This window comes from Anabrus simplex, chromosome 3, assembly GCF_040414725.1.
Source record: "Anabrus simplex isolate iqAnaSimp1 chromosome 3, ASM4041472v1, whole genome shotgun sequence".
Taxonomy (NCBI): Eukaryota; Metazoa; Arthropoda; class Insecta; order Orthoptera; family Tettigoniidae; genus Anabrus; species Anabrus simplex.
The window spans coordinates 478,004,867-478,149,045 of NC_090267.1; the positions used below are offsets into that span (position 1 = coordinate 478,004,867).

General features: G+C 43.7%; 12 non-coding genes across 12 annotated transcripts; all 12 read right to left on the reverse strand.

The window, feature by feature from the left end:
• Nucleotides 1-53,654: 53,654 nt before the first annotated feature.
• TRNAL-UAA (transfer RNA leucine (anticodon UAA)) lies at nucleotides 53,655-53,738 on the reverse strand. The gene has a single exon. It is a non-coding gene; the product is annotated as a tRNA-Leu (tRNA).
• Nucleotides 53,739-57,177: 3,439 nt separating this feature from the next.
• On the reverse strand, nucleotides 57,178-57,261 carry TRNAL-UAA (transfer RNA leucine (anticodon UAA)). The gene has a single exon. It is a non-coding gene; the product is annotated as a tRNA-Leu (tRNA).
• Nucleotides 57,262-86,128: 28,867 nt separating this feature from the next.
• Nucleotides 86,129-86,212, reverse strand: TRNAL-UAA (transfer RNA leucine (anticodon UAA)). Its single transcript has one exon. It is a non-coding gene; the product is annotated as a tRNA-Leu (tRNA).
• Nucleotides 86,213-89,905: 3,693 nt separating this feature from the next.
• TRNAL-UAA (transfer RNA leucine (anticodon UAA)) lies at nucleotides 89,906-89,989 on the reverse strand. Its single transcript has one exon. It is a non-coding gene; the product is annotated as a tRNA-Leu (tRNA).
• A 5,699-nt stretch (nucleotides 89,990-95,688) lies between these two features.
• On the reverse strand, nucleotides 95,689-95,772 carry TRNAL-UAA (transfer RNA leucine (anticodon UAA)). Its single transcript has one exon. It is a non-coding gene; the product is annotated as a tRNA-Leu (tRNA).
• Nucleotides 95,773-102,415: 6,643 nt separating this feature from the next.
• On the reverse strand, nucleotides 102,416-102,499 carry TRNAL-UAA (transfer RNA leucine (anticodon UAA)). The gene has a single exon. It is a non-coding gene; the product is annotated as a tRNA-Leu (tRNA).
• Nucleotides 102,500-105,305: 2,806 nt separating this feature from the next.
• TRNAL-UAA (transfer RNA leucine (anticodon UAA)) lies at nucleotides 105,306-105,389 on the reverse strand. Its single transcript has one exon. It is a non-coding gene; the product is annotated as a tRNA-Leu (tRNA).
• A 6,991-nt stretch (nucleotides 105,390-112,380) lies between these two features.
• On the reverse strand, nucleotides 112,381-112,464 carry TRNAL-UAA (transfer RNA leucine (anticodon UAA)). The gene has a single exon. It is a non-coding gene; the product is annotated as a tRNA-Leu (tRNA).
• Nucleotides 112,465-115,951: 3,487 nt separating this feature from the next.
• Nucleotides 115,952-116,035, reverse strand: TRNAL-UAA (transfer RNA leucine (anticodon UAA)). Its single transcript has one exon. It is a non-coding gene; the product is annotated as a tRNA-Leu (tRNA).
• Nucleotides 116,036-120,359: 4,324 nt separating this feature from the next.
• TRNAL-UAA (transfer RNA leucine (anticodon UAA)) lies at nucleotides 120,360-120,443 on the reverse strand. Its single transcript has one exon. It is a non-coding gene; the product is annotated as a tRNA-Leu (tRNA).
• A 3,597-nt stretch (nucleotides 120,444-124,040) lies between these two features.
• TRNAL-UAA (transfer RNA leucine (anticodon UAA)) lies at nucleotides 124,041-124,124 on the reverse strand. Its single transcript has one exon. It is a non-coding gene; the product is annotated as a tRNA-Leu (tRNA).
• Nucleotides 124,125-138,299: 14,175 nt separating this feature from the next.
• TRNAL-UAA (transfer RNA leucine (anticodon UAA)) lies at nucleotides 138,300-138,383 on the reverse strand. The gene has a single exon. It is a non-coding gene; the product is annotated as a tRNA-Leu (tRNA).
• Nucleotides 138,384-144,179: the final 5,796 nt, after the last annotated feature.

A 144,179-nucleotide genomic window follows, 5' to 3' on the forward strand; every position in this document is an offset into this window, starting at 1 on the left:
TCCCAGAGGCCACCTCCACCTCCACCTCAGCCAGAGGCCTCCCAGATGCCTCCTCCACCTTCACCTCAGCCAGAGGCCTCCCAGAGGTCTCCTCCACCTCCCGCGGGAAATTTGAATTTGTAAACAAAGCCACGTGCTTTTTGACAGCTGTCATCGACAACAACGAATCGCTAACCTCAGTACTGCCATCTTGACGGGCCTAAACCTCAGTAGTGCCAACTTAACCTAACTAGCATGAGGTAAACAAAGCCACGTGTTTTTTGACAGCCACGTGCTTTTTGACAGATTTGTAAACAAAGCCACGTGCTTTTTGACAGACAACAACGCATCGCTAACCTCAGTACTGCCATCTTGACGGACCTAAACCTTAGTGGTACCAACTTAACCTCACTAGCGTGAGGTAAACAAAGCCACGTGCTTTTTGACAGCCACGTGCTTTTTTGACAGCTGTCATCCGCCATCTTTAAACCACAAAGCACTGTGCCGCCCTCTATATCGCAGTAGCTGCAAAATTCGTCACCTGTCATCGGCAGTGCTACCATCTTGATGGGTCTAAAACTTAGTGCTACCAACTTAACCTAACTAGCGCGAGGTAAACAAAGCTACGTGCAGCTGTCATCCGCCATCTTTAATCTATAGAGCACAGTGCTGCCCTCTTTAGCTACTTACCTTTGAAATGTGGTGGCGGATAATTTGAAAAATGCTTTTTGACAGCAGCCATCTTGCATCGCAAACCTCAGTGCTGCCCTCTTTAGCTAGATACCTGTGGTGGCAGACAATTCCACGTGACAGCAGCCATCTTTAATCAAGAGAGCACCGTGCTGCCCTCTATGTGGTGGCGGCAAATTGAAAAATTCCACGTGCTCTTGTTTGGAAACAAAGCCATGTGCAGCTACCATCCACCATCTTTAATCAACAGAGCACAGTGCTGTACTCTTTAGCTAGATACCTTTGAAATGTGGTGGCGGCAATTTGAAAAATTCTATGTGCTCTTGTTGGGAAACAAAGCCACGTGCTTTTTTGACAGCTGTCATCCGCCATCTTTAATCAATAGAGCACTGTGCTGCTATCATGCGGGCAATTTCGTTAGCTGTCATCCGCCATCTTTAATCCAGAGAGAACAGTGCTGCACTCTATGTGGTGGCGGTAAATTCTATGTGCTCTTGTTTGGAAACAAATTCACGTGCTATTTTCTGACAGCTGTCATCCGCCATCTTTAATCCAGAGAGAACAGTGCTGCCCTCTATGTGGTGATGGCAAATTCCACGTAGAAACAAAGCCATGTGCTTTTTTGACAGCTGTCATCCGCTATCTTTAATCACCGTGCTGCCCGGTGGCGGCAAATTCCACGTGCTCTTGTTTGGAAACAAAGCCATGTGCAGCTGTCATCCGCCATCTTTAATCACCGTGCTGTCCCCTCTTTAGCTACTTACCTTTGACAGCTATCATCCGCCATCTTTAATCACCGTGCTGCCCGGTGGCGGCAAATTCCACGTGCTCTTGTTTGGAAACAAAGCCATGTGCTTTTTTGACAGCTGTCATCCGCCATCTTTAATCACCGTGCTGCCCGGTGGCGGCAAATTCCACGTGCTCTTGTTTGGAAACAAAGCCATGTGCTTTTTTTGACAGCTGTCATCCACCATCTTTAATCACCGTGCTACACTCTATGTGGTGGTGGTAAATTCTATGTGCTTTACAAACCTATATGCTTTTCTGACAGCTGTCATCCGCCATCTTTAAGCTGTAAATCACCGATTCTCGTGTTAGAAGTTGTAAAACAGATTCTTAATCCGAGTTTTTTGACGTCAGGAAGGGCAACCGGTCGAAACAATAGTGTATGACGTGAGAGGCTAGATACTGCCAGTTTTGCATCAGGAAGGGCGACTAGTCTTAAAACAAATTCTTGTGATTTAAAAATCTTAGTTTTGCGTCAGGAAGGGCATCCGGCCGTAAAACAATAGTTCGTGATTTAAAATCTAAGAAGTGCATCTAGCTGTAAATCCCCGATTCCCCGTGTTAGACGTTGTAAAACAGATTTTTAATCCGAGTTGTCAGGAAGGGCAACCGGTCGTAAAACTATAGTGTATGAGGTTAGATACTGCTAGTTTTGCATCAGGAAGGACAACTCAACAAATTCATGCGATTTAAACACATTTTTATTCCCAAGAGAATCGAACCCGAGACTACCGGGTGAGAGGCATGCATACTGTAGGCTATAGATTTGTTCTACAGTCCTTGAAGCATCGGCACAGTCATTCTGAGCGAGTTGTGTGGAATGCGTGTGTTGGCTGAAATTGTACACGTATCTTCCGGCTCGACCTTGAACGAGGACACTGCGTGCTTGTAACTCGCGAACGTCTTCTTAGCTGAGTACCATTCAAGCTCTTAAAACACAGTACCAATTAAGGTTGTAAAATATTCTGAAATAGTCCTCCTCTGTGGTGTAGTAGTTAGCTGCTACCCTCGGAGGTCCGAGTTCGATTCCTGGCTCTGCTACGGAATGTGTAGCATTTAGCCTATGTAAGTTCCTAACGTAAAATATCATGATTGTACGGAGAGGTTAAAACACACACAGTGCCTACTCCTATCGAAAGAACCTGCACGGTACCGGCATGTAGGCTTCTCCTGGTGAAGGAGCTTGCACATGGTTTAACGCCTCCTATCAACAGCCCTTACTTAATGCTGGCTTTTTTGCACACCCCGCCTCACACCATAGTTTTACGACCGGCTGCCCTTCCTGACTAGGATTTTAAATCGCAGTATACGCGATAAATTTGTTGTAGCGGGTTTTATAACTAGATATCCCGGTACCGACACATAGCCTACTCCCGCTGAAGAAGCCTGCACAAGGCTTATTGCTTCCATCCGACAAATGAATCACCGTCAAGTCTTGTACTCAAAAAATCATTTTCGAAGGAGTCTGCACAAGGTTTAACACCCCCATCAACAGCCCTTACTTAATGCTGGCTTTCTTGCACACCCCGCCTCACACCATAGTTTTACGACCGGCTGCCTTTCCTGACTAGGATTTTAAATCGCAGTATACGTGATAAATTTGTTGTAGCGGGTTTTATAACTAGATATCCCGGTACCGACACATAGCCTACTCCCGCTGAAGAAGCCTGCACAAGGCTTATTGCCTCCATCCGACAAATGAATCACCGTCAAGTCTTGTACTCAAAAAATCATTTTCGAAGGAGTCTGCACAAGGTTTAACGTCCCCATCAACAGCCCTTACTTAATGCTGGCTTTCTTGCACACCCCGCCTCACACCATAGTTTTACGACCGGCTGCCCTTCCTGACTAGGATTTTAAATCGCAGTATACGTGATAAATTTGTTGTAGCGGGTTTTATAACTAGATATCCCGGTACCGACACATAGCCTACTCCCGCTGAAGAAGCCTGCACAAGGCTTATTGCCTCCATCCGACAAATGAATCACCGTCAAGTCTTGTACTCAAAAAATCATTTTCGAAGGAGTCTGCACAAGGTTTAACGTCCCCATCAACAGCCCTTACTTATAGCTAGCTTTTTTGCACACCCCGCCTCACACCATAGCTTTATACGGCCGGTTGCCCTTCCTGACTAGGATTTTAAATCGATATCCCGACATAGCCTACTCCTACCGAAGAAGCCAGCTTAACACCTCCATCCAACAAATGAATCACCCTCAAACACTCTTCAATCATTCTCGCTACTTCGGAAGATAGCGGGTTCGAACTGGAAGCCGTAAATGTTAGGCGAGGGACCTGCGCGATCGTCATTGCATGATCTAGCCGGATGCCCTTCCCGACGGTATAAGTTGCCAGGATTTGAATCGCGTACCCCGACTAGAAGAAGCCTGCACATAGCTTAACGCCTCCATCCGACGAATGAATCACCCTCAAACACTCTTCAATCATTCTCGCTACTTCGGAAGATAGCGGGTTCGAACTAGAAGCCGTAAATGCTAGGCGAGGGGCCTGCGCGATCGTCATTACATGATCTAGCTTTAGCTCAATACCTACAGGTAAGGAATACCGCAGATGTACCCTCGAGAAGTCGAGGATCACGCGCTAACTTTCCAAGGCTCGAACTCTTAAATTCTGACACCTCGGCGTCAACAGGAGGTTCGATTCCGGCTTAAATACGTCAGCCTGCGGGACTACAGGAGTGCTCTTGTTGCATTCGTTCCGACTGTACTGCAGTTGTCAGCGATTTTCACATCCGCTTGGTAACAAGCAGCATATTTACTCACCGCAGTCTGCGTGAAGTGCTCACAGTTCTCTGTATGCGTTTATCACGTACACATCTCCCGTCTAAGTACTGTCTGCTGTGAATATTATTCTTCAGCCTTTATCTTAAGGTAAGCAAGAACTGTTAGTTACTGTCTGCAAAGCAACTTCTACGCTAGGTAATAGACATCTACATTCATATATGTTTGTTCTTTTCTTTTTAGGTACCGTTCGAGTTACAGGCTTGAAAGTACGCATTTTATTCATCCGAGTAACAGTCTGCAGCACATGCATTTTTAAGGTATGTTTTCGAACTTTGAGTTGTAAAGATAACTAGGCTAGCTGATACACCCTACACTACATTCATATATGTTTGTTCTTTTCTTTTTTAGGTACCGTTCGAGTTACAGGCTTGAAAGTACGCATTTTATTCATCCGAGTAACAGTCTGCAGCACATTCATTTTTTTAAGGTATGTTTTCGAACTTTGAGTTGTAAAGATAACTAGGCTAGCTGATACACCCTACACTGCATTCATATATGTTTGTTCTTTTCTTTTTAGATTCGACCAGAATATTATCATTCAAGTTTCAGGCTTGAACGCACGCATTTTATTCATCCGAGTAACAGTTTGCAGCGCGAAGATTTTAAGGTATGTCTGACCTCTATTCGTTGAAACTTGGTTTCTTCTAAAACATCGTAACTTTAGTCTATTGATAAATAGTTGTTCTCTTTAATCCTCACGCTATAGACGAGGTGCGTACATAGCTATGTCTGCCCTCAACAGGCTGAAACTTGGTTTCTTCCGTAACTTTAAGCTATTCATAAATAATTGTTCTCTTCAACCTACATACTATAGACGTGGTATAATTTCAAACACGCACACATAGCTATGTCCGTCCTCAACAGGCTTAAACTTGGTTTCTTCCGAACATCGTAACTTTAGTCTATTGATAAATAGTTGTTCTCTTTAATCAACATACTATAGACGTGGTATAATTTCAAACACGTACACATAGCTATGTCTGCCCTCAACAGGTTGAAAGTTGGTTTCTTCTGTAACTTTAAGCTAATAATAAATAGTTGTTCTCTTTAATCCTCACGCTATAGACGTGGTATAATTTCAAACACGCACACATAGCTATGTCTGACCTCAACGGGTTGAAACTTGGTTTCTTCCGAACATCGTAACTTTAGTCTATTGACAAATAGTTATTTTCTTTAATCTGCATGTCATAGAAGACGTTAATCTTATAATTTCAAACATGCACGCATAGCTATGTCTGACCTCAGCAGGCTGAAACTTGGTTTCTTCCGAACATCGTAACTTTAAGCTAATCATAAATAGTTGTTCTCTTTAATCAACATACTATAGACGTGGTATAATTTCAAACACGTACACATAGCTATGTCTGCCCTCAACGGGCTGAAACTTGGTTTCTTCTAAAACATCGTAACTTTAGTCTATTGACAAATAGTTATTTTCTTTAATCTGCATGTCATAGAAGAGGTTAATCTTATAATTTCAAACACGCACGCATAGCTATGTCTGACCTCAGCAGGCTGAAACTTGGTTTCTTCTAAAACATCGTAACTTTAGACTATTGATAAATAGTTGTTCTCTTTAATCCTCACGCTATAGACGAGGTGCGTACATAGCTATGTCTGCCCTCAACGGGCTGAAACTTGGTTTCTTCTGTAACTTTAAGCTAATCATAAATAGTTGTTCTCTTTAATCTACATACTATAGACGTGGTATAATTTCAAACACGCACACATAGCTATGTCCGTCCTCAACAGGCTTAAACTTGGTTTCTTCCGAACATCGTAACTTTAGTCTATTGATAAATAGTTGTTCTCTTTAATCTACATACTATAGACGTAGTATAACTTCAAACACGCACACATAGCTATGTCTGCCCTCAACAGGCTGAAACTTGGTTTCTTCCGAACATCGTAACTTTAAGCTAATCATAAATAGTTGTTCTCTTTAATCTACATACTATAGACGTGGTATAATTTCAAACACGCACACATAGCTATGTCCGTCCTCAACAGGCTTAAACTTGGTTTCTTCCGAACATCGTAACTTTAGTCTATTGATAAATAGTTGTTCTCTTTAATCTACATACTATAGACGTAGTATAACTTCAAACACGCACACATAGCTATGTCTGCCCTCAACAGGCTGAAACTTGGTTTCTTCCGAACATCGTAACTTTAAGCTAATCATAAATAGTTGTTATCTTTAATCAACATACTATAGACGTGGTATAATTTCAAACACGTACACATAGCTATGTCTGCCCTCAACGGGCTGAAACTTGGTTTCTTCTAAAACATCGTAACTTTAGTCTATTGACAAATAGTTATTTTCTTTAATCTGCATGTCATAGAAGAGGTTAATCTTATAATTTCAAACACGCACGCATAGCTATGTCTGACCTCAGCAGGCTGAAACTTGGTTTCTTCTAAAACATCGTAACTTCAGTCTATTGACAAATAGTTATTTTCTTTAATCTACATACTATAGACGTAGTATAATTTCAAACACGCACACATAGCTATGTCTGCCCTCAACAGGTTGAAAGTTGGTTTCTTCCGAACATCGTAACTTTAAGCTAATCATAAATAGTTGTTCTCTTTAATCCTCATACTATAGACGTGGTATAATTTCAAACACGCACACGTAGCTATGTCTGTCCTCAACAGGTTGAAACTTGGTTTCTTCCGAACATCGTAACTTTAGTCGTTCTCTTCAATCCTCATGCTATAGGCCTAACTCACAGCCATGTCCAACCTCTATAGGTTGAACATCGCAACTTTAGGCTAATCTCTATTGGTTGTTCTCTTTTCAGATGTTTCCCTGCTCGCAGTGTGATATAACTTTCACAAGAAGAGATGCCCTTACACGGCATTTACAAATCAAACATGGAGAAGCGTCTACGTTCACCTGCGAGCAGTGTGAGACATCGTTTACAAGGCGAGATAACTTCATGCGCCATATGAAATCAAAACACCCTAGCATAACATCTGCTTTATGTGATGTTTGCGGGCTGTACTTCGCTAATGTAGAGCAATACCAGGCTCACTTAGCAGAGGTACATCAAATATCTACTTGCCCTCAGGTAGTAGTAGGGAAAAAGCGTGCAGCTACTGATGTAGCTGTAGAAAGTACTAGTAGTAAAAAACCTAGGAAAAATGAACTTCAAACTATTCACTGCGAGCACTGTAACACTGATGTTCCATCTTCGCATTTTCAGGGGCACTTACGGAGTAATGCGCATAAAAATAATGCGTGTAGAAGTGGTAGTAACGCAAACATCGAGGAAATTAATACAGCATTTAAAAGTAGGATTGCTAGTTACCGAATTCGCACCAGTCAAAAGTTTCAGAGCACTTCAAACTTTTTAAATTGCGTTCAACCGGATGTACAACAGCTTCTTGCTAAATCTTTGTCCAATCATAGTTTATTTAAAGTTAATTTTGAACTTTTCGCCTTGTACATTAAAAGCACGGATGAATCCGAAATAACGGACATTAAATCATTTAATACGAAGAATTTTATCATAAGTCAGTCGACTAATTTTGGCGATGTACTTAGGGATGTCTCTAACATTATTTCAACTAAGAGCGAGGAATTTCAGGAAAAGGAATCAGGGTGGGCTTTAGTTGAGATAATGTATCTAGAAGTTAACATCAATAAGTACAATCCTATGCGTGGATCTTCGCACATTGAGCTGCCGACATGGATTCAGCGAAAAGAAGCTGTTGTAAACATCCAAAACAATGACGAAGCATGTTTTGCATGGGCGGTGATGTCGGCTTTAAATCTTGCTAAATCGAATGTAGCGTATAGAACATCATCGTATCCACACTATTCAACGCAGCTAAATTTCGATAGTATAGAATTTCCTGTACAGATAAAGGATATTAAGCACTTTGAGGAACTAAATAACATTTGTATCAATGTGTATGGTGTAGAGAAAAAGTCTGTAGTAGGTCCTCTGTATTATACATGTCATAAGAAGAGTACTCACGTTAATTTACTCTATATTGAAAACAGTGAGAATAGCCACTTTTGCTGGATTAAAAATCTGAGTAGACTTGTTGGCAATCAGTTGTCAAAACATGATGGTAAAAAGTGGCTATGTGATGGATGCTTGCAGTATTTCAGAAATGAAGATCAGTTAACGAAGCATTCCAAGAATGACTGCAATCATGTACGTACAGAGATACCTACTACAGGCAATAATGTTTTAAAATTGCCATATATCGATCTGAACAATAATTTAAGAACGAATGCGGTTAACAAGCAGATGTGGGTACCGTTCGTGATTTATGCAGACTTTGAAGCCATCCTCACGCCATGCAACACATGCTCACCTAATCCTGACAACTCTTTCACTAATACTACGCACATGCATGTCCCGTATAGCTTCGCGTATTACATCAAGTGTAGTTACGATAGTACGCTTAACAAGTTAGAGCTGTATCGAGGACATGATGCTGCTAAAGTATTTTTAGAAAGACTTGAAAGTGATGCAGTTCGTCTCGGTCGTATTCTGAATAGTAATATTCCTATGAAGCCACTCACCGAAATTCAGTTAAATGATCATGAACGTGCTACAAAGTGTAGCATTTGTGATGGGGAATTTTCCGAAAATGACCCTAAAGTTTTTGATCATGATCATTTAACTGGTTTCTACAGATCTGCCGCTCATTATAGCTGTAATCTTAAGTATAGAGTTCCTAAATTTATGCCTGTAATTTTTCATAACTTATCTGGTTACGACTCTCATTTCATCATTTCACAATTTGGAGCTTCGGATGAAAAAGTAGATATAATCCCTCAGAATAAAGAGCGGTACATTGCGTTTGCAAAGTCTGTAAAAGTAGATGCTGAGCATTCTATAAAACTGAGATTCCTTGACTCGTTTCGCTTTATGGCGAGTAGCCTCGATAAACTTTCTAGTCATTTACAGCCTGAACAATTTACGGAAATTCGACGCGTTTTCCCTGAAGAAACGCAGTTTAATTTACTTCGGCGTAAGGGTGTTTTTTGTTACGAATATCTCGACTGCTTAGACCGCCTCGAAGAACGTGCCTTACCATCGAAACAATCCTTTTACAGCTCGCTGAATTCAGCAGATATTAGTGATGATGACTATTTACATGCGCAACATATCTGGGAGCAGTTCCACATTCAAACGCTGGGTGAATACTCTGATTTATATTTAAAGACAGATGTACTTTTGTTAGCTGATGTTTTTGAAAATTTTCGCTGTGTTTGCATGAACACCTACAGCCTTGACCCATGTCAGTATTTTACTGCACCTGGGTTAAGTTGGGACGCGATGTTAAAATACACGCGTGTGAATTTGGAACTGCTGTCCGATATCGATATGGTGCACTTTATAAAAGCATCCATTCGAGGCGGTCTGAGTCAGTGCAGCGGCCGGTATTCGAGTGCTAATAATAAGTACATGCCGAGTTTCGATTCCAGTCAGGAATCTCGGTATATCGTTTACCTCGATGCTAATAATCAGTATGGGTGGGCGATGAGTCAGCATCTACCGGTGAGTGGTTTCCGCTGGCTGACGCAGTGCGAAATTGATGCTTTACAGCTACACGCCCTAGGTGATGAAGCTGATAAAGGTTATTTCCTCGAAGTTGACTTACAGTATCCTAAAGAGTTACACACTTCTCATAATGACCTACCGTTCTGCCCTGAAAATATGAAGTCCCCGTACATTGCATCAACGACGAAAATGCTCATTGCTAATTTATGCGATAAATCTAAGTATATCATTCATTACCGAAATTTAAAACAGTGTTTGCAGCATGGTTTGAAGTTATCCAAAATTCATCGCGTACTAGAATTTAATCAGTCACCGTGGCTAAAGCCATATATCGATCTGAACAATAATTTAAGAACGAATGCGGTTAACGAGTTTGAAAAAGATTTCTACAAGCTCATGAATAACAGTGTGTTTGGTAAGACTATGGAGAATGTTGACAAACGCGTTGATGTAAAATTGATTACAAACTGGGATAATATTAAGAAAAGGTATGGTGCTAACTATTTAATAAGTAAACCAAATTTCCACAGCTGCACCATCATACATGAGAATTTAGTTATTATACAGATGAATCGTGTCAAGGTTAAGTATGACAAACCTACCTACGTCGGCTTCACAGTACTTGAACTGGCTAAAACACTCATGTATGAATTCCATTACGATTATATGATGAAGAAGTACGCGCATAATGCGCAATTGCTCTACACAGATACCGATTCGTTTATTTATCAAATCAAAACTGATGACTATTACAATGATATAAAGCCTGACTTGGGTAGGTTTGATACGAGTAACTATCCTGCAGATAATCAATATCATCTGCCGCTAGTGAACAAAAAGGTTCTAGGTAAAATGAAAGATGAATGTGCTGGGAATATTATCGATTCATTTGTAGGTACTAAATCCAAGTCATATTGCATAAAACTCTTAAATGAATTACAAATAAAGAGATTGAAGGGGGTTAAAAAGAATGTCGTTCAGAATCAGCTAAGTTTTGAAAACTATAACAATTGCATTAAAAGTAATCTACCTGTTTTGCATAAGCAAATGTCTGTCATTAGAAGCAAGAAGCACCAGTTGTACACACATTTAATTAGTAAGGTAGCCCTTAATAGCGATGATTGTAAACGGTTTGTCATCCCAAATTCTACCAACACGCTAGCCTGGGGGCATAGTAGTATTGATAAGTACTACTTTACATAAACATTATGCTAGAGGTGTGTGTGTACTTACGTTACGCTGTCTTACATCACAAAGAGGTACGTTGAGAGTGTAGTACGGCAAGTCTAAACTTGTACATTCAAGAATTGCATCGAGAAGTACGCTAGGGTAAAATGATTCGAGATAAAACTTGTACATACAAGATGTAAATAAATAATGTAGAATTAGCATATTCTTTTATTTTAGGTTAGGTATCACCTTCCTCCCACTCCTTATTTGCAAGATAGAGTTTTTGTTTATTACTCATAGAAGAAGAAAGAAGGTGATGAGCAGATTCGTAAGTATGTTATTGTCTAGCTCATGTTGAGAAGAGATTTTTTTTCTAAACAGTGTTTGATTGCAATGCAGTGCCAAACAAGAGCACGTGGAATTTGCCGCCACCGGGCAGCACGGTGATTAAAGATGGCGGATGACAGCTGTCAAAAAAGCACATGGCTTTGTTTCCAAACAAGAGCACGTGGAATTTGCCGCCACCGGGCAGCACGGTGATTAAAGATGGCGGATGATAGCTGTCAAAGGTAAGTAGCTAAAGAGGGGACAGCACGGTGATTAAAGATGGCGGATGACAGCTGCACATGGCTTTGTTTCCAAACAAGAGCACGTGGAATTTGCCGCCACCGGGCAGCACGGTGATTAATGATAGCGGATGACAGCTGTCAAAAAAGCACATGGCTTTGTTTCTACGTGGAATTTGCCATCACCACATAGAGGGCAGCACTGTTCTCTCTGGATTAAAGATGGCGGATGACAGCTGTCAGAAAATAGCACGTGAATTTGTTTCCAAACAAGAGCACATAGAATTTACCGCCACCACATAGAGTGCAGCACTGTTCTCTCTGGATTAAAGATGGCGGATGACAGCTAACGAAATTGCCCGCATGATAGCAGCACAGTGCTCTATTGATTAAAGATGGCGGATGACAGCTGTCAAAAAAGCACGTGGCTTTGTTTCCCAACAAGAGCACACAGAATTTTTCAAATTGCCGCCACCACATTTCAAAGGTATCTAGCTAAAGAGTACAGCACTGTGCTCTGTTGATTAAAGATGGTGGATGGTAGCTGCACATGGCTTTGTTTCCAAACAAGAGCACGTGGAATTTTTCAATTTGCCGCCACCACATAGAGGGCAGCACGGTGCTCTCTTGATTAAAGATGGCTGCTGTCACGTGGAATTGTCTGCCACCACAGGTATCTAGCTAAAGAGGGCAGCACTGAGGTTTGCGATGCAAGATGGCTGCTGTCAAAAAGCATTTTTCAAATTATCCGCCACCACATTTCAAAGGTAAGTAGCTAAAGAGGGCAGCACTGTGCTCTATAGATTAAAGATGGCGGATGACAGCTGCACGTAGCTTTGTTTACCTCGCGCTAGTTAGGTTAAGTTGGTAGCACTAAGGTTTAGACCCATCAAGATGGTAGCACTGCCGATGACAGGTGACGAATTTTGCAGCTACTGCGATATAGAGGGCGGCACAGTGCTTTGTGGTTTAAAGATGGCGGATGACAGCTGTCAAAAAAGCACGTGGCTGTCAAAAAGCACGTGGCTTTGTTTACTTCACGCTAGTGAGGTTAAGTTGGTACCACTAAGGTTTAGGTCCGTCAAGATGGCAGTACTGAGGTTAGCGATGCGTTGTTGTCTGTCAAAAAGCACGTGGCTTTGTTTACAAATCTGTCAAAAAGCACGTGGCTGTCAAAAAACACGTGGCTTTGTTTACCTCATGCTAGTTAGGTTAAGTTGGCACTACTGAGGTTTAGGCCCGTCAAGATGGCAGTACTGAGGTTAGCGATTCGTTGTTGTCGATGGCAGCTGTCAAAAAGCACGTGGCTTTGTTTACAAATTCAAATTTCCCGCGGGAGGTGGAGGAGACCTCTGGGAGGCCTCTGGCTGAGGTGGAGGTGGAGGAGGCATCTGGGAGGCCTCTGGCTGAGGTGGAGGTGGAGGTGGCCTCTGGGAGCCTGAGGTGGAGGTGGCGGCCGAACTGTCCAATTATACTACTCCCGTAAAGCAAAGTTGGTCTGTAAACAGAGCTGACTTCCTTCTTACAGAATACTGCTGATCGCAACTGGGAGCTTACTGCATTAACTTTACTGCACCTTGATTCAATCTCACTTACTATACTCCATTCTGGAAGAACACACATCCTAAATACTTGAAATTATCTATCTGTTCCAGCTTTGTATCCCCATTGTGACATTCAGTTCTCTTGGATTTCTTACCTACTGACATCAATTTGGTCTTGGAAAGGCTAATTTTCGTACCATACTCGCTGCATCTATTTTCAAGTTCTAAGATATTAGACTGCAGGCTTTCGGCACAATCTGCCATTAAGAAAAAGTCGTCAGCATAGGCCAGACTGCTTAATACATTTCCATGTAGCTGAATCCCTTCCTGCCACTTTATACCTTTCTGTCAAAGACCTGGCAGTTTTTTGATCGATTAGAACATATTGTAATTCACTTTAAAGACGTTTGAAGACTTCTCAAGGCTTCCCAAGTATTGCAAGTAATTTGACAAGTAAACTTGAGGAGTATTCAAAATTCTTGTGAAGTCTTGAATTTGAGGAAAACATAAAATAATCGTGTACTACAGGATTTATTTGCTGAAGTGAATTTGTCATAGCCTTCGTGTCATCTCTCAGGTGAATGTACGGGAAATTGCTTAAAGAATGCGTCAGCTTGTCCACAGCGGCCTGTGTGCCCAACGCTATGTTGCTAAATTTGCGAAGGTGTACATATCACGAAATCAAACGAAATTCTGTAGGCCCTACTCATTCGTAAAACGTGACTTCGGCCCTTTTAATGCAAGTTAGTATTTCTTTAACACATTACACCTAAGGTAGCGACAATTATCTGGTACCCTGTTTTAGGTAAACAGTAGGTCTCTCTCCATTCTAGAATTCCACGATCATATATTGACTAAACCCGCATGGTCTCTTAAATAGCTCATGTAAATAAATCCGACTCGTACGAAGGATTTGAGTGGGCGGTAATATTTTATGTTTATTCTGGAATTTCTTTTCGTCCACGGAAACCAGCAGTCATTTACTTGTCAAATATTTGTTCCCTCTTTTGACCGAAAGTGTAATTTCCTCAGAAGGTCTCCCCAGCGTGAGCTCGTCGAGAGCTCGGAACTCCTCCTTCTCTGCTGTTGACACTTTGCTAATGTGCCTCCCGTCCTGCCATTTGTCTCCACTTCCAGCGGCCATACTCCACGTGTCCTTACGAGTGCTCATTATGTCACAAGATATTCCTGATAAAGGTTACAAATACTTGCAGTACTCAAATTGTACCCTTGTTCACTAGGATAGCTTACTGTTTGCAGGTGTAGCGAGTACACTTTTTTCAGAAGACTACTGCGTTCGAATCTTGTCATCAGTCATTCTAGAATTGAGTTCTTTTATTCAGAAGATGATACGTTCGAACCCCATCATCGACAGACATGGAGATGCTTTTCCATAGTTTCCGATATTCACACCAATTAGCGGCGATTAGGTGGGGGCGAGGTGGGGGCAGATACCCCCTCCCCCCAACTTTGTAGAGAAAATATATTTTAATTCCATTTTATCCGACTGAAGCTAGGAAATATAGGTATTATTAAAAAAGAGCAATTGTACAATCCCTGTTGTCTTATCAGTTAATTCCTTCCTATATTTTCTTTAATTGTTACCATCTGTGGAAATTAGCTCAGACTAACTAACTAAGCCCATGGCAGTAAAGCTCTGGAGGGTGTTGGGCTACCAAGCGACCGCTGCTAAGTCCGAAAGCCTGCAGATTACGAGGTGTGTGGTCAGCACGACGAATCCTCTCGGCCGTTTTTTTTTTGGCTTTCTAGACTGTTTTTTTTTTGCTAGGGGCTTTACGTCGCACCGACACAGATAGGTCTTATGGCGACGATGGGATAGGAATGGCCTAAGAGTTGGAAGGAAGCGGCCGTGGCCATAATTAAGGTACAGACCCAGCATTTGCCTGGTGTGAAAATGGGAAACCACGGAAAACCATCTTCAGGGTTGCCGACAGTGGGTTTCGAACGCCCTATCTCCTGGATGCAAGCTCACAGCCGCGCCCCTCTACGCGCACGGCCAACTCGCCCGGTTTTCTAGACTGGAATTCGCTCAGACAGCATCAGGAAACACCATTTTGTAGCTCCTCCCCCAATCTTTCATGTATATACCACCACAAATCCCTCCCCCCTAGCCCATTTCCATTTCACTGTCTGGTTCCCTATGTGGATCACAGATAGGGTGTCGGCCTCCAAATTCCAAGATTGCAGGTTCATAACCGACAGGGGTAGTCGGGCTCTTGAAGGGAAGAAAAGAACCCCTTCGACATTCAACCTCCTCATGTGATAGATCTCTGGTGACACATGAAGGTGTTTGTCCGATGAAATTAAAACTCAGTCATAGATCGCTCAAGAGAGATACAATTTGCTTGTAGAATTAAAAGGAACGTAGAAGTTGGCACGCAGGCAGCGCAGATGGAGTCAAAGTTAAATGCCTGCCACAGTACTTGAAGTATTATTATTATTATTATTCTTATTCTTATTCTTATTCTTATTCTTATTCTTATTATTATTATTATTATTATTATTATTATTATTATTATTATTATTATTATTATTATTATTACTAGTATCGTCCGAATCCTTGGCTGAATGCTCAGCATTGCAACCTTCGGTTCCGTGGGCCCCGGGTTCGATTTGCGGCCGTTTCGGGGATTTGAATCGTTTCTGTTTAATTTTTCTAGCTCGGGGACAGGGTGTTTGTGTTTGTGCCAACACTTTCCTCTTCATATTCAGACAACACAACACACTACTAACCATCACAGGAAAACGCAATAGTGATTACCTCCCTCCATATAGGGTTGGCGTCAGGAAGGGCATCCGGCCGTAAAACAGGGAAAAGTACACAAGTGCAACGCAATTCGCACCCGCGATCACACAGGTGTGGAAAAAGCGTTAGAAGAAGATGATGATTTTTATTATTATCGCGATCTAGAAAGCCAAGAATAACGGCCGAGAGGATTCGTCGTGCTGACCACACGGCACCTCATAATCTGCAGGCCTTATACTGAGCAGCGGTCACTTGGTAGGCCTTGGCCTTTCGGGCTGTTGTGCCATAGAGTAAAGTAAGTATTATTTCCAACAATTTCCTTTACGTAGCACCGACACAGATAGGTCTTATGGCGACGATGGGATAGGAAAGAGCTTGGAGTGGGAAGGAAGAGGTCGTGGCCTTAATTAAGGAACAACCATAGCATTTGCTTGGTGTGAAAGTGGGAAACAACAGGAAACCATCTTCAGGGCTGCCGACAGTGGGGTTCGAATCTCCCGAATGCAAGCTCACACCTGCGCAACCCTAACCCGACGGCCACTTGCTCGTTGTATTATTATTATTATTATTATTATTATTATTAAGATAGCTGTGGCAAATCCATCCGTCTGTTCCAATGGACCGATTTGCTTCATTTTTGTTTTATTCTCTCCGGTGATTCATGAGACATTGACAGGTCTCTAAATTCAGCCAACTTTGAGTAATCATAAAATCAAATCACTAAATGATCACTCCAATAATTGCAGTGGCTTACCTTAACCGTAATACATCTGTACTTAGCAGGTTGCTAAGCGATCAACACTTTCATTATTCTATGTGATTTTCAACCTTAGTCATGTCATTGCATGCAGCCATGTTTCATTACTACCTTTCAAGCCAGAGAGTATACACTTCCTCTGATCACGGAAGAATACTATTCACTGCTAGATACTGGCAAAACGTCCCTAATAACTTAAATGCTGCTGAAAGATAAAGTCTAAGTTCAAACAGACCCCATCATGACATACGCCTTAAACATTATCTGGGAACACCTGTTGAAGGGTAACCTAGCTACACTAGAAAAGGTGAAGGCCATGTATCTTAAAAAGTTTTCTGCCTGGAAAAATATGCTCCTTCGAGACTAACCTATGAGCTCACAACACAACTACTCTATATAGGAGAACTGCGATTGAAAATACCTTTGCCTTCTAAGACAAAATACCAAGTATTACATCAAGAACTTCAGGATTAAAAAAGCGAATTCTTCTTCTTCTTCTTCGTCTTTTCCCGCTCATGCGGGGTCGACGTTTTTGACAAGTCTTTTCCATTTTCCTCGGTCCCAAATGGTGTTTTCATTTAACTGCTTTTCTGCGAAGTCTTCTCGCACACAGTCCATCCATCTTCTTCTAGGTCTGCCTCTCTCCCTCCTGCCCTTCACCTCCAAGTCAAGCACTCTTCTTGCTACATAGTTCTCATCCCTGCGCTTAATGTGACCATACCAGAGCAACCGCCTTTCTTGAACTTTCTGTGATGCTTGAGTAACCTTAACACTGCCTCGTATGAAGCTGTTCTTGATATGGTCTTTCCTAGTAACACCACACATCCATCGTAGCATTTTCATTTCGGCTACATCCAACCGCTTATTTTGCGATTGTACTATTGGCCAAGTTTCTGCACCGTATATCATGGCAGGTCTCACCGCACTTTTGTAGACACTCCCTTTCACTTGGACATTTAGTCTCCTGTCGCAGAGGACACCAGACAGCCTTTTCCAATTTAACCAGGCAGCCTGAATTCGGTGTGTAATTTCCAGATCTAGATTGCCATCATCAGATACAGTTGATCCAAGGTACTTGAAAAAATTACTTGCGAGGAGTTGATTTCCATCCATTTTCACACTATAATTTCCCTTTCCACCGAGGCACAAGTATTCTGTCTTATTCCGGCTGATTTTAAGACCTCTATCCTCCCGTGCTTTTTTCCAGTGTTCTAGTTTAAGTTCAAGTTGTTCTCTATTAGTGCTGCATAGTACGATGTCATCTGCAAATAGCATGCACCAAGGAGCTGGATCTCTAAGACTTTCAGAGAGAACATCCATTATCAGATTAAAGATATAAGGACTCAGCGCAGATCCTTGATGGAGACCAACTTCAACTGGAATGGTTTCCGTTAGCCCTACACTGCTTCTAACTTGCGTCTTTGACCCATGATACATGTCCTGAATGATGCGCACATACTTCTCTGGTACTCCCTTGGATCTCATGCATCTCCATACTTCTTGGCGGGGCACACGATCATAAGCCTTCTCTAAATCAATAAACACCATATGTAATTCTTTCCTCTTTTCTCTGTGTCTTTCCATGAGCTGTCTTAGAGAAAAAATGGCATCTATGGTTCCTTTCCCTGGCATAAATCCAAATTGTTCTTCTGCTATTATTGTCTCCTGCCTAAGCCTACTTTCAATGACTTTTTCCCAGATTTTCATAGTGTGCGACATGAGTTTTATTCCTCTGTAATTTGCACAATCCTGAATGTCCCCCTTTTCTTTAAAAATGGGGATTATGGTACTCTTCCGCCACTCATTGGGCATTATTTCCTGTTGGAATATTTGTTGGAATAGGTTTAACAACATATTTATTCCCTCTTCTCCCAGGCATTTCCAGACCTCTACAGGGATTTCATCGGGGCCCGTTGCTTTTCCACTTTTCATTTTCTTCATAGCAGTTTCAACCTCTATCCTGCATATGTCAGTGGTTACATTATAATTTGGAATGCCATCTTCAAACACAAGCCGTTCATTCTCCTCATTAAGAAGCTTTTTAAAATACTCCTCCCATCTCTTCTTAATTAGGTTCTCATCTTGAATTACCATTCCTTGTTCATTCTTCATTTGCTTGATGTGTGTTAGATCTTTTGATGCTACATCCTGTGCCTTAGCAATTCTGAAGAGCTTTGCCTCGCCCTCTTTGGTCCCTAAATTTTCGTAGACTTCATTCCATGCCAATGCCTTTGCTCTTCCAACAGCTCTTTTCGCAGCTTTATTAGCTTGTCTGTAGTGTTCTCTATCTTCGGCTATTCCAGATTCTTCCCAGGCTTTCTTGGCTTGTTTTTTCATCTTGATCGCATTCTGGACCTCATCATTCCACCACCATATTTCTTTATCAAGTGGAGCGCCTTTACCAGATGTCATACCGAGAACTTCCATACCAACTTTCCTGATAGCTTCAGCGTTTACTGTCCACCATTTCTGAACACCTTCTACTAACTGTGCTTCTTGGATCACCTTTTCCTTGAATTCACTTCTCAAAATTGGATCTTCTAACCTCCACCATTTGATTCTTGGAGTCATTTTTCTTACTGCTCTCTTCTTCATCCCTGTGCATACATAATCAAGCACTAGCACTCTGTGTTGTGGAGCTACGTCTTCCCCTAGTATGACTTTGCAGTCCTTTACCTCCTTCAGATGCATTCTTCTACACAAGAGGAAATCTATTCGGCTTTCCCGTCCTCCACTTTTGTATGTCCATAGATGCCTCTCGCTTTTCTGGAAGAAGGTGTTACAAATCGCCAGATCTGAAGCCAAGGCAAAATTTATCACTCTCTCACCCTCTTCATTTCTTGTATCAAATCCCCAACCTCCATGCACTCTTCTCAATGTTTCTCCTTCCATACTGGTTCCAACGTGACCATTCAGATCTCCACCTAAGAATACTTTTTCATTTGCTGGTATGCTGGAAAGTTCTTCTTCCAGGTCTCTCCAGAAATCATCCTTTTCTTCCTCTTCACAACCAACTTGTGGAGCATAAGCAGTTATAATTGTGAACTCTTCCCCAAGGCACAGCTTCACACTCATTATTCTATCATTTCTTCTGTTTACACTGACCAGGCAGGTTACAAAGTCATTTGAAAGGATAATTCCAACACCATTTCTACCTGCACTGTTTGCTCCACTGTACAGCAACTTAAAACCACAGCCAAGCACTCTTGCCTTATTACCCTTCCACCTAGTTTCTTGAACACACAGAATTCCAATCCTCCTCCTCATCATTAGATCCACAACCTCTCTACCCTTCCCCGTCATAGATCCAACATTCAGTGTTCCAATTCTCACTTGAAATTGCTTCTTTAGCCAGGCCCGACCATGGCCCGGTATCCTTCGCTCATTTCTCACAAAGGGCAGGCGAAATCCTTGCGCGTCGCTTCTGGGGCACGTCCTAGCAGTTTCCGAGTCTAATCTTGTAGAACTTGTCATATTTGTATGGTTTTGGCTATTTACTTTTAAAGCCGGATGCCCTTCCTGTCGCCAACCCGTTTCCAACTTATCGGGGATAATTTATGTAACCTCTGTGCCCTAGGCAACGCCGTGAGGAACATACAATGTACCTGTCTTCTTCATGGTTTCCATGGCAGTCTCAACAAATCGATTAATATGGCTGACACGTTAGGCAAAGATTGTAAACATGATATCAAGTGCCTTTCTTCGGACTGTTATCTATGGATCAATTTTCAGTTAAAACAAGATGGCTGCCAGTTATGACACAAAAGTGATGTAATATTTGTGTCTAAAAACACTATTAAACAATGATATACTTACAAGATAACATTAACCCGCCTTGAGTACACATTATATTGTCATGAACACTGCCAGGAAACCATAAATGAAGTACTGTTCTTACTTAAAGATGTAAATACGGCGCACCCAAGCTACACATGATCAGATGGATAAATTTTTACCAAACAGAATACGTCCCTAATAACTTACATGCTGCTGGGAGAATAAGTCTACGTTCAAACAGACCCCATCATGACATACGCCTTAAACATTATCTGGGAACACGTGTCGAAGGATAACCTAGCTACACTAGAAAACGGTGAAGGCCATGTATCTTAAAAACAGTTCTCCACCTGGCAAAATACGCTCCTTCGAGACTAACCTATGAGCTCACAATACAGCCATTCTATATAGAAGAACTGCGATTAAAAACATCTTTGCCGTTTACTACAAAACACGAAGCATTACATAAAGAACTGCAGGATTGAAAAAGCGAAAATATGAATAGATTTTTACCAAACTGAAGACATGATGACGTCAGAAAGGACGAATTCTGACTACGAACTGCTGTGTACCATAAGGCGCTTCTTCTTAAATGTTCATAAAGCAATTGAAAAGGGTAGGCAAAACAGTATAACTACGACAGGCATATCAAGACGAGTTATCTGACCTATTTATCATGAATGCTGCGGAGAAGTGCGGGTCCTCTAGTTATTATTACTGTTCTAGTTCGTTTGGGTCACCTGAGGAACACGGTGTGTTGTCCATGTTTGCCGTTTGTGGTGTTCTAGATAAAGGGTTTTGTTGCCGCTTTTCTTCTTGGTAGCTTGAGCTTTTCCGTTAATCCAGTAATCCATTTTCTTGTTGAATTCTATGTTGCGTTTCTCGGATCATTTTCTGATCTCATTGTGGTTGCATCTGTAAGGGGTGTTTTGATAGTGAACGGTAGTTACTTGTGTTAATTATTATGGCATGATAAGTTCTCCGAGATCCAGCTCTACCTGCTAGATACACAGGGATCTAGTGGCTTTACCCTTGCCGGCTACTTGAAGATCTCATGGGACAGCCTGTGGGAGTCCATTCCAAACAGCCGTCTTCTTCTGGTTGCATCTGTGAGGGTTCTTAGGGCCGGTATTATAATGAGTGTTTAAACTGAAGATTGAGTTAAACTGTAACTTGAGTTTAAACCGATGTTGAGTCTTATAGTGGCCTGCCTAAGTTAAACTGAGGTGAAGAAGGAAATATACGATCTTGGTAACAGTGACTTGCGAGAAAAAAATGACTGTCGATAATGTTTTGCAGTTAGTTGCAAGAAAAGTTGACTATCGATAATGGTTTGTTTACTTCTTATAGGTGAAATGGCGGATAAAAGCAATGAACGTTGTCCTAATTTTACTTGTAAGGAACTAGAATTACTTGTGCAATTAGTTCAGAAATATTCATATAGCCCGTGAAACAGTGGCCTTATGAATTCCTCCGATATCTCCCATTTCAATAAACATACTACGGGAGGCATAAAACCGCAATGCTATTAGTAGCTGACTGAGAGGTTCTACAGCATGATTTCTGAAATAGAAGGAAGTTACTTTATTGTCTAAAATTTACACTTTTGACATTCAAGCAGTTCAAAAAGTCATTTTTACATTCTTACATTTTCGTTGCATGTTTTCTTCTAGCACCAATTTGCTGAAATAAGGTTATGACAGTCTGTTTTGTAAGCCTGAACCTATTGAAAAACTATTTTTCATTCCATAAATGAAAGTGACGTCGCCTTGCTGGGAAAACTCGTAGTGCCCGAGGTCGTTCAATAATTTGAACCACTTCGTCATCGCTTAGTATTTCTTCAGACACCTCAAAAATATCTTCGAGATCCATTCGTTCTGCCATGTTGTAAGGTTATGTATTCTTAAACTTCAGTTTAAACGGTAGATGAGTGGCAGTAAATTTAATCTCTAGTTAAACTTAAGATTAAGTTTTATAATACATGACTAACAGATAAACCGTAGTTTAAACTGAACCAACAGTTTAAACCTCTATTATAATACCGGCCCTTAGTGTTGGTAGAGTTTGGTTTGTACCATCGCCTTCTATCTGAGAGGATCCTTGGTCCTACTGTCTTTATCAGGAACTTCCTTTCTTGTACTTTGAGGGCTCTTAGTGGGGTCTCATTTGTCATAGATAAACACTCTGCTGCGTAGAGGAATGCCCTTCTGACTGTTGCATTGAAGCGTCTTAATTTGACACATATCGATAGATGTTTTAAAGCGAACAGTTTTCTGCAGGCACGGTATTTCAGCTCTATTGAGGTCACTCTACTTTCATAGTTCTCCAGTATGGTCAAGATTTCAGAATCATCTGTGAGGGTGGGTAGGAGCACCCTCTCGTATATTTGATTTTTATTATTACTATTAGTAGCTCTACCGGCCGAGTTGGCCGTGCGGCTGTGAGCTTGCATGATGGCTTTTCGTGGTTTCAAATGTTCACACCAGGCAAATGCTGGGGTTGTACCTTAATTAAGGCCACGGCAGCTTCCTTCCAACTACTAGGCCTTTCCTATCCCATCGTCACCTTAAGACCTGTCTGTGTCGGTGCGACGCAAAGCCACTAGCAAAAAAAAAGTAGTAGCTAATTCTCCCAGTATTGGAAGACGTTAATCAAATAACTCAATCAGTTCTTCTGTAAGTTCTTCTCGTTGTTCCAATAGGCTTTCATTCTTTCCGAGAAGGCTTCTTTACGTTCTGCCGACCACTTTGGTCTGTACTGTTCTTGTTGTGGTTGCTGATGTAGCTTCCTAATTGTTTACCTTATGTCTAAACACGTCTCTTTCTAGAATGTCTGTTGAACTTATGTGTGAGTTTTTGATGTCCTTTCGAAGTTCATTAAGCCAAGGTGTTGAGTTCTTAAGTGAGGTTACATAATCGATTATCCTTTTTGTAAATCGATTTTCTGGTAACCTAGTGCCTTTCTGTCTTCAGGCCAGGTTGTTCTGGTCTTCTTCTTTGGTATTTCCTCTTGGTCAACTTGTCTGCTATTTGTGAATTTTGAATCTGAAGATTACCCTGTTTTGAACATCTTCTGGTGTAATTCCTGCCTGTTTCAAATAGGTTTTGATTTCGCCAGTCCATTTCATTGTGTTTGTTTTAGCTTTACTCCTGTTTTCGCAAAATTCGACTATTTTTTTTGTAAGTCTGTTTTCACGCATTCTTTTAATATGTCAATAGAATGTTAAGCCGCGTTTTATACTGTCACTATGAATATTATGTGTATTGTTGGATTTCCTGTCTGCCTCTAAGTTGGTATTGTCCACCGGCGAGTTTTGGGCCTAGCATTTTTCGTATGATTTTGCGTTCCTTTTTCTCGTTGTTTTCAATTTCTGCTTTCCTGTTAAAAGTTAGTGACTCTGCTCCGTAAAGGCATTCTGGTTCAATGACTGTATTGCAATGTATTAGTTTTATGTGCTTTTGTTATAGATATTTTAGGTTAGTCGATATGCAGTTTTCATCTTTTGGTATCTAATTTCATTGGCTTTTGCTTTGAGGCCATTTTCCTAAATTATTCCAACAAGGCACTTAACTTATGATTATTAATATCAGAGAGAGAGAGAATCCACAAGGGATAGCTGACCTAAAACAAGAGGTACCGTACGGTAACAGCATCAAGTAGATAATAATTTTCGTACTGTTTATCCTAGTATAAAATGAGCTTATATATATATATTTAAATTTTGAAATTTCCCATGTTGTACATCTATCCATGAGCAGGAAAACATTTTTCTTTACATATTCCGTATATAAATGTTGATTTACCATTGACAACGAATCACGTGAATCATCTAAACAAATGTATTTTAGAAACGAAGCAGGAATGCCAAAACTGAAAGTTTTGCGATATCTTCGCGCACCGAAGAGTAACCCTATCACCTCCCAGCAAATGGCAGGGAAGTGATACTTTTCTTAAAAAATACTTAAAACTGGCTTCGTATTATTATTATTAATGGAAAAGTTAGGGCTCCAGGCCCTCTCTTACACTCAATCATAACATAGAAATAAAATTATGATATATTACAAGCAAATAAAAATTAAACTTAGCTACGGTAATAATCTTATATTACAAATGCAGCTTAATTAATTTAACTATTGTAAGTATATCTATACCCTCTTGAACGGGCCATTTGGTAAACCGCAATACATTTCTAAACAAGATACGCAGAAGACAGCAGAGAATTCGAACATAAGGCAGAATCTTCATTCTTCGACCATTTATGGTGGTATAGGACATGAATATGCAGTCATAAACACAAAGACGGATATTCTCCACCTCACACACATACATACACACACACATCAGCCAACTCCCGCTTCCCATAACGTATGTTGTGTTATATCATTCAATTAATGTTTAATTGTTTCGTAGATTTTAATCTATTTTCGTTCAATAAATTGCAATTTGAATATATTATATCTTCGCGTCGTGATATTGACTTACTAGTAATATTCCACTATGACTTCTATATTTTGTTTCAGTAATTTTAATAGACATTTCAATCTGGACTTGTTAATACTGGTTATAAATTGAAGTAATTTCTCGTGTAATTTAATCCTGTCTGAAAATACTAAACTATGAAATATTGCTGATGCCTCTGGTAACATTTAATTTTCAGCACGCGTAAAACGGGGTTAATTATTAATGTAGTAAATGAATGAAATTATTTCTCGACTCGAAAAAGGTAATTTTTGGTGTGATTGAATAAGGGGAGCTTAAATAGATTATAAAAGGAATGTATGATTTGGTTGAATTTAGTCTCCTACTTTACTAACCACTTCTTATTCTTATTCTTCTTCCGCTTCTTAATCTGCTTACCCTCCAGGGTTGACTTTTCCCTCGAACTGAGCGAGGGATCCCACCTCTACCGCCTCAAGGCCAGTGTCCTGGAGGTTCAGACTCTGGGTCGGGGGATACAACTGGGGAGGATGACCAGTACCTCGCCACGGCGGCCTCACCTGCTATGCTAAACAGGGGCCTTGGTGGGGGATGGGATGATTGGAAGGGATAGGCAAGGAAGAGGGAAGGAAACGAACGTGACCTTGAGTTAGGTACCATCCTGGCATTTGTCTGGAGGAGAAGTGGGAAACCACGGTAAACAACTTCGAGGAAGGCTGAGGTGGGAATCGAACCCTCCTCTACTCAGTTGACCTCCCGAGTCTGAGTGGACCCCGTTCCAGCCCTCGTACCACTTTTCAAATTTCGTGGCAGAGTCTGTAATCGAACTCCGGGCGCCAGGGGTGGCAGCTAGTTACTAAGGTGATTTTGGCTATTTTAAATTATTAAGTTCGTTTTAAATAACTTTGATTTGTCGGGACGCAAGTCATGCATGCATTGACGTTTTCTTGTTTTGCTGTTCGAGTTTTATTATGAAGAATGTAAGAGCTGTAACATGAGGATATGTCGAAATAAAACAAAAAATAATGTTATTTGAAGTAAGGAATTGTTCACCAAGCTATCAGAGTCTTAAACATGGTTCTCTGGTCCAGGATTAATGAATGTTGTATAGATCCCTTTAGCGGCGCTCACAAGTAACCGACTGTGACAAATGAGCATTGAAAAGAAAGAGAATAGACATTAGCAGTGACGAATTGGACTCTCATTTCATAAATATCGATAATTTCGTTACAAAATGAGTTTAGAAAAATTGTACGAAGTGTGCGATTTGCAAATACTGTTGATGTAGGAAAATACGCGCCATCACTGCTGTCCACTTCACATTTTGGCCGTTGGGACGCCTGTTTTATGTCATTATAATATGCTGCAATTATCAGTTAAGAAAAGAATGACAGTAAAACAAAAAAATACTTCCGGTACATTCGTCATGCACTTGCATTTGCTTTCGTTCAAGTGGTTACCATAAATGTTAAAGAATCAATAATTACAATAAGTGGTAAGTAAGACTGTCTAATATTGTACTGATCTGTGTATTCCTTAGTTCACCACATACTTTATGAACATGCGAGATTTCTCGCACGGTCCCCTAGTAATGATATAATTCGCTATATGTGACATTTGTGTGTTAGAAACGGACTAAGCTATGTATTAGTCAGTACTGTGAAGGTGGCAGATTGCTTGAGCTGGGAATGTAGAGACTCCATTTTTGTATGGATGAGTATGGAACAACAGTGCTGCAATCAGGCGGATAAACAATGCAACTAGGTTAAGTTTGGTGTTCACTGATTTATAATCCTTCTGACTATCCGTGTTTACATTACTGTGAAGCGGAGTTCAAACTATCAAAGACTACTCGTTATCTAACAGTGCGGAAGGTAATTAGAGTAAAGTGTCATTTTACGTACTCTTGAGTGCATCGTAGTGTGAAATCAAATACTGTAAAAGAAAAAAAGGAACAACAGAAATCCAGTTAGTGAACACCATTTCAGGGAAAGGATACAATGAGTGTATTCTACCACCACTCCCCCCCAGCACAACCCACAAGAGGAAAACTATATAACAGAGATGTGATCTTTGAATCCTTATTTTCCTTGAGATTTAAAGGTATTTTTCCTGATGACGTGTTGTTGAAATCACTTGCACTGTAGCAGGAAATAGGGAGAATTTCACAGAGTGCGCTTCCAACAAGAAAAGACAAATAATTTAAAATAATGCCAAGTGATAATATTTCATGCAAATAACTGCTACGTTATATATCCACTGAAACAGTGACTTTATTTATTATCTTGGTTCACTCCTCCTGCATTACGCAAAGAGACATAGTCTGTCAACTCGAGAGGAGAACAAGGGCGAAAGAGAATAGAAATCACCTCAACACAGACAGCGCTCGGGAAATAAAGCTTGGAAGAACAGAGGAAGATCTACAACATGCTTCTGACGTAGAAGCTTTTTGATTAAACCCAACTGAGTTGTTTATAATACCACAAGTCTCTTCTAAATACTGTACTCTTATCTTAACCCAGATATCTCTATAGGAATCATATGTTTTTCTTTAAATCTTATATGTAGACAAACATACACATTATCAAAGCAACCCCTTTGAATTTCGTTATAAAATATTATTTCAGAGTTTTTTATGTACAAGGCTTTTTGATTTATGTCATAGTATCAATCAATCAATACTGATCTGCATTTAGGGCAGTCACCCAGATGGCAGATTACCTATCTGTTGTTTTCCTAGCCTTTTCCTAAATGATTTCAAAGAAATTGGAAATTTATTGAACATCTCCCTTGGTAAATTATTCCAATCCCTAACTCCCGTTCCTATAAATTAATATTTGCCCATGTTTGTCCTCTTGAATTCCAACTTTATCTTCATATTGTGATCCTTCCTACTTTTATTATAAACGCCACTCAAACTTATTCGTCTACTAATGTCATTCCACGCCATCTCTTCGCTGACAGCTCGTAACATACCACTTAGTCGAGCAGCTCTCCTTCTTTCTCTCAGTTCTTCCCAGCCCAAACTTTGCAACATTTTTGTAACGCTACTCTTTTGTCGGAAATCACCCAGAACAAATCGAGCTGCTTTTCTTTGGATTTTTTCCAGTTCTTGAATCAGGTAATCCTGGTGAGGGTCCCATACACTGGAACCATACTGTAGTTGGGGTCTTACCAGAGACTTATATGCCCTCTCCTTTACATCCTTACTACAACCCCTAAACACCCTCATAACCGTGTGCAGAGATCTGTACCCTTTGTTTACAATCCCATTTATGTGATTACCCCAATGAAGATCTTTCCTTATATTAACACCTAGATACCTACAATGATCCCCAAAAGGAACGTTCACCCGATCAACGCAGTAATTAAAACTGAGTGATCTTTTCCTATTTGTGAAACTCAAAACCTGACTTTTAACCCCGTTTTTCAACATACCATTGCCTGCTGTCCATCTCACAACATTTTCGAGGTCACGTTGCAGTTGCTCACAATCTTGTAACTTATTTATTACTGTATAGAGAATAACATCATCCGCAAAAAGCCTTACCTCTGATTCCACTCCTTTACTCATATCATTTATATATATATAAGAAAACATAAAGGTCCAATAATACTGCCTTGAGGAATTCCCCCTCTTAATTATTACAGGGTCATATAAAGCTTCACCTACTCTAATTCTCTGAGATCTATTTTCTAGAAATATAGCAACCCATTCAGTCACTCTTTTGTCTAGTCCAATTGCCCTCATTTTTGCCAGTAGTCTCCCATGATCCACCCTTCAGTATCATTTTCAGTATAATTTCAGTATAATTTTTAACGAACCGATTCATAACTACGAGGCTCGCCAAAGATCTACGCTACATTGTTCACAACCCAGCCGAACTAAATATGGCACAAGAAGAGTTACATATTATTGTTTCAAAATGCTAATAACATTCCTAAGCCTTACATAATAGTACATTATGGAAAAAGCCTACAATGGCAATAATTAAGACACGAGTACGTTTATAAAACGAGAGAAGCTAGTTATATTTCCATACTTTGCATACGAATGTTTATGCTGGACGATAATTATAACTCTATTTTTTAATTATTCATAAATTTCTGTCGAGATGTCGCTTGACAGTTGAGTTTACTGAACAGGGCGCAGAACGCATGCGCTGAGTTGTTGATTTTACGTGAGTGGATCAGAGACCTTGACAATGTCATATGTTTTCGAAGCTTTGATAGAAGGTTATCATAACCTAGCTTTATTTCAAATACAAATTGTTTATTGTACAGATTGGTGAAGTGAATTTGCGGGAATGTGCCGTGGTTGTGGAATATTGGAAGTAGAAGGTGCATAGATGTTAATATGTGTGTCCGACATGTTTGATTTTGGAAACAAGTGCGAAGCTAGTGCCTTGAGCGCAGGTGCGATGCTATTCTTACCTAACTGGTCAAACAGTTGTATCATAATGAAAATCTGAACCCTGAATAGTGGAGAACCTATATCATGATGAAACTTGAACTATAATGAGCCTAATTATGATTCAGTTCTCTGGCATATAATATTTATATTTCGGCATCGTCGAGCATAAATTATATTTCATATTTGATTCCGTATTGACTTCATTTATTCAATTAATTGAGAGATGTTATTGTTCACTTTTTTCTATCCAGTACAATACAATACAGTCACTGAATATTAGATCACTAAAACATTAAACACGTTAAGAAGAGTAGTACCAGGTTTCGTCACATAATTTGGGACATCTTCAACTATATACAAGGTGTACAACTTTGCTTCCGCCGTGTGCCGATGGATGGCGACAACGGTACGTAGCGGTCGAACGGAACAGATCGCAGACGTCAGACAGTTAGCTTGGACCTCGCTCAACATACCCCCATTCAAACTTAGTCGATGTGTATCTGCATCATAAAGTTGTTCTCGATTGAGCATGGCAGTGTACGAGCCAAATTCTCGGCATTTACGGGAGGTGTTACTGTTTTGTTTCAATATGAAGAAAACAGCGGCTGAGTCTCATTGAATGCTCTCACGTACGTATGGTGAGGACGTTATTAGTGCAAGAACGTGTCGTGAGTGGTTTCAATGCTTCAAGAACGGTGATTTTAACGCCGAAGACTGGCATAGTGGTGGAAGAGAGAAAGTTTTCGAAGATTCAGAATTGGAGACATTGCTGAGTGAAGACTCGCGTCAAACCCAAGAAGAATTGGCACGATCAGTGGGAGTGACACAGCAAGCCATTTCAAAACGTCTCAAGACCATGGGCATGATTAAGAAAGAAGGAACTTGGATCCCGTATGAGTTGAAACCAAGAGACGTTGAACGGGGACGAAAAATGGGTTCATTACGATAACCCTAAACGCAACAAATCATGGGGATATCCCGGCCATGCTTCAACGTCGACGGCAAAACCGAATATTCACGGCTCCAAGATCATGCTCTGCATTTGGTGGGACCAGCTTGGCGTCGTGTACTATGAGGTGTTAAAACCCGGTGAAACAATAACAGGTGCTTGTTTATCGAACGCAATTAATGCATTTGAGCAGAGCATTGAAAGACAAACTGCCGCAATACAGCGAGAGGCACAATAAAGTGGTTTTGCAACACGACAACGCTCGACCCCACGTTGCAAAAGTGGTCAAAACATACCTGGGAATATTAAAATGGGTCGTGCTACCCCACCCGCTGTATTCTCCAGATATTGCTCCCTCTGATTATCACCTGTTTCGATCAATGGCGCATGGCCTGGCTGCCGACACTTCCGGTCTCACGAAGAAGTCACAAATTGGATCGATTCGTGGATCGCTTCAAAAGATGAACAATTTTTTCGACACGGGATTCGAACACTGCCCGAAAGATGGGAGAAAGTCTTGGCCAGCGATGGGCACTACTTTGAATGATACATGTGTAAGTAATCTGTTTCATTAAAGCCTCCAATGTTGGGGACAAAACGGTGGAAGCAAAGTTCTACACCTTGTACAATGTGGGATTAATTGGCACAAGAAATTTTTTTTGCAATTTACTTTACGTCGCACTGATTTAGATAGGTCTTATTTCATCGATGGGTTAGGAAAGGGCTAGGTGTGAAAATAGGAAACCACGGAAAACAATTTTCAAGGCTATCGATGGTGGGAACGTTATATCGTATTGCTTCTAATTTCCTTTTCTATCCGAACTTCCTTGGTACAATCTTGTTCTCTTCCGACGGTATTAGGAGGTCGAGACCTAGAGTTCCTTTCATTTTCACGCCCTTTGTTTACTTTGCCTTTCTTTTGCCGATACCTTCATTCTTCAATCAGTTGGACCTCTTCAATTTTCCCTCTCATTAGTGGTTTAACGTCGAAATGACAGATCGAAGGTATTTTGGCGACGTAAGGATGGGGGGCGGCTAGGATTGGGAAGGTAGCTGACGTGCCCTTTTTTAAGGTACAGCCCCAACTGATTAGTGTTTGAAGAGGATGGTTGCCCAGTTCCCCTCCCTCTTAAAAATAATAATCACCATCAGCTTTTGGACTGTTACACTTTTCGTTATTTCAGCCTGCAAGTTTCCGTGACTTGAGTTCACACTTCTCCGCTTCTTACCACTTACCACTAACCATCGTTGCTTTTGTCGACCACTGCTCCTCTTACTCTTAATGGTCGAGTACCTTCGAGTACTGTATGTATGCTAAGCGAAGTACTTCATGTATACTGCCTTGGAGTACTATACCTGTGCTGAGCGGAGTACTATATGTGAACTGCCTTGGAGTACAATATGTATGTACTACCTTGGAGTACGGTGTGTATACTACCTTGGGGTACCGTGTGTGTGTGTACTACCTTGGAGTACGGTGTGTGTACTACCTTGGGGTGCCGTGTGTGTGTACTAATTTGGAGGACTGTACGTGCTTGTGTCGACCTCTGCTCCTCTTACTCTTAATAGTCGAGTCCGGTATTCTCTTAGCTAATCTAACCTCCTGCATTCATCTCATGTGACTCCACTACTGAAGTTGGTTCATATTGTTACGTGCCAGTCCTGTTGTAGTGCCCTTTGGTATTTTCTGAAAGGGATGAGTAAGTCCATCGAGCAACCTCCCAGCCGGCCCAACGACACGCCGCCGTTTCTCCATTCTATTCTTCTTTTCGTTTGGTTTCCCCGTACGCCTTCTGGAATGGGAATCGAGAATCTTCTCGCCGTAGCCGCACCGCGAATGTTCCAGTAGCTTTTATTATCTCTGATTATCCGTGACGAAGTTAGGGCTAATGGACCTCTCTTTCACTTAAAAACCACATACATATTATTAGACTATTTATTAATACTATAAAACTGATTGAAATTTGACATAATAAGAACTACAAAATAACACTAATTTTAAGACAAAAATATGAACATATACACACAAAAGAAGAAGTTATCTACATAATAAATATTCAAAACTATAATAACTTCATTACAATAACTCAAAGCAAGGCAAAAGTAAAAATACTAATAATAAAAATATTAAATAAATTTAACCAACTTTTTGCAGTAATAGATCAAAATTAGTCCGCCTCTGTGGTTGGGAGTTTAGAGAGATTAGCTGCCGCACCTGGAGACCCGGGTTCGATTCCCGGCTCCTCCACGAAATTTGAAAAAGTGGTACGAGGGCTGGAATAGGGGCATTTCAGCCTTGGGAGGTCAAATAAGTAGAGGTGTGCTCAATTTTTCACCTCAGCCATCCTCCAAGTGGTTTTCCGTGGTTTTCCGTGGTTTCCCATTTCTATTTCAGACAAATGTGGGGATGGTACCTAACTTAAGGCCACGGCCGCTTCCTTCCCTCTTCCAATCTTCCCCTTCCCCTAAAAGGAGCCTGTTCGGCACAGCAGGTGAGGTCACCGGGGCTAGTTACTGGTCCTTCTCCCTGATAGTATTCCCCCGAACCAAAGTATCACGCTCCAGGACACTGCCCTTGAGGTGGTGGAAGTGGGATCCTTCGCTGTGTCCGAGGGAAAAACTAACCCGGGGAGTAAGCAGATTAAGAAAGAAAGAAACAAACAGAGAAAGAAAGATCAAAATTACTTTAAGTTCTAAAATGTGTTTACTTCTATTTGGTAAGTGATGATATTTTATTTAATTAAATTATTGATACACATTACTAAATAAGATGAAAAGCATGTTAAGAGAGAAAAAGAGCTTAATCAATCTATGTACTCGTATAGTATTTAAGTTGCAGATTTCCACTTATTTACTACTGCCCGAGAACTAAATTTAATTTGAGATACCATATTTACTTAATACATTCTCTAACTTTAATATAACAATATTTAAATATACAATCACTCTTTCCACTCATACAAGACCTTGGCGGACGCAATTATCGAGGAACTGCTTGTATGAAGTTTTAAATGTACTGTTTGATGCAGCATATTTGACGTCTTCGGTAAGAACGTTCCAAAATCCTAAGGCGGTGACAGTGTATGATTGATGATATGTGGTTATTTGGTGGACAGGTATTTCGAGGAGGGGCACTAAGCGAGTATTACGGAGGACCAACGTAACGAAAATTGCTTGTGAGATAAGCACGAAAGTATTCTGAAAATACTCCATTATCAGGATATGGAAAAAAGGGGGCCAGCGGCGAACAGATAGTTCAGTATTTTGACCGATGTTGCAGTAGTGTTGGCTGTCGTCAGTGTACCACCGGAGCCAGAGTATCGTCGTGTACTGAGCAGAGTTATGTGTGTGTACTGCCCTGGAGTTCTAACTGTAGTACCGTATGTATACTGACGTGAGTGAGTGACTGGAGCTGGATGATGGTAATTCTGGTAATTGTCAGTGTCACACCAGAGCCAGAGTATCGTCGTGTACTGAGCGGAGTACTGCGTGTAGTGCCTGGGAGTACTGACTGTAGTACTGTATGTATACTGACCTGGAATGAATGATTGGAGCTGGACGGCAGTAATGCTGGTAACCGTTAATGTCGGAATGTCTTTGTGTACTGCCTTGGAGAACCATGTATGCACTACCTTGGAGTAACGTATGTGTACTGCTTTGGAGTACTTTTAGTGTGCTGAGCGGAGTACAAAGCGAACAAGCACTACATCGTAAATGCACCACTCTACTCATACTAACTCTTCCACACATAGACTCCAGGGCTGTCCATAGTCCAAGGCAGTACACATAGAGTACTCCAAGGCAGTACACATAGAGTACTCCAAGGTGTTACTATAAGGTAGGGCCAAATTTTCAAGACACGTACCTGAAACGTAGAAGAAAATATGTTATATGGACAGGAGTCCGGAAAGGCTTTATTTGCAAGTTAAATCTCATTTTATACAATTGTACATTTATCAAGGGGGAAACACACAGGAACAGAACTTACCGGCTTACCACATGAAACTCTTTATTCAAAATGTCCTCAGGAGGAACTTCAGGGGTCGTCAAAAATGTCGTCATACACATGCTAAATAATTGTGCTGTCATCGAGTACATCTTCTAGTAATAAAATAATAATAATAATAATAATAATAATAATAATAATAATAATAATAATAATAATAATAATAATAATAATAATAATAATAATAATAATAATAATAAACGTCATCTTCATCATCATCATCATCATCATCACTATTCGATTTTCTAATTTCCCTAATTTCCGAGCGTCGTAACCGCACTAACTTCGCTGGTCACATCTCTGCTGTAACTTCACCATCCCAGACGATGTTCGGTTTTCCTCAGAGCACTTCAAACTTCATCTTCCATGATTAAATTCTTTAGATTATCTCCAGGCCATCACGTAACGTGTCCAAAGAACTGATGTATTCTTTCATTGATACGAGAAGGAAGGCGTTTTAAATTCTTCAGGTCTTGAAGAATGGACACATTGGTTTTTCTTGCGGTCCGAGGCGCACGTACATTCTACGCCAGCACCACATTTCAAAGGCATCGATGCGATTTCTGTTTAAAAACTTTACTGTTCAGGTGACACAGCCGTGTGAGAAAACAGAGAAAGAAGGGTTTCAACGAAACGGACGTCCGTCTCTGTAGTGTAACTGTTAGCACTATTAACTGCCGTCCTCGGAGGTCCGGGTTCGATTCCTGGCACTGCCAGAAATTTAAGAATGGCAGGAGGGCTTGTATGCGGTTACAATTGTACATGCTGCTCACCTCCACTGATTATTGACCCAAGCTATACGAAATCATGCACAACCTCCAGCTTTTCCAATATTTCACGTAATGTAAGTAAAATACATCAGGTAACATGTTTGGTTTTAACCCGGCGATACTAATTTCAAAACTCAGCCTTTATCATTATTCGGTATTTGTTGTGTACAACCCTGGCCCCGTTTCTCTATGTTGTCGTGTATTAAGCAAGATGAATCTTTGTAGCGAGGTTTTATGAGTGACTGCCCTTCCTGACGTCAACCTCCTCAGAGGATCTAATGAGATGAAATGAATGACGTGATATATGATAGTAGGAAGGATGAGGATGAAACGCGGTGCTGGAATATAGCATACTCCTGTCAAATAGCTTGATGATGATGAATTATTAGTTCAGCCCGGCTGTCAAGGTTTCCATACCCGCGCAACGACTGTCGTTTGACTTTAACACCCGCGAAATGATTGTCGTTTGTTTACACGCTCGCTGCCTTCTCGGAACGATGTTGTCAGACGGTGCTTAGTGCTGACTACCTCTGTACTTAGGAACTAATGATTGAGTGGTGCTTCGATAGCTGGAGGGACAAGAAAAGCGGGTCTAGGGGCGTAAGGCCCTAGGTTAGAAGACGCGAAGCGGCCCTAGGCCTTTAGTTTCGTGTGGAAATACGATTGGTCTGGATTGGTTCTTGCCGTGTGGATGGTTAGGATAGGACCTGGACAAGACCATTAGTCTGGGCTGGTTCTTGCCGTGCGGATGGTTAGGATAGGACCTGGACAAGACCATTGGTCTGGAGTGGTTCTTGCCGTGCGGATGGTTAGGATAGGACCTGGACAAGACCATTGGTCTGGAGTGGTTCTTGCCGTGCGGATGGTTAGGATAGGACCTGGACAAGACCATTGGTCTGGAGTGGTTCTTGCCGTGCGGACGGTTAGGATAGGACATGAACAAGACCAGTAATATAGGGACAAGCAGAGGGAGTCTGAGGGCGTAGCCCCCAGATTAGTAACCGCGAAGCGGCCCTAGGCCTCTACTTTCGTGTGGAAACACGATTGGTCTGGACTTGTTCTTGCCGTGCGGATGGTTAGGATAGTACCTGGACAAGACCATTGGTCGGGGTTGGTAACGGATTATCATTAACATTATTGACGGGAACGGGATCACGTCCCACTTCACATTGGCCAATAGGGATGTAAGTAGCTACTTCAGAAATGAAAATGGCATGTAACAGTCTTCATTAGGTTATAAAAGTAAATGTGCTTCTTCGGGCTGGATGGTGGGTTCCTGGACATCGCAATGAACACATCTCTCCTCTGAGGTCCTCTCCGAGAAAGATATCATTAATTTCCACTTAATATAACATTACAAATATGATGACAACCGGTCTGAAGTAATGCCGATGATGATGCTTGTTTTTTAAAGGGGCCTAACATTTAAGGTCATCGGCTCTGTCAAATAGCATCAAGGCGTCTGCTCAAGGCTTTACGTCAGCATCCGTCAGACTAATCCCGATCAACAGCATCATATGCCCTCACTCCACGTGAGCACTGCGGAGAGGTTTGGAATTTCATCCCAAAGTCTATATACACAGGTCAGATCACGCTCCCACAATTCTTTGCGGCAGCGGCCATATTGGGGCAAAGGTCTCCACTGTGCGTTATACAGTGCAGTGAGATTAAGTTATCATGAGTTATTGTTTCATTCCAAATTGTAGAAGTCATTAATGTAAACGGTCTAGGTTACTTAGATTCTCGAAAGATAAGAACAGGAGGGCAAAATGGGTTCAAAATTACCGACGTGAATAGGTTGGTATAACCTTTGCTAGATAAAAATAAGAAATTAAGAAAGAAAGAAATAATAACTTTTTCAATATTATTGTTCCGGAGTTATCCGTGGAAGGCAGAGGTAAAAGAAGGTGCGGGCTGGAATGGGTCTAACTACAAGTTCGAAAGATGAATTAAAATTTCAACAAAGGTTATATTTTCAAAACTTAACAATGGTGACATAGAATTTGAAAACTTAACAAGTCAACAACAAGCCAAAATCAGATACAAAGAAATTACAAGTATTAGGGGATTATTACAAGGTCTGGGCTTCGAGCCCCACAATCACAATCCTTGAGCTATTAGCCCAACTTTACCAAGGTACAAAATTGAACAAAGGGGCAGAAAACCCCATCATGCCAAGGAGCATTTGCTCCTAATTACAATGATAAAGCCTCCTAGAGGCACACAGAGATCAAATTTAGGAAAGAGCAGACCCGCTCTCAAAGTTCAAGCCTATCAGGAGGCCATAAGCAGACTTCACACTAACTGCCCTCAAGGCACACATATAATGGTACAGGGGTACCTCGTATCCAATCTACTGGGCCTTCTCAGGAAGGAAAACAAAACGAGTTAAATAAATGGCCCAAAATAATAAGATGTCTGTAGGCGAGTACTTACACTCCTACACTAAAGTTTTTTTTAAACCTATGTGGCGCTAGGCCGATAATACAGGGGTTAATCCCAAGCTAGGGAGGTGACTCGAATGAGAAGACTTTAATACATTAAGGAAGAGAAGAAACGGTTATGAAAACGTAGTCACCTCAATTTCAAAATGAAGGGGAGCTCGGGACAGAAAAGGAATTTACATTTTAAAAAGATGGGTTACATATTAACGGATTCGAACCCTCCCCGAGAGTTAGACTGCTGAGCTAGCAAGAAATAAAGATGTTAAAAGGCCATTACCTTGTAGAAGAACTGCTGCTTGAAGAAAGAGGCGCTTCCCGCCCCCTGCTACATATCCATACACTGAGTTAGATGTTATACTAGTGGCGTGGAGGTGTACCGCCCGGTATTATTATTATTATTATTATTATTATTATTATTATTATTATTATTATTATTATTGCTATAGTCTAAGATCTATATCACCGATAAAGTGGCTGCGGGTCTTGGGTCACTTAGTTATCAGTTTGCATTCGGGAGATAGTGGGTCTGAACCACACTGTCGGCAGCTCTGAGGATGGTTTTTCGTGGTTTCCCATTTTCACACCAGGCAGAACTTGGGATGTATCTTAATTAAGGCCACGGTCGTTTCCTTCCCACTCCTAACTCTTTCCTCTCCCATAAGACCTATCTGTGTCGGTGCGACGTAAAGCGAATTGTATTAAAATGTATTACATTATAACAGTAAACTCGTATCGTCATCGCGTGGAGGTGCAGCTCTTTTTTCAGGAATACCCACAATAGATGTGAGCTGCAGGTACCATTTCTACCACATACCATTCTTAAATTTCCGGCAATACGGTATCGGGAATCGAACATGGACTCCGAGGACGGCAGTTAATTACATTAACCGTTACGCTATGAAGGCAGTTTTCTAACATACGCGTTTATTCTTTTTACTAGAAATGTAGCCTGAATTGCTGGTTTTAATATATATCATAACCCTGTAAGCCTAATGTTGTGTTAGGCCTTAGCCTACGTTATTATTTAATTTTAACCGTTCACACTTCATTGATCATTATATTACAGTTCGATTCCCGGCTCAGCCACGAAATTTGAAAGTTGGTACGAGGGCTGGCACGGAGACCACTCAGACTCAGGAGGTCAATTGCGTAGAGGGAGGTTCGATTTCCACCTAAGCCATCCTCGAAGTAGGCCTACTGGCTGAAAAATTGATTAAGATAATTTTGTCATATACTCTGTTCTTAATATCATTGCAATTGCTCAGAATATATGAAAACCAATTGCTTATAGATGGCAAATGATATATTTTAGCATTAGTTCACAATTCGCAGGTTATGGTAAAAATATTAATTACGTTTAATATTGAATCGGCGATAGATGAGAACGCTCTATCATCGGGTCACGATGTCATGTTCCAAGATGCTTGAGCTCTTACCCACACTAGACATTACAGGTCAAGGATTATACGGGAAGCTGTGGAAATACGTAGAAATCTTAAGAATTTCAACAGGACACCGGCTATCAATTAATACCTGTTTGCCAGCCATTAAGCATTTACGTAGGTAGTTCTCTTCCCTATCCCTTCACTATTGTTATTTCACCTCGGTGTTTTCTAAATTCGTGCGTTCCTCATCTCCAGATGTTTCATTCCAGGCTTGTGTCAATGTCATACACCTACGTACAGTGGTTATGTGACCCTCTTAGTCTGATTCTGATGGTTCAGTCAGCTTCCGCTTCGAACGCTAGCGCTGTCCCACTTCCGGGGAGCCATCTGGTGATGAATAAACGTACCATTTCTACTATTATAACGTATAAATTTCGGTTGTTCATTGTTTAAGCAAGACCAACTCCAATCCTCAAACCTTAATGCTACTCTCGATCATTCAAAGATGGCGAATAGAGTAGCCGGACATGTCGGAAATGTGAGTTTGTTTTGGCTTGTTGTAAGGGTATGTAGTCAGTATAATTTTACGAAATTTGACGATAAATATTAGTTTCTTTGTAGAATATAAGTGTGCGAGTGTATTTATATGAGTCAGTGGACACTTAGGATCTGTAATCATACGTAGTAATGTGAGAATATGTTTGTTTTGATCTTCTTGTGAACCAGGTGTAAGTTTAACAATGGCAATGTCTATAATAGAACTATTCTTAAGTTTTGTACGGATAAAACATTAAGAGAGAAACGGATTAGGAATATACATCGTAATTATTTTGAAGTCGATGACAAAACTGTAATGTGCAAACATCATTTTGAGAATAAGTCTGAGGTTAGAGAAGACTTTTCTCTAATTTCAAACGGTGAACCTATTCGTGTTCTTTGAAAAATATTAATTTAGAGAGAATATAATTGTATTGTGGTATTCCGTCAGCGTCTATGTGCTTCAAGGTGTCAAGTGATTTAGATGCAAGTATATTTTAGAGGAATCTGTGCTTGCCTGCCGAAATGTTTGGCTGGATCTTGGAGTATAACGAAACTTATAAGTGTAACAGATGAAGCAATCGGTATACTGTTACACAGAAGAAATAGTGACTAGGAGGGTTTAGACGGGTTTGTAACGCAGGGTTTTATACTACCAAAAAACACCTTCCGATTCATGCTGTGGTTATCTGTTATAAAGCAGAATACACCGAACTGAAACTCGTCCATGTAGTTTAGAGTCAGTAGAGGTTTTGCACTCATATTCTTTAAGGGGTTATAAACTATTATATCTTTAGTGTTTGAACGTTTCATTATTATGGTAACCAACATTGTGTGAAGTGCTGCGATGCCATATGTCAACATTATGTTAGTATTAGGTGGACCGTTCATTGGGTTAACATAATCATTTCGGGTGTACTTCGGCTAAGTTGCTCAGACGCTTAAGGCACTGGCGTTCTGACCCCAACTTGGCATGTTCGATCCTGGTGGTATTTGAAGGTGCTCAAGTACGTCAGCCTCGTGTCAGTAGATTTACTGGCACGTAAGAGAACTCCCGCGGGACTAAATTCCGCAAACTGTAAAAAAAGTAGTTAGTGGAACGTAAAACCATTTCATTATTTCAGGTGTACATCTCTTCCATTGGGTGCTGAATATAAGAAAATGTCCACCATTTCAAAACTAAGGCAACACATTGTGCTTCATAGTTCTCATGAGAGAGAATGATGTGAGGAAGTCGGCACCTTAATTTATTTTAAAACATTCAAAATGATGTTATGAAAAGCATTTTAACCGTTTTATGATGTATTTTCATCTATCCAGCGAAGTGAAATATAAGAGGAAACGTTATTTGATTAATAGAAATTTCTAAATAATCAGCTTGCTGTTCTCTTTTCTAGTAGAATATGTGGTATTCTAGTACAATATGTGGTACGTACTTGTTGGCGAAGCGTTTTCATACGTGAAAAAGTGATTTTCCCTATGATGTTGCACTAATCATTATAAATTACCGCCTGTTATGCAGTATGTTCGTGATTTTTTCGTGTTAGCCAATACCAGCAATCCGGCTACTTCGGCTGCCATGTTTTTTCATATTACGGTCTGAGGATTGGAGTCAGTCTTGGTTTAAGAAGCCTTTATCGCGGACAGTCGGGATTTTCTTCTGATGACGCAGAGCACAGTTTTCTACGAAACGTAAAGAATTTCACCTTATTTTCATGACACGGCATAAGCCCAAAAGCCTATACAGTATCATGTCTATATTAATTACGTGTAATGAAAGGCAAAAAGCTAATTTTAACAGCTTTTTGTGTTCTTCAATCCATTTTAAAATCCGAAACTCGTCTTTAACCCGTACGGAAATACTGTGGGGAACGCCCAGACTTGGTCCCAATAAGGCAGCTCATATGTAGTATGCGAGTCTTGTATATAGACCTTGTTTCATCCAGGCTTTTCCTACGCAATCTTAGTGATTATAAAGTGTATACCACTACCTCCTCTACCCTGCTGTTCAACATTCTGAAGGTGAAAATGTCTTCGACTAACGGGACTCGAACCGGCTAACCACGATGTCAGACCACATGGACTTCACGCCTTAACGATCATGGCTACAGGTGGGCTAATCATTTTTCTGTACACACAAACGAAAATGAGGATGAGCAGAATCCGTCTGTGAATGCGTTTGAGCTGTTGAAACTAGTCAAAGTACCGCACAAGTACGATGGTAACAGGAACATGAAGAGACAAAGGATTGCGTCTCACTCCTAATCAGTGCACTATGCAGGCAGCAAACACAGACTCAAAGCACCCACGAGCAGAGCATCCTGTGAAAGAAGACATAAGGAATGTGATACCTTAATATTATAAGCAATTACATGTGACGTCTAACGGATACTGTGCAGTGTACTGGCGGACTAATTGAGGTCGCCCACGATCATGTCATCATCAGGCTTGAAAGGACAACAAAATAATATGGGCTTGTTCTATTGTTGCTTTTCTGATATAATTGGCTCTATCTCGGTATTCTATTTCTTAATACATTTAGTACCAGTCACTCAGAGAAGCATTCAAAGTTACAAGCCAGCGAATTTTTTGCTAGTTGCTTTACGTCGCACCGACACAGATATGTCTTATAGCGACGATGGGACGGGAAAGGCCTAGGAGTGGGAAGGAAGCGGCCGTGGCCTTAATTAAGGTACAGCCCCAGCATTTGCCTGGTGTGAAAATGGGAAACCACGGAAAACCATTTTCAGGGCTGCAGACAGTGGGGTTCGAACCTACTGTCTCCCGAATACAGCCAGCGAATTAAATGCTCGTGTAATCCTTCACATAAGTCAGAAAACTGAACTAGTAGTTCTAGAAACTTAAAGAGTTGTACGTACTGTACATAAAGAAAGCATCCTAGTAGAACTTTACAATATAGCATCTGGTATTTTCGGAGTTCAAACTCTACCATGAGTTTTGGGATATAATAATAGAGTTAAAATAATAATAATAATAATAATAATAATAATAATAATAATAATAATAATAATAATAATAATAATAATAATAATAATAATAATAATAATAATAATAATAATAATAATAATAATAATAATAATAATAATAATAATTGTACCGGTTGGTACACCTATACGCCACACATTTGAATTTTCCGCCTTAAAGTACTCCTCTACAACTGAAACTCTGAACTTTAAAACTGAATTAATTCAACCGTTTATCAGAAGATGTCACTGTGTTAATTTCGAATTGCTTTTGTTTACTAATTATCAAGAAGTGTGGACATTCTCTCACAGATGTCTCTATCAAAAACTATGATCATGCACCCTGGTGCGAAGTGAAGGAACTTTTCTTGAAGATATTTTGTATTTATAAGTTTGTTCTTTACTGAATGTTGTTCTTTCATTTGTGGGTTTGCAATATTAATCTTTCTTGAAATTAGCCAATCGTAAATTTCTGTCATTAATTTTCAGTCAATGGCGTCTTTCTTCCCCAATGTTGATGTGTAACTGTAAGCTACTCAATAAACGACTGTGGGTGTGTCTTAATCATTCATGAAAGGTCTCGAATCTTCCCCGAGAGTATAAAAACTGCTGATTTTCCTGGCTCTCCGCCACTCGTACAACATCTAGCTGAGTATATGGAAGTATAGCAGGAGGCGGGAAGCGCCTCTTTCATCCGCCAGCAGCTCTTCTACAAGGTAATGGCCTTTTAACATCTTTATTTCTTGCTAGCTCAGCAGTTTAGCCCTCGGAGAAGGTCCGAAACTTTTTCAATGTAACCTACCTTTCGAAAAATGTAACTTAGTGCCGGCTTATGTAAAAGTTCTTATTATTTAACTGTAAATCGGGGATAGAGAGTGCTTTACCCTCTCGAGCTCCCCTTCATTTTGAGTTGAGGTGACTACGTTTTCATAACCGATTTTCTATTCTTAATGTATTAAAATTTTCTTACACGAGTCACCTCCCTAGTTTGGGAACAGCCCCTGTATCATCGGCCTAGTGCCCCTTAGGTTTTATAAAGTTTCAGGTAGGAGTGCAAGCAACGCCTCCATTCATCTTGGTATTTTGGGCCATTTAATTAACCTATTATTTTTCTTTTAAGGCCCTGTAGGTTGGGTACAAGATACCCCTGTTTAATTCTTGTAAGTTGTGCTTCGACGGCAAGTTTTTGTGAAGTCTGGTATTGCCTTTAATAGGCTTGAAGAATTGAGAGCGGGTCAGCTCTTTCTTGTGTTTGAAAAGTGCCTCTGGAAGGCTTGGGGTTAAAAGTTGGGAGCAAGTGCTCCTTGACTGAAGGGGTTTTCTGCCCTTTGAATAAATGAGTGTACCTTGGTAATGTTGGGCTAGTAGCTCAAGGGTTGTGTAACTGAGGCTCGAAGCCAGAACTTGTAAAGACCCCGAAACTTGTGCTTTCGTTTGTAAAGTTATCTGTGTACCTGTGTTTTTTATTGTTATTTCACCTAGTGAAAATTTGTTAAATCTTGTTGTCTATTGAATATATAACCTTTATTGAAATTTTAATTCATCTTTCGGACTTGTAGTTAGACCCATTCCAGCCCGCACCTTCTTTCACCTCTGCATTCCACGGATAACTCCGTAATACTAATAATAATAATAATAATAATAATAATAATAATAATAATAATAATAATAATAATAATAATAATAATAACAACAATAATAATAATAATAATAATAATAATAATAATAATAATAATAATAATAATAATAATAATCCTTGTCTGCGGTGTAGTGGTTAGTGTGACTAGCTGCCACCCCCGAAGGCCCCAGTTCGATTCCCGGCTCAGCCACGGAATTTGAAAGGTGGTACGAGGACTGGAACGGGATCAACTCAGCATCAGGAGGTCAACTGAGTAGAGGGAGGTTCAATTCCCACCTCAGCCATCCTCGAAGTAGTTTTCCATGGTTTGTCACTTCTTCTCCAGGCAAGTGCCGGGATGGTACCTAATTTAAAGCCACGGCCGCTTCCTTTCCTTTTCCTTGTCTATGCCTTTCCAATCTTTCCATCGCCCATCAGGCCAATGTTCAGGATAGCAGGTGAGGCCACTTGGATCAGGTACTGGTCCTCCTTTCCAGTTTTATTCCCAGACCCAGAGTATCATGCTGCAGTACACTGTCCTTGAGGCGGTAGAGGTGGAGATCCCTCGGTTAGTCCGAGGGAAAAACCAACCCTGGAGGGAAAAAGGATTAAGAAAGAAAGAAAAAGAAAGAAAGAAAGAAAGAAAGAAAGAAAGAAAGAAAGAAAGAAAGAAAATAATAAAAATAATCTACGTCCGCCTCTGTGATGTAATGGTTAGTGTGATTAGCTGTCATCTCCCGGGAAGCTTGGGTTTGATTCCCAGCTCTGTCACGGAATTTGAAAAGTGGTACAGGAATGGAACGGCGTCAACTCAGCCTCGGGAGGTCAATTGAGTAGAGGAGGGTTCAATTCCCACCTCAGCCATCCTCGAAGTAGTTTTCCGTGGTTTCCCACTTATTCTACAGGCAAATCCCGGGATAGTACCTAACTTATGGCCACGGACATTTCCTTACCTTTTCCTTGCCTATTCCTTCCAAACTTTCCATCCCGCCACAAGGCCCCTGTTAAACATACCAGGCGAGGCCACCTGGGCGAGGTACTGATCCTCCTTCCCAGTTGTATTCCCCAATCCAAAGAATCATGCTCCAGACACTGCCCTTAAGGCGGTAATGGTGGGATCCCTCACAGAGTCCGAGGGAGAAACCAACCCTGGAGGGTAAACAAAATAAATAAATAAATTATACCTTTTCCTCCATTTAGTTTTATTTTCCTTTAAATCATGAATTTTACTTAGTAATTCCTTTCCTGTCCGCCTCTGTGGTGTAGTGGTTAGCGTGATTAGCTGCCACCCCCGGAGGTCCGGGTTCGATTCCCGGCTCTGCCACGAAATTTGAAAAGTGGTACGAGGGCTGGAACGGGGTCCACTCAGCCTCGTGAGGTCAACTGAGTAGAGGTGGGTTCGATTCCCACCTCAGCCATCCTGGAAGTGGTTTTCCGTGGTTTCCCACTTTTCCTCCAGGCGAATGCCGGGATGGTACCTAACTTAAGGCCACGGCCGCTTCCTTCCCTCCTCCTTGCCTATCCCTTCCAATCTTCCCATCCCTCCACAAGGCCCCTGTTCAGCTTAGCAGGTGAGGCCGCCTGGGCGAGGTACTGGTCATTCTCCCCAGTTGTATCCCCCGACCAAGAGTCTGAAGCTCCAGGACACTGCCCTTGGGGCGGTAGAGGTGGGATCCTTCGCTGAGTCCGAGGGAAAAGCCGAACCTGGAGGGTAAACAGATGATGATGATGATGAATTCCTTTCCTTCTTTTCTGATTCATCAATTTCTCTTTTGTTTGTTTGTTTGTTTAAGACGCTGTTGTGATATTGAACTTTCATTTTTAATAACATTAATATTTTGTTGCAAATATCTACAGATGATTTATTAGTTCATTTATTATTATTATTATTATTATTATTATTATTATTATTATTATTATTATTATTATTATTACCCTCTAAGTTGATACCAGTGCTCAGATTTAACTTTGGTTTTCTTTTCGACTTATTAATTTTTTCGTGTTACACGTTTGCTTCAACTATTCGTTCTAGTCCTTTTAAGTTCGAATACCTCTTACAGCCGTGGTTCTCTTCTGACTCTTGCAGCAATGACGGAAATTCACGACTTTTCTCACAGATCGATTCTGTACTTTAAAAGTGGCAGAGAAATCTAACTCAATTACGTCGACAAATGACTCGGCTAATTTGTGTAATCAGTGATTCAGTTAAATCGAATGCTGCTTCCACGTTGCTGTCAGAACGGTTAATATCAATAACTGCATTACAGGAAAAGTAGGGCATCCGACATGAGCTGTAGACAATCTCATACATCCGCTGAGGAAGAGGCTAATATCGTTATTGCCTTGTCCTTCAAAACAGCAATTACAATACAAATATCATTATTCACAGGAATTGTAGTAATTGTATATTAATGTACGGGGCTTATTTTACAGTAGGTACATATACCTCATCTCCAGATTAGTGATGGTGGTGATTATTGTTTTAAGAGGAAGTACAACTAGGCAACCATCCTCTACATAACACTAATCAGAGTGAAAAATGGAAGGGATCCGACACTTCGAACAATGAAGATATCGGCCAAAGGAAGACAAGGGCCACGAAGGGCGTGAAAATGAAAGACTCCCTAGCCCTCGCAATGCTAATAGCGTCGGGGTCAGAAAAGAACAAGAGTTGACCAAGGGAGGTCGGATAGGATAGATGAAAGTGAGGAGCCTGGCACAAGTAAGTGGAAGCAATGCCAGGACTCAGCTGAGGGCCCCGTGGTCGCCAACCCACGCTCCAAAGTTCAGAGCCCCTGGGGCTACCTCATCTCCAGAGTTGGGAAGTAATTGAGGAAAAGTAATTGAGTTACTTGTAACGATTACTTGTTTACTAAACGTTACTTTTTACAAAATGTAATTTTAACCCGTAATTTACATTTGATACGCCTCTATGGTATAGTAGTTAGTGCGATTGGTTTCCACCTCCGGAGACCCGGGTACTATTTCCGGCTCTGCCACGGAATTTGAAATGTGGTACGACAGCTGGAATGGGGTCCACTGAGCCGCGGGAGGTCAGTTGATTAGACGCGGGTTCGATTCCCTTCTTGGCCATTCTTGAAGTGGTTTTCGGTGGTTTCCTACTTCTCCTCGAGGTAAATGCCGGAAAGGTACCTAACGTAAGTCCACGGCCGATACCTTCCCTCTTCCTTGTCTATCCCTTCCAATCTTCCCATCCCCCCACAAGGCCCCTGTTTAGCATAGCAGGTGACTTCGCCTGGGTGAGGCACTGGTACTCCTTCCCAATTGTATCTCCTGACCCAAAGTTTGACGGTCTAGGACACAGTTCTTGAGGGTTCGAATCCCACTGTCGCAGCCCTCAGGATAGTTTTCTGTGGTTTCCCACTTTCACACCAGGCAAAAGCCTCCGGCAGTACCTTAATTAAAGCCACGACCATTGCCTTCCTTCTCCTTGCCCTTTCCTATCCCATTGTCGCCGTAAGGCCTATCTGTGTCTGTGCGAAGTTAAAGCTACTTGTAAAAAAACTGAGGCCGTAGAGGTGGGTTTCGTCACTGAGTCCGAGGGAAAAGCTAAGCCTAAACGGTAAACAGATTAAGAAATAAATAAAAGAAATATTGTCTTTCTTTATTTCTTCCTTTCTTAATCCATTTACCTCCCAGTGTTGGCTTTTTCCTCTGATTCAACGAGGGATCACACCTCCACCGCCTGAAGGGCATTGTCCTGGAGTGTGAGACTTTGGGTAGGGGGATACAACTTGGAAGGAGAACCAGTAACTCGCCCAGGTTGCCTCACCTTCTATGCTGAACAGGGACCCTGAGCGGGGATGGGAAGAGTGGAAGGGATAGACAAGTAAGAGGGACAAAACTGGCCGTGGCCTAAAGCTAGGTACCATCCCAGCGTTTGCCTGGAGGAGAAGTGGTAAACCACGGAAAATCACTTCGAGGATGGCTGAGGAGGGAATCAAACTCCCCTCTACTCAGTTGACCTCCTGAGGCTGAGTGGACTCCGTGCCAGCCCTCGTGCCACTTTTTAAATTTCGTGGCAGAGCAGAGAATCGAACCCGCCCTATATCACACAGGCGGACCAATAAAACTCTAATTACCGGGCGTGTTAGCCGTGCAGGTAGGGATGCGCAACTGTGAGCTTGCATTCGGGAGATAGTGGGTTCGAACCCCATTGTCGGCAGCCCTGAAAATGGTTTTCCGTGGTTTCCCATTTTCACACCAGACAAATGTTGGGGCTGTACCTTAATGAAGGCTATGGCCGCTTCCTTCCCACTGCTAGGCCATTCCTATCCCATCTTCGCCATAAGACCTATCTGTGTCCGTGCGACGTAAAGCAAAAAAAAAAAAAAAAAAAAAAAAAGATTGTAATCGTTACATTCTAGTAGTCGATATTCATCGCATCGAGAGGTTGGCAACTTTGGAGCGCCAGCACTCGCAAGGCGTCGCGCCAAGTGAATGATTCCAGGAACGACGCTCACTCGCAGTTTGTTGTGGTTACGGGTTGCGAGTTAGATAATCGTGTACTACATGGTAGAGAAGGTAAGGGTGTATTCTACCCTAAGGCAGGTCCGAACCTCCGCAGAAGTGTGCCTGAGCCGAAGTTTACGTACGGTAGAGTGGCCAGTTCCTTTCCGGCTCTCCTTTCCCTTACCTCCCACCACCAGCGCGTGTCAACCCATCCAAATCTTGACCACGCCCAGTGTTTCTTAACTTCGGAGATCTCACGGAATCCGGTGTTTCAACACGGCTACGGCCGTTATCTGTTAGTGGTGATGGTGGTGATTATTATTTTAAGAGGAAGTACAACTGGGCAACCATCTTCTAGTAATACAAAGTAGAAGAAGAATGGAGGAGGTCCAACACTTCGGAAAATGAAGGTATCGGCTAAACGAAAGGAAGGACCACCGAGAACGTGAAAATGAAGGACTCCCTAGCCTTCGAAAACCTAACGCCGTCGAGGTCGGGAAAGTACAGCAGTTGACCAGGGCAGGTCAGATGGTAAAGATGATATCGAGGACACTGACACAACAACAACAATCTGCTTTACATCGCACCGACACAGATACATCTTATGGCGACGACAGGATAGGAAAGGCTTAGGAGTGGGAGGGAAGCGGCCGTGGCCTTATAAAGGTACAGCTCCAGCATTTACCTGGTGTGAAAATGGGAAACCACGGTAAACCATCTTCAGGGCTGCCGACAGTGGGGTCCGAACTCACTATCTCCCGGATGCAACTCACAGCTGCGCGACCCTAACCGCACGGCCATCTCGCCCGGTAAACACTGACACAAGGGAATGGGAGCATTGCCAGACTCACCTAGCGGAACCGTGGTCGCCAACCCACACTCCCAAGTTGAGAGTCATTGGTCTCCCTTTTAGTTACCTCTTACGACTTGCCAGCGACACAGTATATGTTATTCTACTTCCCCCTCCCCCACCCTAAAGCGTTACGTGGTCAGGAATGGAGCTGGAATAAGCATGTGACCCCACCCAAAAGCGTTACATGGTCAGGAATGGAGATGGAATAAGCATGTGATGGTTGACGGGTTAGGAAATTCCACTATTTGAATAAATATTTTGAATTAGTTATCCTGGAAATAATAATAATGTTATTTGCTTGACGTACCACTAACTACTTTTACGGTTTTCAGAGACGCCGAGGTGCCGGAATTTAATCCCGCAGGAGTTCTATTATGTGTCAGTAAATCCACCGACACGAGCTGACGTATTTGAGCACCTTCATATCTCACAGAACTGAGCCAGGATCGAACCTGCCAAGTTGGGGTCGGAAGGCCAGCGCCTCAATCGTCTGAGCCACTCAGCCCGGTTCCTGTGGTTTTCCGGGTGTCAGGCGGACGCGTTGTGCCCTGCACCGCAGGGCCAGACATGGTTGGTATATGTGGGGCAAATATTCTTTATAGGAAGATGAATTAGGGACTGGAATAATTTTGTTTCTTTCTTAATCCATTTAGCGTGAGATTTAGGTCGGGATTACAAATGGGGATGAGGACAAGTACCTCGCGCAGCCGGCGTCACTTACTATGCTGAAAAGGGGCCTTGTTGAAGGATGGGGAGGTCGGAAGGGATAGGCAAGGAAGAGGGAAAGAAGCGGCCCAGGCCTTAAGTTAGGTACCATCCCGGCATTTGCCTGGAGGAGAATTAGAAAACCACGGAAAACCACTTCTAAGATGGCCGAGGTGGAAATCGAAAGCACCTCTACTCGATTGACAACCCGAGGCTGAGTGGACCCTTACTCTATCCATCGTACCACTTTTCAAATTTCGTGGTAGAGCCGGGAATCGAACCCGGGTCTCCGGGAGTGGCAGCTAATCACGCTAACCACTACACCATAGAGGCCGACGTTGTAGGAAACAATGTGCATTATCCAACAAGCAGAGAATGAAAGAGCGGAACTTCATACGGGAAACAACAGAAAATAATGTAGAAAATGAGAACACTAAGAAGAAAACAAAAATGAAGAAATTCACTGTCAGAGCTAGTATTCGAACCTCATATTTCTGAACGGGCGCAGTGCTTCTGTCCTACTGTGCAACATTATATATTACGTACGTAAGTTGATTATCCTGTTTTACTGACGGTACATAATTAAGATAGTCCGCCTCTGTGGTGTAGTGGTGAGCGTGATTAGCTGCCACCCCCGGAGGTCCGGGTTCGATTCCCGGCCCTGCCACGAATTTGAAAAGTGGTACGAATGGCTGGAACGGGGTCCACTCAGCCTCGGGAGGTCAACTGAGTAGAGAGGGGTTCGATTCCCACCTCAGCCATCCTGGAAGTGGTTTCCCGTGGTTTCCCACTTCTCCTCCAGGCAAATGCCGGGATGGTACCTAACTGAAGGCCACGGCCGCCTCCTTCCCTCTTCCTTTTCTATCCCTTCCAATCTTCCCATCCCCCGACAAGGCCCCAGTTCAGCATAGCAGTTGTATCCCCCAACCCAAAGCCTGAAGCTCCAGGATGCTACCCTTGAGGCGGTAGAGGTGGGATCCCTCGCTGAGTCCGAGGGAAAAACCGCCCCTGGAGATTAAATAGATTAAGAAGATGAAAAAGAAGGACATAATTAAGATGGGGTTTTCTGTACTTAACTTCTGACTCATTCAGTGCATCTGTGGTGTGGTGTTCAAGCTACGTCGTCATTCGTTTCACACTATGGCATCCAAGGGATGTGGGACTGTTGATATTAAAATTCACGGCCTTGCGGATGTAATTTCTCGTTAAAATGAAAAGATCAATAACAGTGATCATGATAACAACAATCATGTTAAAATGTAAATGAGGTACAATCTGTGAATTATGTTCGTTTCAGCAACAGCAAAAATCGCCTGCAAAGTGTGGGATTCGAACCCACGCTTCCTTTCGTCTGGCGCCTTAAGCCGCTCGGACATCCAGACTGATAAGTCTTGCGCAGAAGGCCACTACTTTCAAAGCTTTCAATCATAAGCGGTACTGCATTTTAAAAACAATAATTTTCTTGGTTTTACGTCCCACTAACTACTTTTACGGTTTTCAGAGACGCCGAGGTGCCGGAATTTAATCCCACAGGATTTCTTTTACTTGTCAGGCTAACGTATTTAAGCGCCTTCAAATATCACCGGAATGAGCCAGCATCGAACCTACAAAGTTGGAGTCAGAAGACCAGCGCCTCCAGCGTCTGAGTTACTCAGCCTGGTTACTGCACTTTTTCCCAACAGAAATTATTAAACAAACCTGGTTTTACATGATTCTGCGTACAGGTAATGATCTAAAGCGATTTAATGAAACTGGGGCACGATTTCAGCTCATCCATGATATATTTAGGCTCCATGATGGCGGTTCGTTTTCGGTTCTTTGTGGTGATTAACTTCGGTGTCCGCCTCTGTGGTGTAGTGGTTAGTGTGATTAGCTGCCACCCCTGGAGGCCCGGGTTCGATTGCGGGCTCTGCCACGAAATTTGAGAAGTGGTACGATGGCTGGAACAGGGTACACTCAACCTTCGGGAGGTCAACTGAGTAGAGGGGTGCTCGATTCCCACCTCAGCCATCCTCGAAGTGGTATTCCGTGGCTTCCCACTTCTCCTCCAGGCAAATGCCGGGATGGTACCTAACTTAAGGCCACGGCCGCTTCCTTCCCTCTTCCTTGTCTATCCCTTCAAATCTTCCCATCCTCCCACAAGGCCCCTGTTCAGCATAGCAGGTGAGGCCAGCTGGGCGAGGTACTGTTCCTCCTCCCCAGTTGTATCCCGATCTAAAATCTCACGCTCGAGGACATTTGTCCTTGAGGCGGTAGAATTGGGATCCCTCTCTGAATCCGAGGGAAAAACCGACTCTGGAGGGTAAACAACAGATAAAGAAAGATTGATTGAATTGATTGATTGAACGAAGACCCACCATGCAGCTACCGCTGTAGGCCTGGAAGACGGCTGTCGAATACGATCGGTCAGTTATCGAAAAGTTTTCCCACAGTATGAAGAAGCATGTCCGCCTCCGTGGTGTAGTGGTTAGCGTGATTAGCTGCCACCCCCGGAGGTCCGGGTTCGATTCCCGGCTCTGCCACGGAATTTGAAAAGTGGTACGAGGGCTGGAACGGGGTCCACTCAGCCTCGGGAGGTCAACTGAGTAGAGGTGGGTTCGATTCCCACCTCAGCCATCCTCGAAGTGGTATTCCGTGGCTTCCCACTTCTCCTCCAGGCGAATGCCGGGATGGTACCTCACTTAAGGCCACGGCCGCTTCCTTCCCTCTTCCTTGCCTATCCCTTCCAATCTTCCCATCCCTCCACAAGGCCCCTGTTCAGCATAGCAGGTGAGGCCGCCTGGGCGAGGTACTGGTCATACTCCCCAGTTGTATCCCCGACCAAGAGTCTGAAGCTCCAGGACACTGCCCTTGAGGCGGTAGAGGTGGGATCCCTCGCTAAGTCCGAGGGAAAAACCGAACCTGGAGGGTAAACAGATGATGATGATGATGAAGAAGCATTCATTTTTTCGATGTCTGAAAACAAGATGTATTATCCAACAAACACAAAATTATAAAAGTGACCCTGTTTCGGGATTCAACAGAAAATGATACACAATGTGCGAACACTAAGAAAAAAATCACTATTAGAACTAGGCAAATGCGGGGATGGTACGTAATTTAAGACCAGGGCCGCTTACTTCCCTCTTCCTTGTTTATCACTTCCCATCTTCCCATGCCCCGCCCACCCACAAACCCCCTGTTCAGCATAGCAGGTGAGGCAGCCCGGGTGATCATCCTCCCCAGTAGTGTTCCCTCGACCCAAGGGCTCACGCTCCAGGATACTGCAATTGAGGCGGTAGGGGTTCGATCCGTAGCTGAGTCCGAGGGAAAAACAAACCTTGGAGAGTAAACGGATTAAGAAAGAAATAAAGAAAGTAAGAAAGAAACAAGGGAAGAAAGAAAGAAAGAAAGGAAAAGGACTGGCATTCGAATCTCGGTTTGGGGTTCATTGAGGTTATGGAATTGAGAAGGAATTTTCTGTACTTAACCTTCGGATTATTCCATGCATCTGAGGTATGGTAGTTGAGCTACATTATCACTGGCTTCCCATCAGCGTGTCTAATGGTTGTTGGGACTTTCGATATTAAAATTCACGGCTTCTGGGAGATTTCTTGTGAAATGAAGGTTCAATGACTGAAATTGCGATATCAACAATCAGGTTGAAATGCACATAAGGTTTGACCAGTGAATTATGTTCCTTAAAATTCAGTAAAAATACCTTGCCAGGTGTGGGGTTCGAACCCACGCTCCCTTTCGAGAACCAGATCTTAAGTCTGGCGCCTTAGACCGCTCGGCCAACCTGGCTGACAAGCTGTTTGCAGGAGGTCACTACTCTCAAAGTTTTCATCATAAGTGCTATAGCATTTCATCCCATCCCGAAATTGTTATTCAAACTTGCTTTCACAGACTTTTCACGTACATGTGGTGATCTAAAGTGATTCTTTGAATCTGGGGAACGATTTCAGCTCATCCATGATATATTTAGAATCAACGACGGCGACTTCCTTTCATTTTCGTTCGTTCGTAATCTGTTTACCCTCCAGGGTCGGTTTTTCCTCGGACTCAGCGAGCGATCCCACCTCTACCGTCTCGGGGGCAGTGTGCTGGAGCTTCAGGCTCTGGGTCGGGAGATACAACTGGGGAGGATGACCAGTACCTTGCCCAGGCGGCCTCACCTGCTACGTTGAACAGGGGCCTTGCGGAGGGATGGGAAGTTCGGAAGGGATAGACAAGGAAGAGGGAAGGAAGCGCCCGTGGCCTTAAGTTAGGTACCATCCCTGTATTTGCCTGGAGAAGTTCTTTTTTTTTTTGCTAGGGGCTTTACGTCGCACCGACACAGATAGGTCTTATGGCAATGATGGGTTAGGAAAGGCCTAGAAGTTCGAAGGAAGCGGCCGTGGCCTTAATTAAGGTACAGCCCCAGCATTAGCCTGGTGTGAAAATGGGAAACCACGGAAAACCATTTTCAGGGCTGCCGATAGTGGGATTCGAACCTGCTATCTCCCGGATGCAAGCTCACAGCCGCGCGCCTCTACGCGCACAGCCAACTCACCCGGTGGAGGAGAAGTGGGAAACCACGGAAAACCACTTCCAGGATGGCTGCGGAGGGAATCGAACCCCCCTCTACTCAGTTGACATCCCGAGACTGAGTCGAGCCCGTTTCAGCTCTCGTACCACTTTTCAAATTTCGCTGAGTCCGAGGGAAAAACCGACCCTGGAGGGTAAACAGATGATGATGATGATGATAATGATGATGATGATGATGATTGTCTGTATGCCATGCGTGTCGTAAGAGCCAGAGAATCTGTACTCGTTCTCTCGTCTTCTAAACTCAAAAACATATTCGTGATTCTATGTTTCTTTGCGTGTAGCGGAGAAAATGTACGAGTGCACAGTTTTCCTGTACTGTGTTTCCCGTGTCTTAGATGTCGAACTTATGTGTTCAGGATATTCTCCGCGCATGTCCACACTCCTCTCTCTTACTTCTTGAGCATTAATCTGTGTTTTACCATTTAGGAAGTTGTGACCGAAATAAACTGTTTCCATGAGTTTGAGAGGTTTAAAACTAGAAACGATTTCCCGTCACGGCATTGTATCTCCTCGTTAGCGACGTGGTCTCCTCAAGAGATTTTCAACATTCTGTGACAACATCCGCAATATGAAGGCCTGCAGGCGGTTGGTTTGCTGTCCATCGTTCGACATCATAAAGGAGCACGGTAAACAAACAACACTTCACAATCAAATCGGGGTCATGGTTGCCAATAAGATGTTTTTGTTTCAGATACATGTTTTCTTTTCAAAAAGAACTACAATGTCAGGTGTGGTGGTGGTGATTGTTGTTTAAGGGGAAGTACCACTGGAAAACCAAACTCTATTAACACTAATCAGAAGGAAACAGATGTCCTTCTTCTTGTTCTTCTTCTTCCACCTCCTTTCCCACACTTGTGGTGCCGCAGGTGGGAACTGGGTAGCATGTGAGGATGTGACCATGTGTTACAGCCGGAAGCTCTTCTTGACACCAGTCCTACATGGATGGATGTGTTGCGTTGTCTGAATACGAAGGGGAGAGTGTTGGAACGTAAATCCAGTCTCCGAGGCAGAATATTTCATCAGGAACGATTAAAATTGCCGATCCGGCCGGGAATCGAGCACGGGAAAACTCTGATCTGAAGAGCAGTACGCCGACCATTCAGCCAAAGAGTCGGACGGAAAACAAAGACGTCAAATCCTTCGAAAAATGAAGGGGTCGGCGAAGGATAAAGAAGAGTCACGAAGTTTTTGAAAATACTCTCTAGGCCTCGTAATCCTAATACCGTCAGCTCGGAACAGAGCAGGAGTTGAATAAACGAGGTAGCAAGGAAAGATTGTCTGCCTCTGTGGTGTAGTGTTAGAGTGATTAGCTGCCTGCCTCGGACGCCCAGGTTCGATTCCCGGCTCTGCCACGAAATTTGAAAAGTGGTACCAGAGCTGGAACGGCGTCCACTCAGCCTCAGGAGGTCAACTGAGTAGAGGTGGGTTCGATTCCCATCTCAGCCATCCTCGAAGTGGTCTTCCGTGGTTTCCCACTTCTCCTCCACGGAAATACCGGGATGGTACCTAACTTAAGGTCACGGCCGCTTCCTTCCTTCTTCCTTGTCTCTTCCTTGTCTCACCCCTCCAATCTTCCCATCCCTCCGCAAGGCTCCCGTTCAGCATACCAAGTGAGGCCACCTGGGCGAGGTACTGGTCATCCTCCCCAGATGTATCCCCCGATCCAGAGTATGAAGCTCCAGGACACTGCCCTTCAGGCGGTAGAGGCGCTGAGTGCGAGGGAAAAGCCATTCCTGGAGGGTAAGCAGATTTAGGAAGAAAATAACTTAATAGCAGACCACCATAAGTTCGACTTTGCTACATTTGTCCATCTCTTTATGTAGCCTAATCAGTTCATACTTCAACCGCCACTGTAGTAGGTATATAGGAAATTGTAACAAAAAATTACTCGATAACGAAATAAGATGAATGAAATCAATCTGAAAACAAAAATAAAAATGCGTGCACTACCTTGCAGTAAGTCTGCCTCTGTGGTGCAGTAGTTAATGTGATTAGTGCCACCCCCGGAGGCCCGCGTTCTATTCCCGGCTCTGTTACGAAATTTGAAGAATGGTATGAGGGCTGGAACGGGGTCCGCTCAGTCTCGGGTGGTCATCTGAGTAGATGGGGGTTCGATTTCCACCTCATCCGTCCTCGAAGTGGTTTTCCGTGGTTTCCCACTTCTCCTCCAGGCAAATACCGGGATGGCTACGCCCCCTTCTTTCCTCTTTTCTTGCCTATCTCATCCACTCTGCCCAAACCTCACAAAAACCTGTTTGGCATAGGAGGTGAGGTCACCTGGGGGTGGTACCGTTTCTCCACCCTAGTTTTTTAACCCCCGACCCAAGGTCTCACGCTCCAAGACACTAGCCTTGTGGCAGTAGAGGTGGGATCCATCGCAGAATCCGAGGGAAAAACCAACCCTGGACGGTAAACAGATTAAGAAAGAAAGATTAACATCTTTATATTTTTTAGACCAATCAACTCCATGTCATTACAGCCCCGAGTGGCCATGGGCAACTAAGTGACCGCAAATGAGCTGACCTGCAGATTACGCAGTGTCATGTGGTCGGGACGACGAATCCTCTCGGCCGTTAGTCTTGGCTTTGTAAACCAGATATTTTTATTATATGAGCAACATATGAAACTTTGTACAGACTGCAAAATAAATTCCTGCCAGGTGTGGGGTTCGAACCCACGCTCCCTCTCGGGAACCAGAACTTAAATCTGGCGCCTTAGACCGCTCGGCCAACCTGGCTAACGAATGTTTTGCAGGAGGTCGCAACTCTCAAAGCCTTCATCATAAGTGAAACAGCACTTCATCCCAACCAGAAATTTTTATGCAAACTTGTTTACACACACCTTCCGTGTACATGTGGTGATCTAAACTGATTTCGTGAATCTGGGGAACGTTTTCAGCTCATCCGTGATATATTTAGAATCAATGATGGCGACTCCCTTTCGATTTTCTTCTTCTAAATCCTTTTACCCTCCAGTGTTGGTTTTTCCCTCGGACTCAGCGAGAGATTCCACCTCTACCGCCTCAAGGGCAGTGTCCTGGAGTGTGAGACTTTGGGTCGGAGAATACAAATGGAGAGGAGGACCAGTACCTCGACCAGCCGGCCTTGCCTGCTATGCTGAACAGGGGCCTTGTGAGGGGATGGGAAGATTGGAAGGGATAGGCAGGGAAGAGGGAAACGGCCGTTGCCTTAAGTTAGGTACCATCCCGTCATTTGCACGGAGAAGTGGGAAACCGCGAGAAACAAATTCGAGGATGGCTGAGGTGGGAATCGAACCCTCCGTGTACTCCGTTGAATCCCGAGGCTGAGTGGACCCTCGTACCACTTTTCAAATTTCCTTGCACACCCGGGAATCGAATCCGGGCCTCCAGAGGTGGCAGTTTATGACACTAACCACTTAAGCACGTGATTGTTATTACCAATAATTATCTCTGTCCTAGCAGGTGAGGCCGCAGGGGCGAGGTACTGGTCTTCCTCCCCAGTTGTATCCCTGACCCATTGTTTCACGCTCCAGGACACTGCCTCTTGAGGCGTTAGAGGTCCGGGGAAAAACCAACCCTAGACGGTAAACGGATTAAGAAAGTAATAATAATAATAATAATAATAATAATAATAATAATAATAATAGTAATAATAGTATAACATAACAATGTAATTGCTTGAAAACAAAGAGTACAGGATATAGTAAGAAGAAATTACCCGACAGTGGGATAGGAAAGGCCTAGGAGTGGGAAGGAAGTCGCCGTGGCCTTAATTAAGGTACATCCCCAGCATTTGCCATTGTAAAACACGAAACCACGGAACACCATCTTTGGGCTGCCGACAGTGGGGCTCGAACCCACTATCTCCCGCCTGCAAGTTCGCAGCTGCAGGCCCCTGACCGCACGGGCAACTCGTCCGGTCAACCATTTCCTCGTGATGTATATACATACATACATACATACATACATACATACATACATACATACATGACAGAAATCAAAAAGTGCATTTCCTTGCTACTGGACACGATCGATACAGAAATACCATTATTTTTAAATTCTGAGCAATGTAGAGACAAAACTCTTATTTTATATATAGATAAAGCCGTGGAAAGCTTGCTCCAAATCCGCCTCTGTGGTGTTGTGGTTGGTGTGATTAGCTGCCACGCCCGGAGGCTCGGGTTCGATTCCCGGCTCTGCCATGAAATTTGAAAAGTGGTACGAGGGCTGGCACTGTATTCACTCAGCCTCGGGAGTTCAACTGAGTAGTGGGGGTTCGGTTCCCATCTCAGCCATCCTCAAAGTGATTTTCTGTGGTTTCCCATTTTTCTCCATGCAAATGCCGGGATGGTGCCTAATTTCAGGCCTCGGCCGTTTCCTTCTCCCTTCCTTGCCTATCTGTTCCCACCCTTCACGAGGCCCCTGTTCTGCATAGCAGGCGAGGTCGCCTGGACGAGGTACTGGTCCTCCTCCATTACGGGAGGTTGACCACAATCACAGGGAAGTCAGAACAATGTTCAGCTGTCATTATCATTCTATTGGAATCTAGTTCTGTCCAGTCGCTGAAGTTCCCCAGGCAAGAGTGTTTCCTTCGACCGCTAAGTCTACTTCTATCAATTTTACCTTTCTTGATCAATTATAGTAGGTTTACTTTTCATTCCACATTATATGCTCGAGGTCGTCTTTCTTTCCTTGATTGTACACACCAACATTCGTTCCCTTCTCATACGCTTGAGTACATCACTGGAGATGTGGTCAGTCCACGAGATCCGTAACGTCCTTCGGAAAACCCACATCTCGAAGGAATTTTTTCTCTTAATGGTGTTATATTTTAGAGTCCTTTTTTCAGCGCCGTACAGACGCACTGAATATACCTAGCATCTGACGAACTTGTGACGTGCCTCCAAGCTGAATTTTCTGTCACACAGTAGATTCCTCATTTTCAGAAAGCTAGCACGAGCCATTTCTATTCATACATGGATCTCTAAATCCACATGTGAGTCCTCGGTAATCCAACTGCCAAGGTACCTAAACTTCCGTACTTGTTCAATTAGTCTCCCATAAAGAAAGAAAGAATGTGCGTGTTACGAGTCCTGTGACAAATAGTTTTCCATTCCCCCTCTTGATCAAATGTTAAATACGATACGCTTTTATACTACTGAGTCTTATCATATTTGTATCTGTTACTGCATTCGTGCCCATAAAATCACTAGTACCACTGACGGAACATCGGCAATGGTTAAGTCAACGATCACGATGAAACCTGGAAAACACATTGAGGTAGACGGAAAAAAAGACGTCAGCATCAATATTGGGTGCCGACATTCATTAGGGCGTTAACTAAGGAGCGTAAACGTTGCGACATTTTAAGTTCCGCGTGAACAGAGATGAGTACCTGCTGGCCAATGCAAAGCCGGCACACTGTCTGCTCGAGCCACACCTCTGCACCTCCTCCCCTCAACCCTCCTTCTGGCTCGCCACCGCACGTTTCCTTACACCGCACGCCCGCCCGTCTGCCCGTCTGCATAGCTGTCGAACGGGACCGGCGCTACACTTTGCTTCTTTTCGTACTATAATTATTGAAATGTCCCACTCGTTGGCTGAATGGTCAGCGTACTGGCCTTCGCTTCAAAGGGTCCCGGGTTCGATTCCCGGCGGGGTCGGGGATTTCAACCTTCATTGGTTAATTCCAATGGCCCGGGGAGTGGGTGTTTGTGCTGTCCCCAACATCCCTGCAACTCACACACCACACATTAAACTACCCTCCAGCACAATAACACGTAGTTACCTACACATGACAGATGCCGCCCACTCGCATTGGAGGGTCAACCTTACAAGGGCTGCACTCGGCTAGAAAAAGCCACACGAAATTATTATTATTATTATTATTATTATTATTATTATTATTATTATTATTATTGAAATCCTTTAAATAACGTTCCCTTCCTCACATAATGATAATAAATAACCTAAACAAATATACCCATGTTTTAATCAAATTTTATACTTTCATTCTGCTGATTCCGGTGAGTTGTCACATTCGTGGGTACAACCCCGAGTTAAACATCATCGGGCGTGGTCAAACGAGGGATGAGGTGCCACGTCCGACCTACGCTTAAATGATTATTTACTTCTACATCTGCCTTAAGGCTGTCGGTAAAGTCCTTTAGAGTGGACTTACATATGAAATTAATTAAATTAAATCACCCAGAATTAAATATATCACTCACCTTTAAAAATCGTTAAATATCCTTTTAGTTAAAGAAATTACGTATCCACGTAGAAGATGCCAATGAATGTAATGAGATTCGGTAGCCTACCTCGGGATACCAAAACCAGGTCACAGGTCCAAACCTTTTTATCTCTGAAAAATAAAATAAAAATAATTAAAATTCCGGTCCCGTTCAACAGCTAAGCAGAGGGGCATATGCATATTAATTGACAGAAACAAGGGGAAACACGATGGTTTGATTAAATAAACAAACGAGAGAGTTATCGGTATCAATATATGAGACGGTCCGGTGCTGAAAAGTAAAACCTAAAATTTTACATGTAGCGCAAAAGACCACGCTTCAATCTACATTATTACACGCAGTTTGACATCACCCCGTGAGCGTCAAAACCTATTTGAAAACAGTTGACTGCTGGTCGGTAGATGCAGAGTGTGTTTCGGCCCTTGGGTTTCGTCCCTTAAGAGGCTCCGGTGCCGGGCTGAGTGGCTCAGACGGTTGAGGCGCTGGCTTTCTGACCCCAACTTCGCAGGTTCGATCCTGGCTCAGTCCGGTGGTATCTGAAGGTGCTCAAATACGCTAGCCTCGTGTCGGTAGATTTACTGGCATGTAAAAGAACTCCTGCGGGACTAAATTCCGGAACCTCGGCGTCTCCGAAAACCGTAAAAAGAAGTTAGTGGGACGTAAAGCAAATAACATTATTATAGAGGCTTGTCCGTGGTCCAACAGCTCTGTACTCTGACTGGCCAAGCGAACAGATGAAAGGTGGCCACGGCTCTACCGTGGCTCTACGCCTCTGCATTCGGGAGACGGGACAGGGGCACAGGACTGGACTTCACGCCTGGCCCCACCCGTCGGCTGTCCTGAGAATGGTTTTCCGTGGTTTTCAATTCTCCTGCACTAAGGCAAATGCCAGGACAGTTCGTAGTGTATACCACGGCCGCCCACCCTCTCACCTTCTCTCCACATCTCCTTCACCATAACAAATCTTCCGGCCTGAGAGACGGCGTAATCGTCTGAGAGCCGGGCTGAATGGCTCAGACGGTTGAGGCGATGGCCTTCTGACCCCAACTTGGCAGGTTCGATCCTGGCTCAGTCCGGTGGTATTTGAAGGTGCTCAAATACGTCAGACTCGTGTCGGTGGATTTACCGGCACGTAAAAGAACTCCTGCGGGACAAAATTCCGGCACCTCGGCGTCTCCGAAAACCGTAAAAGAGTAGTTAGTGGGACGTAAACCAAATAACATTATTATTATTATTATTATTATTATTATTATTATTATTATTAATCGTCTGAGAGCCTCGCCTCCCCCTTCAGGGGAGGAATGAAAACGTTTAGAAGTAGTAGTAGTAGTAGTAGTAGTAGTAGTAGTAGTAGTTGACTGCTTAACACTCACCCTGAATCGCATCATAAAGCTGCAATTCCCGAAAGTTCAGCGGAACTTCTTCACCGTGACTTCCGTGATTTGCTTGAGATGAAAAGTAATTTTTGATACACTCAACGATATTACGCTCAAGGAATTGTCGCAAACGTTTTGATAAATATTTCAGAAAAAGTAAACAGTCCACCTCTGTGGCGTAGTGGTTAGTGCGATTACCTGCCACCCCCAGAGGCCCGGGTTCGATTCCCGGCTCTGCCACGAAATTTGAAAAGTGGTACGAGGGCTGAAACGGGATCCACTCAGTCTCTGGAGGTCAACTGAGTAGAGGTGAGTTCGATTCCCATCTCAGCCATCCTGGAAGTGGTTTTCCGTGGTTTCCCACTTCTCCTCCAGGCAAATGCTGGGGTGGTATCTAAATTAAGGCCACGGTTGCTTCCTTCTCTCTTCCTTGTCTATCTTTTCCAATCTTCCCATCCCCCCGCAAGGCCCCTGTTCAGCATAAGAGGTGAGGTCGCCTGGGCGAGTAACTGGTCATTCTCCCCTGTTGTATCCCCCGACCCAATATCTCACGTTCCAGAACACTGCCCTTGGGGCGGTAGAGGTGGGATCTCTCGCTGAGTCCAAGGGTAAAGCCAACCCTGGAGGGTAAGCAGATTAAGAAAGAAAGAAAGAAAGAAAGAAAGAAAGAAAGAAAGAAAGAAAGAAAGAAAGAAAGAAAGAAAGAAAAGTGAACTGACAAATGCAATGTGGGAATTACAACGGAGAGCTATAAGGGAGGCTGATAAGAGTACGCAAAGTGTAGCGCCGGTCCCATTCGACAGCTAAGTAGACGGACACGCGAGAGGAGAAGGGAAACGTGCCTTGCCCAACCAGAAGGAGCGAGTGAGGGAGGAGGTTCAGAGGTGTGGCTCGAGCAGGCAGTGTGCTGGCCTTGCATTGGCCAGCAGGTATTCATCTCTTTTCGCGCGGAACTTGAAATGTCGCAAGTTTTACATCCCCTTCGTTAACGCCCTAATGAATGTTGGCAACCAAAATTGATGCTGACACCTTTCTTACGTGTACCTCAATGTATTTCGAAGGTTTCGTCGTGATCGGAGACTTAACCATTGCCGATGTTGCCTCGTGAGTATAATTACAAATTTATGGTAGTACTGTACACCTACATTATTTTATCGTGGGATTGTTTTATTTAACGATATTACATTGCATGAAAATAACAATTTATGCAAGTTAATTACGCGAAATTTATCGTTATATTATAGTTAATGTGTATTATTGCCGTGTTTTAGTGGATCAGCAGAGGTGAAAGAAGGTGCGGGCTGGAATAGGTCTCAACTACAAAATTAAAGTTAATTTAAAACTTTAACAAAGATTATATTTTCTTTTCAAAATCAACAAATAACAGAGTATAACAGGTAACAAGTAGCAGATCAACAAATTAACAAATTACAGTTCGTTACAAGATTTGGGCTTCGAGCCCCAAGATTAATTTCTGAGCTCTCAGCTCACCACCACAATTGCTAAAGGGCAGGAAACCCCTAGATGCATGGAGCCCTTGCGCCCAACTTTTAACTTAAGCCTCCCAGAGGCACCTTTCACACACAAGAAAGAGCAGATGCGCTCTCTAAGGCTTCAAGCCTATTTAAGAGGCCATAAACTGACTTTACACTAACTGCCCTCAAGGCACACATATAATGGCACAGGGGTACCTCGTACCCAATCTACTGGACCTTCACAAGAAGAAAACAAAATATCAGGTTAAGTTACTGGCCCAAAGTACAGAAGGGATTGGAGGCGTGAACTTGCACTCCTAAATACACTTTTAAAACCTAAGTAGCTCTAGGTCGAAACACAGGGGCTAATACCAAGCTAAGGAGGTGACCCGAAAGAGAAAACTTTAATATTTTAAGGAAGAGAAGAAACGGTTATGAAAACGTAGTCACCTCAATTTCAAAATGAAGGGGAGTTCGAGAGGGTAAGGCACTCTCTATCCCCGATTTACAGTAAAAGAAATTTATAGATTTTACAAAGACAGAAAAGGAATTTACATTTTAAAAAAGGTAGGCTACATACTAAAGGTTTCGAATCCTCCCCGAGAGTTAAACTGCTGAGCTAGCAAGAAATAAAGATGTTAACAGGCCATTACCTTGTAGAAGAACTGCTGCTTGAAGAAAGAGGCGTTTCCCGCCCCCTGCTACATGTTCACACACTGAGTTAGATGTTATACTAGTGGCACCGAGACAAGAAAATCAGCAGTTCTTATACCCTCGTGGAAAATTCGAGACCTTTCAGGAATGAGTAAACAAACCCTTTCGCTTTTATTGGATAGCTTAGAGCAACATATCTATGTCGAAGAAGACATACATGATTGGTTGGAAATAAATTAAAGAAATTTGGGATTTGCTAAATTCAAAACAGGCGGATAGAAAGGATTAATGTTGCCAACCCAAAATTAACAGAACAAAATATAGTAAAAACAAAACTTATGAATACTAAATTTCCTCAAGAAAGTTCATTCCTTCGCACCAGAGTGCGTAATCATAGTTTTAGTAGAGACATCTGGTAGAGAACGTCCACACTTCTTGATCAAATACAAACAAAAACACATCAAAATTCACACAGAGCTATCTTCGGAGAAACTGTTGAGTTAATACAGTTTGTTAAAGTTCAGGCTTTCTCCTGTAGAGGAGTTTCAACTGGCACAATATTTGAACTAGCGGCGTGGAGGTGTACAGCCCGGTACAGACCTCCCTCCCCCCAAAAGTCCTTCCAATGTGTGACACCGAAGAAAACAACAAGTTTTTTTAAAAACAAAGTCCAAGTTTTTTTGCTGATGAGTTGAAGAATTTAGAAGAGAAAAATATAACTTTTCAGTAGTTGGAGGTCTCAGAAGTAGTTTGATATAAGTGGGATTAAATTAAATCCAGTTTTAGAATTTCTTTGTAGTAGCTTTTTATGAAAGGTCTCTATGTTTGTAGTAGTTGAATTCATAAAAAAAAAACTTTAATTCTTGAAAGGAATTTTTTTTTCTAAGTCCACCAAATGTTGATTTTGAATCCAAAAACGTAGTAATTGCGGATATGGAATGTCCATGTAGCTTAAGAAGTACATAAGATGCTGATTGATTTTCGACGGCAAGACCTGCCGCCGCTGTCTGTATCCAGAGGAGGCCGCTCGGATCCCTCAAATACCCTGAGATACCTCTCTCCCGCACTATGACAGGGGTAGTCGTGCTGCACGCCGCAGATGCGAAGTTTGTTTACAGTCCACAAGTAGCTTGCGGGTGGTGCGCCGCACATCAGCCTTGGCCGGAAGGAGGGCTCCGGCGCGCCGTACAAATGTTGACCTCGCTGGAGTGGAGTGGGCCCGTACCCCACCTCAGTGGCGGTACGGCGGCGCACGGCTGCGAGGGCACTGAAACAGTAAGATCTCGGCGGCAGAATTTGTGTTGGACATTAATGTTTTTAGGGTACAGTCTTTGTGGTGAGGCTGAGGGGCCAGCGGCGTGGAAATTTTTATTTAGTTTTAATGCCACTGGTGTGGTTTAGCAGGAGACGGGAGCCTGGTAATGGCCATACGGAGGGGACAGCAGAGTAACTTCAGGGAAGGTTTCACAAAATTTATACAGAGCAGATAACAAAAATACGAAATGTAACACTATAAAGGGCAGAAGGCCTAGGATTTAGAGAAAAATATAACCTTTTGGGGTTCTTACAAGATGTTAAAAATCCAAGGAGCAAGTAATTTACACAGGTTTCACCTGAGACAGGTGAACCCTAAAGATTCTCTCGGTGGCTGGATTGCTCTCTAGCCAGGTGACCGGCGTAAAAAAATCCAAGACGGTGCACGGCCCATGAAATCTGGGGGTAAGCTTGCCCGCAGGAGCAAAATTCTTGACTATAACTTGGTCTCCTACTTTTAAATTGGAGGGCCTCCGTCCACGATCATATCTTTCCCTAACCTTTTCATGAGAAATTTTAAGATTGGCCTTAGCCTTATTCCAAAGATCTCTAATATTATCTGGATATATTGCCTCAGGTAGAATATCGCTAAGAGACCACAGGTTAGAGAGCGGCGTGTTTGGTACAAACTTGAACATCAATGAAGCAGGGGTGAATTTGTGAGATTCGTGAACCGCCGAGTTCAAAGCGATGGCTAACCAATGCAGGGATGTATCCCACCTGGAATGATCGTCGTGATGATAGGCAATCAGCGCCGACCTCAGATTACGGTTGACCCGTTCAGCCAGAGATGGTTGAGGATAGTAAGCAGAAGTTGTTACATGTGAGATGGACAAATCAAACAGAATTTACGAAAGAGATTGGAGGTGAAAGCTTTAGCGTTATCAGAAACAATATATTGACACGGACCAAAAGAAGCAAAGATAGAATTTAAACAAGAAATGGTGGACTGAGCGGTAGCCAGCGTAGTCGGAAATAACCATGAGAATCTAGTGAAGCCATCTACACACACAAGGATGAATTTATTGGTATTCCCCTTTGACTGGGGAAAGGGTCCGACGTAGTCGATATAGAGTCTTACCATGGGCGCGACGCTTGATGAGAGGACAAGAGCCCTTGCTTTGTGAACATGGTGGGTTTACTAAGCCAACAAGATTTACAAGCTTTTAGTAATTCACAGATTTCTCTGTCCATACCCTTCCAAATGAACATTTCACGGATCTTTTCACGGGTTAGGAAGATGCCTAAATGCCCCCCTAATGGGGTCTCATGATAATACTTGAAGATCATAATACGAGAACAGCTGGAACCACAACTTTCATCTTATTATTATGCCCCGACGGGCAACATAAAACACCATTCCTCAATACATAAGGGACTACATGTTCCCCAGAAGAAAGGGTTTCTATAATGGGAGCCAACACTGGATCTTCACGTTGATATTTTTCAATATCCCTAAATAACATGGGAGCATCCGTTAGTATGGCATTTACGCCAGCAGATATGGACTCGGGAAGTGAAGAACAGTCTTCCTGTTCAAGGGGCTCTACATCATTAGTAAACATACGGCTTAGTCCGTCCGCCACAACATTTTCAGTACCTCTAATATGCCTAACGTCGAATTGGAAGGCAGAAATTCGGATGGCTCAGCGGGCTATACGACCAGTGCGACGCGGCCTACCTAAGACCCAACTTAAGGCTTGGTTGTCTGTCTCCAAGTTGAACTTGACATGTTCCAGATAGAGGCGGAACTTTTCTAGAGCAAACAAAACTGCTAAACCTTCAAGTTCGTAGATGGAATACTTGGATTCTTGGGCCGATAGAGTCCTAGATGCATAGGCGATGGGTCGCTTCCCTAGTTCAGTCTCTTGAAGAAGGACTGCTGCCACCGCCGACGACGACGCGTCGGTTTGGACGATGAATTTCTTCGAGAAATAAGGCATGGCAAGAACAGGGGCATTACACAGAGCTAATTTGAGATCTTCAAAAGCGGCTTGTTGAGAAGGCTCCCACTCAAATTTGACGCCTTTCCTACGAAGAAGGTTCAAGGGCGCCGCTCTATTAGCAAAGTTGGGAATACCTTTCTTGAAGAAGTTCACCATGCCTATGAACCTGGCAATACCTTTGACGTCTTTGGGAGGTTTGAAATCACGGATAGCCTGTGTTCTAGAATGATGGACTGCGACCCCATCCGGCGACACAATATGCCCTAGGAATGACATGGACGGTTTAGCGAAGGCAACCTTGGACAACTTCACCGTTAACCCTGCCTTACGAAGGCGACTCAGGACCTCTTTCAGATGATCTAGATGTTCTTCAAAGGTCTCAGAAAATACGACGACATCATCAAGATAATGGTATAAATACTCAAATTTGATGTCGGAGAAGACCCTATCTAGCAGTCTCGTAAGCACGGCTGCTCCCGTGGGGAGCCCGAAAGGTACACGGTTGTATTCGTACAAGTTCCAATCAGTGGCAAACGCTGTAAGATGTTTGGATTCTTCCGCTAGAGGGATCTAGTTATAAGCCTGATTGAGGTCTAAGATAGTGAAGAATTTAGCCTTTCGAAACCATGGAAAACAAGAGTGAAGGTCTGGAAGAGGCACAGATTGTAACACCACCTTCCGATTAAGAGCCCTATAATCAATCACAGGCCTGAAGCCACCTTGGGGTTTCGGAACAAGGAAAATAGGCGATGAATACGCGGACTTAGAGGGCCTAATTATGCCGTCTTTCAACATCTGATCTATGATTTCCTTCAAAGCTTTCATTTTAGGTGGAGACAACCTATAAGGCGGAAACAGGACTGAGATCTAATCCGTAACCTCAGTCTTGTATTCAATGAGGTCAGTAACACCAAGAGTATCAGAGAAAACCTCTGGAAAACAACTGACACAACTTACGAACACTATCAGCCTGCTCCTCAGGTAGATGTCTAAGATCTAACAACAACTCATCCTCGGTAGGCGAAACAGATGAACATGACACAGAATTACATTTTAATAAAGGGATATTGAATTTTCTATCAAATTTGAAAGTGCACGACTTACTCTGAATGTCGATCACAAGACCGGTGTGTGACATGAAATCAGCTCCCAATATAATGGGGCAAGACAAGTGCTTAGCCACAAACAATTTAAATTTCCAAGTAAATTTGTCAATTCTAATTTTAGCACACAGAAAACCTACAATTGCTAATGGAGAGGAGTTTTCCGAAACGCATTGAACCAAAGACGAACAAAAATCAGGAAGTTTACAAATATATTTTAATTTGGAACACCATTCAGCCGAAATAAGGGAACAAACACTGCCTGAATCTAAAAGAGCAATTACGGGCTCATTATTCAATTCAATTTTGAGAAATGGAACAGGTGCGGGGGTATCCGCCGCGATCGTAATACATTCTTTGGGACCTTCAAAGGATGAATTAGAGGAACAAAATTTTCCTGAGCTTTCGGCAGGTTTACTTGGGGCTGAGCCTCGCAAAGAAGAGTTAGTCGACTCAGCCAAAGCCACTAGTCACTTATGGTTGTTGGGGGAAGTTGCACCCGAAGTTGAGCAGGAGGGGGTGCTGTTAGCATTAGGGCAGTTCTTGCCAATATGGGAAAAAGCGCTGCATTTAAAACAGCCTTGGGATGACCCTGCTCCATTCCTGGTCCCATTGGGTTTAATCAAGGGGCACTTGTTCCGAAGATGGTCAGGCGACCGGCAAGCGTAACATTTACGGACAGTGACTGGTCTGCGAGGTGGAAGCCGAGGATTACTAAAAGATGGAGAGGGCTCCCTCGTCACACGTAGTGTGTCGGCATATCTAACTCCTGCGGCTGAGACAGCCATAGCCTCTAACTGGGCAAAAGATTGCGGACGCGACGCAAAACACAAGTATGATCGGTATGATGGAGAAATACCTTCCACAATAGCCTTTACAATTTGATCTTCAGGGAAATGTAGAGCAAATACCCTAGTGTAGAACTTAATATCTTGGATGAAGTCGGCAAGGTTCTCATCCAGACGCTGTACTCGGTAGTAGCACTTTTGAATTAGTGAAGACCTAGCTCGGGCCGGAATAAAATTTGCTAACAGATGGGCATGGAAGTCTTCTATGGATGATTGTTCAGCAATTGCCCTAACTATCTTGACTGAGAGAACACCAACGGAATAGGGATAAATAACTTGCAGAGTTTGACACGGCGAAAGAGAAAAAACAAGAGCATGATCCTGAAACTCAACAAAAAACCTTAAGAATGAAATAACGTCACTGGTAGAGTTAACAGAAAACTTAGAAATACCTTTGAGCAACGTTGCTAAAGGATGGGGCAAACTGCTGAAGCCAGGTGACATAGTAGGTAAGGTTCTAAGGGGCGGAGAAGCTGTTTCGGAAGGTGCATTATTCAGTGAAGTACGACGTTCGGATTCATTGTCTAATGGGGCAGAGGTTTGTTGAGCTCCTACAGATTTCCTATTCTCTTCTCCTTTAGAAGATCCTTCCTCGCTAACTACGTTTACCGTAGCAGGTTGGTCGGTTTTGGGAGGGACTGCCCCGGTTAACAATAGGCTAACCTTACTGGACAAATCAGAAAGGTTATCGAGAACAACACTATCTTCCTTCCTTTGAATGTCATTCAACATTAGAGACAACAGATCGTAAACTCTATTAGAAAAATGAAATAACCTGGCTTGCACACGTTTAAGTTGATTAGGAGAAGGATCATTTTCTTCAAAAAAACTAACTACGGATGCCAGCTCGGTAGTATTGACAGTGATCGTGGAGAGAGAGTCGTCAATCTCTTTCATACCCAAAGTGGGGATGGAAATATGCAAATTCAGGGAATCTTTAAGCTTGTTGGTGTCTACTGCAACCGTGCCTCCAGATTGCACATTTCTAATAGTTAACTCATAAATCAATTCCTCCTTGCGCAAATAGCCGGGATGGAGGACATCGCGAGGGCCGGACATGATGGCAGAACTTTACAAATTTACAAAGAATCAAAACACCAGCGACTGAGAAAATTGTTAGAATTCGAACCAAAAGCAATAACATATTTAGCCGTCAAAAGAGGCTAAATTGTGACCCATTCAACCACGCTCTGCTACCACTTGTTACCGTGTTTTAGTGGATCAGCAGAGGTGAAAGAAGGTGCGGGGTGGAATAGGTCCCAACTACCAAACTAAAGTTAATTTAAAACTTTAACAAAGGTTATATTTTCTTTTCAAAATCAACAAATAACAGAGTATAACAGGTACCAAGTAGCAGATCAACAAATCGACAAATTGCAGTTCGTTACAAGATTTGGGCTTCGAGCCCCAAGATTAATTTCTGAGCTCTCAGCTCACCACCACAATTGCTAAAAGGCAGAAAACCCCTAAATACATGGAGCCCTTGCTCCCAACTTTTAACTCAAGCCTCCCAGAGGCACCTTTCACACACAAGAAAGAGTAGATGCGCTCTCTAAGGCTTCAAGTCTATTTAAGAGGCCATAAACTGACTTTACACTAACTGCCCTCAAGGCACATATATAATGGCACAGGGGTACCTCGTACCCAATCTACTGGGCCTTCACAAGAAGAAAACAAAATATCAGGTTAAGTTACTGGCCCAAAGTACAGAAGGGATTGGAGGCGTGAACTTGCACTCCTAAATACACTTTTAAAACCTAAGTAGCTCTAGGCCGAAACACAGGGACTAATCCCAAGCTAAGGAGGTGACCCGTATGAGAAAACTGTAATGCTTTAAGGAAGAGAAGAAACGGTTATGAAAACGTAGTCACCTCATTTTCAAAATGAAGGGGAGTTCGAGAGGGTAAGGCACTCTCTATCCCCGCTTTACAGTAAAAGAAATTTATAGATTTTACATAGACAGAAAAGGAATTTACATTTTAAAAAGGTAGGATACATACTAAAGGTTTTGAACCCTCCCCGAGAGTTAAACTGCTGAGCTAGCAAGAAATAAAGATGTTAACAGGCCATTACCTTGTAGAAGAACTGCTGCTTGAAGAAAGAGGCGCTTCCCGCCCCCTGCTACATGTTCACACACTGAGTTAGATGTTATACTAGTGGCACCGAGACAAGAAAATCAGCAGTTCTTATACCCTCGTGGAAAATTCGAGACCTTTCAGGAATGAGTAGACACACCCTTTCGCTTTTATTGGATAGCTTAGAGCAACATATCTCTGTCGAAGAAGACAATACATGATTGGTTGGAAATAAATTAAAGATATTTGGGATTGGCTAAATTCAAAACAGGCGGATAGAAAGGATTAATGTTGCCAACCCAAAGATAACAGAACAAAATATAGTAAAAACAAAACTTATGAATAATAAATTTCTTCAAGAAGGTTCATTCTTTCGCACCAGAGTGCGTAATCATAGTTTTTAGTAGAGACATCTGGTAGAGAACGTCCACACTTCTTGATCAAATACAAACAAAAACATCAAAATTCACATAGAGCTATCTTCGGAGAAACTGTTGAGTTAATACAGTTTGTTAAAGTTCAGGCTTTCTCCTGTAGAGGAGTTTCAACTGGCGCAATATTTGAAGTAGCGGCGTGGAGATGTACCGCCCGGTACATGTATAACTCTTTTGCTGGTGGTTTTACGTCGCACTGGCATATATAGGTCTTATGGCGACGAAGCGATAGGAAAGGCCTAGGAGTTGGAAGGAAGCGGCCGTGGCCTTAATTAAGGTACAGCCCCAGCATTTGCCTGGTGTGAAAATGGGAAACCATGGAAAACCATCTTCAGGGCTTCCGACAGAGGGATTCGAATCCACTATTTCACAGATGCAAGCTGACAGTCGCGTGCTTCTAACCGCACGGCCAACTCGCCCCGTGTGTATAATTTGGAATAACTGTGATAGGTACGGTATGTTTATAAGACTCCTGCAGACTGGACCACGTGCGACGTGCTGCTGATGTGGATATTCTACTAGAAATCCTCAAACAATGGCACATTCTTCTGACTGTCGTTAAACCCTACGAAATTGACACCCACGCTTGTACGAACTAGTCAGAATACCAATTTCTCGCTGCACGAAACGGGCAAATACGGCGCATTACGTGCGCGCATGGGCCTGACAGTCTAGGGAACACATCTAATGCACAAAAAGAAGGACCAAAATAGTGCGATGGGTGGTATCTTGTGAGTAGTTATAAAACTTGATCAACGATCTAATAGTTAACAGTTCGATAAGTTAGCTGCTATTACGCTCTGCAACGCAGCGAAGATTTATCGAGTCGACAACTGTTACAAATCAATAGCTATCGGACAGATATCTCACCATTCCAGAAACCGGGCAAAAGAAAGCAGCATCAAGACGTATTGAACAATCTAACCAAGCCGCAAATGGTTATGTCACCTTATGGTTGTAGGTTCGATTTTCCGTCAGGAAGTCGAAAAATTTAGGACACGTGATTTCTACTGCCCTGAGTGGCACTGTGTTTTAGTGACGGGACTATCGAATGAAAACTACCGAATTATTCGATAGTCGTCAACTACCGTTACAACCGATTGTTTCTGTTTTATTCGGTTATTTCTAGGTCTTTTCTATTGGCTCAATCAGGCAGTCGAATCAAGCTGTTTCGTAATTCGTCTCTGGAATTTGTGAACATAGCTACGTCGTCTGCATAAATCAGCATCTTCACTCTCCAAGACTCCACCACTTGAGCAATGTCTGCTGTCGCTATGTTGAACAGTAGGGGGCTTAATGGGTCACCCTGTAAGACTCCATTCAGTTGCTCTATAGGCCTCGTGCGAATGGATGGTGATACACTCTGGTGGCAAACGTAGAGTTCCTGATTGGGAGAGCAGTGCTTGTTTGCTCTATTGTTGCATTCGGTTTGCATTGACATGAGCTTCCATCTTCTCTAATATGATGTCAAAAACTGATTGTCTTTCCACTATTTCTAACAGTAACAACAATTGTTGTTTCGGGAGTTTAGTGTAATTTTACGTACAGCAACTCTCCTCCTGGAACTCAGTTTTTTTCAAGTTTTCGAACGACAAACAAACTGTGATCAGGAATAAAGCGTGGACTAAATCTTTGAAACGAATCACGAAAAATGAACAACCGAGGGCATCTACGAATAATACTAGTATTTACATCCGTCATTTTGTAAAATGAATGATTTGAAGAGATTCTGACAGCCCTGTATATGTCGGACTACTTAGATTACTTCTGACATCAAATTCACACAGTAGAAAGTAGAAAAAAGAAATCATTGCTAAGTGTTACAAAAGACGAAAATTAAGGCATGACATTGACAACACAGCCGAAAATTTCACAGGTATTAATAATGCAAGTGCACGGGCTAGTAGAATAAATAATTTTAATACCATGTTATGTTCATTAGAAAATAATGATGCAGACATCCCGATTAACCTTCCAATGTAGTGCCAGTTCACAATAAGAAAATTACGGACAATTGATTGGCGAAAGGTTTCTACAACTTCTGTATCTCTTCACCTCACATACCTCTCTTCTCGAGCACGCATTGGTTTATACCACTGTTAAAAGCACGTGATTTTGGAAGCGTCTCTCTCACTATTTACAGATAAACACAAGGCAGCAATGAGCTTGCTCCTTTCTGACAAGCCTGCCTTACATAGGCAGTTCCCAGATACCAGACATCTCTCCGAGTCAGCCTGAAAAATATTTTTATACAGAAAATGTGTTAATGTCTTTGAAGAGGTGTCGCTTCAAAAGACTCGATATACCTCCTTTCGGTCTTTCCAGGTTTCCTTGAGATGCGTAATTGAATAAATGCCGGCAAAAACGTTGTAACCCTCACTTTTCTAGAATGCTTAGTTTCCGTGCATAAACGATGTGTGCGGTCAGAGTGAGGCATGTAGGAAGTTATGTCGGCAAACGTGTACGTTAAGCGCCTTTTTCCTTTCGTTTAAATTTCGCCACGGGTCGTGCGGGTGCAGAAACTTTGTATCAATGGAGGAGGAACGTCGTGAATTGCTAAGTCCTAGTGTGTGCAAAGATATAAATAGGGGACGAAAACGAAAAATTAAATATAGTAAATGGAAGAGGAGTGAAAAGAAATACAAGCGGAATTCGGGGCAACCATATTTGGCCCACAATAACAAATCAGTACCTGGGAAAATCCTTGCTGAACAGGCGGGTTCAAAAACGTTGTAAGCCAATGGAAGAAAGCATGTTATAATAAGCTTCGATAAAGACCCATTGCCTGTATCTGCGGAAGAGAAAGCTAATCTGCTAGACATGTCTTGATACATTCCTGAAAAATCTGTGGCTTGGTTCTAAAAGGGCCAATGTCAAAAAACCTGTTTTTGAGCTATGAGCATTTGAAGTTTTGCTTATAGTTTTCCAATTATTTTTTTTTTCAACTAACTTTAAATAACTTAATACGTTCTTTTTGGAATTCACCTTATTAAACGCTAATTTTTTCTATTGCATTCTTTAGAAATTGCCAGTTCTCTAATCTTTATTGGTAATCTAACATTATTGGCAAGGGCTTATTTAATTAAACATTAACTGTTCGTTTAATACTCAACAGGGACATTGGCCCTTTTAACATGTTGAAAGACAGGATAAAACACGTTTGTATCAGTTAATATCTCAATTTCGATAAAAAATGACGTTGGCCCTTTTAGAACCAAGCCAGAGAAATATCGAGGTTTTTATGAGAACCTAAAGACGAAGTGAAGTGACAATGTAATGTTTATTCATCAATGCAAAACATTCTCGCAACAATATTGCTGGTGTTCATTGAACACTGTTAAACAATGGGAAGCTCTAACAATGGGTAATGAAAATTAAAAGTGCGGTTTCTGTTTCATTACTTGTACACAGAATAAAAACAATAAATGATGTTAAAAGCTATAAATATTTTCAATAGTATAAACGTTATAACCTGCAAAAATGTGCTATTTCCGTTACACTCACTATCTCTTTGCACGGACGTCCAACGATCATCTCTTATGTCTTGATTTTAAAGTCACACATTGCCAAAATTATTATCCAGTAATAACTAGTGAACTCATTAAAAATAATTGTCACTGGCAGAATTAGCATTCACAAACAATTCGTTTGTATACTTATTTTTCTTATATCCTGAAAAATGTCCATGTTGAGGGTTACAAAGATTTTGCCGGCAGGTATTCAATTGTCAATGCATTAGAAGTCTTGTTTCCCCCAATCATTATTATTATTATTATTATTATTATTATTATTATTATTATTATTATTATTATTATTATTATTATTGTTATTATTATTATTATTGTTCCGAGGTATCTGTGGAACAGCAGAGGTGAAAGAAGGTGCGGGAGTGAACAGGTCTCAGGCTACGAAATTAAAGTTAATTTAAAATTTAACAAGGTTATATTTTCTTTTCAAAATACAGAAATAACAAGAATGGCAGGTACAGAGTAGCAAGGCCACAAAAGTACAATTACAGTATTTACTGGATTTGGGCTTCGAGCCCCGAACTCACAATTCTTGGGCAACTAGCCCAACTTTACCCCAAAACAAGATTTAACAGAGGGGCAGAAAACCCCATTCATGCCCAGGAGCACTTGCTCTAAATTACACAGAAAAGCCTCCTCGAGGCATACATACTCAGTTTTCAAGAAAGAGCCACTCGCTCTCAACTTTAAGCCTATCAAAGGCCACACCAAACTCCACCTTCAAGTTGTCTTCTAAGGACATAGACACCGGGGTAAAATACCCAACCTACTGAGGTCTATTAAGTGAGAAAAAGGTTAATTACATGACCTCCAAAATAACAATTTGAGAGGAGGCGATCTGCACTCCTAATACCTTTTGTTTAAAACCTAATCTGGCTCTAGGCCGCTAATGCAAAGGCTAATCCCATACTAAAGAGGTGACTTTAGAAGGAAACAATTTACATTACGTTAAGGAAGAATCGGTTATGAAAAATAAGTTCACCTCAAAACAATATGAGTGGGAGCTCGAGAGGGTTAAGCACTCTCTATCCCAATATGTAGCTTTAAAAGAGAATAGATGCTAAGAGTCTTTACATTTTAGGGAAAGTTACATGGTGGAAACGCTTCGGACCCGCCCCGAGAGTTAAACTGCTGAGCTAGCAAGAAAAGAAGTTATTAAACGGCCATTACCTTGTTGTTGAACTGCTGCCCGAAGAAAGAGGCGCTTCCCGCCCCCTGCTACGTACTTTACACTTTGAAATTTGGTACTGAAGTGGCGCAGAAACCCGAAAATCAGCAGTTTATATACTCTCGTGGAAAGTTCGAGGCGTTTCGGAAATGAGAACACCCGCCCACAAAAACATTATTGGCTAGGGTTAAGCAAGATATTCAAGTTGGAGAAGATACATCTGATTGGTCAGAAATTAATTAAAGAAATTCGGGATTGGCTAAATTCAAAACAAGGGGAAGGAAAGGGTTATACAGCCAACTTAAACAATAACAGAAATAAATTTAACAAGGAACAAACTTTTGAAATAAAAATTTCTCCAAAAAACAGTTCTTTCACTTCGCACTAGGGTGCACCATTGTAGTTCTTCAGTAGTGTCCTCTAGAAGAGAAAGTTCACACTTCTTACTACAGGTAAAACAAAAATACATCGAAAACGACCCAGTTCAGAAACTCCAAAATTTTCAAGTAGTGACATCTTCTGAGAAACTTGAAAATTAACACAGTAGATAAAGTTCAGACTTCCTCCAGCAGAGGAGTTTCAACTGGCGCAAAGTTTGAATTAGCGGCGTGGAGGTGTACCGCCCGGTACAATTATTATTATTATTATTATTATTATTATTATTATTATTATTATTATTATTATTATTATTATTATTATTATTATTATTATTAATATTAATATTATTTCATTTGTATATTTATTCTTAATATTTTAACCTGGAAAGTCTCTATGTGTCATATGAGTAATTTGTTTTGTAAAAACAGCTGGGAAAAATTTACTATTTTGATCTCGGAAACTTTGTATTGAACTCATAATTCTACCCCTGCCAATTATTGCAACTAGAAAATTGCAACTACAAAATACAACTACAAGTGAAACCATAATTCTTTATTGCAAGCTCATCTCACCCTCCGTGGCGGAAGAAGTCACCGCGGGATCGAGCGAGCCACCCATTCGGACGGTGTCGGAACACCTCAGCCGACCTCGTGTAATTAATAATTAACTTCCAAACAATGAACGTTCATTGCAAGAGATTTCGGCAATATCATTAACCAAGAAATAAATAATGAAGAATTGTAAGAAATATTAAATGAAGCTGAAATCCACGGTTTGAAATGTCTTTAATTAAGCCTGGAGAAAGTTTTGGCATCAGTACTGGTACACTGGCCGCACGTGCCAAGGTCAAGCAGTCAGAAAGTGCGCGACATCACCTGTACGAAATGAATTAATTATGCCCGTTAAAATCGCGCGAAAAATCAGTAAACAACATCATCATGGAAATTAGGTGGAATTTTTTTGGTGAGTTTCAAAGAAATCGGTCCTGTGGTTACCAAATTGTGTAATTACACCACCGTACATGATGACCAGGATAGCGTCGTTAGTAGACAGTAGACACACTCACTTGGACGTCGCGAGGGTGGATCCGTGCCGCGTTAATATCAAGTAGAGGTCTTGAACTGTGTCTTCAAATAAACTTGTGATATGTATTGAGTTAGCTAGCTTGAAATAAAATATTTTACAGAGTGGTAAAGTGGCAAAAGGCATTTTCTTAGTTGCAATAGTAATAGAATTCCGTAACTTCTGAAAATGAAAACGGCGAGTGCATAGATAGCTTTCATTAAATTGTTGTGTGTCTTTGTAACCAGTAGGGGAGTTGTAGACTAGCCAAGATAAGCTTCAAGTCTCATATTTCGTGGCCACCTGGCATAACAAGGGGGTAAGGGCGAGGAATTTCTCACGGAGAGTCGAGTTTTCAACGATGGAATGGTGAAGTCGTACATATAGAGTGCATCTAGAATAATTCACTATTTACATGTTTTGAACCAATTGAAGTGCAGAGTCTGTGTAATTATAAATACCATAATCAAAAGAGAAGAATATTATCTGCAAATATGAGTGGTTAATTTCTGAACGAGCTGCCTAAAATATAGCCAGGATGACTTTGGAAGCTACGACGCTGTTGCAAGGTCTGTTTTTTTATGTTTTGTTGATATAGATTGTAAATGCTTGTCCCATTAAATTACTATATTGCGTGTGTAGAAATTGAGTATATTATAATGTTGAGGCGAAGTGTTTATTATTCATGTCAGTGCGCGAAACACTAAAATGCGTTTAAAATTTCTTTAGAGAAATGTAATTAAGTATGTTCAGGCTGATAAATGTTACAATAATGATAACGATAAAATAGTCGTGGTGAGCGTGATAAAGTCGAATATTAAATTAATAAAAATATTAATATTCATAATAATAATAATCATCATCATCATCATCTGTTTACCCTCCAAGTTCGGGTTTTCCCTCGGACTTAGCGAGGGATCCCACCTCTACCGCCTCAAGGGCAGTGTCCTGGAGCTTCAGACTCCTGGTCGGGGTATACAACTGGGGAGTATGACCAGTACCTCGCCCAGGCGGCCTCACCTGCTATGCTGAACAGGGGCCTTGTAGAGGGATGGGAAGATTGGAAGGGATAGGCAAGGAAGAGGGAAGGAAGCGGCCGTGGCCTTAAGTTAGGTACCATCCCGGCATTCACCTGGAGGAGAAGTGGGAAACCACGGAAAACCACTTTCAGGATGGCTGAGGTGGGAATCGAACCAACCTCTACTCATTTGACCTCCCGAGGCTGAGTGGACCCCGTTCCAGCCCTCGTACCACTTTTCAAATTTCGTGGCAGAGCCGGGAATCGAACTCGGGCCTACGGGGGTGGGAGCTAATCACGCTAACCACTACACCACAGAGGCGGACATTCATAATAATAACAACATTATTATTCAAGTCAGGATAAATTTCAGATGCTAAATTATGTATTAAGCCGCAATGTCAAGCGAGATTTGAGATTTATACCGAAATCCAGTGAAGTCTGATAAAATTAACATTCATTTTTGGGAAGCTTGAATTTTGTGACACCGTGTATTTGTGACACAGAAAATCACGGTGTGTTATTTTGCTCTTGAGGTCAGAAAAATGTAAAGAAGTTAATTGTGAGATTATAAGAAGTTGTTGCTTATGGGATTACGTATATTTGGAGTTTCGAACAAAAAACAGATTGCAATGGAAATGAAATATTATGAGAATCGTTAGACAGATGTTAAAGGCAGAGCAAGCCTGTATTTTATGAGTGATGTATAATAGACAAGAAGCCGAGGATAAGAGGCTCTGTTTGTCGATGGAGAGGAATTTTGTGACAGGTTGTATGTTAATATGTAATATTTCTGTAACAGGCTGTGTAAGATAACGATGTCCTGTAAGCAATCCAGAACAGTTAACTAATTTAATAGTGTTCAGAACCCAAGTGAGCGCGTTGTAATGCCTATTTTAATTACAAGTCGATATTCTCCCATGGTTACTAATTTTATATGAGACCGTAGAGTAGATCTTGGCGATGAAGTCCAAAGGACGATTCTATGTAGAACCAGCATAGTGCATTTTTGTGATAAGCGACCTCACGTACAAAATTCATTCTGACACACGGTCAAGGTAATATTTGATTATTGTAAACTGAACTCTATTCTGTATTTTTACGAGACGAAATTATTGTTGACTAGAAACATTGCGGGTGAAAAAAACTGAATGTTATTAGAATAATTGTCTTGCTTGAGTAGACTGATGAAAGTTACTTCACTGGATAGTTCACGGCAATACATGTTTGGAACGGTGAGACGAAAGGCCAATTTGAAGCCTCACACTTGAGTTATGCTGTGAACTTCGTGATGGTGGTGATTACTGTTTTCGGCGATATTACGTAAAATTAACCTTTAGTTGATTTTGTTTTTATTTACCGAACTTCACTGCATGTGTTGAGATTGTAATGAAGAATAGATTAAACTATTCGGACATGATGCTTAATTTCGATTTCACGTTTTATTGTAAGGAATGGGCATAGTTATGTTTCCACGTTCGAGTTCACTCTGTGGCGAATTTCATTTCCTTGTGTTAGAGTTTCAACGAGGATTAGATTTAAATATCCGGGATTGTGTTTGAAGTTTCAATTTCGCCTGACAGTATAAATGATGTGTAGATATCCCAACTTTGGCTTAACCATGGATTTAGGATGTTGCGTGTATTATATACATTTAAGGATGTGTAGACACTATGTAGCCTCAATGACAGGATAAGGTCGTTGTCTGTTTATAGCCAAGTCAAAGGTTAGTCATTTTTGCGAATCGACTTGAACAATGGTAGTGTTTGCAGTAGTGAATACGGATGTGAAGGATGTTAGCAGGTATTATTCAGGCCAAGTTTCGGCATAATTCTTACTACCCAGAAGATGCTTCCATAATAGCGTTGCATTAGTAGTTGCATGAATGTGAGGGTTGTCCCACATGGAAACCTAGCCTAATGGAGATTGATCATTACTGCTTAGTCGCACCTGTTCAAGTTCGATGAAATTTCGTCTATTCATTTATTATTTATTTATTTTCTTTACTTTTAAATTTATTGTTCGGATATCCGGTATCTATTGATAGTGCCGTGCGTTGATACTTAGTTGATTTATATTGGATTTACGCTACGAATGCGGCTTCGACTCGTCAGCTGTTAATATACACTGACTGACAGAGCAAATGCAACACCAAGAAGGAGTGGTCAGAACTTTATGCCAATTGCAGGGTAGACTGACGTCACTGAGGTATGCTCATGATGTGAAATGCGCCGCTGTGCTGCGCACGTAGCGAACGATAAATGGGACACGGCGTTGGCGAATGGCCCACTTCGTACCGTGATTTCTCAGCCGACAGTCATTGTAGAACGTGTTGTCGTGTGCCACAGGACACGTGTATAGCTAAGAATGCCAAGCCGCCATCAACGGAGGCATTTCCAGCAGACAGACGACTTTACGAGGGGTATGGTGATCGGGCTGAGAAGGGCAGGTTGGTCGCTTCGTCAAATCGCAGCCGATACCCATAGGGATGTGTCCACGGTGCAGCGCCTGTGGCGAAGATGGTTGGCGCAGGGACATGTGGCACGTGCGAGGGGTCCAGGCGCAGCCCGAGTGACGTCAGCACGCGAGGATCGGCGCATCCGCCGCCAAGCGGTGGCAGCCCCGCACGCCACGTCAACCGCCATTCTTCAGCATGTGCAAGACACCCTGGCTGTTCCAATATCGACCAGAACAATTTCCCGTCGATTGGTTGAAGGAGGCCTGCATTCCCGGCGTCCGCTCAGAAGACTACCATTGACTCCACAGCATAGACGTGCACGCCTGGCATGGTGCCGGGCTAGAGCGACTTGGATGAGGGAATGGCGGAACGTCGTGTTCTCCGATGAGTCACGCTTCTGTTCTGTCAGTGATAGTCACCGCAGACGAGTGTGGCGTCGGCGTGGAGAAAGGTCAAATCCGGCAGTAACTGTGGAGCACCCTACCGCTAGACAACGCGGCATCATGGTTTGGGGCGCTATTGCGTATGATTCCACGTCACCTCTAGTGCGTATTCAAGGCACGTTAAATGCCCACCGCTACGTGCAGCATGTGCTGCGGCCGGTGGCACTCCCGTACCTTCAGGGGCTGCCCAATGCTCTGTTTCAGCAGGATAATGCCCGCCCACACACTGCTCGCATCTCCCAACAGCTCTACGAGGTGTACAGATGCTTCCATGGCCAGCGTACTCTCCGGATCTCTCACCAATCGAACACGTGTGGGATCTCATTGGACGCCGTTCGCAAACTCTGCCCCAGCCTCGTACGGACGACCAACTGTGGCAAATGGTTGACAGAGAATGGAGAACCATCCCTCAGGACACCATCCGCACTCTTATTGACTCTGTACCTCGACGTGTTTCTGCGTGCATCGCCGCTCGCGTTGGTCCTACATCCTACTGAGTCGATCCCGTGCGCATTGTGTAACCTGCATATCGGTTTGAAATAAACATCAATTATTCGTCCGTGCCGTCTCTGTTTTTTCCCCAACTTTCATCCCTTTCGAACCACTCCTTCTTGGTGTTGCATTTGCTCTGTTAGTCAGTGTGTTTTATTTTCAATTTTCGTTATTTCATTTTATATTAGGTGAGACGTTGGTCTACCGATTACTTGTAGTTTGGTTTAATGGGACAAGTGTAGTTAGACGGATTTGTAATGATAGTCGTAGTTATAGAAATTGGAAAGATTTCCTTTATTTTGTTTGGATGTGGACTTGTATGTTAATAAACATAACGACGTAACTATTCATGAGCTGAAAGTCGGTTTAGTAATAACATTTTCAAGTGACTTATCACTTTTCTCTAACTTCAGTGTTTGGCATTTCTTCTAAATGCATAATGAATTAGTGTTTTCCTGCATTTCGCAGTTTTGTTCCTTCAGGACGACGTAACGTAAGATCCCCTCGGATCAAGTTGTTGTTGGTTCCTTCTGAACATCTGTTTCGGAGATGCATATTACAGCATCGGGATTATTCTGTAACTTAAGGTTGTCACGAGATGACAATACAGGGTGGAATTTGATTTTTGATTATGACCACTGCTGTTAACTTGTAATGAACAACATGCGTTCTAGTAACATTTCGCAACTCATCCAAAGCAACTGATAGTCAATTTGGTTCGATTAATGGTCCATTCGGGAGATGTTCCAATATCCGACAGGATACCAGACTGGTGGATAACCTTAATTAAATGTAAATCTGGAATTCTACTTGTTGAAGGTCAGATTTTCCACGGATCGTGGGGATTAACTCTCAGTTATCATTTGGATTAATGGTGCCCGATTTTCAGGTTTTATTCTCGTTTTTCTAGTTTTGCTGTCCACGAATTTAATAATTTTTTTCATTTTTTAAAACATAAGGTTAAACGGTAATATGAAGATAACACTCACGTTATGTATTGTAACTGCGCCAAGACATTATAAATTATTAAATGATTTTAATGGATGATTTTAATAAATATTTTGGTCGTGATATAATTAAATAAAACTTAAGTAAGCAAATTTTTGCTTCTCATTTAAAGTAGTTAGGCTCTCTTCTGAACCCCATCGTTTGGTCAATGTAGTGACAAAAATAAACCCGCTACGACCTCAAGATCCAAGAGTTCATTATTGCTCTATTAAAGCAGCTGTGGCAGACGACCAACGATGGAACGGTAAGTTCAAGAGTTCAGTACTTGTCACGCGGACATCCCAGAGCCACATCTCTCACCCTTCGAAATTAAAACACAAGTCTAATTGCATATTGCTAATAGAGACTAAACTATATTTTATGTTAAGCACATACTTTCAACCCCAATTAATGGAAGAGTACATAATAGACGAACTGGCTACAGCACTTGGGAACATCAAGGATTCCAATCTACTAACAGTAGCAGCGATTTTAATTGTCGTATAGACATACCATCGTATAAATCAATCGCTGTTGTAGACTTTCTGGAACAAGAGGGCCTAACTTTTGCTTAATAGGAAGGAAGAAGTGATGTAAATATCCTACAATGGAACCATCACAATAGACGTCATTGTTGGCGAAGGGTGCAGCTGTACACTTCAACGGATTCTGAACACTATCACGATCAGGAAGCACTTACCTATAGAAACTACACTATTCGTTACGACTACCACACTTAGTAATGCACAGCCCAAGGCGAGGCCGCCTGGGTGAGGAATTGGTCATCCTCCCCAGTTGTATCTTGCACAATGTACGTTTCAGAACGACAAGCGTGTGTTGCTCAAGTGAGTGTAATTTTAAACCAAGTGTTAGAGTCAGTGAACACAGTATTATGAAGGTACAGCATCTGTGTGAAATAATAAGTGCCAATTAAGAGAATCTGCAAGTCGTGTATGTTGGATATTCAGCCCGAAGGCTGGTTAGATCTCCAACAGGTTCACCATTAGCTGTCGTAGATGGTCTAGGTATCACTGAAGAGGCGTACTAGGGAAATGAGGACTGAGGTAGTTTCCCGTTGCTTTCCTCACTGAGCCAGAAGTTGCTATTGCACATCAGTCTGCCAAGCCCACTGAAATGCGTACCCCAACCGACCCTATGAGCGAGATTTTCACACCGTTCATAGCAGGGACTGGCTGCATAAGGAATGCCATTACTAACGTCACTCATACCTCAGCCACTTTCATATTGTCAAAGCCAAGGATGAAACTGAGACGGGTCAATGAAAGTAACAATTTTATTCTAGCCCATACCAGAAGACATAGTGCACTGTAAACACTACATCTTGCCAGCAAAGTCCTGAAGGGTACTTATCTACATATATGTGCATTGTTCAACAGACTAACTGTGAATGGTAACTTAGTCCTCGCTTTTGTTTTCCCACTGTTTGCGTTGTTGTTGTTGTAACTTTGGAGTCTTCCAGAGATATTTTGTGAGTGTATTTTATGTGTCCGCCTCTGTGGTGTAGTGGTTAGCGTGATTAGCTGCCACCCCCGGAGGCCCGGGTTCGATTCCCGGCTCTGCCACGAAATTTGAAAAGTGGTACGAGGGCTGGGACGGGGTCCACTCAGTCTCGGGAGATCAACTGAGTAGAGGTATGTTCGATTCCCACCTCAGCCATCCTGGAAGTGGTTTTCCGTGGTTTCCCACTTCTCCAGGCGAATGCCGGGATGGTACCTAACTTAAGGCCACGGCCGCTTCCTTCCCTCTTCCTTGCCTATCCCTTCCAATCTTCCCATCCGCCCGCAAGGCCCCTGTTCAGCATAGCAGGTGAGGCCTCCTGGGTGAGGTACTGGACATCCTCCCCAGTTGTATCCCCCGACTCAGAGTTTGAAGCTCCAGGACACTGTCCTTGAGGCGGTAGAGGTGAGATCCCTCGTTGTGTCCGAGGGAAAATCCGACCCTGGAGGGTAAACAGATAAAGAAGAAAGGAGAAGAATTATTCAGTTATTTATTTATATACTTTGAAATAGGCTACAATGGGAAGATCAGTGGAGGCAACTTTTATGGGACTAAGCATCGTATTATTCGAATGTGACTATTTTATCCAAATAAGGGACTTGGATGCCGGGCTGAGTGGCTCAGATGGTTGAGGCGCTGCCTTTCTGACCCCAACTTGGGAGGTCCGATCCTGGCTCAGTCCGGTGGTATTTGAAAGTGCTCATACACATGAGCCTCGTGTGGGTAGATTTACTGGCACGTAAATAACTCTTGCGGGACAAAATTTCGGCACCTCGACGTCTCCGAAAACCATAAAAAGTAGTTAGTGGGACGTAACGCGAATAACATTGTTAAAGGATTTAATAAAATAAATAATATTTTTCTGAGATGGTGACTTTTCTTTTAATGTACAGTACTGCGGCTTTCTCACAATATTGTGTTACACATTCAAATTATATATTTCGATGTACTTTCAGTATTTCTAATACACTTCATACGTACTTTCAGCACTAATTTACATGACTATTATTATATTATTACTAATATTTCTCAGGAATCATCCATTTTGTAGCGTCAGTGTATGATGATCCTTTTAGAGCACATCAAAAATTGTGTGCCAGGTGCGGGGTTCGAACCCACGCTCCCTTTCGAGAACCAGAACTTAAGTCTGGCACCTTAGACCGCTCGGCCAACCTGGCTGACAGTATTTCAGTAGCAGGGAAACACTTGCAAGACTTTCAGTCATACGCACTTCAGGTTTTGACATCTGTAGGCCTAATGTGCGTTTTATGCTTCTGTCGTCTCTGATTCATTGTTCAATAATAACTTTGAAATACGTGATACAGTCGTAGTGCCTATCAAAACTGTTGCACCTCGAAGCAGATGTTCCCAAAAGAATGAATCACTTTCTCTCATCCAAAAGTAATGTCGGACTGGCTGAATAGTCAGGGGCCCCCGGGTTCGATTCCCGGCCGAGTCGGGGAACCTTCATTGGTTAATTCCAATGGCTCGGGGGCTGGTTGCTTGTGCCGTCCCCAACTTCCCTGCAACACGCAGTTATCTACACATGGCTGATGCCGCCCACCCTCATCGGAAGGTCTGCCTTACAAGGGCTGCACTCGTCTAGGAATAGCCATACGAAATTATTATTATCCAGAAATAAAAATAATAATAATAGCCTACACCAAAAATGAGTACCAGGTTAATTCCTGCCGTCAAAGGCGGCTGGGCTTATAGCTAACCACTCTACCCCACCAAATACCGAGGTTACGGATAGTGAAGCCTTTACCTCCCACCCCTCCCAGGCCTTGCATGACCTGTGCGAGGATGAATTTGCTTTGATATTTTACCTTATGGGTCCGCCTCTGTGGTGTAGTGGTTAGCGTGATTAGCTGCCACCCCCGGAGGCCCGGGTTCGATTCCCGGCTCTGCCACAAAATTTGAAAAGTGGTACGAGGGCTGGAACGGGGTCCACTCAGCCTCGGGAGGTCAACTGAGTAGAGGTGGGTTCGATTCCCACCTCAGCCATCCTCGAAGTGGTTTTCCGTGGTTTCCCACTTCTCCTCCAGGCGAATGCCGGGATGGTACCTAACTTAAGGCCACGGCCGCTTCCTTCCCTCTTCCTTGCCTATCCCTTTCAATCTCCCCATCCCTCCACAAGGCCCTTGTTCAGCATAGCAGGTGAGGCCGCCTGGGCGAGGTACTGGTCATACTCCCCAGTTGTATCCCCCGACCAAGAGTCTGAAGCTCCAGGACACTGCCCTTGAGGCGGTAGAGGTTCCCTCGCTAAGTCCGAGGGAAAAACCGAACCTGGAGGGTAAACAGATGATGATGATGATGATGATTTTACCTTATGGTTGTATTTTAAATCTTTATTTTAGCTTCTTTGTAGAACTGAATTATTTCAAAAGTCAGTATAACGGAATTCATAGTTTTGTAAAATACGATATGGGCTTTGGAATTAATCTGTGAAAATACTTAATGTAAGATGTGGAGGAAGATGCCTAGGTACATTTACTGTACTTCACGATGTTACTGAGGGCTCCGCCGGACAGATCATGTTCTCCCCTGGACTCTTCCTTCCTCTGACCAGCCAATATCGCCCTTCCTGGCCCCTCCATCACTCTGCACACTAGCTAAACTTGTGGAACCTACTGCTGGCTCTCCTGCCACAGTCCGAGCGCCCCAAGACTAAAGAGAAAACATCGTGCTTGCTGGACAGCAGCCACGGTCTGAAAGCCTCTGCCATATCTTTGGAAATAGAAAGGTGAAATGTTTACAGCCAAAATAATAAATAAAATATTGTATAACTGAATGCACCAAACGCCACTGTAGTATGAAAAAAACCCACACTATATCGAAAGAAAATTAATAAAATGAAAGTGAAAAAAAAAAGAATTTAAAAAATGCATGCAGCTTAGAGCCAAAAAAAAAATTATTTACCACTAGTTAATATGATTAACTGCCACTCCCGGGTTCGATTCCCGGCTCTGTCACGAAATTTGAAGAGTGATACGAGGGCAGGAATGGGATCCACTCAGCCTCGGGAGGTCAATTGAGTAGACTGGGGTTCGATTTCCCCCTCAGCCATCCTGGAAGTGGTTTTCCGTGGTTTCCCACTTCCTCTCCAGGCAAATGCCGGGATGGTACCTAACTTAAGGCCATTGCCGCTTCCTTCCCTTTTCCCTGCTTATCCCGTCCAAACTTCCCATCCTACCACAAGACCCCCGTTTTCAGCATAGCAGGTGAGGCCGCCTGGGTAAGGTACTGGTCATTCTCCCCACCTGTATCCCCCGACCCAAAGTCTCACGCTCCAAGACACTGCCTTTAGGCGGTAGAGGTGGGATCCCTCGCTGAGTCCGAGGGAAAAACCGATCCTGGAGGGTAAATAGATTAAGAAAGCAAGAAGAAGTATTGGAAGGAAGTGATTTAATACTTACCAGATATTGTAGTAGGAGTTGTATCACGGCTGAGATGTGATATAACTGATGTGTTTATCGCAGAGACAGGGTAGGATTATAGGATGAGGAAGAGGAGCGGGTGTTCATTATTGTGAAAGAAGAATTTGGAAGCTACGAAAAATGTAAGGATAAGAAACATGAAATTCTGGGTTTAAAACTTTTCTCTAAAGATAACAGACCAGTTGATGTTTTGGAGTGTACAGACCTGGAAAGGGTGGCACTGAGGCTGATGGTGAATTACAGTACTTGATGGACATCAGGCAATCATATGATGATAAACGGGGTGAAAAGTCAGGTTGTGAGTTGATGGAGTGAAAGTTCCTTATGTAATCAATGTAAGTTCATCATCATCATCATCATCATCATCATCATCTGTTTACCCTCCAGGGTCGGCTTTTCCCTCGGACACAGCGAGGGATCCCACCTCTACCGCCTCAGTGTCCTGGGGATACAACTGGGGAAATGACAAGTACATCGCCCAGGCGGCCTCACCTGCTATTGGCAGGAAGCGGCCGTGGCCTTATGTTAGGTACCATCCCGGCATTCGCCTGGAGGAGAAGTGGGAAACCACGAAAAACCACTTCCAGGATGGCTGAGGTGGGAATCGTACCCACCTCTACTCAGTTGACCTCCCGAGGCTGAGTGGACCCCGTTCCAGCCCTCATACCACTTTTTAAATTTCGTGGCAGAGCCGGGAATCGAACCTGGGCCTCCGCGGATGGCAGCTAATCACGCTAACCACTACACCACAGAGGCGGACACCCAGGTGTTAATAGAAGGAATTACTTTCATTGGACTAATCGCATAAATAGGATTGTAAATGAAGGTTGCATATCTCTTCACATGATTATCAGGGAAATTACGGGTTGTAGTAAGGATGTAGTCTACCTGTGTGGTGTAGCGGTTAGTGTCATTAGCTGCCACCCCCTCGGAGGGCGGGGTTCAAATATCCGGATTTGCCACGAAATTTGAGAATTGGTACGAGGGCTGGAACGGGGTCCACTCAGCATTGGGAGGTCAAGTGAGTAGAGGTGGGTTCGATTCCCACCTCAGCCACCCTGGAAGTGGTTTTCCGTGATTTCCCACTTCTCCTCCAGGCGGATCCCGGGATGGTACCTAACTTAAGGCCACGGCAATTTCCTTGTCTACCCCTTGCAATCTTCCCATCCCCCACAAGGCCCCTGTTCAACATAGCAGGTGACGCCGCCTGGACGAGGTTCTGGTCGTCCTCCCCAGTTGTATCCCCTACCAAAAGTCTCACGCTCCAGGACACTGTACTTGAGGCTGTAGATGTGGGATCCCTCGCTGAGTCCGAGCGAAAAGTCAACCCTGGAGGGTAAACAGATTAAGAAGGGAGAAAAGATTTTCGTTAATAACATTTCTCTCACGAGCAGAAAACTTACAAATTTTAGCGGATTGTAAGAAAACTGCTGCCAGGTGTGGGGTTCGAACCCACGCTCCCCTTCGGGAACCAGAACTTAAGTCTGGCGCCTTAGACCGCTCGGCCAACATGGCTTGCGTTCATGCGCCAGCTGGTGCTGTATGTAACTGGAGACGATCACCGTAATCTGGATTTTAACTAAAGACGGACTGTTTAATGCCATCATGCTACGTCGTGTTAGATACAACAGTAGCAGTTAAGATGAAGCAGATTTTAATATATTTAGATCCCAAGTACACAGTTACTGCCTTTCAGATCGGTAATGCGGCTACAGTGTTGCGATTCTTGTTAGGGCGAAGAGGAGATTTCATTTCATTTCATATCATTATCCGTTGAACTTCCAGGGTTTGTTTTTTCCCCGGACTCAGCGAGTTGCCCCACGTCTACTGCCTAGGGCAGTGTCCTGCAGCTTGAGACATTGTGTGTCAGGGACACAACTGGGGAGAAGGGCCAGTACCTTGGGCTTTCCGATCGACCTACCCAGCAGAGTTTTTGTGGCCACGTCTCTACCGTGGCTCTATGCCTCTGTATTCCGGTGACCGGGGGGCGGAGATGGCTGGTCCCTAACGTCCGCTGTCCTGAGAATGGTTGTCCGTGGTATTCCATTTTCCTGCACTAAGGCGAATGCTGTGAGAGTTCCTAGTATTGCCCACGGCCGCCAATTCTCCGACCGGAAAACTGATAATTGAAATATTGAGAAATTGAAAATATTGGAATATATTCATAACTTTTTCAGTTAAAAGTACTCAGACAAAGAGACAAATAGACACCAAAGTAAATAAAGATATGTACAGTAGATGCTTACCAGGTGTATACGTATGTCTTTTCCGGTTTCACCGAGTTCGATAGCTGCAGCCGCTTAAGTGCGGCCAGTATCCAGTATTCGGCAGACAGTGGGTTCGAACCCACTGTCGGCAGCCCTGAAGATGGTTTTCCGTGGTATCCCATTTTCACACCCGGCAAATGCTGGGGCTGTACCTTAATTAAATCCACGGCCGCTTCCTAATCACTCCTAGCCCTTTTCTGTCCCATCGTCGCCGCAAGACCTCTCTGTGTCGGTGCGACGTAAAGCAACTTGTTTTTCCGGTTTCACTAAGTCAGCGAACAGTACGCAGCGTATGAATTTGACACATACGTCATTTTTTTCTATTTGCTTTACGTCGCACCGACACAGATAGGTATTATGGCGACGATGGGATAGGAAAGGCCTAGGAATGGGCAGGAAGCGGCCGTGGCCTTAATTAAGGTACAGCCCCAGCATTTGCCTGGTGTGAAATAGGTAAACCACGGAAAACCATCTTCATGGCTGCCGAGAGTGGGATTCGAACCCACTATCTCTCGATTACTGGATACCGGCCGCACTTAAGCGACTGCAGCTATCGAGCTCGGTCATACGTCAATTTGTTCATCTGATGTCAACCTACCGGCAGCCTAGGTGGTGTAGTGGTTAGTGTGATTAGCTGCCATCCCCAGAGGCACGGGTTCAATTTGATATTTGAAAAGTGGTACGAGGGTTGGAACGGGGTCCACTCAGCCTCGGGAGGTCAACTGAGTAGAGATGGGTCCGATTCCCACTTCAGCCATCCTGGAAGTGGCTTCCTATGGTTTCCCACTTCTCCTCCAGGCAAATGCCGGGATGGTACCTCACTTAAGGCCACGGCCGCGTCCTTCCCACTTCCTTGTCTATCACTTCCAATTTCCCCATCCCCCGCAAGGCCCCTGTTCATCATAGCAGGTGAGGCCGTCTGGGTGAGGTACTGGTCTTCTCCCTCAGTTTCATTCCCGACCCAGAGTCTGAGGCTCCAGGACACTGCCCTTTCGGCGGTAGAGGTGGGATACTTGGCTGAGTCCGGTGGAAAAACCGACCGTGGAGGGTAAACAGATAAAGAAGGGGAAGAATAAGACAATAACCTACGAACACACACATGTTGAGTCCGCCAAACACTAGAGTCTATGTTGTATCGTTCATTGATCATGTCTAGTTTGCGCCTGAAAAAGAACATTTGGATTAGAACATGTGAGACATGGTTTCGAGAATTTAAATATGGTGATTTCAATGTTAGAATCATTACGCGCTCTGTTAGACCACAGAAGTGCGAAGACGAGAAATTAGCAGACGTTACTGAAAGATGATCCAACTCAAACTCAACAGCAATTGGCACAAGCATTAAATGTGTCACAAGAAACAATCCGTAGACGTTTACGAGCAATGGGGAAGGTCAGTAAACTCGGTAAATGGGTCCCACGAGATTTGAATGAACGACAAATAGAAAATCACTAAGTCTCTTGTGAAAAGCTGCTTCAACGCCACGAAAGAACGTAATTTCTGTATCGAATTGCGACGGGTGACGAGGAAAGGATATATTTCGAGAACCGGAAGCCGAGAAAATCTTGGCTGGTACCTGGCGAAGCCGGTCCTTCAACACCAAGGCCAAATCGCTTCGGCAAGAAATCCATACTTTGTGTCTGGTGGGACCAGAGCGGTATTGCGCATTATAAACTATTGAAATCGGAGAACGACCGCCTCTGTGGTGTAGTGGTTAGCGTGATTAGCTGCCACCCCCGGAGGTCCGGGTTCGATTCCCGGCTCTGCCACGAAATTTGAAAAGTGGTACGAGGGCCGGAACGGGGTCCACTCAGCCTCGGGAGGTCAACTGAGTAGAGGTGGGTTCGATTCCCACCTCAGCCATCCTGGAAGTGGTTTTCCGTGGTTTCCCACTTCTCCTCCAGGCGAATGCCGGGATGGTACCTAACTTAAGGCCACGGCCGCTTCCTTCCCTCTTCCTTGCCTGTCCCATCCAATCTTCCCATCCTTCCACAAGGCCCCTGTTCAGCATAGCAGGTGAGGCCGCCTGGGCGAGGTACTGGTCATACTCCCCAGTTGTATCCCCCGACCAAGAGTCTGAAGCTCCAGGACACTGCCCTTGAGGCGGTAGAGGTGGGATCCCTCGCTAAGTCCGAGGGAAAAGCCGAACCTGGAGGGTAAACAGATGATGATGATGATGATGAAATCGGAGAACCCTTTAATGCACAACGCTATCGCCAATAAATTATTAATTTAAATCACGCATTGCTTGAAAGACGACCGGAATGGGGCAGAAGACATAGCAAAGTGATTTTGTTACACGGCAATGCGTCGTCTTGCACAGCAAAACCTATGAAAGACACTTTGAAATCGCTTCCTCACCCGCCGTACTGCCATGACCAGGCGCCATCTATCACCTCTTCGCATCAATGGGGCATGCGCTCGCAGAGCAGCACTTCAGCAATTTCGGAGATGTTGGAAAATGGCTTGACGAATGGTTTGCCGCAAAAGACAAGCAGTTTTTTTTTGGCATGGTATTAATAGCTTAACTGAAAGATGGACGAAGTGTGCAGAAGCGGATAGTCAATATTTTGAACAAACTTTGAGCCGGGGGATACAATTGGGAAGGAGGATGTTTGAGGTGGGAATCGAACCATTCTCTACTCAGTTGACCTCACGAGGCTAAACGGACCCCGTTCCAACGAATCGAATCCTGGCATCCGGTGCTGACAACTAATCAAGCTAAGCTAATGGCTTTACGTCGCACCGACACAGAAAAGTCTCATGGCGACGATGGGATTGGAAAGGGCTAGGAGTGGGAAAGAAGCGGCCGTGGCCTTAATGAATTTGCCTGATGTGAAAATGGGAAACCGCGGAAACCACAGGGCTGCCGACAGTGGGATTCGAACCCACTGTCTCCAGGATGCAAGCTCACAGCTTCGCGCCCCTAACCGCACGGCCAACTCGCCCGGTGGCAGGTATTCACATTAACCCCTACACCACACAGGTAGCCTACATCCTTACTAAAACCCGTAAATGCCCTGATAAAAATATGAGGACATCTGCAACCTTCATTTACAATCCCATTTATGTGATTACTCCAATAAAGATCATTCCTTATATTAACACCTGGGTACTTACGGCGATCCCATGAAGGTCTTTCACTTCATCAACGCAGTAATTAACACTGAGAGGACTTTTCCGATTTGTAAAACTCACAACCTGTCTGTTCACACCGTTTTTTTCGTCAAACGATTGCCTGATGTCCATCAAATTCTGTAATTTCTCATCACCCTCAGTGCCACCCTTTCCAGGTCTGTACACTCCAAAACCATCACCTGGTATATTATCTTTAGAGATAAGTCTTACACATAGAATTCCATGTTTCTAATCCTTATATTTTTCTTAGCTTTTAAGTTCTTCTTTCAGAAGAAGGAATACTCCCTCCACCTTCTCCTCGATCTACAACCCTACCGTGTGTCTACGGTAAACACTTCAGTTTCGTGAGAACATTTCCTCATCCTTATCCATGAATCAACTCCTATTACAATATCTGGTCAATATTAAATTACTTAATTCTCTTCCATTCTTCAAGATACTTCTTTCTTTCTTACTTTCTTTCTTTCTTTCTAAATCTCTTTACCCTCCAGAGTCAATTTTTCCCTCGGACACAGCAAGGGATCCCACCTATACCACCACAATGCAGTGTCCAGTAGCGTGAGACTTTAGGTCGGGGGTCCAACTGGGGAGGAGGAGCAGTACTGCTCCCAGGTGGCCTCACCTGCAAAGCTGAACAGGGGCCTTGTGGAGGGATGGGAAGATTGCAAGCGGCCGTGGCGTAAAGTTAGGCACCATCAAGGCATTTGTCTGGTGGAGAAATGGGAAGCCACGGAAACCACTACGAAGATGACTGAGGCGGGATTCGAACCCACCTCTAATCAGTTGACTTCCCGAGGCTAAGTGGATCCCGTTCCAGTAATCGTACCACTTTTCAAATGTCGTGGCAGAGCCTGAAAACGAACCCGTGCTTCCGGGGGTGGCAGCTAATCACGCTAACCACTACACCACAGAGGCGGACTGCAATACTTCTACAGTTCAATACTAACATTTTCATGTCACCTCTTCTTCTCTTTTAGAACCACGTAGCAATATCACCGCTCTCTAGTCCACGATATTCCGTTGAATGTACCCCCCTATAACTTTCCCAACCGATATTCCTAAAGGCCATCTGAGCGCAGATCCTATTTCCTGCCCACCCATTAGGATCCACAGATCTCGCTCCCAATTTCGCACGCATCCATTCCATATTCTCATTTAAATCTCTGATCACCTTCCAGTGAGTACCAGTCCTGCACATTATCCCACTGATAACAATTCCCGCTTCCTTAAACGTCACCTGCGCTACATTAACCACATCCCACACATCCGCAACTATGTAGGTACTTAAACCTGCTTGCCTTACATTGTTGGTACCAATGTGATAGACTCCCACCATCTCCTTACCCACCTCCTTCACTTCTAGTTTCCTCAACATCTGCCTGAACATAATACGTGGATAACACACCACCCTGGTCTCCTTTAATCAGCACACTTTCCCTACATGTCTAGCAGTGGAGAACCCTCATTACCAGACCGTCAACCCCTCATACGTTATTTGATTCCTTACCCTCTGGTGTCCACTATCTTGCCTGACGGCTGCAGAAGCTAGGCCTACTTCATCTCTTTTTTTTCCCTCCCATGACCCTCTTCTACCTCTCCTTTTGTATCCTTGTATTTTACATTTCCCATCGCTACCTTTTCCTTTCCTCCTACTTCCGCAATTCTCTCTTCCTCTTCTACCCTCTGCAGTGACTCGTACCGATATATCATGGATATATCAGCTGAATTCTCTTTTTATGTGATGGGATGTATGTCTTATGTCATAAGCATTTACGTTGTCAGTGAATTGTTCTATTATTCACAAGTCACTGCCAGGTGTGGGGTTCGAACCCACGCTCCCTCTCGGGAACCAGAACTTAAGTCTGGCGCCTTAGACCGCTCGGCCAACCTGGCTGATATTTTAGCTGAAGGAGTCATCTGTTCTCAAAGCTTTCAATCATACTCACTACAAGGTTCCGACATCAGTATTGTGTGCTCTATGCTTCAATCGTCTCCAATAAATTATTGTTCGATAATAGTATTTAAGTGTTTGTCTAACAGTAACGCGTGCCAAATTTTCAGGACATTTTCCTCAAACGTAGCAGAAGAAAATATGTTATAAGGACATGGATCGGGAAACACTTTATTTACATGTTAGAACACATTTTCTATAACGCTACACAGTATTTAATTCTCATGTGTACCAGAGAGGAACAGAACGCACCAGCATGGCCCACGAAACTCCTTCTTTGATGAAATGTCCGAAATGCCCGGTTTCTTGTACCGGAATTTAAAGCGACGGTGCACTAGTTTGCTACAGAAGGGCTGCACCGGGTTTTCAATAGCCAAATGAAACTCATAAACTAATAAACCAACTTTGAGAAATAAAGACCAGGAAGGCTTGCTCAATATTTTAAACTGATTTATCTTGTCGTGTTTTATACTGTAGCACACCAAACCACACGGCGCAGCAGCCCGAAAGTGGCATGGCCTACCGAGTGACCGCTGTTCAATCCGAAGGCCTGCAGGTTTTGAGATGTCATGTGGACAGCACGACGAATTTACTCGGCCATTATTCTTGATTTTCTCGACCAGGGCTACAATCTCGCCGTCAGATAGCTCCTCAGTTGTAATCACGTAGGCTGAGTGGACCACGAAATCCTTGATCTGGCCGGGAATCAAATCCGTGGCCTCCAGAAAAGAAGCAGACACGATAACGCTACACCACAGTGATGGCTTGTTTTATATTGTACCTAACCTTAATAGAAACAATGATTCTTTCTTCCTTTATTAATCTGTTTACCCGCCAAGGTTGCTTTTTCCCTTGGGGCAGTGTCCTGGAACGCGAGACATTGGGTCGGGGGATACAACTGCGTAGAAGAATCAGTACCTAGCACAGGCGGCCTCACTTGCTATGATGGAAAGGGGCCTTGTGGGAAGATGGGAAGACTGCAAGGGATAGACAAGGAAGAGAGAACGAAGCGACCGTGTCTTTATGTTAGGTACCATCCCGACATTTGCCTAGAGGAGAAGTGGGAAACCACGAGAAACCACTTCGAGGATGCCTGAGGAGGGAGTCGAAACACCATCAACACAGTTGACCTCCCGAGGCTGAGAGGACCCAGACCTCGTACTAACTTTCAAATTTCGAAGCAGAGCCGGGAATCGAACCCGGGCCTTCAGGGGTGGCAGCTGATCACACTAACCACTACGCCCCACAGACGGACATGACTGATAGAAATACATCAAGTTATGTGTTGAGGAGAAGGATGAATTAAGGGAATTTCGCCTACAATGGAAACCTTCAAAGGGCAGACATCGTATTTTACCCAAATTCAGTCCGTAGGTATCTTTTGGGTCCATTCCTGTGGTGTGCTGGTTAGCGTGATTAGCTGCCACCCCCGGAGGTCCGGGTTCGATTCCCGGGTCTGCCACGAAATTTGAAAAGTGGTACGAGGGCTTGAACCGGGTCCACTCAGCCTCGGGAGGTCAACTGAGTGGAGGTGGGTTCGATTCCCACCTCAGCCATACTGGAAATGTTTTTCCGTGGTTTCCCACTTTCGTCCAGGCAAATGCCGGGATGGTACCTAACTTAAGAACACGGCCGCTTCCTTCCCTCTTCCTTGTCTATCCCTTCCAATCTTCCCATCCCCCCGCAAGGCTTCTGTTGAGGATAGCAGGTGAGGCCGCCATGGTGAGATACTGGTCACCCTCCCCAGTTGTATCCCCCGACCGAATGTCTCACGCTCCAGGACACTGCCCTTGAGGCGGTAGAGGTGGGATCCCTCGCTGAGTCCGACGGAAAAGCCAAACCTGGAGGGCAACCTGATTAAGAAGAAAGAAGCATATCTAAGCTACAAGTCATTTACTATAATAGGACTCCTCGTGTTAATAATTTTGTGGTTCAGACTTACAACTCACTTAACACACGACAGTTATTGCACGTAACCAACTCAATGGGTGGTGATAAAACGGAATAAGAACAAGGGTCATGTTGTTTGAAAGTCATGTTAGGGCCCTTTCACACGAGGCGACTAGTGGTGGCCACCGGTGTCGGCCACTTACAGCGGAGCATTATTTTAAATGAGAGCTTTCATCCGTGGCGACTGCAGTTGCGGGAACTGGAAACAGTCACCTACAGCCGCTCACTCGCGCAGCTAGCGGCCGCCACTCGGAGTCGCCGCCACTCGAGGTAAAGCATTATTTTAAATGAGAGCTATCACGCGGTGCCACTAGTTGCCGCTACTTCTCACTGTCCACTCCAGTTTGATCCAGTTCATGTAATTTGGGAAGTCCTGAATAACGAGCGTACTGCGTTCATTTTCGGATATGAGTGCAAACGTGGAAAGAAGCAGCCTTATTAGATTAACAGATGGGCAAGTGAAACGGAAGACCTGACATATGGAGTTGAAAAATATCCCACGATTTGGAACGCTTTAGTCGATGAGTATGGAAAAGTGAATGAAGAAACGCATGGCATAGCATTATTATAGGTTCTTCCCGAGTTTGATGACAAAACACCAGCAGAGAAAAACGAGTTAAGTAAGCGTTTTCCTTATATTCTACGTACCTCCTTCTGTTAATTTGTTACAAGAAAACTCAATTTAGAAAAACAATTTTGTAACTTACCGAGTATATTCAGAAAAGAGTATTTCATTCATAATTTGCTTCAATTATTTTTACTGTAGTGAAAAGTTTCAATCATGCAGGAGATTTACATGGTAAGCAAGATAGCAATAGAATGAAAGATAAACGATCGTCACTACTTAACTAATGTTATTAAAAAGAGCCCATTGGCAAATTGAACATTACTAAACGCATGTAAAGTACAATTGTGTCTTTGGTGTCCATCCATGACCTGTATAGTACTCTAGACACAATACTTATGTCTCTAAATACGATCAATTTGCCATGAAACTGCACCTTCCTCATTGATAAAGTAGTTGGCAAACTGATCTCGTAAATTTCTGACAAGCCTTCATATAGGTCCTGAAGCAGGGCCCATTTCAAACAACCCATCTACTGTAAAAGTATCTTCGATTTGAACACCATACCTCTGTCATACAAAATTATGCAACACACAACACACTAGTGTGGTGTCAACATTCGCTGCTCTATGGAAAATAATTCATTTGTTCGCAAGTATTCCAAAGGTACATTCAATGTACCTGCGTTCCGTTGAAAGTCTGTAACTAAAATACGCGTTTCTTTACACTCAGAAAATTGCCCGCGTATGGTCGCAGTATATGATGGGAAAGACCAAATCCCTCATCAGCTATAAATACAAAGGGCATTGACTCATCAAATCCTGTGTAAGACCTCTGTGGTCCAGGATGCACCTTCATTGCTCTTGCCCTTCGTTTAAAGCAAGCAGAATCCTCACTCATTGACACCATTTTAGAAATGGGGAGTAGACCTGTTTTCCGTACAGGCGATTGACTGCCGCCACCGATCGCCGCCACTACTTGCCTCGTATGAAAGGGGCCTTACACTTTCTATATAAGTTTAAACTTCATTATTATTCGTAACAATGTAGGACATGGAGTAATGTTCTGTAAGTAAATATATTACTCGCCCTGCATATGTTTGATAGATGATAAAATTCTAAGTCTTTCTTTCTTTTTCTTAATCCGTTTAACCTCCAGGGTTGGTTTTTCCTCTCAGACTCAGTGAGGGATCCCACATACTGTATACCACCTTAATGGAGTTTGCTGGAGCGTGAGACTTCATGTCGTAGGTATACAACCCGGAAGGCAGACCAGTACCTGACACAGGTGGTATACCACGTAACATATGACACAAGGATAACTCTCACTTGACTACAATACTTGGCAAACGATATTTTATTATCTTCTTCTTCTTTATCTGTTTACCCTCCAGGGTTTTTCCTCCACCGGACTCGATGAGGGATGCTACCTCTACCCCCTCAAGGGCAGTGTCCTGGAGCGTGAGACATTGGGTCAGGGGATACAAGTGGGGAGAATGACCAGTACCTTGCCCAGGCGGCCTCACCTGCTATGGGAAGAGTGGAATGGATAGACAAGGAAGAGGGAAGGAATCGGCCGTGGCCTTAAGTTTTCTTCTTTTGCTATTTCCTTTACTTCACACCGACACAGATAGGTCTTATGGCGACGATGGGATAGGAAAAGCCTAGGAGTGAGAAGGAAGCAGCTGTGGCCTTAATTAAGGTGCAGCCCCAGCATTTGCCTGGTGTGAAAATGGGAAACCACGGGAAACCATATTCAGGGCTGCCGACAGTGGGGTTCGAACCCACTATCTCCCGGATGCGAGCTCACAGCTGCGCGCCCCTCACCGCACGGCCAACTCGCCCGGTGGCAGCTAATCACATTAACTACTACACCACACATGCTCTGATAACCATATGAAGAAATTTGCAACCTTCATTTACAATGCCATTTATGTGATTACTCCAATAAAGATCATTCCTTATATTAACCCCTACCGAGCTCGATAGTTGCAGTCGCTTAAGTGCGGCTAGTATCCAGTAATCGGGAGATAGTGCGTTCGAGCCCCACTGTCGGCAGCCCTGTTGATGGTTTTCCGTGTTTTCCCATTTCCACACCAGGCTGTACCTCAATTAATGCCACAGCTGCTAACTTCTACTTCCTAGGCTTTTCCTATCCCATCGTCTCCATAAGACGTATCTGTGTCGGTGCGACGTAAAACAAATAGCAAGGAAAAAAATATTAACCCCTGGGTACTTACGGCGATCCCATGAAAATCTTCCACTCCATCAACGCAGCAATTAACTTTGAGAGGACTTTTCCGATTTGTAAAACTCACAATCTGTCTGTTCACCCCGGTTTTTCATCAAACGAAAGCCTGAGGTCCATCAAATTCTGTAATTCCTCATCGGCCCCAGTGCCACCATTTCCAGGTCTGTACACTACAAAAACATCAACTGGTATGTTGTCTTTAGAGATAGTCTTACACATAGCATTTCATGTTTCTAATCTTGATATTTTTCTTAGCTTCAAGTTCTTCTTTCAGAAGAAGGAATATTCCCTCCACCTTCTCCACATTCTACAATCCTACCGTGTGTCTACGGTAAACACTTCAGTTTCGTGAGAACATTTCCTCATCCTTATCCATGAATCAATATTTGGTAAATATTAAATTACTTAATTCTCTTCCTTTCTTCAAGATACTACTTTCGTTCTTTCTAAAATTTTTTACCCTCCAAGGCCTGATTATCCCTGGGACACAGCGAGGGATCCCACCCATAACATCACAATGACGTGTCCTGTAGCGTGAGACTTTACGTCGGGGGTACAACTGGGGAGGAGGAGCAGTACTGCACCCAGGTGGCCTCCCCTGCAAAGCTGAACAGGGGCCTTGTGGAGGGATGGGAAGATTGCAAGCAGCCGTGGCGTAAAGTTAGGCACCATCCAGGCATTTGTCTGGAGGAGGAATGGGAAGCGACGTAAATCACTACGAAGATGACTGAGGCGGGAATCGAACCCACCTCTACTCAGTTAACTTCCCGAGGCTAAGTGAACCCCACTCCAGGAGTCGTACCACTTTTCAAATTTCGTGGCAGAGACGGGAAACGAACCCGTGCTTCCGGGGGTGGCAGCTAATCATGCTAACCACTACACCACAGAGGCGGACTACAATACTTCTACAGTTCAATACTAATATTTTTATGTCACCTCTTCTTCTCTTTCAGAACCCTGTACCATTATAACCGCACTGTAGTTCATGACGATCCGTTGAATGTACCTCCCTATAACTTTCTTAAACGATATACGTACCTCTACGGTTCAAGTGAAGGCCATCTGAGCGCAGATCCTATTTCCTGCCCACCCTTTAGGATCTACACATCTCGCTCTCAATTTCGTACGCATCCATTCCATATTCTCATTTAAATCTCTGATCACCTTCCAGTGAGTACCAGTCCTGCACAGTATCCCACAGATAACAATCCCTGCTTCCTTAAACGTCACCTGCGCTACATTAACCACATCCCACGCATCCCCAACTATGTAGGTACTTATACCTGCTTGCGTTACATCGTTGGTACCAATGTGAAAGACTACCACCATCTCCTTACCCACCTCCTTCACTTCTAGTTTCCTCAGCATCTGCCTGAACATAATTCGTGGATAACACACCACCCTGGTCTCCTTTAATCAGCACACTTTCCCTACATGTCTAGCAATGGAGCCCCCTCATTACCAGAGCGTCAACCCCTCATACGTTATTCGATTCCTTACCCTCTGGTCTCCACTATCTTTCCTGACTGCTGCAGTAGCTAGGCCTACTTCATCTCCTTTTTCTTACCTCCTATGACCCTCTTCCACCTTTCCTTTTGTATCCTCTATTTTACATTTCCCATCGCTACCTTTTCCTTTCCCCCTACTTCCGCAATTCTCCCTTCCTCATCTAACCTCTGCAGTGACTCGTACCGATATATCATGGATCCCTCAGCTGAATTCTCATTTTATGTGACGGGATGTATGTCTTGTGTCATAAGCATTTATGTTTTCAGTGAATTATTCTATTATTATTATTATTAGGAGATGTAAAAAATAACTGCCAGGTGTGGGGTTCGAACCCACGCTCCCCCTCGGGAACCAGAACTTAAGTCTAGCGCCTTAGACCGCTCGGCCAACCTGGCTGATATTGTAGCTGAAGGAGTCAGATGTTCTCTAAGCTTTCAATCATTCACTACAAGGTTCCGACTTCAGTAATGTGTGCTCTATGCTTCCATCGTCTCCAATAAATTATTGTTCGATAATTGTTGTTAAATGTTTGGAAAGCACGATATAATCGTAGTACGTCTCGTCAAAATCCGTTTGTCTAACAGTAAGGCGTGCCAAATTTTCAGGACATATTCCTCAAACGTAGCAGAAGAAAATATGTTATAAGGACATGGGTCGGGAAACACTTTATTTCCATGTTAGAACACATTTTCTATAACGCTACACAGTAGTTAATTCTCATATTTACCAGAGAGGAACAGAACGCAACAGTATGGCCCACGAAACTCTTTCTTTTATGAAATATCCGAAATGCCCGGTTTCTTGTACCGGAATTTAATGCGACGGTGCACTAGTTTGCTACACAAGGGCTGCATCGGGCTTTAAGCGTATCTAGGCTACAAGTCATTTACTATAATAAGACTCCTCGTGTTATTAATTTTGGGGTTCAGACTTAGAACTCACCTAATACACGACAGTTATTGCACGTAACGAACTCAATGGGTGAAGATCATCATCATCATCATCATCATCTGTTTACCCTCCAGGTTCGGTTTTTCCCTCGGACATAGCGAGGGTTCCCACTTCTACCGCCTCAAGGGCAGTGTCCTGGAGCTTCAGACTCTTGGTCGGGGGATACAACTGGGGAGTATGACCAGTACCTCGCCCAGGCGGCCTCACCTGCTATGCTGTGGAGGGATGGGGAAGATTGAAAGGGATAGGCAAGGAAGAGGTAAGGAAGCGGCCGTGGACTTAAGTTAGGTACCATCCCGGCATTCGCCTGGAGGAGGAGTGGGAAACCACGGAAAACCACTTCCAGGATGGCTGAGGTGGGAATCGAACCCACCTCTACTCAGTTGACCTCCCGAGGCTGAGTGGACCCCGTTCCAGCCCTCGTACCACTTTTCAAATTTCGTGGCAGAGCCGGGGGTGGCAGCTAATCACGCTAACCACTACACCACAGAGGCGGACATGGGTGAAGATACAACTGAATAAGAACAAGGGTCATGCTGTTTGAAAGTCATGTTAGGGCCCTTTCACTCGAGGCGACTAGTGGTGGCCACCGGTGTCGGCCACTTACAGCGGAGCATTATTTTAAATGAGTGCTTTCACGCGGTGCCACTAGTTGCCGCTGCTTCTCACTGTCCACTCCAGTTTGATCCAGTTCATGTAATTTGGGAAGTCCTGAATAACGAGCGTACTGCGTTCATTTTCAGATATTGAACCCATAATTCTACGATGAAAAAATAATAGATAATAATTCCAAATATTTATTTAAGCTACAAACAACTTTTTGAGAGTAGCCAAGTTTTTATTTCAAGAGCCTGTCTGTCTCGTGGGAACGAACTCTCCGTGACAGGCGAGCCACGAGCTCGTGAAATGCCGGGACACTTCGGTGGAGCTCGAGTAATGAACAATTTGTCAAATTCAAGAAATTCTTCATAACGAGAGGTTTTGGCGACATGGTAAATCCAGGAATAAAGGATCTCAATTATTTATAAACCATATGTGAAGATAGAATCCCCAGGGTAAATATAAATGCAGTTAATTCTGGAGAAATGTTTGCGTCCGGCTCCCGAATTAGCGGCATGTGGCAAAGCCAATGGATGACGAAATCCCGCCAAACGCCAGGGCAGAATTAATTCAATTCGCCCGTTGCAAGTATGGGAAAAAATATGAAATTAAAACCTTAATGAATCGTAAGAGTCGCCGCCTCTGTGGTGTAGTGGTTAGCGTGATTAGCTGCCACCCCCGGAGGTCCGGGTTCGATTCCCGGCTCTGCCACGAAATTTGAAAAGTGGTACGAGGGTTGGAACGGGGTCCACTCAGCCTCGGGAGGTCAACTGAGTAGAGGCGGGTTCGATTCCCACCTCAGCCATCCTCGAAGTGGTTTTCCGTGGTTTCCCACTTCACCTCCAGGCAAATGCCGGGATGGTACCTATCTTAAGGCCACGGCCGCTTCCTTCCCTCATCCTTGCCTATCCCTTCCAATCTTCCCATCCCCCTACTAGGCCCCTGTTCACTATAGCAGGTGAGGCCGCCTGGGCGAGGTACTGGTCATACTCCCCAGTTGTATCCCCCGACCAAGAGTCTGAAGCTCCAGGACACTGCCCTTGAGGCGGTAGAGGTGGGATCCCTCGCTCAGTCCGAGGGAAGAGCCGAACCTGGAGGGTAAACAGATGATGATGATGATGAATCGTAAGTCTGTCCGAAGTTATGGAACAAATTTCAAGAAAATTGGTCAGGGGATGTGGAATTAGCAGATTACATAACCAAGCCTCGTGGAGAGGGTGACGTCCCTCCCAGAGGGTATAAAACAAACCTCCCTCCACATATTTTACTCACTCTGATGGTCTGAACGGCGAAGCCCACGTCATTTGTCTGCAAGAAAGTGTGGGGTTTTGTTCTCAAAGTAACTTGTTACATATTCGTGCCAATGGTTCAAGTAAAATATTAAAGTTAAAGGTGATAGATATTTTCCTGAACTGCCGCAGATGATAACTTTGAAGGTTTAGGTAGTTGGTTAAGATACGTAAATGAGTTTCTCCCTGTATTACGATCATGTGTGCATAATATTTGTCAAAAGTTAAGTCTGGAGGCTGGCAGCTAGGTCTGATTGTCTTATCTGTTTGGAACACCTGGTCAGTAGTAGCTTGAACGGGAGCAGGGCCCTGAGGAAACTGGGTCAGTAGCCATTTGAGGAGCGGATTGTAAGATAATTTTTGCCAGGTGTGGGGTTCGAACCCACGCTCCCTCTCGGGAACCAGAGCTTAAGTCTGGCGCCTTAGACCGCTCGGCCAACCTGGCTTGCGTCAATTCGCCAGCTGGTGCTGTATGTAACTGCAGACGATCACCGTAATCTGGATTTTAACTAAAGACGGACTCTTTCATGCCATCATGCTACGTCGTGTTAGATGCAACAGTAGCAGTTACGATGAAGTGAATTTTAATATATTTTGACCCAAGTACACAGTTACTGCCTTTCAGATCAGTAAAGCGGATACATTATATGTCTAGTCGCGATTCTTGATAGGGCGAAGAGGAGATGAATTCATTTCATTTCAGTTTAGTATCCGTTCAACTTCCAGGGTTTGTTTTTTCCCCGGACTCAGTGAGGGGCGCCGTGTCTACTGGCTAGGGGAGTGTCCTGCAGCCTGAGACATTGTGTCGGGAACTAAACTGGGGAAAAGGACCAATACCTCGTTGAGGCGGCCTGGGCTTTCCAATCGACCTACCTAGAAGAGTTTTTGTGGCCACGTCTCTACCGTGCTCTGTGCCTCTGTATTCGGAAGACCGTAGGCTGGTCCCCAACGTCCGCTGTCCTGAGAATGATTGTCCGTGGTATTCCATTCTCCTGCATTAAGGAGAATGCTGTGAGAGTTCCTAGTATTGCCCACGGCCGCAAAATCTCCGATCTGAAAACAGATAATTGAAATATTGAGAAATTGAAAAATTTGAAATATGTTCATCACTTTTTCAGTTATAAGTACTGTACCAGTAAAAGAGCCCGACTTTAAGATTTATTTGCAACGCAAGCATGGAATAGTTCTCAGGGCTAAACTGGATGAATGATAGCCAGGGCTTGGTACAGGAGGCAGGGTCCTATCTACAAGAAAAATTTGAATCTGATTTGATAAGAGTTTATTCATGTAATGCATGTTAAATTGCACATCACCTCATGGTAGATAGGGGTTGTCTTCCACATTGTCCTTTAAATTGGCCGGGTCTCCAGCTCACCAGGCCGCACCGGCTAGAACACGTTCCAGAAGATGCCCAAGTACTCCATCAAGATGCGGACGGACCATCCAGGTTGGCTGCACGGAATACGCCTCAAGTTCCCGATGCTCGTGATGACCTCCGCTGGTTCCTGAAGATGTTGAGGGTAATCACATTACCCAAGTACAATGAGGTTGATAGGATCAATGCAAACTCCGAAAATGTGCTCTTCGTCACTCGCAGAATAAATCAACGTTCATGAAAACCTTGAGTAATGAGTTTTCTCACCACTAGTAACATCACGAGACAATGTTCATAAAGACTTTCAAGAATCCACTCTTTAATACTCATGGAAATGACGAGTCCGTGGTCATGAAGACTTTCAATGATGTTATAGTTCATCAATGAAAAAAATTACAAGTCTTTAAGTAATCACTGGCAAAGATCACAAGTCTATGCTCATGGAAACTTCGAATAAATTTAGAGTTCATCACTCGTGAATATTACAAGTCTTTGAATAATCACTGGCGAAAAGTTAAAGTCCAACACTGGGAAATATTACAAGTCTTACTGGCGAAAAATTAGAGTCGACAACACTCGTAAATATTGCAAGTCCCATTTATAAAGACTTAGAAAAATTCATAGTTCCTCAGTGAGACTATAACCACACGAAGATAGCTTCCGATGATACTGGCAGCGAGTAGGGCCACGTTGACTACTCAACTGTCACTGACTGACTGACTGAGATATCAGGCTATATGGAGCCCTTCTTATATTTGGTTTGGGGACATTACGTCACATATGCCGTGAAGCTGGTTATCTCCTGAATCCCTCGACGGATTTTCTTGAAATTCAAGCATTGCAACTTTTATGTAATTCCCTTTAAAATGACATGTTGATCAAGTCGCTACCCCAATTATTATAGGAGTTTAAAATTTTTCCTCCATCGAATGTTCCGGAAAGTGTGACGCTTGAATCTGGAACATACGAGTTCAGGCTAGCTGCACGTGGCATGACAGGCGGGTGATCTAACTAGCCCCTGCGGCTACGTCGCGCGTACAGCTGTTCTCAGCTTGCTTACTCGTCCTGCTGAATGTAAACAAACCAGGCTTGCACGGAGTAATACGCGTGGTGATAAAATACGATCAACTCTCAAAAAAATATGCATGTACAGGTCGTAACCGGTACAGTACTCAGACAGTCCGCCTCTGTGGTGTAGTGGTTAGTGGGATTAGCTGCCACCCCCGGAGGTCCAGGTTCGATTTCCGGCCACGAAATTTGAAAAGTGGTACGAGGGCTGGAACGGGATCCACTCAGCCAGTCCTTCAACACCAAGGCCAAATCGCTTCAGCAGGAAATCCATACTTTGTGTCTGGTGGGACCAGAGCTGTATTGCGTATTATAGACTATTGAAGCTCGGAGAACCGTTTAATGCACAACGCTATCGCCAACAAATTATGAATTAAATCACGCATTGCTCGAAAGACGACCGGAATGGGCCAGAGAAATGGGGAAGTGATTTTGTTACACGACAATGCGCTGTCCCGCGCAGCGAAACATATTAAAGACACCTTGAAATCGCTTGGATGGGACATCCTTACTCACCCGCCGTACTGCCCCGACCAGGTGCCATCTATCACCTCTTCGCATCAATGGGGCATGCGCTCTCAGAGCAGCACTTCAGCAATTTCGGGGATGTTGGAAAATGGCTCGACGAATGGTTTGCCGCAAAAGACAAGTCTGGCATGGTATTAATAACTTACCTGAAAGATGGACGAAGTGTGTAGAAGCGGATAGCCAATATTTTGAACAAACTTTGGGTCGGGGGATACAATTAGGAAGGAGGATGGCTGCGGTGGGAATCGAACCATTCTCTACTCAGTTGACCTCACGAGGCTGAACGGACCCCGTTCCAAACCCCGTACAACTTCTCAAAATTCGTGGCAGAGCCGGGAATCGAATCGAACCCTGGCCTCCGGGGCTGGCAACTAATCAAGCTAAGCTAATGGCTTTCCGTTGCACCGACACAGACAAGTCTTATGGCGACGATGGGATTGGAAACGGCTAGGAGTGGGAAGGAAGCGACCGTGGACTTAAGTAAGGTACAGCCCCAGCATTTTCCTGGTGTGAAAATGGGAAACCACTGAAAACCACCTTCAGGGCTGCCGACAGTGGGATTCGAATCCACTATCTTCCGGATGCAAGCTCACAGCTGCGCGCCCCTTACCGCACGGCCAACTCGCCCGGTGGCAGCTAATCATGTTAACCACTATATCACACAGGTAGATTACATCCTTGCTAAAACCCGTAAATGCCCTGATAACCATATGAAGAAATCTGCAACCTTCATTTACAATCCCATTTATGTGAATACTCCAATAAAGATTATTCCCAATTGTTACGGAGTTACCCGTGGAACATCAGAGGTGAAAGAAGGTGCGGGCTGGAATGGGTCTAACTACAAAGCTGATATATTGATTAAAGATTATATTTTCGAAAATAGCAAAAATGAACAAGTTTCACATAGAATTTCAGAGTTTAACAAATAACAATAAGTTAACAAATCAGGTACAAGACGAGGAAAAACCAAGATATAGAGGTAATTTAACAAACTGGGCTACAAGCCCCACTTTATACAATTTCTGAGCTCTCCGATCACAACCACATATTTACCAAAGGGCAGAAAACCACTAGTAACATGGAGCACTTGCTCCCACCTAGCAATGTCCGTCCTCCTAGAGGCACATATCCAAATACTAGAAAGAGCTGACCCACTCTCAATTTTCCCAGCCTATTAAAGGCAATACCAGACTTTTACACTATATTGCCGTCAAGGCTCAGCTTACATCAACTAAAACGGGGGTATCTCGTACCCAACTTACTTGGCCTCAGTGGAAAACGAAGAGATTAAGTAAATGGCCCAAAATACCAAGATGAATGGTGGTGGAGCTTGCACTCCTACATGAAGCCTTTTAAAACCTAAGAGGCACTAGGCCGATGAAACAGGGGCTATTCCCAAACTATGGAGGTGACTCGTATAAGAAAAAGTTAAGACATTGCAGAAAGGAAGGAAACCAGTTACAAAACGTAGTCACCTCAAACTAGTATGAAGGCGAGCTCAAGAGGGTAAAGCACTCTCTATCCCCAAATTACAGTTAAAGATATTTGAAGTTTCACAAAACCGAAGGGAGATTACATGTTTATTACATAGCAAAGGTTTCGGATCTTCTCCGCGGATTGTACTGCTGAGCTAGCGAGAAATAAAGATGCTAAGTGGCCATTACCTCGTTGAAGAGCTGCTGCCGGATGAAATAGGCGCTTCCCGCCTCCTGCTACACTTCCATACACTATGTTAGATGTTGTTCGAGTGGCCCAGAGACAAGAAAATCAGCAGTTTTATACCCTCGTGGAAGATTCGAGACCTTTCATGAATAATCAAGCCACACCCTCTTTCTTTATTGGTCCGTCTTGAAAATACACTCAAAGTCGAAGAACAAATACATGATTGGTCAAAAATTAATTACAGAAATTCTGGATTGGCTCAATTCAAAACAGGCGGAAATAAAAGATTAATATTGCCAACCCACAAATGAAAGAACGAAATTTAGTAAAGAGAAAACTTATGAATACAAAATTTCAAATCAAATAAAGTTCTTCCACTTCGCACCAGGGTGCATGGTCATAGTTTTTGGTAGAGACATCTATAAGAGAATGTGCACACTTCTTGATCAATGGAAAACAAAACAAGTTGAACTCCACACAGTACTGACAACTTCGTAATCACAAAATTTAATGTAGCGACATCTTCTGATAAACTAAAGAAATGATCCAGTTTTTAAAGTTCAGAATTTCTCCTGTAGAGGAGTACTTATTAGCGCAATATTTAAACTTGCGGCGATCCCATGAAGATCTTTCACTCAATCAACGCAGTAATTAACACTGAGGGAACTTTTCCGATTTTTAAAACTTACAATCTGTCTGTTCACCCCTTTTTTTTCATCAAACGATTGCCTGATGTACATCAAATTCTGTAATTCCCCATCGGCCTCAGTACAACCCTTTCCAGGTCTGTACACTCCAAAAACTTCAACTGGTATATTATAATCAGAGAAAAGCCTTACACATAGAATTTCATGTTTCTAATCTTTATATTTTTCTTAGCTTTCATGTTCTTCTTTCAGAAAAAGGAATACCCCCTCCACCTTCTCCTCATTCTACAATCCTACCGTGTCTCTACGATAAAGACTTCAGTTTCGTGAGAACATTTCCTTATCCTTATCCATGAATCAACTCCTATTAGACCCTACAATGAAAATGAAAACCTACAACCTGTTTTCCAGTCATTGACCGGGTCAGGGATGTAATGAATGAATCATATATAGGCTATTATTACGATGGGGTCGCCACTCCCAAAGTGATATATTAATGAATGATAGATGCTACGAAATGAGAATGGAGAGTGTTGCTGGAATGAAAGATGACAGGGAAAACCGGAGTACCCGGAAAAAACCTATCCCGCCTCCGCTTTGTCCAGCACAAATCTGACATGGAATGACCGGGATTTGAACCACGGTATCCAGGCCGACGCGCTGCCGTCTGAGCCACGGAGGCTTAGACCCTACAATATCTGGTAAATATTTAATTACTTAATTTTCTTCCTTTCTTCAAGATACTTCTTCTTTCTTTCTTTCTTTCTTCCTTTCTTTCTTCCTTTCTTTCTTTCTAAATCTCTTTACCCTCCAGGGTCCGATTTTCCCTCGGTCACAGCGAGGGATCCCACCTATACCACTACAATGCAGTGTCCTGGAGCGTGAGACTTTAGGTCGGACCGGGCGAGTTGGCCGTGCGGTTAGGAGCGCGCAGCTGTGAGCTCGCATCCGGGAGATAGTGGGTTCGAACCCCACTGTCGGCAGCCCTGAAGATGGTTTTCCGTTGTTTCCCATTTTCACACGAGGCAAATGCTGGGGCTGTACCTTAATTAAGGTCACGGCCGCTTCCTTCCCATTCCTAGGCCTTTCCTATCCCATCGTCGCCATAAGACCTATGTGTGTCGGTGCGACGTAAAGCAAAATAGCAAAAAAACTTTAGGTCGGGTGTACAACTCGGGAGGAGCAGTAGTGCACCCAGATGGCCTCACTTGCAAAGCTGAATAGGGGCCTTGTGGAGGGATGCGAAGATAGCAAGTGGCCGTGGCGTTAAGTTAGGCACCATCCCGGAATTTGTCTGGAGGGGAAATGGGAAGCCATGGAAACCACTACGAAGATGACTGAGGCGGGTATCGAACACACCTCTACCCAATTGACTTCCCGAGGCTAAGTAGACCCCGATCCAGTCGTTGTATTACTTTTCAAATTTTCGTAGCAGAGCCGGGAAACGAAACCGGGCTTTCCGGGGGTGGCAGCTAATCATGCTAACCACTACACCACAGAGGCGGACCACAAAACTTCTACAGTTCAATACTGATATTTTTATGTCACCTCTTCTTCTCTTTCAGAACCCTGTACCATTATAACCGCACTCTAGTCCATGACGATCCGTTGAATGTACCTCCCTATAACTTTCCCAAACGATATACGTACCTCTATGGTTCAAGTGAAGGCCATCTGAGCGCAGATCCTATTTCCTGCCCACCCATTAGGATCTACACATCTCGCTCCCAATTTCGCACGCATCCATTCCATAGTCTCATTTAAATCTCCGATCGCCTTCCAGTGAGTATCAGTCCTGCACAATATCCCACAGATAACAATCCCTGCTTCCATAAACATCACCTACGCTACATTGACCACAACCCACACATCCCCAACTATGAACGTACTTATACCTGCATACTTTACGTTGTTGGTACCAACGTGAAAAACTACCACCATCTCCTTACCCACCTCCTTCACTTCTAGTTTCCTCAACATCTGCCTGAACATAATTCGTGGATAACACACCACCCTGGTCTCCTTTAATCAGCGCACTGCAGTGACTCGTATCGATATACCATGGATACCTCAGCTGAATTCTCATTTAATGTCATTAGCATTCACGTGGTCAGTGAATTATTCTATTATTATTGGGAGCAGTAAAAATTCACTGCCAGGTGTGGGGTTCGAACCCACGCTCCCTCTCGGGAACCAGAACTTAAGTCTGGCGCCTTAGACCGCTCGGCCAACCGGGCTGATATCGTAGCGCAAGGAGTCGGCTGTTTTCTAAGCTGTCAATCATACTCGCTACAAGGTTCCGACATCAGTAATGTGTGCTCTATGCTTCCATCGTCTTCAATAAATTATTGTTCGATAATAGTTTTTAAGTGTTTGGAAAGCACGATATAATCGTAGCACGTCTCGTGAAAATCCGTGGCAGTGGTAAAGAAGTAGGGGACTGGGAATAATAATAATATTGCATAGAAAATTACTCACATGTGTTCAGGACTCCATTTTGAATATTATTAGGTCTCAAAATGTTGCGTTATTAGTGTACTGTGTGTTCCCCTCCTATTACCTCACCTCGTGGCCCTCGCACCAAACCGCCACCCATCCTGCCCCCCCCCCCCCGCCGGTTTAACCCGCTGCTCCCAACCTACACCTTTTCTTCCACCCCTCCCGATCTTTGACCTTCTCCGCCTCCTAGCAACCTGCATTACTAACATCACAACCACCCTCTACTTTCTTATGTTACAATATTATCCCCGTCCTGTTTACTAACTCTCTTTCCCGCACACAAACAGTTATCATATTCTATATTTAGGTCTCTATTCTCTGTATTAGCTCAAACTCTGTATCTCTATGTAACGCTTCTCTTTCTGGATTGCGCGTCCGAGATACGTTAATAAAATTTTATCCCTTTTCTCCTGGTGATTGTAGGGGTCTGCGTGAGCGGTGTGCTTTGCGGGTCTTCCCTGGGACCCGGCTTGTTGTCGCGGTTTCCCTGCGCCAGTTCAATAATTTTCCTCCTAATCCTGGTATGTACAAGACATACCAACACCTTCACAATTTTTTCTATGAACTTTCTCCCTTACCGATGCCAAAGAGCTACGCGTATAGCTGTCGGCCCGCCCATACCTCCTTGAGGTGTGGGAATGAAATTACCATTTTGATTGATTTTGTTGCATTATTAGTGATTTTTGTGGGTAATATTGGTAATAATTGCAGATAGAAGAAGAAGGATATATTTATGATAGCCATCTTTATTTCCAGAGATGATATGCTACAGACTGGTTACTTTGACTTTACAGCAAACCATGGAACTTCAGACGTGTGAGGAAAGCATGGAAGTTACAATGCAAAGAATGGATGTTACAACTTCTCTAATTTAGTAGCTGTAACTTATCTTTGCAAAGTAAGGCCAAGCTCTGTAATTAGAACAGTGGCCCCCTTCGAGGGGCTGTTACCTTTCGCCGCGGTGCATACTGCCCGCATAGCAAGAAAAAATATAATTTAATGGATGTAACCTATATTTGCATAATGGACACCAAGCTCTGTCATGAGAACAGTGGCCCCCTTGGGGGGCCACACTCTCTTCGAGAGGCTCTTAACTATCGCCGCGGCGCATAGGCCTACTGCCCGCACTGCAAGAAAAAAAATAATTTAGTAGTTGTAACCTATCTTTGCAAAATCCAGACCAAACTCTGTCATGAGAATAACATATTTGCATTGTAACTTCCATGCCTTCCTCGCCTATATGAAGTTCCTTGCTTTGCTGTAAAGTCAAAGTAACCAGTCTATACCATAACATCTCTGGATACAAAGATGGATATTCTAACCAGTCTATACCATAACATCTCTGGAAGCAAAGATGGATATCATGAATACGTCCTCATACATCTTATGTGCAATTATTACCAATATTACCCACAAAATCATTAATAATGCAACATTTCGGGACCTAATAATATTCAAAATGGAGGCCTGAACACCTGTGAGTAATTTTCAATACAATGTTATTAATATTTCCAGTCTAATACTTTACCTGAGCCAAAATCCGTTTGTCTAACAATAAGGCGTACCAAATTTTCAGGACATATACCTCAAACGGAGCAGAAAATATGTTATAAGGACATGGGTCGGGAAACACTTTCTTTCCATATTAGAACACATTTTATATAACGCTACACAGTATTTAATTCCCATGTGTAACAGAGAGGAACAGAACGCACCAGCATGGCCCACGAAACTCTGATTAATAGGTCGAACTTACAGAATAGGTCCGCCTCTGTGGTGTAGTGGTTAGCGTGATTAGCTGCCACCCCCGGAGGCCCGGGTTCGATTCCCGGCTCTGCCACGAAATTTGAAAAGTGGTATGAGGGCTGGAACGGGGTCCACTCAGCCTCGGGAGGTCAACTGAGTAGAGGTGGGTTCGATTCCCACCTCAGCCATCCTGGAAGTGGTTTTCCGTGATTTCCCACTTCTCCTCCAGGCGAATGCCGGGATGGTACCTAACATAAGGCCACGGCCGCTTCCTTTCCTCTTCCTTGCCTATCCCTTCCAATCTTCCCATCCCTCCACAAGGCCCCTGTTCAGCATAGCAGGTGAGGCCACCTGGGCGAGGTACTGGTCATTCTCCCATTGAGTTAGTTACGTGCAATAACTGTCGTGTATTAGGTGAGTTTTAAGTCTGAACCCCAAAATTACTAACACGAAGAGTCCTATTATAGTAACTGATCTGTAGATACGCTTTTTTTACTGCATCAATTTCTTTGGTTCCTCACTTAATGGTAGAGTCCAAAAGAAACCTTTTCTTTTTTTTTAAAATCTGCTTTTCCCTCTGACTCAGCGAGGGATCCCACCTCTACCGCCTCAAGGGCAGTGTCCTGGAGCTTCAGACTCTGGGTCGAGAGATACAACTGGGGAGAATGACCAGTACCTCGCCCAGGCGGCCTCACCTGCTATGCTCAACAGGGGCCTTGCGGGGGGATGGGAAGATTGGAAGGGATAGACAAGGAAGAGGGAAGGAAGCGGCCGTGCCTTAAGTTAGATACCATCCCGGCATTTGCCTGGAGGGGAAGTGGGAAACCATGGAAAACCACTTCCAGGATGGCTCAGTTGACCTCCCGAGGCTGAGTGGACCCTATTCCAGCCCTCGCACCACTTTCCACATTTCGTCGCAGAGCCGGGAATCGAACGCGCTCCTCCGGGGGTGACAGCTAATCACACTAACCACTACACCACAAAGGCGGACCTTCTACTTATTCAACATGTAATAGCCGTCTAGTCAGTTATTTCCGCAAAAGGGGCCTATTGGGGACTTAAACATTAGATTGTTGGTCCGCTTCAGCCATTCTCGAAGTGGTTTTCCGCGATTTCCCACTTCTCCTCCAGGCAAATGCCGGGATAATACCTAACTTAAGGCCACGGCCACATCCTTCCCTCTTCCTTGTCAAACCCTTCCACACTTCCCATCCTCAACACGAAGACCCTGTTCAGCATAGCAGGTGCGGCCGTCTGGGCGTGGTACTGGTCATCCTCCCCAGTTGTATACCTGGACCCAAAGACTCACGCTCCAGGATACTGCCCTTGAGGCGGTAGAGGTGGGAACCCTCGCTGAGTGCGAGTGACAAACCAACACTGGATAGTGAACAGAATAAGAAAGAAAGAAAGAGTTTTCCTTTATAAGATTTCTCTCACGAGCAGAAAATTTATAAACTTGGCAGATTGTAAGAAAATTGTTGCCAGGTGTGGGGTTCGAACCCACGCTCCCTCTCGGGAACCAGAGCTTAAGTCTGGCGCCTTAGACCGCTCGGCCAACCTGGCTTGCCTCAACAGGCCAACTGGTGCTTTATGTAACTGGAGACGATCACCGTAACCTGGATTTTAACTAAAGACGGACTGTTTCATGCTATCATGCTACGTCGTGTTAGATACAACAGTAGCAGTTACGATTAAGTGAATTTTAATATATTTTGAGCCAAGTACACAGTTACTGCCTTTCAGATCAGTAATGCGGATATAGTATATGTCTAGTCGCGATTCTTGATAGGGCGAAAAGGAGATGAATTCATTTCATTTCAGTTTAGTATCTGTTCAACTTCCAGGGTTTGTTTTTCCCCGGACTCAGTGAGGGGCTCGTGTCTACTGGCTAGGGGAGTGTCCTGCAACCTGAGACATTGTGGCGGAAGCTGAACTGGGGAAAAGGACCAATACCTCGTCGAGGTGGCCTGGGCTTTCCGATCGACCTACCCAGCAAAGGTTGGTGACCAACCGTGGCTGTATGACCCTGCATTCGCTAGACCGAGGGGGGAGGGGCTGGTCCCCAACATCGGCTGTTCTGAGAATGGTTTTCCGTGGTTTTCCATTCTTCTGCACTAAGGAGAATACCGTGACAGTTCCTAGAATTGCCCACGGCTACCAACACTCCCACCTGAAAATTGATAACTGAAATATTGAAAAATTGAAAATATTGAAACATATTCATAAGTTTTTCAATGATAAGAAAGTCGTCCGCCTCTCTGGTGTAGTGGTTAGTGTGATTAGCTACAACACCCAGAGGAACGGGTTCGATTCCCGGCTCTGCCACAAAATTTGTAAAGTGGTACGAGGGCTGGAACGGAGTCCACTCAGCCTCGGGAGGTCAAGTGAGTAGAGGTGGGTTCCATTCCCACCTCAGCCATCCTTGAAGTGGTTTTCCACTTCTCCTCCAGGCAAATGCTGGGATGGTACTTCACTTAAGGCCATGGCTGTTTCCTTCCCTCTTCCTTGCCTGTCCCATCCAATCTTCCTATCCCTCCACAAGGCCCCTGTTCAGCATAGCAGACGAGACCGCCTGGGCGAGGTACTGGTCATTCTCCCCAGTTGTATCCCCGACCCAAATTCTGAAGCTCCAGGACACTGCCCTTGAGGCGGTAGAGGTGGGATCCGTCGATGAGTCCGAGGGAGAACCAACGTTGGAGGGTAAACAGGTTGAGAAGAAGAAGAAGAACTCAGAAAAACAGACAAAAGGTCACCAAAGCAAAGGAAGATATGTAGATGGTTACCCGGTGTATGAATAGGTCTTTTCCAGTTTCACTAAAAGATGGAGCCAGCCAGCAGTAAGCAGCGTATGAATTTGACACGTCATTTTGTTCATCTGAATTAACCTACCAACACACACAAGTTGAGCCTTCCAAACGCTAGCGTCTGTGTCGTATCGTTCAATGATCATGTTGAGCCTGAAAAACATTTGCTCAGGAATAGGCTGTTGAAAGTCATCGTTTGCTGGTAGAAGCATGTGGTGAATACGGTCCACCGATTAGAGCAAGTGAGCGTGCTTTCGACAATTTCAACGTGGTGATTTCAATGTGAAAGACAGTGTGCGCCCTGGTAGACCACAGGAGTGTGAATGCTAGCAATTTGCAGGAGTTACTGGATGATGACCCAACTCAAACTCATCAGCAATTGGCACAGGCATTAAATGTGTCACAAGAAACAATCAGCAGACGTTTTGGAGCAATTGGATGATCAGTAAACTCGGTAAATGGGTCAAACACGATTTGAAAGAACGGTAAATGTAAATGAAAAATCGCAATGTTACTTGTAAATGCTGATTCAGCGCCACGAAAAGGAATAACTTTTGTACCGAATTGTGACTGGTGACGAAAAATTGATTTATTTCGAAGCCTCGAAGCGGAGAAAATCGTGGCTGTCATCTGGTGAATCCGGTCCTTCAACACCAAGGCCATATCGGTTCGGCAAGAAGACCATACCTTGTGTCTGGTGGGACCAGAGCGGTATTGTCTATTATAAACTCTTGAAGACCGGAGAGCCGGCTCGGTGGAGTAGTCGTTAGTGTGGTTAGCTGCCACCCCCGGAGGCCCGGCTTCGTTTCCCATCTCTGCCACGAAATTTGAAAAGTAGTACGAGGACTGGAAGGGAGTTCACTCAGCCTCGGGATGTCAACTGAGTAGAGGTGGGTTCGATTCCCACCTCAGCCATCCTGGAAGTGGTTTTCCGTGGTTTCTCACTTCTCCTCCAGGCGAATGCCAGGATGGTACCTAAGGCCACGGCCGCTTCTTTTCCTCTTCCTTGTCTATCCCTTCCAATATCCACCCTCCCCCTGCACAAGGCCCTGTTCAGCTTAGCAGCTGAGGCCGCTTGGGCGAGGTACTTTTTATTCTCCTCAGTTGTAACGCTGACCCAGAGTCTGAAGCTCCAGAACACTGCCCTTGAGGCGGTAGAGGTGGGAACCCTCGCTGAGTGCGAGAGAAATCTGACCCTGAAGTGTAAACAGATAAAGAAAACGACCGGCGAAATCGTTAATGCACAACGCAATCACCAACAGATTATTCATTTAAATCACGCATTCTTCTAAAAACGAGCGGTGTTGGCCAGAAGACAAAGCAAGGTGATTTTGTTAAACGACAATGCGCCGTCTCTCTCTCTCTCTCTCTCTGTCTCTCTCTCTCTCTCTCACACACACAAATAGTGAACGATACCCTGAAGTCGTTTGGATGCGACATCTTTCCGCACCCGCCGTACTGCCCTGACCTGGCGCCATATGACTATCATCTCTTTGCATCAACGGGACACGCGCTCGCAGAGCAGCACTTCAGCAATTTCGGGGATGTTGGAAAGTGGCTCGGCGAATGGTTTGCCGCAAAAGACAAGCAATTTTTTCCGCCACGGTATTCATAACTTACCTGAAAGATAGGTGAAGTGTGTAGAAGTCGATGGCCAATACATTCAATAAACAAGATATGAATTTTCTTTGAAAAATACCTGTTTTACTTACAACCCAACCGGCAAAATCTTATGCGTACATCTGGTATTATTACGCCTGAAACGGGTAACTAGATAACAGGACAACTGTATTTGGTAAAAACATGGACTTCGGTTGTATTTGAAAACACCTTTTCAAATAGGGATTATTTTGGCGTGGATAAAACAATGAGCGGGATAGTTAAAGTGCATTTCCGCGTCTTAAAATGTAACAAGAAGCCGATAATCCCTGATTGTGAGGCTCGCAACAAATCAATTACAATTCAGCAAACTTGATGATGTTAATTCTCTGATGAAGTATTTACAACCACATGATGTGAAGTTCAATTGACTCGCCAAAAAGATAAATGTATAGACATACGTCCGTTACGATTTTATTTATGTCGATAAATTGAAACGGTGATTTCAAACATATCCGAAGTTCACAGACAAAAAGTTTTCAACCGAAACAAAAAAACTGGATTTTATTAAAAATAGCTCCTGCAGCCGATTTTTTTTTTGACCTAATACGATAGTCATGGATTCTGCTTAATCTTTCTATTAATATGTATACCCCTCAGGTTTGCCTTTTCCCTCGGACTCTTCGAGGGATCCCACCTCTAGCGCCTCAAGGCAGTGTGCTAGTGCTTCAGAATCTGATTTGGGGATACAACTGGGGGGATGACCAGTACGTCGCCCAGGCGGCCGCACCTGCTATGCTGAACAGGGACCTTGCGTGAGGATGAGAAGATCCGAAGGGATAGACAAGGCAGAGGGAAGGAAGCGGCCGTGCCCTTAAGTTAGATACCATACCGGCATTTGCCTGGAGGAGAAGTAGGAAACCACGGAAAACCACTTCCAGGATGGCTGAGGATGGAATCGAACCCACCTCTACTCAGTTGACCTCCCGAGGCTGAGTGGACCCCGTTCCAGCCCTCGTACCAGTTTTCAAATTTCGTGGCAGAGCCGGGAATCGTACCCGGGCCTCCGGGGGTGGCAGCTAATCACACTAATCACTACACCACAGAGGCGGACTCCAGTCGTTTTGCGGACAATTATTCACAGTATTTTCGATATTGAGATTCTCAGCTATCTCTTTCTAATATGGGCAGAAAATTTATAAATTTGGCGTATCGGACGAGTTGGCCGTACGGTTAGCGGCGCGCCGCTGTGAGCTCGCATCCGGGAGATAGTGAGTTCGAACCCCACTGTCGGCAGGGTTTTCCGTGGTTTCCCATTTTCATACCAGGCGAATGCTGGCGCTGTACCTTAATTAAAGCCACGCCCGCTTCCTTGTCATTCCTAGCCCTTTTCTGTCCCATCGTCGCCATAAGACCTATCCGTGTCGGTGCGACGTGAAGCAAAAAAAAAAAAAAACAACTTTGGCAGATTGTCAGAAAATTGTTGCCAGGTGTGGGGTTCGAACCCACGCTACCTCTCGGGAACCAGAACTTAAGTCTGGCGCCTTAGACCACTCGGCCAACCTGGCTGGTAAGTGTTTGTGCAAGACTCTGCTTTCATCTTTTCAATCCTAAGGAGTACAAGAATTAATCACTTCCCCTCATTCAGAAATATTTGTGCATTATGTTTCCGCAGAAATTCTGTGTACATCTGATGTTCAAAAAATGCTTTTCTGAATCTGGGCTGGATGTTGAACTTATACATGGTGGGCCTATTTCAAAAACGGTATTTAGACGATGTTTACGATTGAACAACATCTGAGTATGGCTGCCGCATTGCAAAGACGTTATTTATCCCGTAGACACTGTCTAAAACCGTTGTTCAACAGGCCATATTTACACGCTGCTGAGAACACTGTTTAACCTCAAATGTTAGGAGTGAATCACAATTCGAGGTTGTATACCACGTAACATATGACACAAGGATAACTTTCACTTGACTACAATCCTTGGCAACCGAGATATTTTATTATCTTCTTCTTCTTCTTCTTTATCTGTTTACCCTCCAGGATTTTTCTCTACCCCGGGCTCGATGAAGGATTCCACCTGTACCCCCTCAAGGGCAGTGTCCTGGAGCGTAAGACATTGGGTCGGGGGATACAAGTGGGGGAATGACCAGTACCTTGCCCAGGCGGCCTCGCCTGCTATGCTGAACAAGGGCTTTGCGCGGGGGATGGGAAGAGTAGAAGGGATAGACAAGGAAGAGGGAAGGAATCGACCGTCGTCTTAAGTTTACTTCGCACCGCCACAGATAGGTTTTATGGCGATGAAAATGAAATGTCGTATGGCTTTTAGTGCCGGGATATCCCAGGACGTGTTCGGCTCGCCAGGTGCAGGTCTTTCTATTTGACACCCGTAGGCGACCTGCGCGTCGTGATGAGGCTGAAATGATGATGAAGACAACACATACACCCAGCCCCCGTGCCATTGGAATTAACCAATTAAGGTTAAAATCCCCGACCCGGCCGGGAATCGAACCCGGGATCCTCTGAACCGAAGGCCAGTACGCTGACCGTTCAGCCAACGAGTCGGACTATGGCGATGATGGGATAGAAAAGGCCTAGGAGTGGGAAGGAAAAAGCCGTGGCCTTAATTAAGGTGCAATCCCAGCATTTGCCTGGTGTGAAAATGGGAAACCACGGGAAACCATATTCAGGGCTGCCGACAATGGGGTTCGAACCCACTATCTCCGGATGCGAGCTCACAGCTGCGCGCCCCTAACCGCACGGCGAACCTGCCCGGTGGCAGCTAATCACATTAACCACAACACCACACAGGTAGACTACATCCTTACTAAAACCCGTAAGTAGCGTGAGACATTGGGTCGGGCGATACAAGTGGGGAGCATGACCAGTACCTTGCCCAGGCGGCCTCACCTGCTATGCTGAACAAGGGCCTTGCGCGAGGGATGGGAATAGTGGAAGGGTTCCTAAAACCCGTAAATGCCCTGATAACCAGATGAAGAAATTTACAACCTTCATTTACAATCCCATTTATGTGATTACTCCAATAAAGATCATTCCTTATATTAACCCCTACCGAGCACGATAGCTGCAGTCGCTTAAGTACGGCCAGTATCCAGTAATCGGAAGTTAGTGGGTTCGAGCCAAACTGTCAGCAGCCCTGAATATAGTTTTCCGTGGTTTCCCATTTTCACACCAGGCAAATGCCGGGGCTATACCTTAATTAATACCAAAGCTGCTTCCTTCCACTCCATAGGCCTTTCTTATCCCATCGTCTCCATAAGGCATATCTGTGTCGGTGCGACGTAAAACGAATAGCAAAAAAGTATATATATTAACCCCTGGGTACTTACGGCGATCCCATGAAGATCTTTCACTCCATCAACGCAGATATTAACACTGAGAGGACTTTTCCGATTTGTAAAACTCACAACCTGTCTGTTCACCCAGTTTTTTCATCAAATGATTGCCTGATGTCCATCAAATTCTAAAATACTTCATCGGCCTGAGTGCCACCATTTCCAGGTCTGTACACTCCAAACATGAACTGGTATATTCTCTTTAGAGATAAGTCTTACACTTAGCATTTCATGTTTATAATCCTTATATTTTTCTTAGCTTCAAGTTCTTCTTTCAGAAGAAGGAATACCCCCTCCACCTTCTCCTCATTCTACAATCCTACCGTGTGTCTACGGTAAACAGTTCAGTTTCGTGAGAACATTTCCTCATCCTTATCCATGAATCAACTCCTATTACAATATCTGGTAAATATTAAATTACTTAATTCTCTTCCTTTCTTCAAGATACTACTTTCTTTCTTTCTAAATCTCTTTACCCTCCAGCGTCCTACGCGGACACAGCGAGGGATCCCACCTATAACACCACAATGCAGTGTCCTGGAGCGTGAGACTTTAGGTCGGGGGGTACAACTGAGGAGGAGGAGCAGTACTGCACCCAGGTGGCCTCACCTGCAAAGCTGAACAGGGTCTTTATGGAGGGATGGGGTGATTGCAAGCGGCCGTGGCGTTAAGTTAGGCACCATGCGGGCATTTGTCTGGAGGAGAAATGGGAAGCGACGTAAACCACTACGAAGATGACTGAGGCGGGAATCTCTACTCAGTTGACTTGACGAAGGCTAAGTGGACCCCACTCCAGTCGTCGTACCGCTTTTCAAATTTCGTGGCAGACACAGGAATCGAACCCGGGCTTTCGGGGGTGGCAGCTAACTACGCTAACAACTACACTACAGAGGCGGACTACATTACTTCTACAGTTCAATACTAACATTTTAATGTCACCTCTTCTTCTCTTTCAGAACCCCGTACCATTATAACCGCACTCTGGTCCACGACGATCCGTTGAATGTACCTCCCTTTAACTTTCCTAAACGATATACGTACCTCTACGGTTCAAGTGAAGGCCATCTGAGCGCAGATCCTATTTCCTGCCCACCCATTAGGATCTACAAATTTCGCTCCCAATTTCGCACGCATCCATTCCATAGTCTCTGATCGCCTTCCAGTGAGTATCAGTCCTGCACAGTATCCCACTGATAATAATCCCCGTTTCCTTAAACGTCACCTGCGCTATATTAACCACATCCCACACATCCCCAACTATGTAGGTACTTATACCTGCTTGCCTTACATCGTTGGTACCAATGTGAAAGACTACCACCATCTCCTTACCCACCTCCTTCACTTCTAGTTTCCTCAGCATCTGCCTGAACATAATTCGTGGATAACACACCACCCTGGTCTCCTTTAATCAGCACACTTTCCCTACATGTCTAGCAATGGAGCCCCCTAATTACCAGAGCGTCAACACCTCATACGTTATTTGATTCCTTACCCTCTGGTCTCCACTATCTTTCCTGACAGCTGCTGAAGCTAGGCCTACTTCATCTCCTTTTTTCCCTCCCGTGACCCTCTTCCACCTCTCCTTTTGTATCCTCTATTTTACATTTCCAATCGCTACCTTTTCCTTTCCTCCTACTTTCGCAATTCTCTCTTTCTCATCTGCCCTCTGCAGTGACTCGTACCGATATATCATGGATACCTCAGCTGAATTCTCATTTTATGTGATGGGATGTATGTCTTGTGTCATAAGCATTTACGTGATCAGTGAATTATTCTGTTCTTATTGGGAGCAGTAAAATTGCACTGCCAGGTGTGGGGTTCGAACCCACGCTCCCTCTCGGGAACCAGAACTTAAATCTGGCGCCTTAGACCGCTCGGCCAACCTGGCTGATATTGTATCTGAAGGAGTCAGCTTTTCTGTAGGCTTTCAATCATACTCACTACAATGTTCCGACATCAGTAATGTGTGCTCTATGCTTCCATCGTCTCCAACAAATTATTGTTCGATAATAGTTTTTAAGTGTTTGGAAAGCACGATATAATCGTAGTACGTCTCGTCAAAATGCGTTTGTCTAACAGTAAGGCGTGCCAATTTTTCAGGACATATTCCTCAAATTTAGCAGAAGAAAATATGTTATAAGGACATGCGTCGGGAAACGCTTTATTTCCATGTTAGAACACATTTTCTATAACGCTACACAGTATTTAATTCTCATGTGTAGCAGAGAGGAACGGAACGCACCAGCATGGCCCACGAAACTCTTTGTTTCATGAAATGTCCGAAATGCCCGGTTTCTTGTACCGGAATTTAATGCGACGGTGCACTAGTTTGCTACAGAAGGGCTGATTTGGGCTTGCAATAGCCAAATAAAACTCATAAACTAATAAACCAAGTTTGAGAATTAAAGCCGAGGAAAGCTTTCTCAAGATTTAGAACTGATTTATCTTGCAGTGTTTTATACTGTAGCACACCAAACCACATGGCATAACAGCCCTGAAGTGCTACGGCCTACCGAGCGACTGCTGCTCAGTCCGAAGGCCTGCAGCTTTTGAGATGTCATGTGGTCAGCACGACGAATTTACTCGGCCATTATTCTTGAATTTCTCGACCAGGGCCGCCATCCCGCCGTCCCCCTCAATTGTGATCATGTAGGCTGACTGGACCACGAAATCCTTGATCTGGCCGGGAATCAAACCTGTGGCCTCCAGAAAAGAAGCAGACACGATAAGGCTACACCACAGTGATGGCATGTTTAACATTGTACCTACCTTAATAGAAACATTGATACTTTCTTTCTTCCTTTCTTAATCTGTTTACCCTCCAAGGTGGGTTTTTCCCTCGGGCTCGGCGAGGGATCCTACTTCTACCGCCTCACGGGCAGTGACATGGAGTGCGAGACATTGGGTCGGGGATACAACTGGGGAGAAGAATCAGTACCTACCCCAGGTGGCCTCACCTGCTATGCTTCCCTTGTGGGAAGATGGGAAGAATGGAAGGGATAGAAAAGGAAGAGAGAACGAAGCGACCGTGGCTTTATGTTAGGTACCATCCCGACAATTTGCCTAGAGGAGAAGTGGGAAACCACGAGAAACCATTTCGAGGATGCCTGAGGAGGGGGTCGAAACACCATGTACACAGTTGACCTCCCGAGGCTGAGAGGACCCAGACCTCGTACTACCTTTTAATTTTCGAAACAGGGCCGGGAATCGGGCCCGGGCCTTCGCGTGTGGCAGCTGATCACACTAACCACTACACCACAGAGGCGGACAACATTGATAGAAATAAATCAAGTTATGAGTTGAGGAAATGGATGACTTAAGGGAATTTCCCCTACGATGGAAACCTTCGAAGGGCTGGCATCGTATTTTACCCAAATTCACTCTGTAGGTATCTTTTGGGTCCGCCTGTGTGGTGTAGTGGTTAGTGTGATTAGCTGCCCCCCCGGAGGCCCGGGTTCGATTCCCGGCTCTGCCACGAAATTTGAAAAGTGGTACGAGGGCTGGAACGGAGTCCACTCAGCCTCGGGAGGTCAACTGAGTAGAGGTGGGTTCGATTCCCACCTCAGCTATCCTGGAAGTGGTTTTCCGTGTTTTCCCACTTCCCCTCCAGGCAAATGCCGGGATGGCACCTAACTTAAGTTACGGCCGCTTCCTTCCCTCTTCCTTGCCTGTCCCTTCCAATCTTCCCATTCCTCCACAAGGCCCCTGTTCAGCCTAGCATGTGAGTACCACCTGGGTAGGTTACTGGTCTTTGTCCCCAGTTGTATCCCCCGACCCAGAGTATGAAGCTCCAGGACACTGCACTTGAGGCGGTGGAGGTGGGATCCATAGCTGAATCCGAGTGAAAGAATAAGAATAATAAGAATAAGAATAAGAAGAAAATATCAAAATACCTTATCCCGATCGTCACAGGTCCGTCACATATATCTGTACCGGGTGGTACACCTCCACGCCGCTAATTCAAACTTTGCGCCAGTTAAAATTCCCCTAGTGGAGGAAGCCTGAACTTTAACTTCCATATTAATTCAACGATTTCTCAGAAGATGTCATTACTGTAAATTTTGAAGTGTTCTGAACTATGTCAGTTTCGATTCATTTTTGTTTTATCTGTAGCAAGAAGTGTGAACATTCTCTTCTAGAGGACACTACTGAAGAACTACAATGGTGCACCCTAGTGCGAAGTGAAGGAACCTTTTTTTTTTTTTGAAGAAATTTAGTACTTATAAGTTTGTTCGTTATTAAATTTCTTTCAGTCATTGTTTAAGTTGGCAATGTTAAGCGTTTCTTTCCGCCAGTTTTGAATTTGACCAATAAGGAATCTCTGTAATTAATTTTACACCAATAAGGTGTTTCTTCTTCGTCTAGTGTAGTAGTTTTTGCCATTAACCAATAAAAGGCTTGTGGGCGGGTGTTCTCATTCATGAAACGCCTCGAACTTTCCACGAGGGTATATAAACTGCTGATTTTCGGGTCTCCGGGCCACTTCAGTAACATCTATCAGTGTGTAAAGTACGTAGCAGGGGGCGGGAAGCGCCTCTTTCTTCGGGCAGCAGTTCAACCACCAGGTAATGGCCTTTTAATAACTTCTTTTCTTGCTAGCTCAGCAGTTTAACTCTCGGGGCAGGTCCGAAGCCTTTTACCATGTAACTTTCCCCTAAAATGTAAAGACACTTGGTATCAATTCTATCTTTTTAAACTACATATTGGGATAGAGAGTGCTTAACCCTCTCGAGCTCCCACTCATATTGCATTGAGGTGAACTTATTTTCACAACCGTTTCTTCCTTAACGTAATGTAAATTGTCTCCTTCTATAAGTCAGCTCTTCAGTATGGGATTAGCCCTCGCATTAGAGGCCTAGTGCCAAGTAGGTTTTAATAAGGCGTATTTGGAGTGCAGTTTCGCCTCCTCTCAAGTTGGTATTGTGGAGGCCATGTAATATTTCTGTTTCTTCACTGAATAGGCCTCAGTAGATTGGGTATTTTACCCCTGTGTATATGTCCTTGGAAGACAGCTTGAAAGTGGAGTTTGGTGTGGCCTTTGATAGGCTTGAACTTATGAGTGGGTTGCTCTTTCTTAAAATTTATTTCTGCGTGCCTCGAGGAGGCTTTACTGTTTAATTGGGAGCAAGAGCTCCTGGGCATGATTGGGGTCTTCTGCCCCTTTGTTGAATCTTGTATATCGTAAGGTTGGGCTTATAGCTCAAGAATTGTGTGTCTGGCTCTTGGAGCCCAAATCCTGTAACACTGTAATTGTACTCTCTCGAATTCTTGCTAGGCTACTGAGTACCTGTTATAATTGTTATTTATTGATCTTGAAAAGAAAATATAACCTTGTTAAATTTTATCATAATTTTAATTTCGTATTTTGAGACCTGTTCGCCCCAGCACCTTCTTTCACCTCTGCACATCCGCAATACTCCGTAACAAGTGGTAGCAGAGCGTGGTTGAATGGGTCTCAATTTAGCCCCTTTTGACGGCTAAACATTGCTTTGATTCGAACTCTAACAATTTTCTCTGTTGCTGGATTTTTCCTTTTCGTTTTTCAAAATTGTTTAATTTTTTGTCAGCATGTCCGGCCCTCGTGAGGTTCTTCATCCTTTCTATTTGCGTAAAGAGGAATTAATTTACGAACTATCTCTCAGAAATGTTCAATCTGGAGGCACGGTTGCAGTCGACTCCAATAAGCTAAAAGATTCCCTTGATTTGCCTATTACCATTCCGACTTTGGGAGAGAAAGAGATTGACGATGCTCTCTCCACGATCAATAGTAATACTACTGAGCTAGGATCTGTAGTTAGTTTTTTTGAAGAAAATGATCCATCACCTAATCAACTCAAAAGAGTACAGGCTAGGTTGTACCACTTTTATAATAGGGTGTGTGATCTATTGTCTCTGAAGTTAAATGACCTTCGGGGTAAGGAAGCTAGTGCCCTTGCTGAAAACTTGTCCGAAATGTCTAGTAAGGTTAGTCAGTTGTTATCTGGATCTGCGACTTCCAAAATCGACCAGCCTATGATCGTAAATATAGTAAATGTGGAGGATTCCTCTAAAGAGGAAGGAAAGGATACTGAGGCGACCACACAACGAACATCTGCCCCATCAGAATCAGTGTCAGATCGTCGCAAGTCCATTCCACCCTTCGTGTTAAATAATGCTCCTTCTTAATCTGCTTCTCTGCCACTTAGGCCCCTTCCTACGACGTCTCCTGGTTTCAGCAGTTTACCCCACCCATTAGCTATGTTGCTTAGAGGTATCTCTAAGTTTTCGGTTAACTCTACCAGTGACGTAATTGCATTTTTACGGTTTTTAGTTGAGTTTCAGGACCATGCTCTTGTTTTTTCTCTTTCTCCGTGTGAAATTTTGCAGATAATTTATCCCTATGCAATTGGTGTTCTCTCGGACAAAATTGTTAGAGCAATAGCTGAACAGTCATCTATTGAAGATTTTCATGCACACCTTCTTGCAAATGTCATTCCTGCTCGTGCGAGGTCATCTCTGATTCAGAAGTACTATTATCGAGTACAGAGACTGGATGAAAATCTTGCTGATTTCATACAAGACATTAAATTCTATACCAGGGTGTTTGCTCTTCATTTTCCTGAAGATCAAATTGTTCGGGCTATTGTAGAAGGTATTTGTCCACCTTACCGATCATACTTGTGTTTTGCGTTGCGTCCGCAAACTTTCGCTGAGCTAGAAGCTATGGCTGTATCGGCCGAAGGAGTTAGATACGCCGATTCCTTGCGTGTCGCGAAAGAACCCCCTCCTTCTTTTAGTAATCCTCGGCTTCCACCTCGCCGACCAGTCACACCCCGTAAATATTATGCTTGCGGGTCGCCTGACCATCTTCGCAATAAATGTCTATTGATCAAATCGAGTAGGGCAAATAGTGGAGCAGGTTCATCACAAGGCTGTTTTAAATGCGGCGCGTTCTCCCATATTGCCAAGAACTGCCCTAATACCAACAGACCCCCTCTTGCTCAACTTCGGGTGCAACTTCCAACAACAATCAAAAGTGACTAGTGGCTTCGGCTGAGTCGACTAATCCATCTTCCCGAGGCTCAGCCCCTGTTAAACAGGTCGAAAATTCAGGGAAAATTCAGTCTTCAAATTTATCTTTCGAATGCCCCAAAGAATGTCTTAGGATTGCGGCGAACTCCCCCGCACCCGTACCTTTTCTCAAAATTGAGTTAAATAATGAACCTGTAACAGCTCTTTTAGATTCAGGCAGTGTTTGTTCAATTATTTCGGCTCAATGGTATTCGAAATTGAAATATATTTGTAAACTTCCTGACTATTGCTCATCTCCTGTTCAATATGTTTCGGCTAATTCTTCTCCATTAGAAATTTTAGGTTCCTTAAAAGCCAAAATTCGTATTTTAAAATTTACTTGGAAAGCTAAATTGTTTGTGGCCAAGCACTTGTCTTGCCCCATTATATTGGGAGCTGACTTCATTTTTCACACTGGTCTTGTGCTTGATCTTCAGAGTAGGTCGTGCACTTTCAAATTTGCGTCTAATTGTAAAATCCCCTTATTGAAATGTAATTCTGCATCATGTTCATCTATTTCGCCTAGCCAGGATGAGATGTTGTTAGACCTTAGACATCTACCTGAGGAGCAGGCTGATAGTATTCGTAAGTTGTGTCAGTCGTTTCCAGAGGTGTTCTCTGATACTCTTGGTGTTACTGACCTTATTGAATACAAAATTGAGGTCACGGATTCGATCCCTGTCCGTTTTCCACCATATAGGCTATCTCCACCTAAAATGAAGGCTCTGAAAGAAATCATTGATCAAATGTTAAAGGATGGTATTATTCGGCCCTCTAAGTCAGCGTATTCTTCACCTATTTTTCTAGTCCCGAAACCCCCAGGTGGCTTCAGGCCGGTGATTGATTATAGGGCTCTCAATCGGAAGGTGGTGTTGCAATCTGTGCCCCTTCCTGACTTTCATGCTTGTTTTTCGTGGTTTCGTAAAGCTAAATTCTTTACCATCTTGGACCTGAATCAGGCCTATAATCAAATTCCCCTAGCTGAAGAGTCTAAACACCTTACAGCGTTTGCCACGGATTGGAATTTGTATGAATACAACCACGTGCCTTTCGGGCTCCCCACGGGAGCAGCTGTACTCACTAGACTGCTAGATAGGGTCTTCTCCGACATCAAATTCGAGTACTTGTATCACTATCTTGATGATGTCGTCGTATTTTCGGAGACTTTTGAAGAACATATAGATCATCTGCGAGAAGTTCTCAATCGCCTTCGTAAGGCTGGGTGAACTGTGAAGTTGTCCAAGGTCGCCTTCGCTAAGCCTTCAATGTCATTACTAGGGCATATTGTCTCGCTCGATGGTGTTGCTGTCGATCATTCTAGAACACAGGCCATCCGTGATTTTAAACCTCCCAAGGACATCAAAGGGATCGCCAGGTTCATTGGTATGGTGAATTTCTTCAGGAAGTTTATCCCTAACTTCGATAATAGAGCGGCGCCCTTGAACCTTCTTCGTAGGAAAGGCATCAAATTTGAGTGGGGACCTTCTCAGCAAGCCGCTTTTGAAGATCTTAAATTAGCTCTGTGTAATGCCCCTGTTCTGGCTATGCCCGATTTCTCCAAAAAATCATCGTCCAAACCGACGCGTCGTCGTCGGCGGTAGCTGCAGTCCTTCTTCAAGAGACTGAACTAGGGAGGCGACCCATCGCCTATGCATCTAGGACTCTATCGGCTCAAGAAGCCAAGTATTCCATCTATGAGCTTGAAGGTTTGGCAGTCTTATTTGCCTTAGAAAAGTTCCGTCTCTATCTAGAACATGTCAAATTCGACCTGGAGACCGATAATCAAGCCTTAAGCAGGGTCTTAGGTAGGCCGCGTCGTACTGGTCGTATAGCCCGGTGGGCCATCCGAATTTCTGCCTTCCAGTTTGACGTTAGGCATATCAGAGGTACTGAAAATGTTGTCGCAGACGGACTCAGCCGTATGTTTTCCAACGACGTCGAGACCCATGAACCGGTCGATAGTTCATCACCTCCCGAGTCCATACTATCTGAGGTTAATGCCATCTTAACAGATGCTCCCATGCTCTTATGGACCTTGAGAAATATCAACGTGAAGATCCAACGCTGGCTCCGATAATGGAAACCCTTTCTTCTAGGGAACATGTTGTCCCTTATGTACTGAGGAATGGTGTTTTATGTTGCCTTTCGAGGCATGATAAGATGATGAAAGTTGTCGTTCCAGCTGTTCTTGTACCTATGATCTTCAAGTACTATCATGAGGCCCCATTAGGGGGGCATCTAGGCATCTTTAAAACTCGTGAGAAGATTCGTGAAAGGTTCATCTGGAAAGGTATGGACGGTGAAATCCGTGAACTAGTAAAGGCTTGTAAAGCTTGTTTGCTTAGTAAACCAACCATGTCCACCAAGGTAGGCCTTTTGTCTTCTCATCAAGCGTCGCGCCCTATGGAACGCCTGTATATTGATTATGTAGGGCCCTTCCCCCAGTCAAAGGGAAATGCCAACAAGTTCATCTTTGTATGTGTAGATGGTTTTACTAGATTTTCTTGGTTATTTCCGACTAAGCTGGCTACCGCTCAGTCCACCATTACTTGTCTAAATTCAATCTTTGCTTCTTTTGGTCCGTGTCAATATATTGTGTCTGATAATGCTAAGGCGTTCACATCTAATCTACTTCGTAAATTCTGTTTTGACCTGTCCATCTCTCATGTGACTACTTCTGCTTATTATCCTCAACCATGTCTGGCTGAACGGGTTAATCGTAATCTCAGGTCGGCCCTTATTGCCTATCATCATGAAGATCATTCTAGGTGGGACACGTCCCTGCATTGGTTAGCTTTTGCTTTGAACTCGGCTGTTCATGAATCACATAAATTTACTCCAGCTTCGCTGATGTTCAAGTTTGTTCCCAACACGCCGCTCTCTAACCTCTGGTCTCTGAGTGACATTCTACCTGAGACAATAGACCCGGACAACATTAAAGATCTTTGGAAGAAGGCTAAAGCCAATCTTAAGGTGTCTCATGAAAAGGTTAGGGAAAGATATGATCGTGGACGGAGACCCACCAATTTGAAGGTAGGCGACCAAGTGATGGTCAAGAATTTTGTTCCCGCGGGCAAGCTTGCCCCCAGATTTCATGGGCCGTGTATCATTCTCGATTTCCTTACTCCCGTTACCTTATTGTTAAGCAATCCAGCCACCGAGAGGATATTTAGGGTTCACCTGTCACAGGTGAAACCTGTATAAGTTCTGTGTTAACTTGCTTCATATAATTTTAAAAGAAATAGGAAGGTTATATTTTTTGAGGGCTTTCACCTTTAAGGCCTTCTGCCCTTGGGATCTGTTTCCTTTATGTGTAATTATTTTTGTAAACCTTCCCCGCACAGTTAAACTGCCATCCTGTCCTTGCCACGGCCATTACCACGCTCCCGTCTCCTGCTCCACAACACACAGTGGCTTATAAATGCCATGAATATCTGCACGCCGCTGGTCCCTCAACCTCTCCACAAAGCCTGTGCCCTCAAAAAGATGATGGTCCAACAGAATTCTGCCGTCGAGCTTTAATGTTTCAGTGCCCCCGCAGCAGCGCGGTGCCGTACCGCTCCTGAGGCAGGGTACGGGCCCGCCCTTCCCCAGTGAGGCCAACCTGTGTACGGCGAGCGGGAGTCCTCCTCCCGGCCAAGGCTGATGTGCGGCGCACAACCTGCAACTGGCCCGCGACCTGTATGTTCGCCGCGGGCGCGGCGTGCTTCAACTCCACTACTCCTCTCATAGTGCGGGCGAGCGGTATCTCAGGGTACATGAGGGGTCCCAGCGGCCTCCTCTGGACACAAGCTGCAGCGGCCGGTCTGGCCGTCTAACCTAATCAACCTTGAATATATTTAATCAGCTACATAGACATTTAATATCAACATTACTACTATTTTTGAATTCATCGACAATATCTGGTGGACTTAGAAAATTTTTCTCCACTTTCAAGAATTAAAGGTTTTTTCCTTCTGAATTCAACTTCTACAAGCACAAAGACATTACATCAATAGTAACCAAAGAATTTTGAAACTGGATCCAATCATTTAAGAAAATTTGGTTGTAAATACTTCTGCAATTAACTTCTATATCAACATCATAACTTGGTCCTTATTTTAAAACAAAAGTTTATGTTCTTCTGTGTTACCCCTTGGAGGGACTTTTGGGAGGGGGGGGAGGTCTGTACCGGTTGGTACACCTCCACGCCACTAATTCAAACTTTGCGCCAGTTAAAATTCCCCTACTGGAGGAAGCCTGAACTTTAACTTCCATATTAATTCAATGATTTCTCAGAAGATGTCATTACTATAAATTTTGAAGTGTTCTGAACTATGTCAGTTTCGATTCATTTTTGTTTTATCTGTAGCAAGAAGTGTGAACATTCTCTTCTAGAGGCCACTACTGAAGAACTACAATGGTGCACCCTAGTGCGAAGTGAAGGAACCTTTTTTTTGAAGAAATTTAGTACTTATAAGTTTGATCGTTATTAAATTTCTTTCAGTCATTGTTTAAGTTGGCAATGTTAAGCTTGTCTTTCCGCCAGTTTTGAATTTGACCAATAAGGAATCTCTGTAATTAATTTTCCACCAATAAGGTGTTTCTTCTTCGTCTAGTGTAGTAATTTTTGCCATTAACCAATAAAAGGCTTGTGGGCGGGTGTTCTCATTCCTGAAACGCCTCGAACTTTCCACGAGGGTATATAAACTGCTGATTTTCGGGTCTCCGCGCCACTTCAGTAACATCTATCAGTGTGTAAAGTACGTAGCAGGGGGCGGGAAGCCCCTATTTCTTCGGGCAGCAGTTCAACCACCAGGTAATGGCCTTTTAATAACTTCTTTTCTTGCTAGCTCAGCAGTTTAACTCTCGGGGCAGGTCCGAAGCCTTTTACCATGTAACTTTCCCCTAAAATGTAAAGACACTTGGTATCAATTCTATCTTTTTAAACTACATATTGGGATAGAGAGTGCTTAACCCTCTCGAGCTCCCACTCATATTGCATTGAGGTGAACTTATTTTCACAACCGTTTCTTCCTTAACGTAATGTAAATTGTCTCCTTCTATAAGTCAGCTCTTCAGTATGGGATTAGCCCTTGCATTAGAGGCCTAGTGCCAAGTAGGTTTTAATAAGGCGTATTTGGAGTGCAGTTTCGCCTCCTCTCAAGTTGGTATTGTGGAGGCCATGTAATATTTCTGTTTCTTCACTGAATAGGCCTCAGTAGGTTGGGTATTTTTACCCCTGTGTATATGTCCTTGGAAAGCAGCTTGAAAGTGGAGTTTGGTGTGGCCTTTGATAGGCTTGAACGTATGAGCGGGTTGCTCTTTCTTAAAATTTATTTCTGCGTGCCTCGAGGAGGCTTTACTGTGTAATTGGGAGCAGGAGCTCCTGGGCATGATTGGGGTCTTCTGCCCCTTTGTTGAATCTTGTATATCGTAAGGTTGGGCTTATAGCTCAAGAATTGTGTGTCTGGCTCTTGGAGCCCAAATCCTGTAATACTGTAATTGTACTCTCTCGAATTCTTGCTAGGCTACTGAGTACCTGTTATAATTGTTATTTATTGATCTTGAAAAGAAAATATAACCTTGTTAAATTTTATCTTAATTTTAATTTCGTATTTTGAGACCTGTTCGCCCCAGCACCTTCTTTCACCTCTGCACATCCACAATACTCCGTAACAATATCAACCAGGATTGATTCAGTTATTACATTTACTGCCATGTAAGGACATATATTAGTGACACTAAAAAGTAGGTTGTATGTGCGTGACCTTTTTGCGGACAATCGTCGCGCTAATTCAGGTAAGTTTTCAGAAAAAGTGAGATTAGGTAAAGGCAAGGCCTGGAAAGGAAGAGCTGTGGCTATAATAACAGCCCCAGCATTTGCATGATGGAAAATGGGGAAACTGCGGAAAACAATCTTCAGGGCTGCCGATGGTGCGTTTCGAACATATGATCTATAGAATGCAAACTTCATCTATATGATCCGTACAAGTCATTTGGTTACACAATAATGTATAGTTTCATCTTCCATTCCCAGAAGCTATTTAGACTACACTCACCGTAACAACACTATAATCACTTCCACGTACGGTGGTGTGTTGCTTTAGTGTTGATAATATTATGTGATTGTATTTCCATCGAAAGTGATATTCACACCCGTGGGCAAGGCATGCTAATGCTTAGCCATATTTGAGTAATGTGTAGGAAGACGACAGATGACTAAATCGTTAGGCGCATGCACCGACGATTTCATTGGCTGCGACAAGCAAAATAGTAGCTGGGAAGATACTTAACTTTCCATTTTCGAACCAATATTGAAACTTTAAACGATGTATATCTAAACACCGACTGAACATTGTTTATGTAATGAAAGGTTGTGATCGTCTTAAGTTTTCTTCTTTTGCTATTTGCCTTACTTCGCACCGACACAGATAGGGTTTATGGCGATGATGGGATAGGAAAGGCCTAGGAGTGGGAAGGAAGCAGCCGTGGCCTTAATAAAGGTGCAATCCTAGCATTTGCCCGGTGTGAAAATGGGAAACCACGGGAAACCATATTCAGGGCTGCCGACAGAGGGATTCGAACCCACTATCTCCGGATGCGAGCTCACAGCTGCGCGCCCCTTACCGCACGGCGAACCTGCCCGGTGGCAGCTAATCACATTAACCACTACACTACACAGGTATACTACATCCTTACGAAAACCCGTAAGTAGCGTGAGACATTGGGTCGGAGGATACAAGTGGGGAGAATGACCAGTACCTTGCCCAGGTGGCCTCACCTGCTATGCTGAACAAGGACCTTGCGCGGGGGATGGGAATAGTGGAAGGGTTCCTAAAACCCGTAAATGCCCTGATAACCAGATGAAGAAATTTGCAACCTTCATTTACAATCCCATTTATGTGATTACTCCAATAAAGATCATTCCTTATATTAACCCCTACCGAGCTCGATAGCTGCTGTCGCTTAAGTACGGCCAGTATCCAGTAGTCGGAAGATAGTGGGTTCGAGCCCCAATGTCAGCAGCCCTGAATATGGTTTTCCGTGGTTTCAAATTTTCACACCAGGCAAATGCCGGCGTTGTACCTTAATTAATGCCAAGGCTGCTTCCTTCCACTTCATAGGCCTTTCTTATCCCATCGTCTCCATAAGGCATATCTGTGTCGGTGCGACGTAAAACAAATAGCAAAAAAGTACATATATTAACCCCTGGGTACTTACGGCGATCCCATGAAGATCTTTCACTCCATCAACGCAGATATTAACACTGAGAGGACTTTTCCGATTTGTAAAACTCACAACCTGTCTGTTCACCCAGTTTTTTCATCAAATGATTGCCTGATGTCCATCAAATTCTGTAATACCTCATCGGCCTCAGTGCCACCATTTCCAGGTCTGTACACTCCAAACATCAACTGATATGTTATCTTTAGAGATAAGTCTTACACTTAGCATTGCATGTTTATAATCCTTATATTTTTCTTATCTCCAAGTTCTTCTTTCAGAAGAAGGAATACCGCCTCCACCTTCTCCTCATTCTACAATCCTACCGTGTGTCTACGGTAAACAGTTCAGTTTCGTGAGAGCATTTCCTCATCCTTATCCATGAATCATCTCCTATTACAATATCTGGTAAATATTAAATTACTTAATTCTCTTCCTTTCTTCAAGATACTACTTTCTTTTTTTCGAAATCTCTTTACCCTCCAGCGTCCTACGCGGACACAGCGAGGGATCCCACCTATAACACCACAATGCAGTGTCCTGGAGCGTGAGACTTTAGGTCGGGGGGTACAACTGAGGAGGAGGAGCAGTACTGCACCCAGGTGGCCTCACCTGCAAAGCTGAACAGGGTCTTTATGGAGGGATGGGATGATTGCAAGCGGCCGTGGCGTTAAGTTAGGCACCATGCCGGCATTTTTCTGGAGGAGAAATGGGAAGCGACGTAAACCACTACGAAGATGACTGAGGCGGGAATCTCAACTCAGTTGACTTCCCGAGGCTAAGTGGACCCCACTCCAGTCGTCGTACCACTTTTCAAATTTCGTGGCAGAGACAGGAAATGAACCCGGGCTTTCGAAGGGTGGCAGCTAACTACGCTAACATCTACACTACAGAGGCGGACTACAATACTTCTACAGTTCAATACTAACATTTTAATGTCACCTCTTCTTCTCTTTCAGAACCCCGTACCATTATAACCGCATTCTAGTCCACGACGATCCGTTGAATGTACCTCCCTTTAACTTTCCTAAACGATATACGTACCCTACGGTTCAAGTGAAGGCCATCTGAGCGCAGATCCTATTTCCTGCCTACCCATTAGGATCTACAAATTTCGGTCCCAATTTCGCACGCATCCATTCCATAGTCTCCGATCACCTTCCAGTGAGTATCAGTCCTGCACATTATCCCACTGATAACAATCCCCGCTTCCTTAAACGTCACCTGCGCTACATTAACCACATCCCACACATCCCCAACTATGTAGGTACTTATACCTGCTTGCCTTACATCGTTGGTACCAATGTGAAAAACTACCACCATCTCCTTACCCACCTCCTTCACTTCTAGTTTCCTCAGCATCTGCCTGAACATAATTCGTGGATAACACACCACCCTGGTCTCCTTTAATCAGCACACTTTCCCCACATGTCTAGCAATGGAGCCCCCTCATTACCAGATCGTCAACCCCTCATACGTTATTTGATTCCTTACCCTCTGGTCTCCACTATCTTTCCTGACGGCCGCAGAAGCTAAGCCTACTTCATCTCCTTTTTTTCCCTCCCATGACCCTCTTCCACCTCTCCTTTTGTATCCTCTATTTTACATTTCCAATCGCTACCTTTTCCTTTCCTCCTACTTTCGCAATTTTCTCTTCCTCATCTACCCTCTGCAGTGACCCGTACCGATATATCATGGATACCTCAGCTGAATTCTCATTTCATGTGATGGGACGTATGTCTTGTGTCATAAGCATTTACGTGGTCAGTGAATTATTCTGTTCTTATTGGGAGCAGTAAAAATGCACTGCCAGGTGTGGGGTTCGAACCCACGCTCCCTCTCGGGAACCAGAACTTAAGTCTGGCGCCTTAGACCGCTCGGCCAACCTGGCTGATGCTATGGTGGAAGGAGTCAGCTTTAACTGTAGGCTTTCAATCATACTCGCTACAAGGTTCCGACATCAGTAATGTGTGCTCTATGCTTCCATCGTCTCCAAAAATTATTGTTCGATAATAGTTTTTAAGTGTTTGGAAAGCACGATATAATCGTAGTACGTCTCGTCAAAATGCGTTTGTCTATCAGTAAGACGTGCCAATTTTTCAGGACATATTCCTCAAACGTAGCAGAAGAAAATATGTTATAAGGAGATGGGTTTGGAAACACTTTATTTCCATGTTAGAACACATTTTCTATAACGCTACACAGAATTTAATTCTCATGTGTAGCAGAGAGGAACAGAACGCACCAGCATGGCCCACGAAATTCTTTCTTTCATGAAATGTCCGAAATGCCCGGTTTCTTGTACCGGAATTTAATGCGACGGTGCACTTGTTTGCTACAGAAGGGCTGATTTGGGCTTGCAATAGCCAAATAAAACTCATAAACTAATAAACCAACTTTGAGAATTAAAGCCGAGGAAAGCTTTCTCAAGATTTAGAACTGATTTATCTTGTAGTGTTTTATACTGTAGCACACCAAACCACATGGCATAACAGCCCTGAAGTGCTACGGTCTACCGAGCGTCTGCAGCTCAGTCCGAAGGCCTGCAGGTTTTGAGATGTCATGTCGTCAGCACGACGAATTTACTCGGCCATTATTCTTGAATTTCTCGACCAGGGCCGCCATCCCGCCGTCTTCCTCAATTGTGATCACGTAGGCTGACTGGACCTCGAAATCCTTGATCTGGCCGGGAATCAAACCTGTGGCCTCCAGAAAAGAAGCAGACACAATAACGCTACACCACAGTGATGGCATGTTTAACATTGTACCTACCTTAATAGAAACATTGATACTTTCTTTCTTCCTTTCTTAATCTGTTTACCCTCCAAGGTGGGTTTTTCCCTCGGGCTCGGCGAGGGATCCTACCTCTACCACCTCACGCGCAGTGTGATGGAGTGCGAGACATTGGGTCGGGGGATACAACTGGGGAGAAGAATCAGTACCTAGCCCAGGTGGCCTCACCTGCTACGCTTCCCTTGTGGTAAGATGGGAAGAATGGAAGGGATAGAAAAGGAAGAGAGAACGAAGCGACCGTGGCTTTATGTTAGGTACCATCCCGACAATTTGCCTAGAGGAGAAGTGGGAAACCACGAGAAACCATTTCGAGGATGCCTGAGGAGGGAGTCGAAACGCCATGTACACAGTTGACCTCCCGAGGCTGAAGGGACCCAGACCTCGTACTACCTTTTAAATTTCGAAGCAGAGCCGGGAATCGGACTCGGGCCTTCGCGTGTGGCAGCTGATCACACTAACCACTACACCACAGAGGCGGACAACATTGATAGAAATAAATCAAGTTATGAGTTGAGGAAAAGTATGACTTAAGGGAATTTCCCCTACCATGGAAACCTTCGAAGGGCTGGCATCGTATTTTACCCAAATTCAGTCCGTAGGTATCTTTTGGGTCCACCTGTGTGGTGTAGTGGTTAGTGAGATTAGCTGCAACCCGCCGAGGCCCGGGTTCGATTCCCGGCTCTGCCACGAAGTTTGAAAAGTGGTACGAGGGCTGGAACTGAGTCCACTCAGCCTCGGGAGGTCACCTGAGTAGAGGTGGGTTCGATTCCCACCTCAGCCATCCTGGAAGTGGTTTTCCGTGGTTTCCCACTTCTCCTCCGGGCAAATGCAAGGATAGCACCTAACTTAAGGTACGGCCGCTTCCTTCCCTCTTCCTTGCCTGTCCCTTCCAATCTTCCCATCCCTCCACAAGGCCCCTGTTCGGCCTAGCATGTGAGTACCACCTGGGTAGGATACTGGTCTTTGTCCCCAGTTGTATCCCCCGACCCAGAGTATGAAGCTCCAGGACACTGCACTTGAGGCGGTGGAGGTGGGATCCATCGCTGAATCCGTGGGAAAGACCGACCCGGGGGGGGGGGGGGGTAAGCAGATGCATAAGATTAAGAATAAGAATAAGAAAAAATATCAAAATACCTTATCCCGATCGTCACAGGTCCGTCACATATATCAACCAGGATTGATTCAGTTATTACATTTACTGCCATGTAAGGACATATATTAGTGACACTAAAAAGTAGGTTGTGTGTGCGTGACCTTTTTGCGGACAATCGTCGCGCTAATTCAGGTAAGTTTTCAGAAAAAATGAGATTAGGTAAAGGCAAGGCCTGGAAAGGAAGAGCTGTGGCTATAATAACAGCCCCAGCATTTGCATGATGGAAAATGGGGAAACTGCGGAAAACAATCTTCAGGGCTGCCGATGGTGCGTTTCGAACATATGATCTCTAGAATGCAAACTTCATCTATATGATCCGTACAACTCATTTGGTTACACAATAATATATAGTTTCATCTTCCATTCCCAGAAGCTATTTCGATTACACTCACCGTAACAACACTATAATCACTTCCTCGTACGGTGGCGTGTCGCTTTAGTGTTGATGATATTATGAGATTGTATTTCCAACGAAAGTGATATTCACACCCGTGGGCAAGGCATGCTAATGCTTAGCCATATTTGAGTAATGTGTAGGAAGACGACAGATGACTAAATCGTTAGGCGCATGCACCGACGATTTCATTGGCTGCGACAAGCAAAATAGTAGCTGGGAAGATACTTAACTTTCCATTTTCGAACCAATATTGAAACTTTAAACGATGTATATCTAAACACCGACTGAACATTGTTTATGTAATGGAAGGTTGTGATCGTCTTAAGTTTTCTCCTTTTGCAATTTGCTTTATTTCGCACCGACACAGATAGGTTTTATGGCGATGATGGGATAGGAAAGGCCTAGGAGTGGGAAGGAAGCAGCCGTGGCCTTAATTAAGGTGCAATCCTAGCATTTGCCTGGTGTGAAAATGGGAAACCACGGGAAACCATATTCAGGGCTGCCGACAGTGGGATTCGAACCCACTATCTCCGGATGCGAGCTCACAGCTGCGCGCCCCTTACCGCACGGCGAACCTGTCCGGTGGCAGCTAATCACATTAACCACTACACTACACAGGTAGACTACATCCTTACGAAAACCCGTAAGTAGCGTGAGACATTGGGTCGGAGGATACAAGTGGGGAGAATGACCAGTACCATGCCCAGGTGGCCTCACCTGCTATGCTGAACAAGGGCCTTGCGCGGGGGATGGGAATAGTGGAAGGGTTCCTAAAACCCGTAAATGCCCTGATAACCAGATGAAGAAATTTTCAACCTTCATTTACAATCCCATTTATGTGATTACTCCAATAAAGGTAATTCCTTATATTAACCCTACCGAGCTCGATAGCTGCTGTCGCTTAAGTACGGCCAGTATCCAGTAGTCGGAAGATAGTGGGTTCGAGCCCCAATGTCAGCAGCCCTGAATATGGTTTTCCGTGGTTTCCCATTTTCACACCAGGCAAATGCCGGGGTTGTACCTTAATTAATGCCGAGGCTGCTTCCTTCCACTTCATAGGCCTGTCTTATCCCATCGTCTCCATAAGGCATATCTGTGTCGGTGCGACGTAAAACAAATAGCAAAAAAGTACATATATTAACCGCTGGGTACTTACGGCGATCCCATGAAGATCTTTCACTCCATCAACGCAGATATTAACACTGAGAGGACTTTTCCGATTTGTAAAACTCACAACCTGTCTGTTCACCCAGTTTTTTCATCAAATGATTGCCTGATGTCCATCAAATTCTGTAATACCTCATCGGCCTCAGTGCCACCATTTCCAGGTCTGTACACTCCAAACATTAACTGATATGTTATCTTTAGAGATAAGTCTTACACTTAGCATTGCATGTTTATAATCCTTATATTTTTCTTATCTCCAAGTTCTTCTTTCAGAAGAAGGAATAACCCCTCCACCTTCTCCTCATTCTACAATCCTACCGTGTGTCTACGGTAAACAGTTCAGTTTCGTGGGAACATTTCCTCATCCTTATCCATGAATCATCTAGTATTACAATATCTGGTAAATATTAAATTACTTAATTCTCTTCCTTTCTTCAAGATACTTCTTTCTTTCTTTCGAAATCTCTTTATACCCTCCAGGGTCCTACGCGGACACAGCGAGGGATCCCACCTATAACACCACAATGCAGTGTCCTGGAGCGTGAGACTTTAGGTCGGGGGGTACAACTGGGGAGGAGGAGCAGTACTGCACCTAGGTGGCCTCACCTGCAAAGCTGAACAGGGTCTTTATGGAGGGATGGGGTCATTGCAAGCGGCCGTGGCGTTAAGTTAGGCACCATGCCGGCATTTTTCTGGAGGAGAAATGGGAAGCGACGTAAACCACTACGAAGATGACTGAGGCGGGAATCTCAACTCAGGTGACTTCCCGAGGCTAAGTGGACCCCACTCCAGTCGTCGTACCACTTTTCAAATTTCGTGGCAGAGACAGGAAACGAACCCGGGCTTTCGGGGCTGGCAGCTAACTACGCTAACAACTACACTACAGAGGCGGACTACAATACTTCTACAGTTCAATACTAACATTTTTATGTCACCTCTTCTTCTCTTTCAGAAGCCCGTACCATTATAACCGCATTCTAGTCCACGACGATCCGTTGAATGTACCTCCCTTTAACTTTCGTAAACGATATACGTACCTCTACGGTTCAAGTGAAGGCCATCTGAGCACAGATCGTATTTCCTGCCCACCCATTAGGATCTACAAATTTCGCTCCCAATTTCGCACGAATCCATTCCATCGTCTCATTTAAATCTCCGATCACCTTCCTGTGAGTATCAGTCCTGCACAGTATCCCACTGATAACAATTCCCGCTTCCTTAAACGTCAGTAGTATAATTGGATGGTTCTGCGGCACCTCCGCCGCCGCACGCCTCCTCCTCCGCCGCCGCCGCCGCCGCCCGCGGGAAATTTGAATTTTGGCGCGAGATTTGAATTTGTAAACAAAGCCACGTGCTTTTTGACAGCTGTCATCGACAACAACGCAACGCTAACCTCACTGCTGCCATCTTGACGGGCCTAAACCTCACTAGTGCCAACTTAACCTAACTAGCATGAGGTAAACAAAGCCACGTGTTTTTTGACAGCCACGTGCTTTTTGACAGACAACAACGCATCGCTAACCTCAGTACTGCCATCTTGACGGGCCTAAACCTCAGTAGTGCCAACTTAACCTAACTAGTGCGAGATAAACAAATCCACGTGCTTTTTGACAGCCACGTGCTTTTTGACAGATTTGTAAACAAAGCCACGTGCTTTTTGACAGCTGTCATCGACAACAACGCATCGCTAACCTCAGTACTGCCATCTTGACGGGCCTAAACCTCAGTAGTACCAACTTAACTTAACTAGCGTGTGGTAAACAAAGCCACGTGCTTTTTGACAGCCACGTGCTTTTTTGACAGCTGTCATCCGCCATCTTTAAACTACAGAGCACCGTGCTGCCCTCTTTCATCACCTGTCATCGGCAGTGCTGCCATCTTGACAGACCTAAACCTTAGTGCTACCAACTTAACCTCACTAGCTCGAGATAAACAAATCCACGTGCTTTTTGACAGCCACGTGCTTTTTTGATAGCTGTCATCCGCCATCTTTAATCTATAGAGCACAGTGCTGCCCTCTTTAGCTACTTACCTTTGAAATGTGGTAGCGGATAATTTGAAAAATGCTTTTCGACAAGCAGCCATCTTTAATCCAGAGAGAACAGTGCTGCCCTCTATGTGGTGGCGGCAAATTGAAAAATTCCACGTGCTCTTGTTTGGAAACAAACTCACGTGCT